General features: G+C 45.6%; 3 protein-coding genes and 3 long non-coding RNA genes across 6 annotated transcripts in view; 2 read left to right on the plus strand and 4 right to left on the minus strand.

Moving 5' to 3' along the window:
* Positions 1–2,663, plus strand: part of LOC121143705 — a 6,122-nt gene extending 3,459 nt beyond the window's left edge. Inside the window, exons 2-3 of the long non-coding RNA XR_005881028.1 lie at positions 710–837; positions 2,176–2,663. This is a non-coding gene — a long non-coding RNA (uncharacterized LOC121143705). The remainder of the gene's footprint in view (positions 1–709; positions 838–2,175) is intronic.
* Positions 2,664–39,039: 36,376 nt separating this feature from the next.
* Fbp2 (fructose-bisphosphatase 2) lies at positions 39,040–54,529 on the minus strand. Its single transcript, XM_005078433.4, has 7 exons — positions 54,242–54,529; positions 50,066–50,228; positions 48,035–48,127; positions 45,943–46,083; positions 43,268–43,405; positions 41,542–41,661; positions 39,040–39,449 (listed from the first exon to the last, which is right to left on the minus strand). The coding sequence occupies exons 1-7, from the start codon at positions 54,409–54,411 to the stop codon at positions 39,255–39,257; spliced, it is 1,020 nt and encodes a 339-aa protein (XP_005078490.1). The 5' UTR covers positions 54,412–54,529; the 3' UTR covers positions 39,040–39,254.
* A 5,244-nt stretch (positions 54,530–59,773) lies between these two features.
* Fbp1 (fructose-bisphosphatase 1) lies at positions 59,774–83,785 on the minus strand. The gene is made up of 7 exons (XM_013119330.3): positions 83,395–83,785; positions 72,125–72,287; positions 69,917–70,009; positions 67,650–67,790; positions 64,520–64,657; positions 61,996–62,115; positions 59,774–60,210 (listed from the first exon to the last, which is right to left on the minus strand). The coding sequence occupies exons 1-7, from the start codon at positions 83,562–83,564 to the stop codon at positions 60,019–60,021; spliced, it is 1,017 nt and encodes a 338-aa protein (XP_012974784.1). The 5' UTR covers positions 83,565–83,785; the 3' UTR covers positions 59,774–60,018.
* A 35,910-nt stretch (positions 83,786–119,695) lies between these two features.
* On the minus strand, positions 119,696–119,991 carry LOC121143450 (60S ribosomal protein L31-like). Its single transcript, XM_040755241.1, has one exon. The coding sequence runs from the start codon at positions 119,989–119,991 to the stop codon at positions 119,734–119,736; it is 258 nt and encodes an 85-aa protein (XP_040611175.1). The 3' UTR covers positions 119,696–119,733.
* Positions 119,992–137,003: 17,012 nt separating this feature from the next.
* On the minus strand, positions 137,004–138,926 carry LOC110342487. The gene is made up of 3 exons (XR_002384573.2): positions 138,732–138,926; positions 138,531–138,653; positions 137,004–137,338 (listed from the first exon to the last, which is right to left on the minus strand). It is a non-coding gene; the product is annotated as an uncharacterized LOC110342487 (long non-coding RNA).
* A 4,126-nt stretch (positions 138,927–143,052) lies between these two features.
* LOC110342488 overlaps positions 143,053–144,179 on the plus strand; it is a 9,882-nt gene continuing 8,755 nt past the window's right edge. The window contains exon 1 of the long non-coding RNA XR_002384574.2: positions 143,053–143,138. This is a non-coding gene — a long non-coding RNA (uncharacterized LOC110342488). The remainder of the gene's footprint in view (positions 143,139–144,179) is intronic.

Consider the following 144,179-nt stretch of genomic DNA (forward strand, 5'->3'; position numbering starts at 1 on the left):
AGTTTCTCACCTCTTTCACCTGTGATATCATAGCCCTTCCTTTTCCCCTCAGGCAGCAAGGAAGTCTCACAGCTGTGTCCTTCCAAGGATCTGATGCTTTCTTGTTACTTAGTAACTTGATAAACCTATTATTTGATATAAAATGGGGTCCGCTTATCCTCTGCATGAGATGGAAAGTCTCCATAGTTTTCATCAGACAAATAAAAATGACCCTCCCGAGTTGTCTGTAAGGAACTCTCTGTCTTGTACGAAAAGCTAGAAAGTGTTCAACATCCTTAGTCATTAGGGAAATGCAAATCAAAACAACCTTGAGACATCATCTTACTCCTGCCAGGATGGCTAAAATAAAAAACACCAATGACAGCTTATGCTGAAGAGGATGTGGAGAAAGGGGAACACTCCTCCATTGCTGAGTGGGAGTGCAAACTTTGACACGAAGTTCTATGGGAAAAGTTGGGAAGGAATTGATATGCTTTCTGGAATGGAACATCATACATATCTAGGGTACCAGTAAAAATAGCAAGGGCCAGGAGAGTGGTCTTGAGGAAGCACAGACAACAGCAACATCCATCTTAGGAAGTTATCCCAAGGACTTTAAGTTGGATAACACTGATAGACCCAAACACATTGACCAGAGTAACCTTTCTAGACTCATGACTGGGAAATCAGAGAATGGAACAATGAGCTCTCCCATCCTCGCTTCTCTTAGCAGACGAACATCAAAGAATCCATGATACCTAGGGTCGCTGATGGCTTGCTTCTTGAGCACACGGGAAAACCAGACACTGAGGTGTTTAGAGAGCATGTCTTGGACTATTTCCAACATATCATCTCATGGTAAGTTTAAATGGTCACCAGATGGCAGTGTCAAATACAGCCACCACACAATTAAATATGTGCTGAAGCACGAACGGAAGCCCTCAGAAATGGTAAAAATAAGTCCCAGTTTCCTCTGACCTTTGAGATCACACAGAATGAACTCAACACTGAGGGTGGACCTTCAGGGTTTAGCTGCAGAGTACTCTGACACGGGTAGGGATCTTAGAAGAAAAGCCAAAGATCAGAAGGGGGATCCTCCTCTTACAAGATGTCACCACTCCGTGAGAGATCCTCAGATATCAATCCTGACTCCCAGAAATTCCAGAGCACCCCTGCTCAGCAGAGCCCTGTACCTGTTAGGCAAGGGCAAACCAGTAAGATGTCCATCTACATCCCCACCCCAGAAGGACTGTCCCTGATGAGGAAGTGCCTAAAGGGAAGAATGGGATGACAGTGGTCAATGCGCATCTCCTTTCTGCTGTCAGGATAAAGGAAATCAAAACGAGCTGGTGCCTGTCATGTGAGCACCTAAAGCAGATATGTAAATTAGCCTGGGGGAAATGGGATGTTACACTAGAAGAGACCCTAACAGCTTCAAAACAGAAGATAATGTTAATGAAATAGTAAAAAGTGGGGAAAAGGAGAGAGGCCAGATGGCATACCCACCAGGATGAGGCCAAGAATAGACATCAAACAAGACCAGATACAAACTACTGAGTAGTTTTATTTACTGCACCACAAAGAGCATGGAGGTTAATGAAACCCTTCAGTTATTCTCAGATGTTCCACAAAGTCCAAGTGCACAACATAATGAGTAAATTATGGGAGCTATGAGTCAGGAAGAAGATGGTCTCCTGAAAGACAATATTTTAACACAGTTGGACCCAGACATTCGTTTATAGTATGAAAACCTGGTGGTTGGACCAGGCATGACTCCGTATGCTTTAGTTTAAGCTGCATTCTTCATCCTTTGAAGTCCAGAATAGGAAAAGTAAAATGCTAAGGAAATGAATGGCTACAATGAGAGATGGCTTGACAAAGGCTATACAACTGGGAACACAGTCTTAAACAGGGATGAGATTGATTTCTTGACAGGAAAGACACCTTAGGATAGTTGTGTCCAGGGGAGAATCAGAGGCTACCTCCTTGGATCCTGCACAAACTGCAATGAAAGTAATTAGAACAACTGATGCTCACAGAACCAGATTTGTTCCCTTATTGTCTCCCCCAAAATAATTGGATTCAGACTTTCCGTACTAGATCCTACCATTGTCCATCAATATAAAGGGGTTTTATATTGACCCATGAATGATTTGGGGGCACTACTCTTAAAATCTTTTTTTTCGGTCATTTTAGGTGAGCTGATATCATTTTACTCAGCTGCTTGTCTGTAAGCCCATGGGGAGATCTCCATTTCTGTCACTTCTACATAACAGTTCTTCACAGTCTACACCCTATTTGAGAGAGGCTTGAGGTCCATTCTCAAAGTCTTCTCTGGTGGAAAGTAATATCAGCATGGAACAACTCAGAGAAAGTAGGAGAGTCACTCCAGAGGTCACACACATTGAAAATCCCTCCTACTTCCATATAAGAACCAATGTTTCCTAAAGCCCCAAGCCATAGAGGGACAAATCTCCACAGGCAATGACTTAATAAGTTTAAGACCAATCCAAGCTTTTGACAAAGTCAGAACCTGCTTATCATCTCCAGGATCTAGCCTGATGATCTTCCTGACTCCCCACAATCCAATAGATCTAATCTGGGTGCCATGGTGATGGGGGATGTCCTTCTGAATATATGTTTCTCTTATTGGTTGATGAATAAAACACTGATTGGGCAGTAGGATGTGGAGAAAGGGAAACACTCCTCCATTGCTGGTGGGAGTGCAAATTTGTACAGCCCCTGTGGAAATCAGTGTGGCTATTTCTCAGAAAATTAGTAATCACCTACCTCAAGACCCTGCAATACCAGTGTTGGGTATGTACCCAAAGGAGGCACAGTCACACCACGAGGACATTTGCTCAACTATGTTCATAGCAACATTATTCGTAACAGCCAGATCTTGGAAACAAGCTAGATGCCCTTCAACTGAAGGATGGATAAAGAAGATGTGGTACATTTACACAATGGAATACTTACTACTCAGTGGTAAGAAACAACGACATCCTAAAATTCACAGGCAAATGGACAGAACTAGAAGAAACCATCCTGAGTGAGGTAACCCGAGAACCAGAAAGAACAGATTACTTTTCAATCATTCCATGCAGAATGTGCCTGGACCTTGGTTCACTGTTAAAGGTGCTCTCCTTGGAACTGGAGAGATGATGGCTCAGCAGCTAAGAGGGCTCCCCCGCTCTTCCAGAGCAGTATCACAAGCCCTGTAACTCCCTTCCCAGAGCCCACATCAGGCAGCCCACACCCACCTGGAACTCCAGTTCCAGAATATCCAATGCTCCCCTGTGGCCTCCGCAGTGGTGGTGCAGGGGGAGCTGAAGAGATAGCTCAGAGGTTAAGAGATCTGGCTGCTCTTCTAGAGAATCTGGGTTCAGTTCCCAGGTACCACATGGAAGACAGCTCACAAGCATCTGCAATTCTACTTCCAGGGAGTCTGATGCCCTCTTCTGGCTTTTGAGAACATCAGGCACACTCATGGGGTACAAACATGCATGCATACAGGCAAACACCCAGACACATAAAACAAGAAAGAAATCTTTCTTAAAAGTCACTGAGGTTGCCGGCAGTGGTGGCGCACACCTTTAATCTCAGCATTCAGGAGGCAGAGGCAGGCGGATCTCTGAGTTCCAGGATGGCCAGGACTGTTTCACAGAGAAACCCTGTCTCGAAAAACCGAAAATAAATAAATAATAAATAATAACAATTACTGAGGTTTGTGCTGTCTATAGTTTAACCCTGGGTTCCAGAAAGCACATGGTAATTTTACCAGCACAATCCTCCAGCAAGCATGAGCTACCGCCTTCACGGATTCGATCCATAGTCTTGAGACTCTACTGTGTTCGATGCTGGGGATGCACACAGACATCAGAGTCCCCTCCCTCTGTCTGGTCACTGGGACTGTCTGGAGAGGCAGATGTGAACAGACCCACATGCTGCTGGTTAAACACAAGCCCCCCACCTGGCACAGCCTTTCCAGCTTTCCCTACCCTCACAGCTGAACTGCAAGACTGTGAAACCTTGGCCTGAGGCCAAAGAGCGGGGAGGAAATGACATCAAAGAGGGAGAAGAATCCCAAATCAATAGCATCAATAGCACAGACCAGGTGTTCAACATCATTGACGAAAACTTCCTCAAACTAGGGAAAGGCATATCCATACAGCTACAAGAAGCATAGATAACACCAAATAGCGCCAGAAAAGAAAACACCCAGAACATATCACAGTTTAAACGCTAAGTATGCAGAAGAAAGAAAATGTATTGAAAACTGTGCTGCAAGAGAAGAAGTCCAAGTCATGCAAATGAAAACCCGTCAGATAACTAGCTGGTTCCTCAATGGAAACTTTGAAGGCCAGAAGGGCCTAGGGTGTTGCATTCCAAATCCTGAAGGACCATGAGGGCCAACCTAGAGTAATCTACTGAACAAAACTGTACGCTATAACCAAAGGGGAAAGAAAAATGTCCCTCAATCTAAGTAGCCTAAGTTTTTATATCCAGCAAATAAAACCAAGATTAAAGGTGAGAAGCATCATTTCATGCTGAAGAGCAGAATGAGCATAGCCAAGAGACTACGGGGAAGAAACAAACAATGATTACTAAAACACAAAATAGCTCATCTAACAACACACAAAAAAAAAGACAATGAAATTCAACAACGTAGTGGCCACAAATACCACGCATGTCTTAATAACAACTGAATATTAGCGACCTCAGTTCTACAACCAAAAGACACAGGTTGAATGAATGGATAGAGAAATAAAATCCACGATGAAAGGTGCCTCAAGTAATAGCTTGTGCAGGAGAGGATGTGGAACAAGGGGTACACTCCTCCATTGATGATGCAAGTACAAACTTGTACAGCTACTATGGAAATCAATATGGAGGTTCCTCAGAAATTTGTGTTTCAATCTACCTCAAGAACTATCTATGCCACTGTTGGGCATGTATTCAAAGGGTGCTCCATCCTACCATAACTGTGTTCATTGTGGCTTCATTCATCATAGCCAGAAATGAAACCTCCTAGATGCCCCTCAGCTGAAGAAAGGATAAAGAATTTGTGACACATTTATACAATGGAGTATTACTCTGCTGGTAAAAAAAAAAAAATTTAAAAACCATCATGAAATTTGCAGGCAAAGGGATGCAATCAGAGAAAAAAAAATCCTAAGTGAGTGACCCAGATACAGAAAGACAAACATGGTATGTGGTCCTTATAACGGACACTAGCTGTAAAGCAAAGGAAAATCAAGCCGCAATGCACAGACCCTGAAAGGTTAGGTAAGAAGGGGGAGCTACAAGGGAAAGCATGGGTCTCCCTGGGAAGGGAAAAATAGAATAAATCTGTGGGGGGACTGAAAGGTTGGGGATGGGAACAAGAGGGATCAGGTCATGGGGGAGGAATGGAGGGAGAGAGTACCTGGAATTGGGGGGGGGGGTGTAGAGGGGCAGTGTAAAACCTAGTGCTATGGGAATTTTCTGGAATCTATGAGGATGCCCCTAGTGAAGACTCCTGGTAATGGAGGATACATAATCTGAACTGGCCATTTGTTGTCACACAAGACAAAAACAAAAAGATTTATCTACAGAGGAAAACTCATGAAGTGCTTGTTCTCTTCCACAATAGTTATATCTAGGTGACTTAATATCAGCACCTGGTACATGGCTGTAGTATGCATGTCACTACAGGCTGTGGTCGCATGGAGTTTTTCTTTGGAAGAACACACACTATTCCTTAATTAAGTTGAACTCCAGTAGCTCTTCTGTAACTTGCCCGTGAGAGAGTCCCCATGCTGCCACTGGACTACCTATACCTCTTGGTATCTGGAAATTCTGAGAAATGTAAATGAAATATTATCCCGCTAATAACTGTCTAAAATGGGAATCTCTACCAACCAGACCCTTGTATGAACCAAACACATTCTTATAACTGACTGGTACTTAAGGCAGTAAACTGAGCAGCTGACAGAATTTTTCATAAATCAATATTTAAAAGCATATGGCTTCTTCTTCTCTACAATAGGAGTTAGCTAAATTCCATATGGTGCTTTACCATGCTTGTGAGTGAGGGTGAGCATGGGAATCTCCCAGATTCCAATACAGAAGCTTCCCTTTTCACAGTTTACCTGCTATCTGTTTCCACTCTTCTGATGCTTATACTATGCAAACCTCTGCTGAAGACTGTTCTTCTAGGAGGTTCCATTGCACGCAGACTCGGGAATTAATTACACATTTAACACCAAAGGTACCCGACTAACCCATGCATTCCAGAGAATTCCAATTTGCTGTATGGCTAAAATTTACCTGAAGTTACACAAAGCAGAGACTCAAACTCACCACTCTATCAGTAGTACTTAAAAATGTCTAGGGTCTTTCATGCTCAGGATATAGACTTAAAGCCTTATCCAGAAGGCCAAGGAGATAAGAGGCAGCCAACATTTTTCCTTTTGCATTCCTAGGACATCCGGTATTCAGAGAAGGATGGGACTATTTAAGATGCCATAAGACTCCTAAAAATCACACAGCAACATGACAAAAACACGGAGCAGAGGCAGCAGAGCTCTGACTCTTTACAATTAGTTAAAAGGTCTACAAACAGGAGGGCATCACTGAAAAAGATGCCCTAAACACCTCAGAGTGAAGCAATGTGTGGGTTAGATCTCTATCTGCCCTCTCGGTGCTGGTTTGGTTTCACTTGGGTTTACACAGCTCTCCTGAAAGATGTTGCAATGAGTGATTTCATCCATGCAGCTGCCCTACTATGTCCAAGAGGAAACGTTCTTTACAGTCAACAATGCCTCTGGCTCTTACCCTCTTTGCATTCCCTCTTCAGCAACACTTCCCTCAGCCTTTGGAGGAGAGTATTGGTAAACATCCACCATTTAAGGCTGAACATTCTGCGCGTTTCTCGCTCTACGCCCTTTGATAAATTGTGTTAATCATCACCCGCTGCAAACAGACACTTCTGTAAAAGGGTTGAGAGATGCATTGATCTTAGAGTATAACAATAAATCATTAGGAATCCACTTAATAGTGTTGCCTGTCCGTGCATTCTATGATGTGCTTAGCAATAGGTTCTTGGTCCAGTAATGTGCCAGTCATGGGTTCATCTTATGAAGTAGATTATTGGCTCCTCTCACAGTATTCATGCCATTATTTCACCAGTAGGCATTTCCTGCCAGGACAGTCATTATTGTGGCTCACGGAGTTCACAGTTGCTGCTTTCCTCCTTTAGCAACATGCATAGCATATTCCAGAACTATGAAAGCAAGTCATCAGGGAGGAAGCTTCCTGCTGTGTACCAGCTTGATCTCTCCATGTTCTCTGACTCAAAATCAGAAATATGCCATCACAATCACATTCTGGGGATGACAAAGAGGACTGGCTATAGCCTACAATGTTTGGGGTATATGGGAGGACCTCATTGGCTAACACCTACAAACGAAGTAACTCAATACTGGTACTGGATGTCTTATTTGTTAGCCTCTCATGTCATATACAGTTGCTCCATTATACAATAACAGTTTCACATTATCTCTCTCTGTGTGTCTTTGTCTGTGGTTGTGTATGTGTGTATGTATAAGCACATACAATGAACCTTCTACAGTAGTATATCTTACATCCAGGATGTTAAGAAGCCTTAAGTCATACAAATGTCCTTATTTCATATTCACAATTGTTCTATGGAACTCCATATTTTATTGTATCATTAACAATTATTCCCTTGATTTATAAATTGATACACATGTAACAATCTACCTTGTGTATAGTTACAAACACCTGCAATATTTGTTACTATCTTCCAAACAATATTACAATGAATGACATTGCCCATGTAGTTTAGAGTGATGGTAAAATAATGTAATAAATTAATTCTAGAAATGGGACAACTACCAGGAGGAAAAAAGAAAAATCTCAAGTGCACCAAGAATGTAATGATTTAAAATGTCCTTTTTCTCAACATTTACAAACTAATACATTTTTTATTTTTCTCAGAATTTCATACGAGTGTCGTGCTTACATCCTTGTGCCTCTCCCTATCTCCCTGCAAATCTTACATATTCCCCACTCCTTCTCAAATTCATGATGTCTTCCTGAATTATTATTGCTATAAATGAAAAAATATACAAGCGCACACATACACACATCACATCACACAGCTAGTCCAATTTGATTATCTTATGCGACAGCATTTAGGGTTGACCACTTAAAACTAAATGACCTACCAGAGATGTTCCTAAAGAAAACTGCTTCACCATCTCTCAGTAGCCACTAATTGCCACTGTCACTTAATTCAGACTTGATATCTTGTGAAATTTTCTTCATCCATTGATGGAGGAAGTCCTTCTGTGCCTAAGTTTCTCCTGCGGGTTGATAAATAAAGCACTGTTGGCCAATAGGGAAGCAAGATAGGTGGGACTAGGAGAGGTGGAAGATTCTGGGAAACTGAGGCACAGTCAGTCACCATGTAGGACGAAAAAGAGGTCTGGACCCTTTCTCTGATAAGAGAAGACCACGTGGAAATACTCAGATTAGCAGTTACGGGTTAATAATTAAGTCAGAGCTAGCCGATAAGCAGCCATAGCAAGCAGCCAATAGCTTCATAATTAATATAGTGTCTCATGTGTTATTTGGGGGCAGAGATAGCAGCGGGACCCAGGCAGCTGGAGGGAAAGAGCACACGTTACAACCCATACTGACAAAATAGCTGATGTTGTCATTGTACAGTCTTCAACCATATTGTGAGATTTCATGGGTACAGCATCCCTGTCATGTCTAGGAGACATTATACAGCATTGAGTGTCTATTTTCTCTGGCCTTTACAACATTTTTGCATCACCACCACCTCCTGGTGGGTGTGTGGGTGTGTGTGTGTTGTTTAACCTTAAGTGTAAGTTTTGCATTGTAGAAGTGTCAATAGACGCAGGTCACCACACAGTCACCTATTCTCTACTGTTACAAATCTCTGTAACAGTCTCCTTCTGTTTTTTGATAAGGGAGAAGAGCTACACTTACCTGCTGATACCAGAAATAGTACTTAGAGTACAGTTAGAAAGTATATTAGTTCAGGAAAAAAGTAGCAGGTTCAATATAAGGGACTGTGATATCTTCTGCTGATGGGGGAAGTCCTTCTGTGTATGTGCTTATCTTATTGGTTGTTGAATAAAGCACTGTTGGCCAATAGGGAAGCAAGATAGGTGGGACTAGGAGTTGAGGATTCTGGGAAAGAGAGACACAGAGTCACCATGTAGGACGCGGGAGAAGTAACACGCCCGGACCTTCCTCCGGTAAGAGACATAGAAATATTTAGATTAGCAATTATGGGTTAAATAATTAAGTCAGAGCTAGCCAGTAGGAAACCAAGAAAACGGCCAACAGCTTCATGATTAATATAGGGTTTTGTGTGTTATTTGGGGGCTGAAACTGTAGCAGAGCCCAGGCAGATGGCAGGGAAAACTACATGTTACATAACTGTGTCAGCAGTGGGATCATGAATTTCCATGTAGAATGACAAAAGCTTAAAAGGGAGAGGGGGCATGGAATTCTCAAAACTACTTCCTACTGAAATGGGACAATGACAATCTCATGGGAACCTGTGGAAAGAAAATTTTAGTGTAACAAGAATCTTAAGTAGGTTAGACAGTCTCTGTTTGGCGGGAGATGCTTGATTGAAGTTCTTGACTAGAGTTCTAGTGTTGATTGAAGCTCTTGTCTGAAGCTCTGGCCAGATTGTAGAAGGTGCACTGTATCAATTCCTTGTCAGGTGGAGTCCATCATGTGGGGCAGTTCAGATGCATCAAGTTGAATCAGGTGGGGGTAGCTGGCTAGATTTACAGTGCCAAACATGAATTTGCTCCTGTTGAGGGGCATTAAGGCCAACTAAAGAGCAGTTAATTACCATGAAGATGAAAGTCCTGCTATTGCACCCTGGGAGTATCTTGTTGAGGCAGTCATCATTATGGTTCACAGCCATTACAGCTGGGTAAGATTAGTGAGAGCTGCATATACAAAATGTGTCTGCATAAACAGAGATGGGTTGTTTAAATGAAGTTATGGTGTGTGGGGTGGTGACGCTCCCACAGGTATCATAGACTAATAACAGCCCAGTGCCAGTTACTCCCTTCATGTTGCTGTTAAGAGAAGTTGCAGACACTCCCAAAACAACACTTGCTGCTATCATTTGCTTTTGAATAGGATGGGAGATAGTGCATTGAAGAATAGGATGGTAGTGTGATGTAACTGATTTTATAAGCAAAATATGATCTGATTTTTTTCTTAAGTTCAATGTTCACTTGCAAGTTGTTTTATTGTCAGCACTATCATCCCTAAACACTCAAAGTAGTCTTTTTTTCCACCATCATGATATCAGTACCTTAATCACTGTTTCAGAAATACTTGCCCTACATCGACAAACTGTGTTGCCGGTACTCTTCAAGTAGCCTAAATATAATTAAAACTCTATTCACAGTAAGCTTGCATTGGGGATTTTCTGTAGCTGTCATAAAACGTCATTCTCGGAAGCGTGTCCCTTTCACGGTGTGTCAAAGGTGTCAGAGAAGCAATTCAACACAGACAAGGGGGCCTAAAATGAAGCATAGACCTTGGAAGAATTCTGCATACTAGCTTTCTCTCCATAGCTCCATTAGCTTGCTTTGTTATACAACCTAAAGCCACCAGCCCAATGGTGTCCCCCACAAAAGACATTTGGACCCTCCCACATCAATCATTAATCAGCAAAATGCTCCAAATACTTGCCCACAGGACAATGTGATGCAGATATTTTTACAGATCCCTCATCCCAAATTACACTAGCTTGTGTCAAGTTGGCAGAAACTGACTTCATGAAGCAGATCCACTGTCAAACTAGAAAATGTACAATGTCCTCCAGTGCTTGCCAGGCTTCTTGGATACTCTGTGATTTCAAATGCCAAACAAAAGCATATTCCTTCTGTATATTATCTATTTTGTCTCTATCTGGGAGTTGAAGGACATGAAAATGATATACAATGGTTGGGATAAATTTTAAATCAGGATGGTGACAGTGGGGGAAGACATCATACCTTAGGTCCGAAGCCAAACTAAAATTTCTATTACTAAAAACAACCACATTATAACCTACTAAGACTATTTTGAATATGTTGTTCCATTATGGAACTCTCCCGAGTTTTCTATGTCTGAGCCCCATGGAGTCATCTCTGCAATCCAGACCATCAGTCACTGACAAGACAATACAAAATAGCTCCAGGCAGGTCAGTGCTGTGGTCAGCTAGGGGCTTTCTGGGTCTATATTTGGGATTTGCCAAAGAGATGATAATGATTTCTCATTATTGCTGTAGGAAAGCCATGTATTTTCTCCTGTGTTTCAAGTCACATGACCACTGGAGATCTAATGGAGAGTTACTGGTCAGTTCACTTTGAGAAGTGTCACTGGAGGAGCTTGACCTCGCAGGTATTGGTCTGTTCATTGTTCAAATGTACAGGCTCTAAAGGCTTCCTTATCTGTGGTGTTCTTTCACTTACTTATGTACCATTAAACACTCGACACAGGGTCGTCCTCATGCTTTGACCACTGACAACAGTAATTATCCACGAGCTTGGGAATGGTGCTGACAGATGCCCTCAGAGCACGGATGAGCACTTTCTTGACAGGACTGAGTAACACCAGTTGAGGCTTGTGTGTTCTCCAAAAAGATGTTTCCCGCCTCTGCAGAAGAGTTCATTCGCACTCACCAATGCGAGTCATTGTCTCCAGTAAATCCTAAACTCCATAGGATAGACACTGATGCTTCTCTTGGTTCAGACACAAGAAACCTCACCAAAGTACCACAGCAGCTGGCAATCAAGGAAAAGAAAATGAGGAAATCTCAGTCACATTAAAATAAATAAATAAAATATTTGATAGAGGACTTGACAGTTCACTGGTGCCAGCTCTAACATAGAATCTGAACCAGAAAAAAAGGAAAATGTGAAAGGATTTTATGTCCTAAAACCATGTACTGTCTAGATGTGGGGTCAGCACCATCAAGCTGAGCTGTATTAAAGAACGATGGCTGCTCCCCACATTCCAATCTACACCTTGACACATCGATGAATCAGATATCTTTTGCAAAGATGAGTTACCCCCCTTCCAGAATTCTTTCTCACATGCTGTCAAGAGCCTGAAATATGGAGTGTGGTGATAAATTATTTATGATTTATTAAAGCTTGCCTGAGAATTCCAAAAGAAAAGTCAGCCACAAGCCATAGAAGGCAGGCACACACCTTTAATACCAGCAGCCAGAAGCTAGCTTTAATCCTAGGACTCAGGATTAAGAGGGAGACAGATCATCGTGAGTTCGAGGCCGCCCAGATCTACACAAGATTGGTCCAGTCCTAAAGAGAAACAGCTCACACAAAGATGATCTCAGCACCTGGAATTACAACACTTTTAATGCTAGCACTAGAGGGGAATAAAAGACAGGAGCAGGGTCTTCAGTAGTCAGGATCGGGGATTCATTCTCCAACCACATTGAGGATAGGAAGACACTGAAGTCTCAGGGTTCTCCAGGCACACAGAGGAGAGGAAACAGTCTGAGGCCTGGTGAGAGGGTTCATGGGGACAGGATCAGCCCTCTCAGTCTGAGGTAGAGGTAAGATTTAGTGGCCGGCAGCTTTGCTTTTCTGATCTTCAGCTTGAAGCCTGAACCCCAATATCAGTCTCTGGGTCATTTATTTTTTATGTTTCAATGGGTGAAAGGATGTCTCTACCTAGTCTCTACCTCAAGACCTTCCAAGGTTTAACTACCTTTAACACCTGAGGACCCAGAGCAAAGTGTTTGTAAGGAATTAGTGGGAGACTTGCAGGGAAGTCTAGCATTTCTGAGTCTAGAATTAGGTTTTCATAACACTATGATCCTAGGTACTCCAGTTAAATTTTACTAGAATGTTCGCACCCAAAGCATACTCATCACGGTTGAGTGGGATCACAGAGCAAGCTCTATCAACGTGAAATCCTATCCTGCCCACTGCAAGAAGATGCGCATAGTGAAGCTGGTCACACAGCACATATCTGGCTACACACATAGGGCTGAATAAACACCCTAGTCTCAGTTCTCTCTCTGACACAGAACAGTCTCTGAGTTCTGTTTTTTTCCTACCTCCGATGCCAATACACACATTCTTCAAACACAAACAAAACGCAGCCAAGCACCATCTTAGCAGAGCACACGTGCTGTGAGGAGCGTAGGTAAGGACGTTTAGAGGAACTTCCATCACTCTGAATCCCAGTGACTCATGAATTTGCCCCCCCCCCCCGGTGAGGCACGTTCTGAGCCTTAACTGATAGATACCATCAACAGGAAGGTGGTCATCCACAGGAACATTGTCACTGGGGCAAAGGACACACCTGCCCTGCTGATGCCTCAGAGCCTTGCTAATGCTCTCACTCACCGTCCGGGCGATTGGGAGGTTCACATCCAACTTCCCTCCGTTGTACAGTTTCCCCTACGTAAAGTCCACACCAGCGTTCTTCCTTCAGCGAAATGAACTCGCCGGTCAGGTCACTCCATGGAGAATTAGTCATGCGGGTCTTGCCCTGCAAGTAAGAACTGTTCAGGGATGAGTCCCGAGGAACATCCTCCGCATTCTAAAACCACCCCCAGGCTTCACTGCCCTGGATGAGCCGCTGTTGCTCTGATGGCCCCGGCTAACCAAAGGTCATTTCACACGTAAAGGAAAGCGCCCTGATCCTGGCATCAAGGGTGTTCAGGCTCCAAAATGGCCTCCCAAAATGAAACGTCAAACCCAGTCCCAAGGGGAATTCACATCTGTTTCCCCGCCCCAAAACAACTATTTATTTGCTTTCTTCCGCCCTCTTCCTTTTGAGTCACACGCTGACAAAAATCCAGGAGACTTAGCAAAAAGACAACATCTCTCCTTTACACCAGGGCTCTCCCTTGGTCTTCATGATGCAGTAATGTAAAAGAGAAATTTTGCATTTTAAATGCCACAGAAAACTCTATACCTTAATTTGCTTTTGCTCTTGGGCGTAGCTCATGAGTTCTGCAGTGTAGGATTCACTGATAATTTCATTTCTCTGTCATGTGTTAAAGATATAAATACCCTCTCATATTCGTATTTACAGTGATCTTCTTTGGTGATTTAAGAAGACCATTTGTTATTGAACAACAAACTTGGCAGCCATATCTCCAGCCCCATGATGGCCTCATCTTGTGGGCATCATTTTTGGAGGACTGTCATGGACACATTCAAGTTCAGTGTCTGCCAAGTCAGAATGGAAAGGAACCAGAATCACCTTACTTAGTTTTCTGTGGTCTCTATGTAGGTCCTAGTGGGTTAATATTGATGAATTTCTGGGATTCATCACTAACTCACTGGCTCCAGGGAGATTCTGTGAACTTTACACCGGGGGAGATCGAGTTTATCCTTTATCCTTGAAATCATAAATGAAGGTGCTATGGCACTCTGCCTGCAACTTGATTTTCATTTTGCCTGTCTGAACCAAAATAAAAGGGGCCATTAAAAACTTTGTTAAGATGTGCAAAACTATTTAAGCAAGTTAAACCATTTGGTGTTATTAATACCATTCGGAAACCATACCCCACCCAGTAAGTAGAGACTAGGCACCCCCTAGTGGCAAAAGGTTGGTTTGCACTTCAGTGGGAACTCACACACTTCAGGGTGACACCTCACTTGGGTGCCCTTGATCAAGGGCAAAGTTTGGAGGGCTGGAAGTGAATATTTCCTACACTGTGGAGTGTGTCAACTCATGAGAAATTGGTCAGATAGAATGAGATTCCTTTCTCTGAATGGCCAAGAAAGACTGTGGAAGGAAATACAAGCCGTAATTACTAAAAACACAAAGTAAAGCTGAGCACACATTAAAAACAACACAATGTTTTTAGCAGCACAATGACCACGATTAACACCCACATTCCAATAGTAACTTTAAGTACCAATGGTCTCAACTATCTAACCAAAAGACACAGACTGAATAAATTAAAAAGTGAGATCTATCTGTCTGGTGTATTCGAGAAACATATAGTTTTAAAAACAGGCACCTGACCATAAAGGACGCCTAGAAGGCTGACAAAAACCAGCTATCACTTAAGCCCAGAACCCGGGTAATGAGTTAGCCCAGCCCAACATCCACCTCATCTATGAACTGCTGGAGTTCGTGAAGAGTCCAGATCTACAGATCCAAAGCTACAGGACCTGCATGACAGATGACAACAGGATATCCAGGCAGAGTCCCAGTGCGGGCGCATTGTCAATAGTTCATCAGGTTTTTGGTTTTTGGTTTTTCGAGACAGGGCTTCTCTATATTGTTTTGGAGCCTGTCCTGAAACTGGGGAACTGGCTGGGTAGACCAGACTGGCCTCGAACTCACAGAGATCTGCCTGCATCTGCCTCCCAAGTGCTGGGATTAAAGGCGTGTGCCACCAACACCCGGCTTGCCCTGAGCTTTTTTGTGTGTGCTTATTTGTTTTGTTTTTTTGGCCATACTTGTACATTTGTTTTGGGGAGAAGGTCACAAGGGCAGAGGTGAAGGGATGGGGAGTTGAGTGGAATCGGTATGCATGATGTGAAATCCACAAAGAATCAAAAAAAATTTTAAGAAAAATAGGTACCACCTTAGACTAAAATGATGACTAAGTAGAATAGTGATGCCTGCTTGTCTCAAATCGGGACCACTATCCTAACACCTGACAAAACAGACTTAAAAACTAATCAGAAGAGCTAAACATGGACACTACATTCTAATCAATGGAACAGAAAACAAAGAAGACATTATACTAAACACATATGTACCTAACACTGATGCAAAAAATTTAATATGCAATTTGATTTTAAAGAAACAGATAAGTGTGGCTGAGAGCCATGCTGCTGCCAGGGCCATAATGATCTGGGTGGTCTGTGCTGCCACCTGGAGCCATGGTGACTTCTGGGCCCAGCTGTTGCTGAGGGTCATGTCTGGATCTGAAGTTCTGTGGTAGCTGGGGTCCTTGCTGATGTCCATGGCTTCTGTCAAAATCAAAGACTGTGCAAATGTCCATGGTCTGGACCATGTTGGTACCCAAGAGCCAAGTTGCCTCTAGGGCCATGGTGATATCTGGGCCCAGGCTGCTGCTGAGGAACCTGTCTGGGTCTGTGGTCCTACTGCAACCAATGTCTTTTAGGCCAGCTATCCTATATAGGATCTGGCCAACTCTTCCAGGGCTGGTAAGGAGCACAGCTCTCTCTCTCACAGCAGAACAGCTCTGAGCTGGGGCAAGGTTGACTCAGCTTGGCTCTTGAATTTCAACATGCATGGTTTTTGTGGACTCCCATGATAGGTAACACGGGATATGGACATCAACAAAGACCCTGACTGCAGCGGGACCATGGACCAAGACACAGCCCTCAGCAGCAGTCAAGCATTACCCATTAATACCAGGTGATTTCAATACCCTACTTTCTCCAGTAGACAGGTCATCTGAACAAAATAAAAGTAGATAAACACCAGAATTAAGTGACATTATATATCAAAAGGACTTAACAGATATTTATAGAATGTTTGACACAAACTTGACAGAATACACACTCTATTCAGCAACACACGGAAGTGTCTCTAAAATGGACCACTTGCAGAGATGCTAAAAAAAAATACTGACACATTCAAAGAGATTTAATGAACTTTGTGTAACCTATATGGCCACAATCCAATAAAAATTAAAATTGTCAGGAAAAATATACAAGCTTATAAAAAAATGAAACAATCCATTATTAAATGATGAATGGATCCAGGAAAGAAATAAAAGATTTCCTGTAACTAGATGACAATCAAAACACAACACAGCCGGGTGGTGGTGGTGCATGCCTTTAATCCCAGCACCCGGGAGGCGAAGGCAGGTGGATCTCTGTGAGTTTGAGCCCCAGCTGGACCTCCAAAACAATACAGAGAAACCCTGTCTCGTAAAACCAAAAAACAAAACAAAACAAACAAAAATAACACAACACAATGAGATCTCTGGGACACATTGAAAGCAGTCCTTTGAGGGGAAACTTGTAGCTCTCAATGCCTACATTAAAAAACCATAAATAGAATAAATATTTACTTTAAAAATATTTGCCTTAATGCCATCCCACTCAAATCAGAATGTCCAAAACCAGGAATTCAAATCCCAAAAAAATGCTGGTATGCGTGTGAGAAAGGGAAAACATTTATACACTGTTGGTGGGAGTGTAAACTCGAAAAAATTCTAGAAATTTCTCAGCAAACTAGAAATAGAACTACCCTACAATCCAGCTATACCATTCTTTGGCATGTACTTTATATCCTACCACAGAGATACTTCAACATCTATGTTTATTGCTGTTCTGGTCACAACAAATAGGAAGCAGAATCAGCATAGATTCCATTAAATGATGACTGGATAATGAAAATACGACACATATATAAAATGTCTATTTAATCAATAATAACAATGAAGCAGCAAAAACAAAAATAAAGAAGCCAAGGATGAGTGACCCACAGGCACGAAAGAAACTCCCCTTAAAGAGTGATCATCTGTACATGAGCAAGCTTGTTGGAGCCCATTCCTTACGGTGGGATGCCGTGCTCAGGGGCAGTAGGACCACAATATAAGCCTGGTACATGAGCAAGCTTGTTGGAGCCCATTCCCTATGGTGGGATGACACTCTCAGTCTTAATGCATGGGAGAAGGGCATTGCCCTGCCCCAACCTATTGTATCAAACTATGTTGACTCCTCATGGGAGCCCTTACCAGTGAGGAGGAGTGGACTGGGAGTAGGCTAGGGGGAAGGTGAGGGAGGGAGGATGGAAGGAGGCAAGGGGGTGGGAGGATGAGTGGGAGGGAGAACTGTGGTTGGAATGTAAAATAAATAAAATCAAAAAAAGAAAAAATATTTGTTTTAGTGATGCAACTCGAAGGAAAAAAAAACAAAAACAAAATCCAAACCCAATAGAAAGACAGAAATAATAAAAATCAAAACAGACATTAATGAAATAGAAACAAAGAAAACAATGCAAAGACTCAGTGAATCTAAGAGGTAAGTCTTTGTGAAGATAAACAAGATGGAGAAATCCTTGATTTAACTAAGACAAAGATGGACAGGACCCAATTTAACAGACTCAAAAATGAACAGGGAAATACTATAAAAGACATCAAAGGAACTCAGAATGCCATAAGGAACTATTCATTTAATTTTGTTTTGATTATTTAAATTTAAATATAGTTTAACCATATTCTTCCCCTACTATAAGTACTTCCATATCCTCTCCCCTATTTGTTTTATTTTTATTATTTAAATCTAAGTGCATTTTACTATATTTTCCCCTCTTCTAAGTCCTTCCAGATCCTCTCCCCTTCCCTACCCACTCAACTTTAATTTCTTTCTCAAAAGACAAACAAAAACCCAGTACAACAACAAAATTCCCCAGAACATAGAAAAAAATAAATCAATACCCCAAAAGGGGGGAAAACACCAAACTGTAAACAAATCAAAACACACACACACACACACACACACACACACACACACACACACAATGTCGAGTCCATCATATGCCATCATGCCTGAACATGAGACATGTAATAACTTGGTTTATGTATCCAGTGACACTCCATTGAAGAAAACTGATTTTCACTAGACCAGTAGGCATAAGTGACAATTCATTTGTTCACCTTTACCCTGGTGTCTATGTTTTCATTCACTGATTCATTCATTGATTTGAAAAATATAACAAAATAAAATATAATAAGATAAAATAAAAATTATAATGCCAAAGTTGGACACAACAAACCATAGGAAGGAAAATGACTCAAAAGAAGGCACTAGAATCAAAGATCCACTCACATACTCACTCAAGAGTCCCATACAAAAACACTAAACTGGAAGCCCTAATATAAGTGCACAAGACTCGGTGCAGACCAGTACAATCCCTGAGCCTGCTGCTCCAGTCTTCATGTGAGGTTTGCTCAAGGTAATTTAGAGAGTCTTGTTTCCATCTTGTCCTCCACCCCCTTCAGTTCTTACAGTCTTTCTGCCTCCTCTTCTGCTGGGCTCCCTTGAACTCTGATAGAGACATCCCATTTAGGGCTTAGTGTTCCAAGGTCTCTTACTCTGATTGATGTCTGGCTGTAGATCTCTATATTTGTTCCCTTTTGCTACAGGAGGAAGCATCTACGATGATGATTAAACAAAGCATTGATGTAGGATTATAGCAGAATTCCATTGGGTGTCACTTTATTCCTATTTTTCCTCTCTTTTTAAACAGTAATAGGTCCCTAGGCTACCTAGTCTCATGCTCTTGACACTCAATCAGTGTCAGGCTCGAGTTCCATCTTCTGGAGTGTTAAGAAAGTCTTTTCCTATGCCAATGAGTTCAAGACTATCCTCTACTTTCTCTTCTATAAGATTTAGTGTTATCTGGCTTTATGTTGAGGCCTTTGATTCATTTGCAGTTGAGATTTGTGCAGGATGGTAGGTATGGATCTATATGGATTATTTTATATGCAGCCCAGCAGTTGGACCAGCCCCATTTGTTGGAGATACTGTCCTTTTTTTGCAGTGTGAATTTCTGACTTCTTTATCAAGGTGTCCATAGGCGTGTGGATTTATGTCTGCATCTTCAGTTTGATTCCATTGATTGATGTGTCTGCTTTTGTGCCAACATCATGTGCTTTTTTGCTACTATAGCTTTGAGGTGCAACTTGAAATCAGAAATAGTGATACCTCTGGCAGTTCTTTTATTATTCAGGATTGTTTTAGCTATCTTGAGTTTTTTGTGTTTCTGAATGAAGCCAAAAATTGAACTTTCAAGAACTGTGAAGAATTGTGCTGCAATTTTGAGGAGGATTGCATTGAATTATAAATTGCTATGAGTAAGATACCCATTTTTGCTATGCTAATCCTGCCAATCCGTGAGCATGGGAGATCATTTGATCTTCCAATATATTCTTCAATTTCTTCTTCTAAAGTCCTTAAACTTTCAATCTTACAAGTCTTTCACTTGCCTGGTTGCAATTATTTTGTATTTTTGAGACTATTGTGAAAGGTGTTGTTTCCCTTATTTCTTTCTCAGCTGGTTGGCATGTATGTATAGGATATCTACTGATTATTTTATTTATTTTTGTATTTAACTACTTTGTTGAAAGTGTCTATCATCTGTAGGAGATTCCTAGTAGAATACTTTCAGGTGACTTATGAATACTATCATATCCTAGGCCTACAGATACTTTGACTTCTTCCTTTCCAATTTGTATCCCCTTGATCTCCTTCAGTTGTCTTAGTAAAGACTTTAATCACTATATTGAAACGATACGGGAGAATGCGACTTCCGCTTGCCCTGTTTGGAATCTAGAGTCTGGTGGTGTCATATTGGTTTTTCTGGGGACTGGGACAGGTTGACTCATCCCCAGTGGTCCAAGCAATCCAGAGTCTGCTGACATTGCTGTTGTCTTGCCTCCACCCACCAGGAGAGGGAATGTCTCAGACCACCTGCACCCATCGCGAGACCCATTGAAGTATTGGACCTGCTTGCACCCATCGGAAGAGAACCTTGGACCCACACCCACTAAGAGAGGAAGAGACCCCACCTGCATCCACAGGAAGAAGGGATGGGAAGACAATATTATAAAAACATATTCTACAATACAAAAACCAATATGAGGCCACCAGAGTCTAGGTACTTTAAACCAGCAAGACCTGAACATCCCAACACAGATGAAGCAAAAGAGAATGGCCTTAAAAACAACTTCATGAAAATGATAGAGGCCCTCAAAGAGGATATGATAAAAATCTCTCAAAGAAATGGAAGAAGAAAACAAACCAAAAAAATGCAAGAAATCAGCAAATCTCTTAAAAGAAGCCAGGAAAGAACAAGAAACAAAAATCAAACAGATGAAGGAAACATTTCCAACAGTTCAAGATCTGAAAACTGGAATAGAAACAATAAAGAAAACACAAACTGAGGGAATGCTGGAAATAGAAAAGCTGGGTAAATGATCAGGAACTACAGGTGCAAGCATAACCAACGGAACAAAACAGATGGAAGAGAGAATATCAGGCATTGAAGATACAGTAGCAGAAATAGATTCATCGACTAAAGAAAATCTGAAGTCCAACAAATCCCTAACACAAATATCCAGGAAATATGGGAAACACTGAAAAGGGCAAACCTAAGAATAATAGGTATAAGCCGGGTGTTGTTGGCGCACGCCTTTAATCCCAGCACTTGGGAGGCAGAGGCAGGCGGATCTCAGTGAGTTCGAGGCCAGCCTGGTCTACAAAGTGAGTTCCAGGACAGCCTCCAAAGCCACAGAGAAACCCTGTCTCAAAAAGCCAAAAAAAAAAAAAGAATAATAGGTATAAAAGAAGGTGAAGAAACACAACTCAAAGGTGCAGAAAACATATTCAACATCATAGAAAAAAAACTTTGCCAACCTAAAGAAAAACATGCCAATGAAAGCACAAGAAGCTTATAGAACACCAAATAGAGTGGACCACAAAAAAAGTCCCCTCGCCACATAATAATCAAAACGCCATACATACAGAATAAAGAAAGAATATTAAGAGCAGCAAAGGAAAAATGCCAAGTAACATATGAAGGCAAACCTTTCAGAATTACACCTGACTTCTCCATGGAAACTCTGAAAGCCCGAAGGTCCTGGATAGATATTCTATCAATACTAAGAGACCATGGATGCCAGCCAAAACTACTATACACAGTAAAGCTTTCAATAGCTATAGATAGAGAAAACAAGATATTCCATGACATAACCAGATTTAAACAATGCATATGCACTAATCCAGCCCTACAGAAAGTACTGAAAGAACTCCATCCTAAAGAAGTTAACTACAACCAGAAAAGCATAGGCAATAGGTAATCCCACTTTACCAAAAGCCAAAAGAAAAAGCAGGGTAAATCCACACGCACTACCACCAACAACAAATACAAAGCAAACAAGAATTAACACTCAATGGCCCTTAATTTCCCTCAATATTAAGGGCCTTAACTTGCCTATAAAAAGACACAGGCAACAGAATGAATACAAAGACAGAATCCACCCTTCTGCCGAATACAGGAAACATACTTCAACTTCAAACCCCTTCAGAGTAAAGGGTTGGGATAAGATTTTCCAATCAAATGGATTCTAGAAACAAGCTGGTATAGCTATCCTAATATCTAACAACTAGATTTCAAGCTAAAATTAATCGAAAGAGATGAAGAAGATCATTTCATATTTATCACAGGCAAAATCCACCAGGGTGAGGTCAAAGTCTGTCACATCATTTGGAGCAGATCCTAGGCCCTCCCACATGTGTCTAGGCTGAGAGAGTATCCCTCTATGTGGAATAGGCTCCCAAAGTCCATTTGTATACTAGGGATAAATACTGATCCACTACTAGAGGCCCCATAGAATGCCCAGGCCTAACTGACACCCACATTCACGGGGGCTGGTTCAGTCCTATGTGGTTTCCCAGGTATCAGTCTGAGGCCCATGAGCTCCCCCTTGTTCAGGTCAGCTGTTTCTGTGGGTTTTCCCAGCCTGGTCTTGACCCCTTTGCTTGTCACCCCTCCCTCTCTGCAGCTGGATTCCAGAGTTCAGCTCAGTGTTTAGCTGTGAGTATTTGTTTCTGCTTTCATCAGTTACCAGATGAGGCTCTAAGATGGCATATAAAGTAGTCATCAATCCCATTATCGGAGAAGGGCATTTGAGGTAGCTTCTCTACTATTGCTTAGATTGTTAGTTGGGGTCATCCTTGTAGATCTCTGGACATTTCCCTAGTGCCACATTTCTCTTTAAACCTATAATGGGTCCATCTATTATGGTATCTCTTTTCTTGATCTCCTCTATTGGAACCCCCCCTCAATCTTCCTGCTCCCTCATGTCCTCCTCTCCTCTCCTCTTCTTCCCTTCTCTCCTAGCTCCCTCTTCCCTTCCCCCATGCTCCCAATTACCTCTGGAGATCTTGTCCCTTTCCTCTTCTCTGGAGGACCCTATATGTCTCTCTCAGGGTCCTAGCTTTTCTGGCGGTGTGGATTATAAGCTGGTGATCCTTTGCTCTATGTCTGAAATCCATATAAGAGTGAGTACATACCTTCTTTGTCTTTTTGTGACTGGGTTACCTCACTCAGGATTATTTCTTCTAGTTCCACCACTTTGCCCGCGAATTTCAAGATTCCATTTTTTTCTTCCACTGAGTAGTACTCTGTGTAAATGTATCACGTTTTCTGTATCCATTCTTCAGTTGAGGGGCATCTAGGTTGCTTCCAGGTTCTGGTTATTACAAATAATGTTGCAATGAATATAGTTGAACAGATGTCCTTGTTGTATGAATAGGCATCTTTTGGATACATGCCTAAGAGTAGAGTTGCTGGGTCTTGTGATAGACTGATTCCCATTTTCCTGAGGAACCTCTATACTGATTTCCAAAGTGGCTGTACAAGTTTGCACTCCCACCAGCAGTGGAGAAGTGCTCCCCTTTCTCCACATCCTTTCCAGCATAAACTGTCAGCATTAACCCCTATATCCGACTCTGTATTTTTATTATTATTAAAACCAATTAGAATTTATACTACAGTCTTGATTTAATTTTGGTAAGTAGTGTGCATTAAAAAAAATTATCCATTTCTTTTATATTTTCCAGATTTTTGGAGTACAGGTTTTTAAGCTATGTCCTATGATTCTCTATATTTCCTCTGTGACTCTTGTTATGTTGTGCTTTTCATTTATAATTTTGTTAATTTGCCTTTTAGTCATGTTTGATAATGTTTGTCACTCATTGATTTTTTTTTCTCAAAGAACCAACTCTTGCCAGGAAGTAGTGGTGCGCACCTTTAATCCCAGCACTCGGGAGGCAGAGACAGGTTGATCTCTGTGAGTTCAAGGCCAGCCTGGTCTACTTAGAAAGTTCCAGGACAGGCTGCAAAGCTATGTTTTTCTTGAGGTTCCTAAATATTTTATTTTTGTTTTCTTTATTGATGCTATTTCCACATTAAGGTCTTGGGTGGTTTTATTCATCTCCTTTCACTTTTTATTGTTGTTTTTTTATTTTCATAGCTTTCTTTAAGGGATTTATTCTTTTCCTCTTTAAGAACCTCTACCATTCATAAAGGCTGTTTTAATGTCTCTTTGTTGGGATTCAGCTATGTTGGAATATTCAGGGCCTGCTGTGACAGAGACATATTGTGATATCGTGCTGACCGTTATTGATTGTGATTTTATAGGGTGGTGTCTAAGCATCTAGGATTGGGGAGTTTGTAACTCTAAATGTTAATATCTTGTCTGTCTTTGTTGAGGAGGGGATGTTTTGTTCCTGGATTTCTGTTTTCTCTCTGGTTCTTCAGATAGTGTGGTGGCTGTATGTTACTTGATAAGAATGGGCACTGGGGAGTTCGAGACCAGCCTGGTCTACAGAGCGAGTTCCAGGACAGCCTCCAAGGCCACAGAGAAACCCTGTCTCAAAAAAACAAAACAAAACAAAACAAAACAAAACAAAACAAAAGAATGGGCACTGGGAATTCCAGGTAAAATGTGTTTCAGGGTATTGGGACCTAAGACTTATAAATGTGGATAGGCTAGGGGCAGTGGGGGGCACTTCACAAGAGGAAGAAAAGCAGTATTCAACTATGATTTGCTCAGTTAGTTCCCTACTAATGGGGGCAGAAAGAGATGAAGGTCTGTAGTTACCCGGCCTGCTTCCCTGGTAAGAATGGCTTTTCCAGGGAGTACCTGGTGGAGTGGGGGGATGAGAGAAAGCAGTCAGTGTCTGGAAGGAGGTTATGAGGGTCAGACCTTCATGATCCACTGAAGATCAGGGTGACAGGGGCAGGGGAAGCCTCAGAAGATGGTCTGCTGCAGAGTTAGGGATGAGACTATGAGATTGGATTTGGAGAACCTGATGGGGAAGTGAAGATCTGGTGTTACCCTACCTGTTTATCTGACCAGAGTCTGGAATATTTCAAAACCCACTACTGCATTAAGTTGGAAAACCTTTTTTTTTTAATGGATGAATTACAGATTCAGCCAAACCATCAAAATTAAGCCAAGAAAAATAAATAAATAAATAAAATGCTTTCCAATTGAAAACAAATCCAAGGTCCAGATGGATTCCTAGCAGAATTCTTCCAGACTTTTGAAGAATGTCTACAGACAATCCTTCTTAAACTATTCAAAAAAAAGAGGAAACACTCCAAATTCCTCTACAAGGCCACTTTTACTCTAATACTAAAATCGGGTAAAGACATAACAACAGAAGAAAGAGGAGGGGAGAAGAAGAAGGAATAAGGAAGGGAGGGAGAGGGAAGATGACAGGGAGGCAGTGAGGGAGGGAGGGACGGAGGGAGGGAGGGAGGGAGGGAAGGAAGGAGGAAGGAATAGGAAAAAAAAACTTACTGACAAATATCCCTGGTGAACTAGACTCAAAATACTCAATAAATTGCTGCAAGGAGGATACAGACACACATCAAAAACGATTATGCACCATGACCACTTCAGCTTTGTCCCTGAAATGCAGCAATGGTTCAACATACACAGGTTTATAAATAAACCACAAAAGAGAACTTAAATACAAAAATCACATGATCATCTCAATAGATGCAGAAAAGTCCTTTGACAGAGATCCCTTCATGATAAAAGTCTTAGAGAATGTAGGGCTAAAGGTAACAAAGTGATAAAAGCTATGTATTAGAAACCCAGAACCAACATCATCTTAAATGGAGAAAAGCTTGAAGCAATTCCACCGAAGTCAGCAACAAGACAAAGATGTCCATTATCCCCGCTCCATTTTAATATTGTACTAGAAGCACTAGCTGGAGCCATAACAAAAGAAGGAAATTAAAGGGATTGAAATAGGAAAAAAGAAGGCAAGTTTATCCCTATTTGTAGATGACATTTGTAGATAATTCTAGACATTACGATTTCAAAACACGGGATTGAAGATACTACTAGCTGGCTTGTTGTTAAACTCACAGGTCTGGGGGATATTATTCCAGGTACGTGAGTGCTGCCCATGGGGCATACATGAGCTAAACTGCAAAAAAAAAAGCCTGAAGGGATTATATTTCTCTCACGCTGTCAACTAGGTGATTGGTCCCTCCGCAATAATAGAATACAGATTTCACTCCATCTGGGCTGTTAGTGTTAACCCCTATCAAGCTCTAAGGGCTATCTCCTGTGGAGAGGGCACTGTCAATGAGACATTTCCTTCAACTACAAAGCCAATCGCACACTTACTCTTTGATATGGAAAAAACAACAACTTTCATCTCTCAGAAGAAGAAAGACCATTCATGTGACTTTATCCATCAGTATACTCTTAAGGTTAAGGCTGTCGGCACCTCCATAGCCAGAAACCTTAATTTAAGCCACAGGGAACCTGGAGAAAGATCTGCTTCTGCTTCTTTTACTATGCAGTAGGGATACATACACACACCCATACTAGATGTTTGATCCTGAAGTCTGTGGACTTTTTCTTTACTGATGATTGAAGTGGAAGTTCCCAGACCCCTTTGAGCTGTGATATCCCTGGTCTTCCATGAAATGCACTGTAGTCCTGTCTCCAGGTTCCTGCCTAGAGTTCCTACCTTGACTTCCATTGCTGGGGGAAATCCTTCTGTGTTCGTCTTATTGGTTGATTAAATAAAGCACTGTTGGCCAATAGGGAAGTAAGATAGGTGGGACTAGGACTCTGGGAAAGAGAGGCACAGTCAATCACAATGTAGGACGCCGGAGAAGTAAGAGGTCCAGAGAAGACCACGTGGAAATACTCAGATTAGCCAGTTATGGGTTAACAATTAAGTCAGAGCTAGCCGATAAGAAACCATAGCAAACAGCCAACAGCTTCATAACTGATATAGTGTCTCATGTGTTATTTGGGGGCTGAGACAGCTGCGGTATCCAGGCGGCTGGCAGGAAGACTACAGGTTACAGGTTACACTCCATGATGAACTGCCATTTGGGAATTAGAAGATGAAATAAGCCCTTTCTTTCCTCAGGTTGGTTTTTGGTCATAATGTTTTTTTGCAGCAATAAAAATTAAGGAGAAATTGACACTGGCACTGGGGTGTTGCTGTGACAGATTTGACTCTATGAATTAAGGAGGGACTGGGGTGTGATAGCAGGATTCACCCACTTTTTCTCCTAGAACATGAGTACTATACTCACTCTGTCTCCAAGAATGAATTACATGTTTGACAAACAAAAAAAAGTCACTGTGATCAAGACAGAAAGAAGATGGACATTACATTTTAATTTAATTTTCCCCCTTTAGTGAAAAGAGATTCTTGGCCAAGAAGTGAGTAAATCTCTTAAGGAAACTGAGGAAAAGGCAAACAAAACAAAACAAAAAAGATGGAAGAAGTCAATAAATACATTAAGGAAATCCAAGAAAAAGGGAAGTGAGTAAAACTGTTCAAGACTTGAAAATAGAAATAAAAGCAATAAAGGAAACACAAACGGAGGAATTCTGGAAGTAGAAAATCTGGGTCGGCAACTAGGAACTGCAGACACGCTTAGCGCCACTAGATGGCACTCGAGAGCAGACGCGTCCGTCAATCTCCTGAGAAAACTTTCATCCATGTACAGGTCTGCGCTCTCTGACCTGGAAGGGTCTATTTCCGGAATGTGACTCAAGTTATTATTTTTTTTCTTTGGAGAGTAGCACAGAATCCCTCCAATGATACCTAGGAGAAAGTGCCCTAAGGCTGGCCACAAACCCAGCCCGATCAGAGTCTGAATCCCCTGAACAGGAACTTATCTCCCAAACAGCCCTGGAGGGTGGAAATCCTGGACACCATGCTCACTAGATGCTTTCTGCGGCCTTAAGACATTCTCTAGATTCTGTCCTCTTGGTATATGTGTGTGCCTGGGATGCACACTGGACGTGAATGTGTACACCAGTCTTCCTCAGTTTGGCTGAGCCCAGGCTGGAAAGAGAGTACAACTTTCTGCTCTGGGTGGTGTGTAGGTCTGGAACCAGCCAGGAGGTCATTAAGGCAGACTCAGAGGACAGGCTCTGCTCCCTCGCTAGTGAGCGTTAATGGCTTCCTTTAAATACCTGTGTGGGAATGTTAGTCTCTGTTGGGGAAGTCCTGTTATTTGCCTGTGCATTTGTCAATAAAGTACTGTCTGGCCAATAGAAAACCTAGATAGGAGGGACTAGTAGTCGAGGAGGATTCTGGGAAGGGGAAACACAAGAGAGTCAACATGGGACGCCATGGGGGTAGGACGCCGGGAACTATTCTCCGGTAAGAAACATACTTAGATTAACAATTATGGGGTAATTACTTAATGCAGAGCTAGCCAGTAAGAGATAAACAAGGCCAACAGCTTCATAATTAATATAGCCTCCTGTGTGTTTATTTGGGACTCATGCGGATCTAGAACCAGGCTCGCGCGGCAGAGCCCAGGCGACTGGCGGGGGATAAACCAAAGCGGCTAGCAAAAGAAAAAGCTTCTCTTAACAAGTCTCCATTTGTTTTCTTGCCCAAGACTCAGATAGTAACAGAGACTGCATAAACACGGCCAAATCCCAGCATCCTTTATCTGGTCGCCGACATCTAATGCTACCAGGTCCCCCTGCTTCTTCTCCTGACCCTGATATTGTAGACGGAGGCACCATAGGAAACTACTTGTTCAACCTGAGTCAAATCAACCCATTCCCCGGGCCTGTGAGCTGCACCCTGCCTAATCCTATCATGTACCAAGGACTCGCTTACACCACCAAGACCCGGCTCTCACTCTGGCCCAGCCACTACCTTTTCTTGTCTGTCTCCTTGGATAAAACCAACTCTTTTCCTCAGCCCATTTGCATACGCGATTCCCTCTACCACCCCCTGGGCTTTCTCTGACAGGCTCCTTCCTTCAGTGGTCAGCTTCAGCCTCTCACACCATTCTTATTCGATGCCATACCAAGCACGTACACTAGGAGGCAGCAGACACTCCTGTAAAGGGCTAGAAGGTCCTTGATGCACCTACCTCACCCTGCCCGGTTCCTAACCATCTCACACACACACACACACACACACACACACAGGGAGGGAGGGAGGGAGGGAGGGAGGGAGGGAGGGAGGGAGGGAGGGAGGGAGGGAGGGAGGGAGGGAGGAATAGATGTGGCCTCATCCTAATGTGATGGGAGATGCAATTCTGTAAATCTGTCTCTTATTGAATAAAGCACTGTTGGCCAATAGGGCAATAGGGAAGCAAGATAAGTGGGACTAGGAGTCAAGGAGGATTCTGGGAAAGAGGGGCAGAGTCGGACACAATGTAGCCGCCAGAAGAGTAAGAGGTCTGAACCCTTTCTCCGGTAAGAGAAATTAAATATTAACAATTATGGGTTAAATACTTAAGTCAGAGCTAGCCAGTAAGAAACAAGCAAACGGCCAACAGCTTCATAATTAATATAGCGTCCTGTGTGTTATTTGGGGACTGCAACTGTGGCAGGGCCCAGGCAGATGGCAGGGAAGGCTGCACTCTACACTAATGCATTTTGGTTACAGAGATAGGCAATGGGCCGCTATCACCTTGTAGGCCAGTTGGCTAAGCCCTGACTTGCCTACACGGTCTTTTACTGACTTGCTCACTGGTGGGGTCTTCCGACTCACTGAGTTCTCTCCAGCAGCCACTGAGCCTTGTAAGCACATATGAGAGGGGGCCCGGAGCTGCATTGCACTTTCAACCTGGCAGGTCTCCGAGTTCCCGGTTTTGTTTCTTCAGCATGGCTTCCTCTGTCAAACCGGCTTTCACTTTCTCATCAGAAAAAAAAATGGTTTAATCTCCACAAGGCAACAGAGAAAACCATCCCACAGTTTAGAGAAGCCAGAGAAGAACCCTGAGAGAGGCGTGGCGGCTTTTACAGGGTGGAATGCATGTAGACCCAGATGGAAGGAGCCAGTACCCTAATTATACAAATGTCGTTCACTGTGACATCATTGATGGAAAAAAAAATCTCAACCTTATTCAGTTTTTTCATTATACTCATGGTGATTATGTAGACTTGGGAGTAAAGGGGGGTGGGCTTATATTGTTCTTAAATCGCTACCTCCTGTCAACAGCTTACAAGAACTTACAAGACAACACCTCCAGGAAGGTCTTCCCAGAGACAGGACTGATTCCAGGCTGTGCCAGTCTCACACACACACACACACACACACACACACACACACACACACACACACGTTTGCATTCTGGATCTCACCATTTGCCCACCTGTCTGCTCATCTCATCGCCACCAGCTGCTCCAATTCCAATGGTCCAGGACTAGTGAATGACTCTGTTTATAAACAAACAAGTAAGAATATTGTTTCGGAGGTCTTTTTTTTTTCTTTTTCCAATTTTGTAGTGAATGTATTATCTAACAGTTTTGGGCACATATACAGTGAATTTTCTGATTTCTCACTTCCGCCCTCCTGATCTCCTTTTCACACCCGTCACCCATCCCTCTTTCCCACTGTACCTCTGCCCCCTGCAGACCTTCGTGCTGTGTTTTGTGATTTTACTGTGTGTGGGGGGAGGGGTGTTGTTTATATGGTTTGGTCTGGGGTTTGTCTTTTTACAATATTAAAGCAGGAAGCTTTTTGATTCAAGGTGTGTGCCGGGGCTGAGCCACACCACAACTAGAAACAGGTTCTTCCAGTAAATAACACAACCTCAAGGTTTACAGTGTGGTTAAACAAGCAAGGACGCTTTTTTCCCCCTCTGTTAGGGTAGAGGTCAGAAGGTCGGGAGCTGTTGTCCTTTTAATATGAGAGTGAATTTGACAATCCAGTCATTGACCCAGCATCTGAACAATACGTGCTTTTGAGGGTAGCGGTCCCTGCCTGCTGTTTGTGTCCCTTCAAGGTGGTTGTTTGATTAGATTTGGTTGTTTGTCACTTTACATTCACCTCCTTCACCTTTCCCTGGCCACCTGACCCTTTGGGGGTCTGGAGACAGTGGCTGAGCACCGGCAGGCAGAACGCCGCACCATCTGAGTGTGAAGCGTTATCTTCATGGTGAAGTTTTATGCATAAAGCTCTGGACTTCAGCTTTGTCAGCCGCAGGATTCATCTGTGTCCTGGGGCCGTTTGTCAGCATCTTTATCCTGAACCAGCACACACCAGTGTCTGCAGAGGGAAGATGCTGAACGTAGAGCCTCACAGAATACAAGGGAGACAAAGAAAGCAGCTGATAAACAGCTGGGGCTGTGCACACAAACATGAGACCCAGACAAGCACACCCAATGGTTTCGACTTCTTGAGCATTTATTGTACTTGTGTGGGGGTCCAAGGCTGCTGCTACTTGGACTGCACAGGCAGAGGAAAGCCACTGTCACTCAGCATGGAGCTGTGCAATGACTAGTGTAAAGGGAAGCTTTTTCTTTGATAGGAGCCTTCCCATCAGCCTGGTTCTAGAGCCGCATCAGTCCCAAATAAACGCACAGGAGGCTATATTAATTATGAAGCTGTTGGCCTTGCTTGTTTCTTACTGGCTAGCTCTGACTTAAGTAATTACCCCATAATTGTTAATCTAAGTGTGTTTCTTACCAGAGAATAGTTCCGGGCTTCCTACCCCATGGCGTTACATCTTGACTCTCTTATGTTTCCCCTACCCAGAGTCCTTCTGGACTCCTAGTCCCTCCTATCTTGGTTCCCTATTGGCTCAACAGTGCTTTATTGACAAAGGACTTCCCCAACAGACTAGTGGCATGGCAAAGAGGGTGGAGTAGACGGTCTTCCCACATGAGAGATGCTGAGAAAAGCTCCCAGGCTCCTTCAGGGCCCCAGAGACAGACTCTAAAGGTTTGGAAAGTGCCTTTGCCATGCCTTTGCCATGCCTTTGCCAACAAGTGGCTATCAAGTACAATAATAATCTAGGAAAAGCCAAATCCCACAAATACTGCCAAGATTTTGGAGATTTCCATTAAAAGATCCTAAAAGAAAAACACACTTGAAATTACCATGAGAAGACTTTTATGCGGTGATTTCCAGCTAACAGCAGCCCTTAGGGAAAAAGATTTCAATGGAAATGGAGGCCATGATTTCCAGCTAACAGCCCTTAATGAAAGAGATTTCAATGGAAATGGAGGTCAAACCAAGATGGCGTTCCCTGTCCTTACATCAGATTGTTTCTTCCTGCTTTCTATCTTTTGTTCATTCTTACATTTGAGAGCATCCAAATGGAAAGAGGACATAAGCAACGACACCTGTCTGTGACTCTTAAGGGGCCATCGGCGCACATAGGCATCCTACTTGACCTAAACAGTGACCCCAATTTATTAGCAGTTCATACGGCTAGTGGCTGTCAGGAAAACAAAATGTTTCCTCGAGGGCACGACCTTGTCCCTTCCCCCCCCCCACCTCCTTCCCTTTTGTGTTCTTTGGCATAACATTTGCATTAGGAAGTTTCTATGGCATCACAAGTACCCCTATCACACACCTGGCAGCTACAAAGTACTTCCAGTTTTAATGTGTTTCATATCAGTGATAAGATGTGTGTACACTTTACTGCTGGGAGATCAGAAGCCGGGTGTTCAAATTGCTTGCCTAAAGACATGGAAACAACTCATGCTTTCAATTGTATGGTGAATTTATAATGTGTTCCTTTATCTCACAAGGGGTTTCGAAAACCATTTCATTAAACCATTATAAAGTATAAAGTACTTTTCAAATTATCTTTACAGGATAATTATTTTCCTAAAGAATGATTCCTGGGGCCTGGGGTTGGTGGGGCACACTTTTAATCCCAGCACTAAGGAGGTAGAGGCAGGTGGATCTCTGTGAGTTTGAGGCCAGCCTAGTCTACATAGCGAGTTCCAGGACAGGCTCCAAAGCCACAGAGAAACCCTGTCTCGGAAAAAATAAATGATTCTCAGTTTAGTGAATTCACACACTTTGATAGAGGATGGAACATTAAGAAAGATGTCAAGGCCTTAACCACCAAACACATTTATAGTGTCCCACAGAGACTGGATAATTATCCTGTTTTACTGTGAGAATAAAAAAATGTCTCTAGAAATGGACAAGAGAATACACTTTCCCAGATCCTTTATTCTACCTGGGAACTGGGGAGGTTTACCAACTGCATTCTGCTAAACACAGAGTGAGGATCAGCCAGCCATTCAGCTGAAATGTGACTGCTTTAAAGATTAGCTATCAAAACAGTAGTGTTGCATAGACATTGGGACTGGAGAATAGAAATAAGAGTCAGAAATGGCTAGGAACACTACAGTTTTATGTTGCATTCTTTTACAGAAATTGAGTGGATAATACCTTCCACCATTTTTGTTTAACTGCCTTCCATTATTTCCCCTGAATTTAGAACTCATAGGATCAAAATCTGGGACATACAAGTCTATGGTGGTGGTCATGGCTGACTGACCCTATGCAACAACAGAAAGATTAAGAATCAAAAAGCATAGTACATTCATTTGATCACAGTTTACCTGGCAGAACTGTCCTGAGGAATGAAGATCCAAAGGCTCAGAGAAAACTGTACATAAGCTTAAGTTTGATGGGGAAAGGACATCTGTACAGAAATGTGAGACATTTCAAGTGGGGAAAGACAGCCAGGTTTCATATGTTCAGATTGCTCTGCCCTGTCTGTATAAGATTCCTCCTTCCCAGGCACAGGGCATACTCCTCTCGAATGAAGGTCTGCTGCTCTGATGTCTGACGAGCTACCTTAAAGATTCCTGCATGGGTATCTCATACACGGAGAGGACACAGAGGAAACTGAAGGTATTTTCCTCTCAGTGTCTTGACTTGCTGGAAAGAGGTTCTTGTTCATGTGAACAAGTAGGGTCATTTTTCCCATAAGCAAAGGTATAGGAAGAACCTTCATGACATGAGATTTTTTTGTATCAATTTGGGGGTAAAACTTAAAAACACAGATAACAAAAAAGATCTGCAGTATTCATACTGAGTTCACTGAAGTGAGATGCCACTAAAGTGGATCTGATGTCATGTACAGGCAAAGGGAAACCCAAGAGCCGGGGGCTACCTGCTCCTCTCTTCTTGCCTAATAGATGAGATGAGATGAGATGGATCTTAGAACCTTCCCCCTTTGGATGAAAGCTTTCTGGACTGTCATTTCTAGAGTCTCTTGAGGACAACTATCAATCTTTTTTGCCCCACACTTGAGTATGTGTCCCCCAAATCCCCACCCACTGCTGCAAAGAGGAAGGGATCATAACATCAAGCCACTGACAGCTAGAGCCACCACTATAGGTAGAACACAAAAGCGGCCACTTCCAGGATTCTGAGCTCTGGCCTTGTTCTGTACTTCTGGAAAAACTCCAGCTAGGGTTAGGGCAGGAGCATGCTAGCTACTTGCTAATGCCCTCTAAGCATGCTAGCTGATACCAGAGGAATCTATCTGGTACTGAAACATGGAATGATCCTTTACACTGTGAGAGTATATGTCACTGTGATTGGTTTAATAAAGAAATTGACTGGCCAATAGCCATACAGGATAAGATGAGGTAGGAGAACCAGACTAAGGACACTGGGAAGAAGAAGGGAAGAGTCAGAGGATTTGCCGGTGAGATGCAGAGAGGAAACAACAGATGCAAGATGAAAGAGAGGCAATTCCACGTGGCAGATTGTAGATTAATAGAAACGGGTTCATTTAAGTTACAAGAGCTAGTTAGTAATAAGCCTGAGCTATCAGCCAAACATTTGCAGTCATTAGATTCAGTCTGAGTATTTGGGAGAAGCTTCTGGGACACAGGAAAACTCCAGCTACACTGATATATAAGGGGATGATCCCCTTTGTCACAGGAATAAAGACACATGCATTCAGTATTCAGGGAGGCCAGGCCTGGATTTTCACTAACTAGGATCGAACATAGTCTTGGACTCTTGTGGGATGTGGTTACCTCCTTGTGTTCCTCACCCTCCTCCACTTCCCTGCACAGTATAGCTGAGGAAAAGGAAATGTCTCCGTACTTGTGTGGGGCCTTCCTTGCAAGGGTCTAGTCTTCTTCACAGTTCCCAAAGTGCCCCCGACTTGATGGGGGATGGTCTTCTGTATATACGTTTCTCTTATTGGTTGATGAATAAAACACTGGGCCAGGCAGAAAGATATGTGAAGCTGGGGGATGAGGAGAATACTGGGGAGAGGGAGGCGCCGTACAGACATCATGCTGCCAAAGGAGTAACACGCTGGATTACGGGTAAGCCACAGCCTCGTGGAAATTCATAGACTGAACAGATACGGGTTAATAATTTAGAGAGGCCTAGCCAATAAGAAGCCCAAGCCATCTGCCAATGGCTTGATAATTGATAAAAGTCTTTGTGTGCTTATTTGGGGCTCAAGCGATGTCGGAACCTGGAGGGACCTGGCGGGACAAGAAAATCCAGCAACACCCCCTAGCTTGAGTCACTTACCTGGGAAGTATACAGACTGAACAGGTGCACTCAACAGACTCAGCTCTTCAGAGGCTGACTAGGCAGAGGGATCTGGCCCAGCTGCGTCTGATAGGAGCCGTAAAATCCAGACTCTCTAGATCCACAGCTATGCCTCCATCCCCTGCCCTGGCTTTGATTGGCTGAGTCAGCAATCACATGGGACTCCGGCGGGCGGGGGGGGGGGGTGGAATATAATCCCAGTCTGTGTGAGGCAGGCATGCAGGGGATGGGAGGGGACCGGGGATGCTCAACCCCAAAGCCGTGTGAGAGTTCATTTGCTATTTCAACGTTGTGAGGAGGAGTCTGGATACTTGGAGAAACAACCGGCCAGATAGTATGTCTTGTTTCCCTGATTTATTTCTTGGTCCATTTGTCATTTGTATATGGGAGGATTGCTGATTTTTTTTTCAGTCAGTCTTGTATCCAGCCACGTTGCTGAAGGTGTGTATCAGTTGTGGGAGCTCCCTGATAGACTTTCCAGGGTCACTTAATGTATACCGTCATATCACCTGCAAATAATGGTACTTAGAATTCTTCCTTTCCAATTTATATCCCCTTGACCTCTGTGAGTTTTCCTATTGCTCTAGCTAGAACGTCAGTCACTACATTGAATAGATAAGATGGAGAGAGTGGGCAGCCTTATCTTGTTCCTGATTTTAGTGGAATCCCTTTGAGCTTCTCTCCATTAATTTTATATTGGCTATAGGCTTGCTGTAAATTGCCTTAATTATGCTTAGATTGTCCCTTGCATCCCTATTCTCTCCAAGACTTTTATCATCAAGGGGGTGTTAGATATTGGAAAAGGCTTTTTAGCATCTAATGAGATGATTATGTGGTTTTTCTTTCCATTTGTTTACATAGTGAATTGCATTGACTGACTTTCATATGTTCAACCATGCCTGTATCTCTAGAATAAAACCAGTTTGATCAAGGTGGATGGTCTTTTTTGATGTGTTCTTGGATTCCATTTACAAATATTTGTTGAGTGAAGCCTTTTCCTTGCCAGCCACTTTGGTTTTTCCCCACCAGTTGCCTGGGCTCTGATACGTTGTAGTCCCCAAATAACACACAAGACACTGTATTAATTATGAAGCTGTTGGCCTTGCTTGTTTCTTATTGGCTAGCTCTGACTTAAATATTTACTCCATAATTGTTAATCTAAGTATTTCTCTTACCGGAGAAAAGGGTCCGGACTTCTTCCCCTATGGCAGCTACATGATGACTCCCTGTGTTTCTCCTTCCCAGAGTCCTCCTTGACTCCTAGTCCCACCTATCTTGCTTCCCTATTGGCCAACAGTGCTTTATTCAACAACCAATAAGAGACAGATTTACAGAATGGCATCTCCCATCATCTCCTCTTTTCTGTTGGGTTTTTTTTTTGCATCTATATTACTTTTATAAATTTTATTTAAATTAGAAATAATCTTATTTTACATATCAATCCCAGTCCCTCTCCCTCCCACCACCCACTGACCCCCCCATCACATCCCCCATCCACTCCCCAGGGAGGCTGAGGTCTTCCATGAGGGATCATCAAAGTCTATCAAGTCATTTGAGGCAGAGCCTAGGCCCTCCCCCATGTATCTAGGCTAAGAGAGTATCCCTCCATGGGAAACAGCTCCCAAAGTCCATTTGTACACTAGGAATAACTACTAGTTCCACTGCCAGAGGCCCTATAGACTGCCCAGACCTCCTAGCTGACACCCACATTCAGGGGGCCTGGTTTGGTCCTATGCTAGTTCCCCAGCTGTCAGACTGGGGTCCATGAGCTCCCCTTGTTCAGGTCAGCTGCTTCTGTGGGTTTCCCCAGAGTATTCTTTCTATTTTATGGAGGATATACTCTTCCAGCTGGAATGAAGAGATTGCAGCATGAATGACTACATGAAAAATGGCCACGGACCAGAGAAACCACCATGGAATTGCTTCAAATGCTTGGTGCCCTGCTGTGCAAGCCTCTAGGGAAGGAATGAGCAAGCTAGGGATGGCATGTACAGAGGAGGGCTCTCACCTTCACAGACCAGCCTCTGCCTTGTGGTCCCTGAAGTTCGTACATGTCGTGGTGTGAAATTGTGACATTTACTCAGTAAAGCTGCTGCTTCACTAGAGAAAAAAAAAGAGTTCTGAATTTCATTTCCAAAAAGATCTACAAAATTAGATCCTTAAAAATAAAATAAAATTGCTGGGTGGTGGTGTCACACACCTCTAATCCCAGCACTCAGGAGGCAGAGGCAGGTGGAGTTCAAGGCCTGTCAGTGTTCTGTGTGGGTTCATGGAAGAAAATGGGCCAGTCTAGGATAAATTTAGGCTTAGCAAAAAAGCAGTAGGGGAGCGAGCTTCTGGTGAACGGGCTGCCCTGGCTTTGCAAAAGGCCTTTTTTATTGTTACACAATTTACACCTCTTAACAAGTAAGTTTCCACATACCAAAACCTCTTACCTGGAGCTGTTTGAAGGGACAATTTGCCTAAGTAATTCTCAGTCAAGAAATCTCTTGACTTGCCAGACATTCTCTTAATTAAATTTTTCAAAGACACTAGGATCCTTCATGAAGGACTCAGATGAGAATCAAGCACTTCAAACAAAGGTAATGATCACAACAAGTAGTTCAAAGCCTAGGTGCTAACACTCCAGAATTCAAGCTAGATGCAGAGCTAGCTCAGGGGAGATTTCTCATGACAGAGGCCAACCTGGCCTACAGAGCGACTTCCAGGATAGCCAGGGCTACAGAGTGAAACCGTCTTGAAAAAAATAATAAATAAATAAAACAAAGCAAAATTAAGTCGGCTTCTTTCCTGTTTTTGTCTAGTGAATTCTTGTGACCAAACATGTAATTCATCTTGAAGACGGAAGGAAGTATGGTACTGATATTCTAGGAGAAAGAGTGGGTGGCTCTCCTAGTGATTAAGTCAGAATTACACCTCAATTGGGTTTTCTTCCCAGGATTTCACCCATCGTGGTCTGAAAACGTTAAATCACAAAACCCAAAAAATGTTGACTGTGTACGTTTGTGTGGTGTCATTTACTTGCAAATACTTTATACAAATTTAATTGTTCTCTCTCTGTGTGTGTGTGTGTGTGTGTGTGTGTGTGTGTGTGTGTATCCCAAGCTCGTGTACATGCATAGCAGCTACCAATCAAACAAGCTGATATTGTACAGGCATATACTTGTTGCTTAGTCTTGACACAATGTGAGGCAAGGGTGGAACCATTTGACTAGCTCGCTTTCGTTAGACTCTAGGGCCTCTTAAAATACTCCCCCCCCAAAAAAATGAACATGCATAAATTAAAAACTGTAAGCATTCAGTTTAAGTGTGAACTCCACATTTTATAGGGCTTTGCCAAAGGGTAGCCACATCTTCTATGGGGTCTCCTGTCATCCAGTTCACAGACTGGAAAGAGCTCAGTGAGGGACCCAACATCTAGTAGTCATGAGATTCCTAACTCAAAATAAAACACAAAAATATAGATCTCTACTATAACAGCAAGAACACACGTGTGTCTATGTATGTGGACTGAGGAACTTCATGACACTCATTAACTGATCATGTGCCTTTTACCCTTGGGTGAATGGATAGATGCTGGGTACGAGTCAGAAGGTGGAAAGTCACCGTCCTATTAGCCTATTTACATTGCCCATGACAGAAGGCCCATGACAGGAATTCTTTTCACATCCATGTTTTTATTTTGGCCCTTTGACCATATCTTTACCTCTAGCTTCTAAACCTGCCCTTAGCAGCAGGGTGACGTTCTGAGAGTGATCCTAGAAATCTTGATTTGTTTGCCTTTCCCGCTATCTCCATTGATCCTTCATCTAATCTTTCGTACAACAGAGTACAAAGCAAAGAAGAACAGTAAGCTCGTGAGTCCAGGCTCACTACCTGCCTGCCTGGCTTCTCTGCACACAGGTGAGGTACTCTTGCACATCCTCTGGGGACCCCAAAATGAGGGGGACTCGCTGGTGAATAGTCTCAGGCTTCACATCCAGTACAGGCTGGGTGCCTGTGGTTGCCATGCCTCCTGCCTGCTCGATAATATAGGCCACAGGATTGCATTCATACAGGAGCCGGAGCTGCAGAAAAATGAGGACAGGTATATATATACGTTTTTAAAGGCATGCCCCTAAAAATACTGAGAGCCATGTGAATGGCTGAGCTGTCTGTGTGACCTCTGAGCATGAGTGTGTTCCTGAGCCATCAGGGGCCTGACTCCTGAGCTAGCACCCACCGTGGACTGGTATCCACCTCTGCGGTACTATGGGGCTGGTAACCTCTCCTGAGGGGCCACTGACAAGATGAGTCTGAAACAATGTATCATCTGTCTGGAAACATCTGTGTCTATGCTACCAGTTTGGTTTTTTTTCTCATTTTTTTCCATTTTGTTTTCTGGCTTTTGTTTATTTATTGTCATTGGTGCTGCTGCTTCTGTCTCAAGGATATGAACAAAATGTCTTCAGTCTAGGCTGAAGGGCCAGACATTCAAGGTTCAGACTCCAGGGGGAAATGACTAACGTGCTAACCAAACACTTAAGATGCCTTCACCAGAGTCCCTCACAGAAGCAGAAAGACAGAGAAGAGCTAACTTGGGAGCTGTTTTTGTCCCTAATCATCCCCTGGAGGGACACCGGGCAGCACACTCCCAACTGACAGTTCAGCCAGGGAGGTCTTTACCATAGGTGCTTCTAGGATTTTCCCCTTTCCTCCTCCCTTCCTTTGTCTTGGGGACTTGAGGACAGGGAAGAGGATTAAGATGTTGGACTGTAAGTCAGACTGTAACCAGTTTGTCAATTCAGATACATTTTAAAAGCTCAATAATAGCACACAATGCCCTTTTGTGGGTGAGAACTTCAGGTACCTCTGTTGTACACTGCTGGTCTTCAGAGAAAAGCTTCATGGTGCTTTGACCTGCCGGGCATGTGGTCCCCTTTTTTGGTGGGGGGAGGGGAACTCCGTTTAAGATCTACCACAATCATATGAGTCAAGCACACAAGACATGTGTACACATGCATGCTCATGCACACACAGATGTGGTCACAGAGAGCTAAAGCATGGAGTTGAAGAACTGAGGGTGTCTTTGATGTGAGTAATGGTCATGATGCAATGAATTCGTCTCTGCAAAGTACACATTTGTGTAATTATATGTGAACACTTTGGGCTCTCTTACAGTCACCATAATGAGCATATCTAGGGTCTACCTTCTGGAATTAAGAATGTGTCAAGTGGGGGTTTGTTCACATCCTCTGCGCTATCTCACTGGATACTCTGCTGCCCTTTCCTTTCCTGTGGCCCCGTTATGCAGACTGTGTCATGGCTCTGAGGTCAGCAGGTTGGCAAATGTGAGCAAAACACCCACAGAGAGAGATGCCAGACACACAAACCTGTATGTGTGATATAATTTTCACTCGGCCTCACAGTCTGTGATAGATTTCTTCTATTTGAATCTGACATTCCAATAGTGGAAAATCTCAACAGTCAACTTGGATGAGGCATAATGCATGGCGGAGATCTGCCTATGACTTCTGTGGCTGGCCAGAATTCAGATGCATTTCTGTGGGCAGAGTTCTTGCCATGATAGGAGAATTTGGGTAACAAGGTTCCTGCTTGATAATGACTGTTTTCAATATTGTATCACAAAGCTGTTACTGACTCTTCTGTAAGCTACCTTTTAAGTGACATTGAAGGTGCTCTAAATAGAAGGCTTTATTCTGAATTCTTGTGTGGGGCTCAGGGCACATGCAAACCCTCCGAGAACGAGTACAAAGACCAGGCTTACAACACATTTTCTTCTAGAAGTAGATTAATTCCCTGGCAGGGGAGGACCATTAGCCCTGTTCAGTTAGTGCTGCTGATCAAAATCAGACACAGCCTATGAAAGTCTGTGACTCTAGAGAAAGTGGGAGATGAGCATGTGACAATGGAGGAGCAGAGGACCCTTAAGACTTGCCCATCATAGCTGCGTTAGCCTTTTCTTCCCCAAACCTACCACAGCTCCAAAACTTACTAGGAGGAACAAACTTTATCTTCCTCCATGCTCTGAAGGAAACATATGCCCAGAAGCAGCTCAGTAGCCATAACAGTAGCCACAACCCCATAAGAATAGCCTGGGGCAGAAGAATCCCAATAGCTCACTGACTATCCTGGCAGCCAGTGGACACAGGAAGTTACCTTGCCGTTAGGACTCTTCTGGTTGGCTGGGTACATAAAGATTCCGCCATAGACCAGGGTACGGTGCACATCAGCCACCATGGAGCCCACATACCTGGCACCATAAGGTGCACTGCCATCCTATAGGACACACAAAAAAGAGGAAGAGATGAGAACCACCAGGCTTAACGGCTAGCCTGCACCATGCCAGAAGGTTAGAAGCCAAACTGGCATGGCCTCTGCATTTCTGGGAATGGATAGATGGCTCAGTGGTTAAGAGTGCTGGCTGCTCTTCCAGACGACTTGGGTTCCGTTCCTAGAACCCATATGGCAACTCACCACTGACTGCAACTCCAGTTCCAGGGAATCCAATGCCCTTCTCTTCTTCCATTGGTGCAAGGTGTGCAAGCGCTACACAGACATGCACGCAGGCCAAACACCCACAAACATGAAACAAAAATAATCACTTTTTTAAATTACTCAGAAGCCAAAGATTATGTGAGGCAGGGAACATAGTTACATTGGGCAAGTGCTCGCATGCAGAAGTTCAATTCCAAAAAAATCCACATTAAAGAGTATGGTATGGGGATACACGCTTATAATCCTGGTGCTGAGGAGGTAGATAGAGATGACTAGATTCCTGGGACTCACTGTCCAGATAGCCTGGTCTTCTTGGCAAGCTCCAGACCAATGAGAGATGCTGTCTTGCACAACGGGTGGATATCACCCAAGGTATCTGTTGACCTAAACACACACACACACACACACACATACACACACACACACGTACACACAAACAGAGAGAGAGGGAAGGAAGCAGGGAGAGCAAAGGAAATATTGTGTGTTTTGAGTGGGTAGATATTTCCCTTTCCATTCCCCTCCACGTAATACTGTAGGGAGGTGTGGGTGCAACTCAGTGCTCCAGTGCCTTTGCAGAATGTATCCAAGAATCTTAGTTAGAGCCCCAGCATCACAAACAATAATAATAACCGCAGAATCACCCACAGTTAGCCCAGGACCCTGATATGACAGCCTGCAAACTGGACTCCTATCGTGGGACATTTTGATCACACTCTGACACTCCTGAGGCTGCCAATAAAGTTAAACTTCAAATTGGAGGGTGGAGCCAGCATTCAGCTGGTCAGAACTAACCATGAAGTTTTTGGAGGACCCAGATTAGGACAGGGAGACACAGGAAGGAATAGGGAGGGGCTTAGGAAGATTTGTGGCCCTTCTTGATCTGGAAGTGTGGAGAGGCAGAGTCAGCTGGTTGCTCCTCCATCACTCTTTGGATCTATCTGGTTGCTAATCTCAATATTTGAATCCTGAGCTTTATTTAATAATAGAACAACATAAGTAATCGCTTCCTCTGGTGCGTCAGACTCCCGGATGTGATCATACTCCATCTCCAAGCAGAGATAACTGGGTATTCAGAATCTATAGATTACGGATTAACAAACAGATGACCTGAGAGCAGTTCTGGCTGAAGTTAGTGGATTTTTAAAATGTGGCCCCTTGGCAAGTTCCCCAGAGGGACTGGGTTGGGGAGTATTCTTTTTAATACGTAGTTTCAAAGGGTACAAAGATGGTTGATCATTTATGAAGAAGGCAGAGTCCATCAAACACATGCAGGGCCAGAGCTGGAAATAATGGCATCAACCCCTTTAAAGAGACGGAGGCGTCATTCACATAGCACACCACTGAGACAGCCTGCTCCCTGCTGTTGGCCCAGGCTGTCTTCACTCACCTCAGGGAATTTCTTCTTCTGTACATACTCAGTGGTGGCAGCATCAAAATACTTGGCATAGCCCTCGTTGAGGCTAAAAATCTTCCCTTTCTTCTTAATCCTGACATCTTTTTCCACCAGCACAAATTCTCCAAGAGCCTGGAGAGATAAGAGACTTCAGGAAGGTGAGCCACACCAGGAAATAGAACTAAGAAGCAAGAAGCACACCACAAAACGGTCAGGAGATGTTAGGAGATAACTGGAAGGACCCCAGGCTTCCCTGGAGTCATCTGGAACCTGCCATGTGGTGTTTTCATAAGTGATAGGAAGAATAAAATTATGCCCAAGCAGTAATGGAATAAGAAATAAAACAGATCAAAGAGGCCATGATATTTTGCTTCTATGTGGGTTTTTTTTTCAATGCCATTTCTAAGCAACCTAGCTGAATTAATGCCTAGGTTTTCTTCCCCAATTTAACGTCTTCAGGGCACCAACAATGAGAGAAAGAAGCTACACAGACAAAAGATAGAAACGGTTTTACCATCAGTTTGTGGTCCGATTCTATGTTAATGAGTCGGTCTTGAAAACCATTACTATTAACTGATCTCCTGACCACATCTACCAGGAGAAAAGAGGAAATACTTCCAATCTGTTACTGGATTCACTCTGCAAAAGGAGATTAGTGGCAAAAAAAAAAAAAAGCTAAAAGAATTCTCATAATTGTTAATGAAATCGTGGCAAATGGCCCCTGCAGTCCCTGCAGAACATCCCTCAACCAACTCTCCATCTGGTCTGGATATCTCCTCCCTCAGGACTGATAATACCAGTGTTGCCTTAAATATTTCTGTCTGCAGGGCCCACATCTGTGTTAATGCTGGTGACGGCTTGAAGAATATAAAGAGCTTCGGTGACGGCTCATAGCTGAAGGCCAGGCCAGAAGCTGCCCAAGGAATATCAGTTTTACTCCCCCAAATACATAGACAAAGCTATGCCAACTATGTCTCAAATGGGACAGAGTCTAGGAAACTCAGCACCTACAGAGATCTCCACCCCTTTCTCTCTCCTGAGCGAGGCCTGCTTCCTTCCCCGAGAGTCTCTGTGTGGTGCTCAACATTCCTGCCCGCAAGATGCTGGATGAAGACACCCAGGTCTGAGTTTCACCCACATCTACACAGCATCTCATCCAGAACGAACCTCTCCCTCCTCAAACGCCCCTCAAATCACCAACTAAGGACCTTAACAAGCCCACCCCAGCGTCCTTTCAAGACTCTCCCTCCTTGCCACAGAAACCCAACTTCTTTTGATTATAAGTAAAGTGTATCTCTGGTAGTCTTTAGTTCCCAGCCATCAATCAGTCACTGTCTTTACTTCGTGATGGCCTTCTACAACATTCTGAAGAGGATCTGGAAGCCACAGGACACACAGAGTCAACTTGAGAACTGCAGGCAGTTGCCTACTCTCTGCCTGTTGCCATGACAGCCTGAACACAAGTCGCTGGGTGTCCATACCATACAGTCTGATCTGTTGGTTGACTGTTTCATTTGAGAGTTCCTTTATCACGGCTGCCTACAATGGCACTTTGGAGTATTCAAGTTGTTCAGTAAATATTTGCCAACTTGAATTAAAATCAAATTCTGAATTTCCCACTAAAGTGAATACTAGAATCTCTGAAGCACTTTGGTCACAATTTTCGATTTTTTTATGAGAGCTTCGCATCTTCAACAAAGCACCTTGGCACTAGCAGGTGAAGCTCCCGGCATGTAAAGAAGGAAGTCTAATTTGGAAACACTTTCAATGTTTTTTTTTTCTGTTTTAATCTGCAACCCCATAAAATCTTAGCCTTCCTTTTCAAAATTCTGCTTTTACCCAGTTTTTTTTCTTCCTTTGTCCAGGACTGTGCTGTCACAATTTTCATCTGTTCAAAGACCTTCATCTGCCTCTTCCCTTCCTACTGTTGAGTGTTCTGCCTTCGTGAACAGTGTGAAGAATGACACAGTACTTGAAGGGACCATTTAGCACCCAGGAATCTCCCTACGGTGGAATTCCGGCACACTGGGGAAAATCCTCCAAGCCCTTGCTGATCCTCCAAGCCCTTGCTGCCCATAAAGGAAACTATTAGTCATGTGGGTATATTTTAATTAACATTTTAAATAGTGTAAAGACCCACTTGCTCACTTCAAGCAGTTGGTCATCACAGAAGTGAGAGGCAGCTGGACTAGGCAGTCAGGGAATAGAACCCATAATCTCAACAGAGGTTCAAGAAGAGGCCTCTCTAAGGATCTCTGGGCCCATCTGGACATTGGTGTGAGATTGTTATATCACGGTGATCTGTAAACTACGCGGGGTGAATGTACTTGTGGAAAACAAACTCTGCTCCAGAAACTATGCAAAAGGAGGCTGAGCATCTTCACCAAAAAGAAAGAATAAACGTTCAAAGAGATACATTAACATGATTTAGACATTGGGGGTCATTACATGAAACCCACTACATATGACCAATTTTATGTTTTTATGTGTCAGCTAAAATAAACTTATTTATACAAAAAAAATTACATGAGGTTCTTCATATATTTCTCGATACAGTCCTCTAACTCCAAAAAGCAAGTACACAAAATGGCCAGAAAATTATCCCATGGATAGGAATTCAAACACAGAAACCCATGGAGTCCCCCAGGAATGCTGTATTCATTACCTACCGGGTCCAGCATGAAGAGATCCACTCCTTGCCCCGTGGAGAGGGCCACCAGGGTTGCGCTGCCGTAGAGTGCATAGCCTGCAGCCACTATATTGCGGCCAGGCTGCAGGGCGTCCTTCTCGGAAGGCTCATCCTCTGTGGTCTGCAGAAAACAAGGAGAAATGCAATACGTGGTGTTGCTATGGTGCCCAGAGAGAGCCCTTCGCCGGAAGCTGCATCTCAGAGCTCCTGAAAAACCCTGTCTCAAAAAAAAATTCTGCAGCCCTTACCCCCCTGCACATGAATGCAGCTGCTTTCGCATATCTCAGGAAGTGAGCATCTTCAGCCCTTGTCCTGGAAAGGGAAACTGAGATTTGCTCTCCTATCTCCACACACTTGGCTGCTGTTATGATTTGGGTATGAAGCATCCTTAGCCCCCAAAGGTTCCTGTGTTAAGTAAAAGCTTGGTCCCCAGCCAATGGAACTGTTTGAGGACATTCTGGAAATTTTACAATGTTGCCCCTAAAGCTATCCAATACCTCCTCCTGAGTGTGCTTATGGTCCACATTTTTGTTGGAAACAGTATCAGAGGAGACACACTAGGAAGGAAACTACTGGGCTGTGTCTTTGGTGGCTCTCTCCTGCCCCTCTGTAAATGGAGTTCTTAATCCATCTGAGTAATAAAAACTCAGAGTCTGATATAGAGAAAAACACAGAGAGATCAGAGAGAAGAGGCAAACCACGGCCACACCTTACCTCCTTAGCATCTCAGCAGACAAGAGAGTGAGTTCCTGTCTCTCCCTGCTTATATCCTGTTTCCACACAGCTAGTTTACTTCCTGTCTGTCTGCACAGACCTCTATGGTTAGCTAGTGGCAAGCTCCATTCTCTCACCTTCAGACAGGCTTTATTTGTACATGCAAGATGTCACCACATCTCTCTCTTTATGTCTCTCTGTGGTCCCTGACCTCCATCAGCTGATGAATCTCCTCCAGCATGTACTCCCACCACCATGATGTCTGTCCAAGTGCATGGATTTGGTCACCATGATGAAAAGATGATATTGCTACTTCATGTTTAAGCTATATATTTGGAAAACTTCTTCCTTTCAGTGGTTGGCACCCTGTACAGTAAGCAAAAATGAGGCTGACTCGGATAATTCTAAGCTGCAGCAAAAGCATCCAAAGGGAGTGGCTGCTCAGGCTGAGCCAGAGCAAAGAGTGTTCTTGGGTCTGTCTGAAAGCTGCATCCTGTCCAGAGCACTGGAAGATGCTCAAACCACCAACTTTGTAACTGCCACAAGTCACATCCCCAACTGTCGCAATGATCGTTACTCAGATGCCCTGCAAGGTAGACATGTTATCTCCACGTTACAAATGAAGAGTTTAGAGCCTCGGTAATCGAAAAGCTCACACATCATGAAGCATGTGGTGCTGAAATATTTTGGTGGATAGAAACTCATGAGTATTTCCTTCTCAGCATGTTTTTCACATGTATGTGTGTGCATGGATGGGAAAGGTGTGTGTGTGTGGTGTGTGCGTGCGCGAGCGCGTGCACGTGCGTAGGTGTGTAGAGGCCAGAGGACAGCCTCAGGTTTATCTTCCTGAATACTGTTCTCTTTCTTTGAGACAAGGTCTCCCACTGCCCTGGCAAGGCAAATTCTACACTATCCTGGTGTTGTGGGCCGGAGTCAAATTGTAGGTGCACTAAAACATGCATTGTATAAAGTTACATGCAAGTGATGACCGAAACAGAAATGTAAGAAACACAACTGAGTTTCAAGTTCATCCCTAAAACAACTCCTTATGCATTTGCAAACATTCCAAAATCTGAAACCCAAGAACTTCTGGCCCCCAGCGTTTTAGATAAAGGATATGCAGTCTATGAAGTGCCTGGCATCTCAGTCCCTTCCAGACAATAAAAAAAACGAGGTCCCTCGGGAGTCACACCCCTCTGCCCTCCCAGGAGGTGTTAGGAAAAGGTAGATGGAAACTTCCAGTGAAGAACCCAAGGCAGGGGTTTGCTGTGTTTCTGGAGTCGCCTATAGTGTTGTGTCCTGCAGGCTCAGTGGTCAGTCTAGGAACCATCTGGAAAGACATCAGCTTATCTACTCACCTTTCTGTAGATAGCAAATATAGTTCCAATGGAGGCCAGGCAGTCAATGTTGGAAGAGCCATCCAGCGGGTCGAAGCAAACCACGTATTTCCCCTAAATCACAGGGACAAATGCCCAGTCAGCACTCCTGCCCATCGTCACGAATGCTCTATATTTGAGCTGTATCTGACTGATGTCTACACTGGCAAGAGATTTAGACCCATGCCCCCCCCATATTCCCGCATCCCCCAAAGCCGTTGCTCGACAGGTATCTGCTACGTGCCTGGTGTATGCTGAAAAATACACTAGAGACCACTTGCTGGAGGCTCCGGTGGTGGAACTGGTGTTCAAACTCAAAAACGCAATACACAGGCAAACACGCTCCTAAGGTAACGGCGAGTGCCATGTAGATAACTTAAGCCCGGTGAGTGGGTAGAATGTGGGCAGAGCTAACTTCTGATGACGCACCCGGTCGGGATTAAGCAAAGCAGGCACACGGAGGATTAGATGGAAGAATGTCAGACAGGCGGATTTTCTAGTGTTCCTAGCACAGACATAGAAAGAAGGTTAGAATACATCCAAGAAGTAATATGCAGGAGTGACAGATAACGGTGGAGGGGGTGAGGGCCGTGCTATTGGAATTTAAAGGTGAAGGATAACAGATGTTACGTGGGTTGTGTCAAACAGGGGCAAGGGGCTTAATAAATGTGTATTCTCTATCTTTTCAGTTCTCCTTCCAATTACAAAGAAATCACTACCCTTCCCCAGCCTGATTCCCAATGTGTGTAACAAGGACCAGTAGGTCACCACGGAAACACGGTCCTTTTTGCTTCTCTTTTGCTGTGATGAAGCGCTCTGGCCAGACCGTTTTAATTTACACCTCCAAGGTAACAATTCATTGTCACAGGAAGCCCAGGCAGAAGCCCAAGGCAGGAACTGGAGCAGAACCCTGGAGGAGTGCTGCTTACCAGTTTGCAGTCCTCATGGCATGCCCAGCCTGATTGCTTATACAATCCTGGACCACCTTCCCAGAGACGGCACAGCCCACCATAGGCTGAGCCCTCTCCCATCAACAATAAATTAAGAAAATGTCGACGGGCATTGGTGGCGCACGCCTTTAATCCCAGCACTCGGAAGGCAGAGGCAGGTGGATCTCTGGGCATTCGAGACCAGCAAGGACTACCAAGCAAGTTCCAGGACAGCCTCCAAAGCCACAGAGAAACCCTGTCTCGAAAAACCAAAAAAAAAAAGAAAAAGAAAAAGAAAATGTCCACAGAGCCGGGTGGTGGTGGCACACGCCTTTAATCCCAGCACTCGGGAGGCAGAGGTAGGTTTGTTTGAGGCCAGGCTGGACCGGCAGCCTCCAAAACAATACAGAGAAACCCTGTCTCATAAAACCAAAAAAAAGAAAAGAAAGAAAAGAAAATGTCCACAGACTTGCCCATGAGCCAATCCGATGGAGGTAGTTCCTCAACTGTGGATCCCTCTTCCCAAGTGACTCTAGTCACTTCCCAGTTTGACTCTAGGTCAAACTGATAAAAACCAACCAGAATGTTACTGTGATTGGATGTTGGCTGAATTGTTGGCCACTAGAAAATGTCACTCTTTAATAAATTATTGTGTTTGCAGTGAATGTAAACCCTTTCCGTGCACCATAGGATCATCATGAATTGTTCCCTGGACGGGTCTATTTTGTCAGGCAGGGGAAGACCCACCTCCTCTGAGGAAGAGGACTTGTGCAGGGAAGGTCATAGATAAGAAATAGAGAGGGACTGAATCAGAGAGTGTATTGTATAGCTCTTCCCCAAAAGAAGACAAGGGGGCCAAGACCTGTTTAATGATGCACTAGACGACATATACCCCCAAAGGGTATGAGAGCACACGAGATTTCCAACTCAAGAACTGAGAAACCCTGCCTCCAGAAAACAAATGTCCCAAAATAGAAGAAAGAAAAAAAATCCCAGAAAAAAAGACTAAGCAAGAAAACACGTCTCTGAGCCCGGTAGCATCATCTACTGACATGTGGGGTGCTGCAGCCCACCGTAGACACACCCTCTTCTCCTTGGCTGTGATGACTGCCTCCTTGTTCTCTTCGGAGACTAGGACGCAGGTGCTGTAGGAGGACTGGAGCATGTTGATGACCAGGGAGTTGGAGAGCACGTCCAGTTTCTTCACCTCGTCTCCCGTCACATTCACGCTTCCTGCAATTCCATATCTGGGGAGACAGGGTGGGTTAAGTCATTGAAGGGGTCTTAACTCCAGTAAAGAGTGAAAAAAAATAAGGAAAAAAAAAAGGGAAACACTGTTACAATGGAGAGAGTTGGGTCTCTGTATAATTACGAGATGCATGATTTAGAAAATGGGACAATTAAATGAAGGGATAATCAACTTAAAAAAAAAAAGATCCCAAACCAACAGCACACCTACCCTCCTTCCATGCCACTGACATCTCCGAATTATAACTATATAGGGAGCGTGCTATGACACAAAGAAGTGCCCCTTCACATTACTTCCTTTACACCTTGGGGACACTGTCATATTTCCTTGGTCTCCCAGGAAGACTGGCCAGATTCAGCACCACTAAAATGCAGACCCCCCCAGGCTTGGCACTTACAGCTAGAGATAGTAGGAGAGCCCCTAAAATCAGACGCATCGTGATCACAAAGGATGCCATAGCTTTCCTACACTGGAACGTCAAGCTTCAGCTTTAAACCCGCACAGAGACTTGAGCTTTAGAAGAGTGATACGCAACCATCCCCTTCCCGTACCTCAAGCCTTCAGGGTGTTCCCAACAGCTTCGATCTCACCTCACTCCACCCTTCTGTAAGTTTGTCAGTTTGAAACAAACCAGAGTCGCCTAAGGAAGAGGGAACCTCAGTTGAGGAATTGCCTTCATGAGGTTGGCCTCTGCTAATGTCCACTAGGCATTTTCTTTTTTTTTTTTTTTGCACCAGAAATAGTTTAATATATATTAAGAAAACCAGATAACAAGGAAAAATATATTTTCTCTTAGCAAACAAAAGGTAAGTGAATCAATCTTTTTTCACAGTAGAAATAAATTATGCACAACGTAAGTCCCTGCCTTGTATTATGCTGTTTTGATAAAATACCACTAGGCATTTTCTTTATGACTGACTTGTAGGGAGAGATCTCGCGTATATCTGCCACACTGACCACGCCCAAACGGTGGGGGAAGAGAGATAAAGGGGCCCTCGCTCTTTGGAGGGCTGCGATCGAGGTCGGAGTCGAACAGAGCGCTGACCTCAGTTCTCGGCTTCTCATGCAAGTGACTTCTCTCTCTCTCTAATAAAGTATCATGTGATCCCCCCCCACCCCCAGTATCCTTGGCGTGGCTGGTTTACCAACATCACCGACTGGTGTAGGAGGGCCCAGCCAGCTGTGTGTGGTGTTACCCCTCAGCAGGATGCTATTAAAAAAAAAAAAAAAAAAACCGGGCTGAGCAAGCCACGAAAAGCAAGCCAGTAAACAGCATACCTTGTGGTTCCTCCTTCAATTCCTACCATAAGGTTCCTGCCTTGAGTTCCTGCTCCATGATAGACCACATGCTGCAGTACGATGAGATTAAACCCTCTGCTCCTCCAAGCTGATTCTGGTTATGGTATTCGTCCCAACATGGGCTATCGGACCCACACTCAGAGCCAGGTTAGAACAACCCAAGTATCTCCGCCTCCCACTCCTGCAGTGAGACTGTGAGTCCTGCCTGGGCTGCTCCGGTTCCACCAGCATGGGAACCCTGTCGGGTGCGCCCCCGCGCCACCCCGGGCAGCTGCTCCCCTCCTTTCCTCTGCTCCTGCCGTCCCCAAAGTGTGATGCTTGCTGCTACTCACCCTCCTAAGCACCCCCCAAGAACCCTCCCGTGTCCCGTCTATGAACCAGGCACACCTCTGTGGTGCCCTCATGGTGCTGCACGGACTGGTTGTGGGAGACTTCCTTCTGTGTCACCCACTTGCTAAGCGCAAGGGCCACGTCTTGCTAACCTGCCTTTCCGTAGTCTGCGCACAAGAAACCTTTGCCGCACTGTGGAGAAAGGATGGGGGTGGGGGGAGGGGCGTGGTGGAGCCTTTTACCTTCTCTCTATATTCATTCACTTGTTTGTAGAAGAAATCCTGGGGGGGGGGGGGTGCGAACAGGTGGCTGGAGTTGAGAACCGCTGACGGGCCCTAGCTTTGCCAAATGCATTCCCTCTCCTTCCTGACTGACTCCACCCCCATCCAGAATTTGATGAATGTATAATGATGAGCCTTGGGAAACAACCCGGCAAGCCAACGACAACAGTAACAATAAAATTGGGTTGTTTTGCATCAGGATCGCAGCCTCATGCGTAATAATGAGTCTTGAGGCAGCTGCTGCTGGAAAATGGAGAGCCGGGCAGATGTCCAGCCTGCAGCCCACAGGCCACGTGCATCCCAGGATAGCTATGAACGCAGCCCAACACATCTTTAAACCACAGTGCGCTGTCACAACGCCAAAAGACTGAGCACACCTGCACGGGACAGCGCCAGGACACCTGCAGTCCCTTTCTCATCCGCTGTGGCTACTCTCTGTGTGTGGAGGGGTTAGGTTTTCTCCTCTGTGAGGAGGAGCAGGTCCAGGGACGTGGGACCAGTCTGACACCATTTCTAGGGTGGTGCCTGCCACCTAGTGGTCAATAATCACATAGGCCAAGCTTCAAATTTCCTCCAGTCCGGTCTTGGAACCACGGTAGTTAATAAGTTGGGGGGGGCATTTCTTGAGTATTTATCACAGGCCTGGAACTCCCATCACAATAACTTACCAGCCCTTACTACAACCCCGTGAGTCGGAGCAACTAGTACCTTCCCAGTTCACAAGCATGGAGGTCTCAAGCAAGAATGAACCATCGTCCACAGACACAAGGTAAGGAAAACCAAGTTAAATAAGGCACTTAACTATCTAGTCCCTAAGGCCCCTTGGTCAGACACTGAGTTACTGAGAAGCAGGTTGCAGCAGATACATGAGAACCCTGCCAAGACAGGAGCTGAGAGGCCTTCACAGAGGAGAGAGACAAGTGTGGTCAAACGTCCCGACTGGTCACAGGCAACCACCCTAATTATAGCAGAGCTGGGACACGGGAGAGGCAAAGATGCTATCATAATGTCACTTGGGATGTAATCGTCACACATGTAGGCACCTCACATTCTGGGAGCATGTTCTTAAAGGCAGAGCTCAGTCATTCTACCAATTGAGGTAATAATGCAGTTAAGGGAACCCACGGGCAGGAGAAGCAGACGAGCATCCTCAATGTGGGTCCCACTACTAGTCCTTAGCACTGCTATAATAAGATTTAATGGTTTTATGATGGAATTTATGGTATTAATGCTGTCACAGTTTGGGGTTAAAGGTACCACACTGTTAAGAATAGATATTCAAATGGGTGGCATTTGTTGGCCCTTCTTTGGGGGGGGCTTTCCCACTCATCCACTCCCCCACTAAAAAAAATTTAGGTCCCTTCAACTTCCAAGAGGGCCTTCACTGGAATTTCTACAATCATGGAAGGCCGAAGGAAGGTGATTTCTTTTCATCATGGCTTAAAACTGAGACCCCTGACTGTGGCCACCAGCAGCTCCAGCGTGAATGTGACCTCGTTCTGCAAAAGAGAACCCATGCATGACTCTGCTCTGCCTGACCCAGCCCAGCATGTCCGGATTCCCACACACCACGTGAAGATGAAGAAAACAGGCTCCTTCCATGATAGCCAGGGCCCCGAGAATCTGTGGTTTCTAACCCCAACCACCACCATCACCACCACCGTCAGAGGTCGTGACAACCAAACACTTGTACAGGAAAATGACATCAAACATGTTTTAAAGTCCCAGTAAGAATCTGTCCTTGCAAATTTAAGTCATGAGAATTCAATGTGGGTATTGAGAAAGCAAGTGTTACCGTTATAGTAAATGTAACAGGAAAATGTTACAGTAAATAGTAACAGAAAACAAAATCTCACTTTTCTCCATAGCTTGCCACTATGTGGTTTTTATTCCCCTTCCTTTCCTGGTAAAATGTGCCCGAAGGCTGCCTTATCAAAGCAGACACAAAGAATTTTAATGCAACATCCTTGGGGCACAAAAGACAAATTAGGTTTGCACCCGGTTTCTACTGCAAGCACCTGTGGCTCCCACACCCTGGTCTGGGCCTGGGGCTCTGGGCAGCTGTGTGTATGTGTGCCTGCGCATGCTCTCCAGGACTCACAGGTTGGCCAGGCCCGCCTTGCGCACAGCCGAAGAGATGGCTTTGATGGCAGTCAGCATTGAGTTGAGCAGCTGTGTGAGCTCACCAGTCCCTTTGGCCTGCCGCCCTTTTTCCATAACATAGCGGGTCAGGGTGAGCATGTCTGTCTCAAAGGGGCTTCTGTCCGTCATTGTGGCAGGCGAGACCTCCAAAGCCTCCTCTCTTCCTCACGGGAATGCTTGCTTCCTCGGGGCAGCAGCCTCACAGCCTGCACGCTGAAGAGAAGCTCCCACTGACTGTGCCAGGGCGCAAGGGAAAAGGGCCCCCCAGCCACGTGACTCAGATAGCTGGACAAGCCCTCAAGGAAACTTCCCTGGCCTCCCTGATCGTGGCAGCTGCCACTGCGCAATAAGCAGGTTGTAAATAGAACAGTGCTGCTGGGAAGGGCTGCCCCGTTCTCCACTTGAGCTCCCTCCTGTCTTTGAAGATGCCAAGAAGCCACGCTCAGCCGCAGGTGAGAGGAGAGAAAACCAGCTAATAAAAAAATGACCCACAAAATCCTCTTATGAGGACACAAAAGTGCTCTCTGCAGACAGCTGCTTCGGGGCCTCCCTGTGATTCTCAGATAGCAGATTGGCAGATACCGTATCTAGGGCATAGGTCATATAACAAACTGATGGCGATCCAAGGATGACTGTATAAGGGGACTTTCAGGTTTATTTCCACTAAGCATGTATGACAAGAGGGATGTCCGTGGGAGGTACCCGAATCTGGAAGATAAATGTGACATTCCTAGCAAAGTGTCTAGCCCCAGAGTTGATTTATCAGTTTATCTGGTTCCTTATTTTTATTTTAAAGAGTATTTATCTGAAAAGAAACGTCGGGGCTGGAGAGTATAGTCAGAGGCCCCCTTTAAAAGTCCCATTCTGGGGCTGGAAGGACTGCTGAATGACTGGACTAATTGGTAAAAGTGCTTTGCCACACAAACCAGAGGACCTGAGTCTGGGTTCCTCAGTACCTATGTTAAAAACCAGATATGTTGGAGTACGCCTGTAATCCCAGCTCTGGGAAGGAAACGGGAGCAATGGGACCTTGCGTGGCAGCTAGTCTAACCAAATCAGTAAGTTCCAGGTTCAGTGACAGACCCTCCCTGTGTCAAAAATAAAGGAAGACTTCAAATGTCAAGTCCTGGCCCGTACACACAGCTGCCTCTAAACGGTAGAAGTTCAAGTTGCCTACATGGCCTGTGATGGCAGCTGCTGACCTTTGCAAATGCCACAGGGGTTTTTTTGGTGCACATGACAGAGCTGAGACTTAAAAGAGCAGCCGAGGTGACGGTCCAGGGTCTGGGAGACAGCTGTCTCTCACGGGTATTTCAGGAGAGCTGACATGTTAGCAACAGAGTTATTGGAGACCTGGTTGTGTGCCCTGAAAAAAACACTCACAAGTCTAAGTGGATCGGGACAAATGGATCCCGGACCAGGCAGTCCTTGCTCCATTATCCACCTGGAGGACCTGAACCTAGAAATATGTTTCTGGAATGTTGTCTGAGGAAGACCTTTCTAATACTGTCACACGATTCCCAACACAGTTTCGTCACGGAAGCCCAGCGCCCCTGGACTTGTGCCTTTGGGGTACCTGCTCAGTCTGTGAAGAGTCTCCCACCTAGATGTGACGGCAGCTTCTTGGAAGTCGTCCGGGAAGATGAGGCCGGTGACAGCTGTCCCCACGGGCATTTCAGGACCACATGACACATGTTAGCATGTGTCTTTTTCCTGCAAGGACAGGGTTTGACTTCACGTCATGCCGAACCCAACACGAAAGCACTGACGTGAAGCACTTCTGTCCCTGTGGCTGCGTTTCTTTCTCTTCCAATTCCTAGAGCTCCCAGCACAGGCCCAGGTCACGGCTGCCTCCACCCTCCCTGTTACAGTTTGTGGAGTCACCTCAACACTTCATGGAAACCAAGTGGCATCCCGATAAAGAGCCTCCCCACCCCCTGCGCCCCCTGTCAGGAGGACGGCCCGCACCAAGGAGAGTGAAACATGATGGGAACATACATCCTAGGCCTGCCATAAAACGTCACAGACCAGGTTACTTAAAAGACAGAAAAGTTTGGGCTGGGGAGATGGCTCGGTAAACGGGTCAGTAAAGTGATTGTCATGCATGCATGAGAACCTGAGTTCCAACCACAGCACCCATGTTAAAAGCCAGATATGTTAGCATAGCCCTACAATCCCATCGCTTGAGAGACAAAGGCAGGGTTATTCCAGCAACTCCTGGGTCGGCCAGCCTGACAGTTGGTGAGTTCTAGGTTCAGTGGCGGAAGATACCCAACACCAACCTCTGGCCTCCATATGTGTGCACACCGTGTGTACATGCACTCACACAAATGTACACACACACACACACACACAAACATGTATTGATACACAAAACACATCCAAAAGTCCAGGAATTTTTTAATACCATTTTTGAAAGCCAAAACAGCCTGGAAGCAAGGTGGCAGCAAGGCCATGCTTCCTCTGAAAGCTCTGGGAAGGATCCTTTCTTGTCTCCTCTGGCTTCTTATGCATACCTCCGCTGCCATGGCTCTGGTCTCTGTCTCCACTGTCACATGGTAAGATGGCTGGATAATCATGGTTGTCCACTACATCAGGGATTAACTAAATTCCAAGCATCTGGGCACACCTGTGAGGGATTTTTCTTGGTTGGATCACTTAAGGAGGGAGGCCCACCCTAAATCTGCATCCTTCGAGGTCAGAAGACCCACCTAATGTCTGGGCCACACCTTCTGGTGGCAGCCCACATGAAAGGACACGCAAGAAGGAAACTCTTTGCTGTTTGCCGGATTGCCCTCATTCTCAGTGGCAAGTTCATCGATCGGGCTGAGCTGTGCCTTTGCTGGAGTTAGAACAGACTTCTTAGGGATTCCAACTGGAAACTGGCAGCTCTCTAGGACCTTCTTGGGACTCCAGCACTGGATTGGAACTGCTGAGACCGGGAGTCTCACGGACAGAAAAACTCATTCTTTAACCCTTCTATTGCAGACAGCCATTGCTGAACTACTCAGACCACAGCCTATAAGCCTCTCCAAATAAATGCCTCTGTGTGTGTGTGTGTGTGTGTGTGTGTGTGTGTGTGTGTGTCTGTATGTGTGTGTGCCTATGTCTGTGTGTGTGCACATGCACGCACCTAATCTATCAGTCTTGTTCCTTTAGAGAACGAATACGCACGGCCTTCTCCTGTGTGATCTTATGAAGACACTTGCTGCGCTGAGGGCCCACCCATGGGGTCTGAGATGGGCCCATCTCAAAATCTTCAGCTCCATCACATCTGCAGAGGCACTTTATTCAAATGTGGTCACACCTGCTGCTCTTGGAGATTTGAATGGGGGTGTGTCTTCTGAGTGGGAACCACTGAACCGGCTGCAGACGTCTTGAAATGATTCCCACGTCTGCGGCTGAGAACTGGGTTGCACTGACTCCAAGGGCTTTGAGAACTCACGGTGCTGAAGTGGGCCTTCTGTCTCTGCCCTGCCTGACCTGCCCCTTGCAATGCCCGCTCTATACCTGCCCTTGTTGGCAAAGCCAAATCAGGAATGGCTCTCAGTCACATCGGAAGGATTCCCTCTGCTGGCTTTCTGTGTGGTTTAAATTGGAAGGTTAACGAGGAAATAATGCTATCTGAAAAGAGGTCTAAGATATTTGTTAAATACAGAAGTTACTTACACAATAAGCAGGGAGATAGGAGCTCTGGGAACGTGGCGAGCTTCCAAGAGCTAGACTTGCTTTCCCTTTTCCTTTTATCCTCATCTGTCCCACGTACCCTATCCACGCCCCTACAGAAGGTGAGAGGCATAGCTATGAGAACTCTAAGAACAAACCAAGACCTGGGAGTGGGAAATGGAATCTTGACACTTCCTACTTCTGCTAGAACTAAAGAAGTTGGTAGAGAGACCTGGTAGCCTGCGGTGTGAGGGGAGGTTTCAAGGGTTCTTACAGAGATGTTCTGTGTTTGAGAGCAGAAGTATCTCCCACTTTAGGACAAGACCACACCGTAGAGACTAAGTCTCATTCATTTTTATGTGATGGTGAGTGTGTCCCATCACCTCGTCTGCCAAAAGAACAGCATCCTAGACAGCATGAGTCTACAATGACTGGTTGATTATCCTCCAGGGCTGACCAGAGGAGGACTGATGTTTGTGTTGTTATCACTCTGGATGCCGTTCCTGGCTCAGGGCCACAGACAGAGGAAAACTTGGATGTACTCAGAGGATACAAGTAAGCATTCTTGAAAAGCATTCCGTTAACTGAGCCCACATCTCGATCAAAAGACACCAGGCAGTCTGGTCAGCAAACGGAAGCAAATTCAAGGCTTGTGATTTGACCAAGTTTCCTGTTGGAAGAACATGGAATTGTTGGAGCATTTACACACACACACACACACACACACACACACACACACACACAGGGACGAACACATGGATGGACACACACACAGACAGCTCACACACGGCTCAGGGTTCCTAACACCTGATATAACTTACCATGATCTTGAGCTTCTGATCCAGAAAGGGAATGCACTATGTGCAGAATATAATGTGCGCCAAACAGCTGTATTTCTCACTATGCTCCATATGTACAGGACCAGCTGTGACAGGTCCTCTGGGGAAAGCCCTCTGGCCCAAAAAGTACCTGCTTGGCATACAGTCTGGTTCCTTAAATTTAATTCTTATGGTCCATCATTTTCATTATGATCGCTAGACCCTCCCTAGAAATTACACAGCTGTGTTATTAGATGTCACTCCTGTGTTAAAAAAAAAAGCACTGTTGAATAGTAACATAAACTGTCATTTTGTCTTGGATGATTATAGACACCTGCAGGAGGCTGAGAAGCCAGACACTCACTAATTACCAGAAGGACAGAAACACCCAGAAGTGAACAGGACCACAAATATTAGAAGTGATATTAACTCAGCTTAGTGACCAGGATGCCTGGGCTCCTCTCTGTGGGGACACCAGACCTTGTTCAGAGACCCACTTCCCCATCAGCCTGGGAGTAGGCAGCTGTAAAACAATGTTTACTAAAAACATGTTTACTAAAAACAATGCAATGCTCAGGGCAATAAGTTCCTGAAAAGGGCTGGCCCACGGGAACCACCCTGACCTCGACCTTGTGCAAAGACTAACGGCCTCTTCTGACACACCCAAATCAGTTTTTGGTGTCAAAGAGAACCAGCCAGGGGTGGAGAGAGAGCGGAAGCTTTTCTGGAGGGAGGCCTTTCTTGGGAAGTTTTCTTGAGCCTTTTTGGGGCCTGCTTAAAGTTTTCTTTATCCCCGACACCCTCCGCACATTCTCGGACACAGGCTGCGCAGCGGACGTGGCACCTCCCCCGGCCTTGCCTACCACTCACTGGATGGAGACCTTCAGCCCTCAGTTCTCCATTTTACTGTGGCCCAAATGGACCCACCACATCATTACACTTACGCAGCTGTTGTGGAGGTGAAATGACTTGTCTAACATTCTGTTGACACAAAGTGCACAAAAAAATTATAAAGGAAGAGTGTGTTTATTTCTCCTTCTTCTGCTCAAAATACATGTTACCTGTCATGGTGGTGTGATAGCAGGTGGGTGAGGCAGTCTTGGGCATTGCAAAGTGTTGGACTGTGGAACTGTCCATACTGTTAGGTCTGTTGTCTAGGAATATACAGCATACAGTCAGAAAGGGGCAGTGTCACTTGAGGTCGCAGGTCCAGATACAAGGCTCTGCTTTGGGGCAAGGGCAAAGCAGGCCTTTATTTGACCTGATGCTTCTTGTAGATCTCTAGGAATTCCTTTACATCTTCAGGGGACCCCATGATGACTGGTGCCTTCTGGTGGATGTCAGTGGGAATGATGTCTAAAATATCTTCCTTCCCTGTGGTGGCAAGTCCTCCTGCCTTCTCCATGACAAAAGCCATAGGATTGCACTCATACAGCAGCCTCAGCTGGAAAACAAGACCAGAGAGACCAAGGTCTTCAACCCAGAAGGTGTTACCATCAGGGTGGGGGGAGCCTGTTCTATCGCAAAACTCTGCAGAGCTGTGCAAGTTTCCATGGTAACTGATTCTCTGTGTCTCTCTATCTCTCTGTCTCTTGTCTTTGTCTCTCCATCTCTCTGTGTCTCTCTCCCCCTCTTTCCTTTATCAATTTGGAAAGCTCCCTCCCCCATCCCCCCACACACCCCCACACCCCACAATGTTCCTGAGACAAAACCGTTAGCTATTTGGTTGAATAAAACCATTCACGGAGCTGGAGCTAGCCAGCCACCTGACGCAAACATGAGGCAGACCACCTGGATTCGGGACAGAGTAGCATTTTTGGCAGTACTAACGGTTCCCAACTCTTTACAGCCAGAGACGGGACTTAATGAGCGATTCCGTGTGTGTTGGACGGAGCTCCGTCTGCTCTAAAGGCATTTTAAAAAAATCCACAGTGGTGTCTGGCTGCAGACATCTGGAAGGCAGGCTGGTTCCTCCAAACAGTGCACCATTGTCTGCAGCCCTGTGTGCTCCTCTTGAAAGCCTCCCTAATGCTCCAGGGTTGGGATTCTGTCTGACTTATATCTTGGTGTTCGCTTTTGAATATTAATTTTTTTTTTTATTGAGCGCATTTTCATGCAGTTGGCCTGTGGAGCAGACAGACTGTGCTAGTATTTCCTGACCCTGTTCCCCATATGGGAATCAGGGCCAGACTTGAAAACTCAAAAAGGGGCAGGGGGGGGGGGAGTCACCTCCACGTTTTCTGTCAAAGAGAAAGAGAGTGAATCACTCGAGAAAAAGTGCGATACGTACGGCAAGCTGGCTGAGTGCTTCTGGGCTGTTGCAGCAAGACAGGTGTGCAAAGAAAGAACAAAGATCAGTGCTCTCGGTGAAGCAGACACCGTGAGCATGAACAGACCCCATCAGGCCCACAACCTCAGCTACTGACAGCTTAAGGGCATGTGGTTCAGCATGGTGGTTCAGACTGCTCAGCTTTCCCAAGGTGGGCGGAGGAGGGCCAGGAATTCAAAAGTCACCCTTCTCAGCTGCACAGCCTGGCTCACCTGAGACTGTCAGCAAAACCAAAAGGGGCAGGGAAGAGGACAGAATATCTGCAAAGGAAGCGTTTTTTTGTCGCCTCGCACGAGGGAGTAAAGGACGCCCCCTAGCGGGCCCTGGAAGGCACACAAGCCCCGTGACTTGCCGGAGAGCTGACTACATAACACGGTGGCGGGTGCAGTCAGTGGAAAAAAATCCGCCCGGAAGCTCTGGGTTTCCCCACACCCTTGCCCCTCAATCAGACAGCATCACTTTCCAAGCAGCAAATGCCAAGCTCATGAGCTACATCTATTTTATGCCTTTGGGAGCCATCAAAGTAGACCCCTCTCGGCAATGCATATTTGATTTGCTATCCTGGTAATGAGACAGGACTATTTCATTTCCCTCTATGAATGGAACCCATTCTGTGCGAGCCAAACCCATGTGCCTGGAAGCCCTGAGCGCTTTTTAGTCCCCTGCTGGAGTTCCATTAATTCTCTTTTGCCATAGCTGTGGAAGGGCTCTCGTGAGACATTTTCACATTTAGTTGATGCAGTCTAGGCCTTGCCTCAAATCTGGAGACTGCCACAGACATGTGAGCAACCACCGGAGAGTTCATCGGCTCCATGACCTTTCTACCCAGTGAGGTCAAACCCCTGGGGCTGGAAACAATCCCCCACTGCTTCTTGCTCATTTCCTTGGGGGTGTACGTACCTTTCCACTGGGGCTCTTCTTATTGGCAGGGTATAAAAAGATCCCTCCGTACACCAGAGTGCGGTGAACATCAGCCACCATGGACCCCACGTACCGGGCACCGTAGGGAGCTGAATTACCCTACAAGGTTGAGAGCAGCAGAAGATTAGAGCTGTGGAAGGTAAAGAAAGGGTGGGCGGACCCTCGGTGTCCCTGATGTTTATTCCACTCCACAGTTACTTACCAAGTTTCAGACAAAATGCTCACCTGGAGCTGAGCTAAGGCATGAAATGAAAATCCCTGTGATGGTTTGAATGTATTTGCCCCCCCATTAACTCATAGGGAGTGGCACTATCAGGAGTTGTGGCCTTGTGGGAAGAAGTGTGGTCTTGCTGGAGGAGGCTGGATGGCACAGGCCTTTAATTCAGACCTTGAGGCTGGAGGGCACACTTGGCAATTTCTCCAGCACCATGTCTGCCCATGCTCCCCGCCATGACGGACTGAACCTCTGAATGGAAAGCTAGCCCCCTCAATTAAACGTTTTCTTTATAACAGTTGAGGTGGCGGCCGTGGTATCTCTTCACAGCAATAGTAAACACTAACTCAGACAATCTCACTCTAGAAAAGAAGGAGGGAAGTCATGGGACACAGCCTCCTGAATATCTCCCAGAAGTTCACATTCCAGCAGTAGCCCCAAGAAGAGTGTGGTTGGTTCTGCTATGAGGTTGGAACAGGCGATACAAAATTTTAACTTGAAGACTGACAAAGATTTTGTCACGCTAAAGAACTGGGCATGTGCAAAATTATATGTTTTGAGGGAGAGGATTTGGTACAAACAAGGGCTTGACAGCATAGAGGTAAGTGCTGTTGCCACGGGGTATGCTAACATGCATGTGTGCAGGAATTGTGCATGGGAAAGGAGAGAAAACCATGCTAGAGAGAAAGCCTGGGGCCAGCTTTGAGGACCCCAGACCCTGGATGCCATGTTAACACGTGGGCTTCATCCTCAGAAAAGGGCAGCAATGGTAGGGCAAAAATCAAACAGCCCTATAGAAAGAGCCCCTGGACAAGCAGCTGTTTTCCTCCTCATACTCACTCGTGAGAAACCAGGGTAGACACTGTCCATTATGTATGTGTGTGTGTGTGTGTGTGTGTGTGTGTGTGTGTGTCTGTATGTCTATGTGTCTGTGTATGTGTCTGTGTGTGTGTGTATGTGCATGGGTTTGTGGGAATGAGTGTGTGTGTATGCATGTGTGTGTGTTTATATGTGCATGGGTTTGTGGGAATGAGTGTGTGTGTGTGTTTATATGTGCATGGGTTTGTGGGAATGAGTGTGTGTGTGTTTATATGTGCATGGTTTGTGGGAATGTGTGTGTGTACGTGTGTGTGTTTATATGTACATAGGTTTGTGGGAATGTGTGTGTGTGTACATGTGTATGTGTGTGTTTATATGTGCATGGGCTTGTGGGCTTGTGGGAATGTGTGTGTGTGTGTTTACATGCGCATGGGTTTGTGGGAGTGTGTGTGTGTGTCCACATGTTTATATATGTATGGGTTTGTGGGAGTGTGTGTGTGTGTGTTTACATGCGCATGGGTTTGTGGGAGTGTGTGTGTGTGTCCACGTGTTTATATATGTATGGGTTTGTGGGAGTGTGTGTGTGTGTCCACGTGTTTATATATGTATGGGTTTGTGGGAGTGTGTGTGTGTCCACGTGTTTATATATGTATGGGTGTGTGGGAATGTGTGTGTGTGTGTGTTTACATGCGCATGGGTTTGTGGGAGTGTGTGTGTGTGTCCACATGTTTATATATGTATGGGCTTGTGGGAGTGTGTGTGTGTGTCCACGTGTTTATATATGTATGGGTTTGTGGGAATGTGTGTATGTGTGTGTGTGGAAGCACTCCATCAATCTCCACCTTATATGTTGAGGCCCAGTCTTTCATCACATGAACCCAGAGCTTTTGATTTGTCTCTCCCAGGTCACTGCTTGCTCAGGGGATCCCTTCTCTGCCTCCCTACACTGCTATTACAGGCAGGCTGCCTGTAAACTAGACCTGGGGGACCAATCTCCAGTCTCCATGCTTGTGAAGCAAGCAGTTTACCCACTGAGCCATCTCCCCTGCCTGACACTGACCATCCTGATACAACAGACAGAAACCCATCAAGGGCATAGGCATGAAGGTACAGACCTCATGCAGTAGATGTTTGAGGACTAGGGGGTCCCAGAAATACAAATGCATTATTATTGTAAAGAAGCTCATCTGGTTGACTTTATTGTCCCGATTATGCTTGGAGATAAAGACTAACTAATACTCAAATGTTGATGTCTCCCAGCAAGCACTTCAGCTCCAGGACCTAGTTTCAGTGGTTTCTACCTCTCCCTCATCTCCAGGATAATTCACATCAGTGGATTGATTGACTCATAAAGCAAGAGTCCCAGATGAAGTCCAGGCCCCTTCTCAATGCCAAGTGTCCCTTTTTCCTCTTAAGGGCACGCCTCCCAAAGCTGAACACCACACCAGTCCCAACTGCCTACTCACTCACTTGAGGGAACTTTTTCCTTTGGACATACTCAGCGATGGCAGGGTCAAAGTCCTTGGCGTAGCCCTCATTAAGGCTGTAGATGCTACCTTTCTTCTTGATCTTCACGTCCTTGTCCACCAGAATGAATTCTCCGATGGCCTTTGAAACGAGGGAGAAAGGTAGACCGATGATCGGCAAGCTCCCCCAGGCATGAACAAAGCATGGGCTGTGACCACACCTCACCCCGGGACACAGTGACCACAGCCAAGGGCTCTGGGGGTGACAAGGATGGAGGAGGGAGTAAAAGGGTTTAAGAGTGCTAAGGATTTTCATAAAATGAGGAAGAAAGCTTGCAAGGCCAGACATGGGAGAGCACAATTCTAACCTCAATACCAGAGAGGCTGAGGCAGGAAGGAGGGTGAGGAATTTAGGTTCAGCCTGGTCTACACTGTGAGACCCCGCCTCCAAAATCATAGACAGGAAGAGGGCTCATGAGGCAGGCCACACCCTCCCTGAAGGACTATTGTCAGTTAACGGTGCCTAGGGAGAAGGTATCATTTCCCTCACCGTCGTAGTCACTGACAAGTCGCTCGTGCCCCTAGAAATAGCCCTTCCTTTCCCATACAAGCAACTCCATTTAAATTCAGTGGTTCACAACAGAGAGAGGGAGGCAGTGGGAGGAGAAAGAGAGGGGGAGAGAGGGAGGGAGGAAGGGAGGAAGGGAGGAAGGGAGGAAGGAAGGAAGGAAGGTAGGAAGGAAGGAAGGAAGGAAGGAAGGAAGGAAGGAAGGAAGGAAGGAAGGAAGGAAGGAAGGAAGGAAGGGAGGGAGGGAGGAAGGGAGGAAGGGAGGAAGGGAGGAAGGGAGGAAGGGAGGAAAACAGGAGAGGTCTGGCTAGAAAGAAAGGTTTCAATGGGAGAAAGTGAGGAGAGAGAATCTTGGAGATGAAACTGATCAAAATTTATTATTTGTGTGTGTGTGTGTGTGTGTGTGTGTGTGTCAAAGAATGAAAAAATAAAAACCATTCAGACACAGAAATGGAGGAAGTATGTGAAATACAAACCAAGAGGATGCTAACTGAGGAAATGGAGGGAATTAACCGCAGTCACAGAAGGCATCACTACAAATGCATCTCCTCTTTTTTGTTTTCGTGCTTTTTTTTTGTTCTTACTCCTAAAAATTTGGGCCATAATTTTATAGAAATATTTTTGTACAGTCAAGAAAACAAAGTAAATATCTCCGCCTAAAATGTCTGGAAACCCTCGAGGATGGCATATAAGGTAGTCATCAAACTCACTATTGGAGAAGGGCATTTAAGGAAACCTCTTGACTATTGCTTAGATTATTAGTTGGGGTCAACCTTGTGGATCCCTGGATATTTCCCTAGTGCCAGATTTCTCTTTAAACCTGTAATGGCTCCCTCTATTATGGTGTCTCTTTTCTTGCTCTCCTCTAGTCTTCCCTTGACTCGATCTTCCTGCTGATGGAAGCAGAAGCAGACACCCACAGCTAAACAGTGAGCTGAGCTCTGGAATCCAGTTGCAGAGAGGGAGGGGTGATGACCAAAGAGGTCAAGACCAGGCTGGAGAAACCCACAGAAACAGCTGACCTGAACAAGGGGGAGCTCACGGACCCCAGACTGATAGATGGGAAACCAGCATAGGACTGATCCAGACTCTCTGAGCAAGGATGTCAATTAGGAGACCTGGGCAATCTATGAGGCCTCTGGTAGTGGATCATTATTTATCCTAGTGTATGGGTGGACTTTGGGAACCCATTCCACACAGAGGGATACTCTCTCAGCCTAGACACACGGGGAAGGGCCTAGGCTCTGCTCCAAATGATGTGACAGACTTTGAAGATCCCCCACGGAAGTCCTCACCCACCTTGGAGAGCAGAAAGGGGATGGGATAAGGGTCAGTGGGGGGGGCAGGGGAGGAGGGGAGGGATTGACATGTAAAACAAGCTTGTTTCTAATTTAAATTTAAAAAATGGGAAAAAAGAAAGAAAGAAAAAGTCTAGAAATCCGGAGCCACCTGCAGAGCTCAGCCAGCCATGCTCCCCAGGCAGCCATCCAGTACCCAGCCTAAGCGCCCAGCAGGTGAAGGAGGAGAGTCTCCCACATTTGGAGACAGGAGCTATGAAAGCTCACTGAAAGCTGAAGCCTGCTAGAGACCCACATGTGGATATTCTGTCCCTAGCCTCAGCCATCGACCTGTTCTAGATGGGAGCCAAGAGCAAAAGGGGAGGCCCCTCGAATCTCCCTGGGGTAAATTTCACCTCTGTCAAGCCAAAGAAAGCAAAGCAGAAGTGTCGAAGCCACATGGAGACCCCGGCAGTCAGCAAGAGGACCCAGCAAACATCTGTGTCTGGGGAGGGAGGAAGGTTCCCCAGGACCCAGAAATCTACCCCTCCACATGCATATCTACAATCAAGAGACAGATTTTCGTTTTACTCTCTATGTCTGTCAACTAAAAGGCAGCAGAGAGGGCGCCAGGAGCTCATCAAGGGGACTGGACAATCTGGACAAGGGGCAGCCGCAGCCAACACCACTGCTTTCAGAAGCTGCCCTATTTTCCCCTGGGGCCTCAGGCCCAGATCTTTGATTTGTGCTGTCCACCCTCTACTTCGGTCTTAGATTATTTATTAAGCGCCCATGCTCCCGGGGAGGTGAGGGTGCAGCTGTGTTAAGGGTCAAAGGTAGCCCGTGTTTTGATCTGCAGCAGTTTGCCACACCCCGCACACTCTCAGGAGTGAACTGCCTCTCACAGAGGACACCATGTGCTCTGTACCTTGTGTGTGTGTGTGTGTGTGTGTGTGTGTGTGTGTGTGTGTGTGTGTGTGTGTGTGTGTGGTTTGCTGCTGTTGTTGCTGTCTGTAAGAAAAAGGGGATGGGAGGGAAGGGGGGGGGGTCTGGAGATATGGTTCAGCACTTCCAAAGGACTCAGAATAGGTTTGCAGCACCCATGCTGGGTGGTGGCTCACAACTATCTGTAACTCCAGTTCCAGGGAACCCAACACCTTCTGACCCCCATGGACATCACACACTTCACACACACACACACACACACACACACACACACACACACACACACACACACACATACAAGCTCAAAGCTACTAGCCAAGCACCCAACCTAAGAGATGTCTCACCGGGTCCAGCATGAAGCAGTTGACGCCAGACTCCAAGGCAAGGACCAGCATAGTGGCGCTGCCATAGAGAGCATAGCCGGCCGCCACCAGGTCCCGGCCTGGCTGCAGAGCATCCTTCTCAGAAGGCTCGTCGGTGGTTTTCTGGAGCAAAGGGGAAAAGAAAACACATTTTCACTTTGCTTCACCGTCCTTTTTTTTTTTTCCCAGTGCCACCACCAACAGGATACACGGCAGGGTAGGCCTCTAATGCAGCGGTAGTCAGCCTTCCTAAGGCTGCCATGCTTTAATACGGTTCCTCGTGCTGTGGTGACCCCAGCCATGGAGCTACTTCCATTGTTGCTTCATAACTGGAATCTTGCGACTGTTATGAATCCCAGTTTGGACACCTGATACCCAAGATACCCGACGTGAGACCGACCCTCAAAAGGGCCTTGGCCCACAGGTTGGGAGCCCCCGCTAGGGAGAGTGAGTGGCATCCCAGAGTTTGCCTCCTGCCCCACAGCAGCCTTCCAATTGCATCACTCACTACACAGGCAGCCTTCCTGAAAGACCCCCTCCCCCCTCCCCCCCGCCAGCTTCCTGCCCCGGAACCGCTCTTTCCAGCCAGCATCCCCTCCACATATTCCTAATTTGATTTTCCCCCGTGTCTCAATTATCACTTCCAACAAGCAGCGTTGCTTTTTTGCCAGCTCCATTAATGCAACCTGATCACGGGCACCCGGTGTCTGTCTTCACCTGCTTCTTCCGTCTGTGCTTAAACAAATTATCACAGGGCGGCAGGGCTGAACCTCTCTCTGTCTCTCTCTCTCTCCTGTGGGGAAACTGATTCTGTGCGCTCCCATCACTCTCTGAGCCGCGTGGTCAATTACTCCCACATCAAAGAAATTCCCAGAAATACAGTTTGTGGCGTCTCTCTGGAGTCATTAGAGGACAGGCCAGATGCAGCTGGAGCTCCTACCCCGCCCCCCCCCCACACACACACACAACCAAGAGTAAGAGGCCCATTTTAAAGTTGGCCTCACAGAACCTGAGAGGGGATGGAGGCTACCAGAGGCCGGGCAGTCAGTGAGAAAAAAAATTTTTTTCAGTTGGTTTCCTATAAACGGCAGATTTGGCCCGTGCGTCGCTAAACAAATGGCCTTTGTCAGTGTGGATTGCTTGTCAGGGTTATTTTAACAGTAACCTTCTTCCCTGGAAGCCAGTGACACAAAGAAGGGACACAGGCCTCTAACTATCTCTAAGGCTTCACAGAAACAGCTCTCCACCCTGAAGAGTACCCCATAGATTCACCAGGCCCAGCACCACGCATTCGTGCTGGTCCCTAAGCTAAGCTACCCAACACTCTTAAACTCTCCTCTACGCCCTTGAAATGAGGAATTCCACCACTTCTCTGAGATGTTGGATCACTCAAAAGAACCCCTGGGTCAGAGGTTCCCGGCCTGGTCAAGCCTAACCCTTCCCAATTGCGTGTCCTCCTGAAAACTCAGAGCAACAAATGCCTTTCTCCTGGAAGGCCGGCTCATGCCCCCACCGCTGCCCGGGATGGCCAAGCAGGAAGAACTTGGCAAAAGCCAGCACTCCCTGAGCATTGCGTCTCTTCCCCTCCTACAGAGGCCACAACTGCCACAGGCTTTAGGGTGTACAAAGTTCCATGTCACCCAGTAAGGGCCACACGGGTGACACCATCAATTTGGGAGGCTTGAGGCGATGGAGGAGAAAGTCAGGCAGGGATGGGTGAGACCATTGCCAAGGCCTTTCCTTCACAAGGGCAAATAACCATTTTTTTTTCAGTTCCATTCATAGCTGCAGAAACCATATATATATTTTTTTTTTTTAAAGAATACCGCCAATTACTAGAGACAGGTGAACCGTCTCGTGGGGAAAGATTTGCTTGGTTTTGTTTCCTTTATTGGATAAAAGTGAACCTTTTTAAACGGCCTTTAGCTTAAGGAAGAAATCGATGAAGGCAGGTTGGGCTGGTTGTCACTCCGTCTGCCCTGGCATGTTTTAAAACTCAGTTTCTTTGTGAGAGAGAGAGGGCTGAACGAGTGGCCTGGTCTCTTTGACCACCAGCGTTTTTTTTATTACCGTATCTTAGCAGTTTTGTGGGTCTCTCTCACACGGAATATGCAGGGCAACCGGTGTTTGGCTGCTAATATATTCAAGCCCCACGGCTTTGTGCCCCAGATTCATTTTCTATCAAAACCAGAGGCTTTTATTTGTAAAAGCAGAGCATCGTCGCAAGAGCCTCCACTGATCCTCTTTACCTTTCTGTAAATGCCAAAAATGGTTCCAATGGACACAAGGCAGTCAATGTTGGATGAGCCATCCAGGGGATCGAAACAGACAACATATTTGCCCTGGAAAAAGAAAAGAAAATGCAAACAAGGTTAAGTGCACGCTGAATGAACTCTAAGGGACAAGGTGAGAAGTACGGTCTTATTTGTTTATATTCTGTCGGTGAGGGGGTATGAGAAGATGGATAAGCAGACAGGACAGGTAAATCTTAGGCAGAGAAAATATAATTTAGGATAGGAAGTATAGAAGTGCACATAATAAAATCATAGCTTCCTACTCCACCGGTGTAAGTGAATCATGACTTTGGTTTGAGAAGGCAAAGGAAATTCGAAAAACAAAATTAGTCATTTGTCTCTCTCTACTTAACAAGGCAAAGAAATAATGCCTAGGGGAAAGGAAGATGTCCTTAGCACTCAGGTTTGTAAGACGTTCCTCACTCAGTTTGATGGGTGGTGCATGCAATTGTAGTGCACAGATTTCTCAACATTATCCCTGACATGACTCCTAAAAGAAACGGCCCCGGGGTTGTGGTGGTTGCAAACCATCAGTGTCACTCTTGGCTGGCCGGCTCCAGCTCTCAGGCTCATGGGATCAGGCTCGTCCAAGCTCTGTCCGTGACTCCCAAGAATAGGGTCCAGCCTTTGAACGTCCATACCCTTGAGTTTTGTAAGGACGACAAACCGGAGAAAATTTTCAGGGGAGCCAGTTTTCCAGCTCGTCCCTGGGAGTTTTCCATCTCCAATTATCTTCTTTAGATGTGTGTGTGTCTGTCTGTGTGTGTGTGTGTGAAGAGCGGGTGGGTGTTTAATGTCCTTCCCCAGATCCAGGGAACTCCTTCACTGCTCGCTCATAACGATTCATTTCCACGGATGCAGGAAACTACAGACGGGAAAATGAGATTGCAGCCACTGCGACGGCATATCACAGCAGGGGTTCGGGGGGCTGGAAAACCGGACGGACGACGACACTGCAGAGAAGATTGGGACTTCTCCTGTGGCCATGTGTCAGAGGAGTTGTAGAGCAGCGCGCGTCGCTCTAGGCCGGCCCCTACCCCTTACTAAGGCCAACGCAAGCTGGATGTTAAGTCAGCTTCTGCTTTTCCCTCCCAATTCTACCTTCCCACGCTCCCAATTTTCCTTGACCGGGGAAAGACTGTCAGAATAACTGTTCTAGTCTCACGTTTGTGTTACCATCTGCCACGGTCTCCTAAGAGCCAAGTAAACTCCCTCCTGTGTGTGACACGGGGTGTTCACACGAATCCCCTGGCCTCTCTACAATGCTGAGCCTTCTCTGGAAGCTGCTCCACCCTCCCCCAGCTGTTTGGCATGCCAGGCTGGGGCTAGGAACTGGGCCACACAGACTATCTCTTGCTCTCTGCCCCTCAGGGAATCCCAGTGCCTGAGCTGGGGCTGGGATGTGGAGCCTGTTCAGCTTGGCAGTGGGTCTGTCTTGAAGGCGGGGACCTGGTCATCGTTTAAGAGCCAATTAGCAGAAGCCAGGCTTTGAAGATACCTAAGCACAGGCCATGACCACTCGGGAATGGAGACACACCCTCGAGAAACGGGAAGAACAGGATCAGGGGAGGCTCTTGTGTACAAATAAAAGAGGGGGGGGGAGGGTCAGAGAATGTAGCTTGCCAATAGCTAACCATAGAGGTCTGGAGGTCTGTACAGTCAGGAAGTGAGGTAGCTGGGCAGAGACAGGGTGTCAGCAGGGGGAAACCAGAAATCGCTCTCTTGTCTGCTGAGACGCTAAGGAGGTACCGTGTGTGCTGTGTCTTGCTCCTCCTCTCTAATCTCTCAGCGTTTCCCTCTGTATCTGACTCCAGCTTTTTATTATCTGGGTCAATTAAGAGAGAACTCCATTAATCCCAGCACTCGGGAGGCAGAGGCAGGCGGATCTCTGTGAGTTCAAGGCCAGCCTGGTCTACAGAGCGAGTTCCAGGACAGACTCCAAAACAATAATGAGAAACCCTCTTGAGAAAAACAAAAACGGAAGAACTCCAGTTACAGTCTCTGGGATGGAGTTTAGAGATCTGGGATGGCAGGAAGACAGAATGGAGGGAGCTTGGGTAACCCATAGAAATCTAGCTTGGAGAAGCCAATGTAAAACCTCTCATGCAGCCCAGAAGGAAAATGGCTACCCGGGAGCCTTCAGCAGTGTGGACACAGACCCACCCTCTTCTCGGGCTCTATTATGATGGCGTGCTTGTTTTCTTCGGACACAAGAACACAGGCAGCAAAGGATGACTTCAGCATGTTGATAACCAGGTCATTGGAAAGGACGTCCAGCTTCTTCACTTGGTCCCCCGTCACGTTGGTTGAGCCGTCGATGCCGTAGCTAGGAGGGAAGGAAACCACAGAAAATAAGCCAAGGCCACCCGAACATCACTGAGGGCAAGCACCGGAGGATCTGGAGAAAGGAAAGCAGATAGGCCAGGGGGACCTTGCCGGGAGGAGCCGGCAAAGCTGGGGGGGGGGGTACTGCTCGGAAGGCCCCACCGTTCCAGCCCTGGGATCACAGGAGTCTCTGGTCACATTCATGCTTCCCAATCATTATAGTGACCCTACTGAGACCTTTAAAACAACCTTCCCCTCCTGCCCCATATGTATACCAGCAGAGCACCACCCTGCCTTCACACTGTGTGTCCGTTATTGTGTCTGTGCTTCGCAAATAACAAGGGGTGATTTTTTTTATGCTGTTTATTTTGCGCAGGAACCAAGTTTACCGCCCTCACATGCGGAAGCTCAACGAATCCGTTAAAGAGGAGCAACAAAGTCCGGGCTGGAGTGAGCCTGGCATATGAGCTAACCCCCGGGCTGGGGGTGGGTGGGGGGGTGTTTGGCTTGTAACAGAGATCATCCCGAGAGAAAAGGAGCCGTGGATGGTCTCACACTTCCATTTTACAGAGGAGAGAGATGGAATGCCGGCATCCATGCCACTTCAACCCATACAGGTGGGCACAGAGTGGATGGTGGTGGTGAGCTGTGTCCCCTCTGACTCCCAACTGCCTCTGTGTGGGGTCAGTCCTCCAGCAGGGAGATGGTAAGGAGCTCCTACTTCTGTTGTGAGCAACCTGCAAGTCAGTCACTGCAGAATTCCCAGAATCCAGGCAGCTCATCCAGAGTCTGAATGAGGGGGGAGGCAGGCTGCCATCCACAATAGAAGGAGGACACAGGAAGGAGGCAAAGAACAAAGACTGGGTATGAGGGTTCAGCCACGGAGCTGGCAGTGGGTAGGGAGGGGCACAGTCTCACCCTGAGATGTCTGTTGAATTTCCTGCCAACTGGTTGTCACTGCTTCAGTTATTGATTGCCTCAACTGGTTTTTTGGTTTTGTTTTGTTTTTTCCTCTTTTAGACAAGGTCTCAAGTAGCCCGGCTGGCCTTGAACTCTCTGTATAACATGTACCTTCAACTCCTGATCCTCCTCCTACCTCCACCTCCACACCAACCCAAACCTTGGGAGCTGAGGATCTGACCCAGGGCTTTGGGCACACTACCCAAACACTCCACCAACTGAGCTACAGCCCCACCCAGCCCTTTGCTTCAAATGCTGAAAACATACTCCCCGACCCCTTAAAACCTAACTCGCTTCTGCGTGTGTGGGCACAGCGTAGCCCAGTCTATAGAGATGAGCAAGCGATTTGTTAGCATCAACCGCTGTCATTGTCACCCCCTTCAAGCCTGGAAGACAGTGCCCTGCCCTCTGCGTTCCTCCACCTCTCCTCTTCTGCCTTACCCCTCCCTTGTTCACTAAGGCCACGCGGTGTGTGGGCTGGCAGCCCGCCTCTGTCCCTGGGTCTCTTTCTACACCATCGACCTCCGAAGTCAACTGTGGAGCCCACGCTGGCCGAAGGTCTTGAGAAGGTTTGACCCGGGGGTCACAGAGGAGCCAACATTCAGAAAGCCAAGAGTCACGGGGGCTTTCTGCCTGCCTGTGATGAGAATCCTATGGGCCAGATAACACTCCACAGGGTTGAGCAGTATGGAGGCCATCCTACCAGTCTCACCCAGGACTCCCATTCACCTTCATGTGGTGGCCACTGGGTGACACTGCTCCTCCATCTTCCTTCAGAGCTCTTCTTTGCCCCCCAGTGAGGGCCTGCCTCTTCTAGAAGGACAGTCCTTTCCAGAAACCTTCAAACTCAAAGATTATCCACTGGACAACTACTCCAGGGAATGAAGTGTGAGGGCTTCCCCTATTAAGCCTGAGTACTAAGATACCCCACAGGGAAACTCAACAATGTGACTTGAAGGCAGACACTGGGCTCAGGAGAGCGGGTTTCCAGGTGCCAGGCAGAGATACTGCCATGGTGGTAGGAGCAATTCATGGATTGTGTAGTTGGTCACCCCTGACTCACGGCCGAGTGCCTGAGCCAGCCCGGCCTCTGTTTCTCTCTGCTACACACACACAGAATTGCTCTGGTCAGTGACGTCCCTCACCACACTCCTGGGGGCTCTGAGGGGCTGGTGGATCAGAGGAACAACTGGCCAGTGAAAAGCCAGAATTTGAGGCTTTTGTAGTTTTGACAGAAAAAGAAAAATAAATCCCTTAAAAATAATCTCAAGGAAGCCAGGCGTTGGTGGCTCATGCCTTTAATCCCAGTACTCGGGAGGCAGAGGCAGGTGGATCTCTGTGAGTTCAAGGCCAGTCTGGTCTATAAGAGCTAGTTCCAGGACAGGCTCCAAAGCCACAGAGAAACCCTGTCTTGAAAAAAACAAAAAAACAAAAACAAAACCTCGGGGAGGGGCGGGGGGGGCAGGTAATGGTATGTTTCACCAACCCTGACAACTTAAGGATCAACCCCGGCAAGCTGTCCTCATACTTCCACAATCCTGCCAAAAAGGCACACATGTACAAGCACGCGGTAAATAAATAAGTAAGCTCTCGAGGAAGCAGGGGACTGGAGAGCACATTGTGTCAGCCACTTGCTTGTAGTTGTAACCAAGCACCTGAAAGAAACAGCTTGAGGGAACTCAGTTTGAGGGAGTTCAACCCATGGCTGCTTGGTGCCCTGTGCCACCACCTGAGTGGGACAGCCTGGCCTATGGGGAGCAGGAGGTGGCTTTGAACTTCAGGTTGAGAAAGCATCGAGCAGGAGAGCCCCAGCACTCAGCTGACTTTCTTTTCAGACCACCCAGGCCCTAGCGCCCAGGATGGTGCTTCCCATGGGGGCTTTAATTAGTCCTTTCCCGAAATGCCCTTCCCAACACACTCAGAGACCAGAATCGTACCTAACCAATCCCCCATGATTCTGGATCCTGTTGGGCTGACAATGAAAATTAGCCATCACACGTGGAGTTTATCTTCTCCACACAATTCCAGATCCACACCCCCTCGCCCAAACCTCTAGAAACCACTGGTCTCTGCAGGCTGCTGGTCATCCTTGCCCAAAGCCTGGAAGGACAGATTGGCAGGGGTCTCCGCTACATAGTCCAGGGAGAGCGGTGAAAGTCTACATATTCCAGGGAGAGCGGTGAAAGCCAGCAGAAGCACCAACACGTTGGCTCGTGGGGCCTCTGTTTGAGCCACTGAACCAGGGCTTGGAGAACGAATCAGCAATGTTCTCTCAACCAAAACCCGGGCATACTGCAGGAGGACTCAGGAGTCCCAGAGCCCCCCCTGCTCTGCAGGGAGCGTTCCCACTAGCCTTCGTGACTGGGAGGGGAAAGCACTAACTGCCTTTGATGGGATGGAGCCTCTCACAGACCGCGTGGCTCCCTTTTGGTTCTCCGTGACCAGAACAAGGTGGAAAATGGCGTTTTTTCCTGACCACAGAAGCTTTGCCTGGGGCCAGCTGGGCCCTGATACCAATGAGAGAAGTATGAGCACAGAAAATGAGGACGGCAAAAACTTAAGCAAGGCAGATATGTCTAGGCTCAACCCCTTCCGTAGCCCCCAGCAGAGCGGAAATCAGTAGCAATTGGTTCTTTGGGGCCACAGCTCTGCTGCCAGGGACACTTGTAGCAATGGGAGTGAGCAACATCTCAAGCTGCTCCCCGGCTCTCTTTTGTTCCCTCTCAAAGGAGAAACGTAAAAGCACAGTGGATAGGAAAAAGGCAAAATGGCTTGCGACCTTCCCTGGGAAGCAGCACGCAGAAGCAAAAGGGTAGGGTGCCTGCCCAGACCTGAGCACCACTGGCCGCTGAGGCAGGGAACAGAATTTAAAAGTCCTACCCAGCCACAGCCAAGCTGCCTGCCTACCAGGACCCAGAACCCTGAGCCGCTGGCGCCAAGCTCATTGGAGCTGAGTTTAGATACGCATGGATTACAGCTGGTACTCAAAGATTTAAAAGACGGCCTGGGGGTGCACCCAGGGTTAGAGTGCTGTCCTAGCATGCAAAAGGGCTCTGAGTTCAAGTCTCGGTAGATTCGCACGTATCTCAGTTAGAGTCAGGACTCTTCGAGACTGGAAAAGATAACCATGACCGATACAACGCAGCAATGATGTATCTATTTTGAAGTCTCTGCATTGTGTCTTGACTGTCTGGGCCAGCCTGAGGACTCCTCTCTCCACGTAAGCCTCTACCTGGGGACGATGCAGCCTGCTCTGTTTCTGGTGAGGTCTGAAGCTAGAGCTGGGGTCCAGGGGTGCACGGCAAACACTAATTTGAAAATGGTATTTGCTAAAGGAACTGACTGGCCTTACACGTCTGAGATCTGACAGTTCTTGCACCTAAACAAAAGAGTATTTCCTTCGGCTCATACCCTTACCTCCAGGAGCAAAATCAGCGTTCAGCAAGTGCTCAGTAAGCATGGTAGAATGGATGAACTCAGAAAGGGACAAGATGCTCCAAGAACTCTAAACTCAGTGCTGTCAGCAATGCTTCCCCTTCCTGACTCCACCATCTGAGCCCTAATCCAACAACAAAGCTGCTGTCTGTAAGCATGCCACCCCCCATCTAAGTGTGACTCCTGTACATGAGCACACACACACACACCAAGTGTGACTCCTGTACGCGAGCACACACACACACACCAAGGTGTGCCTCCTGTGTGGAGGAGACAGCTCAGTGAATAAAGGTGTTTGCTGCCAAGTCTCGCTCAGTCCCCCAGACCCACACAGTGGAAAGAGAGAACTGACCCCCGTAAACTGTCCTCCAACCTCTACACACTTACCACAGAATGCTTGCACATACAACGAATAAGTGAAATGTACAAAAAAACGATGTGTATCTCCTGCACAAAACTGTACAGGCAAGGACAGTGGCCTTTCCCTCCCGCCGGCTTGGTAGAAGAACAGAGGAGGTGACAATCAATGCCATAGGCTGGAACTCTAGACCACCGAGATCCCAGTCCCAGCTCTGCTACATGCTTGGCAGCCCTGTGCAAGTGACTTCACACCTCTGGCCTCTGGCTCTTCAGCTGTAAGATGGGAATACAACAATCAGCTTCCTAGTGCATGGGGAGGGTGGAGAATGAGCTGATAAGGGTCAAAGGCTCTAAATAATGCCCAGGGCATAGACAGGCATTCAGGAAGCATGATCACCCTACCCCTACCCCTAGCTCTGTCAACATTGTGAGGTCCTAGCAAGAAGTCTGTGGTGCAAAGGCCTGCATTCAAATTCTGCATGTTCCTCCTACCAATCTGACCAAACTCCGTGGCTAAGCCCATCTTGATGAACTCAGCCAGAAACAGGGAGTGTGACACACCTGGCCTACAGATGTGTTCCTTGGCTTGTCTGACTCCCTAAAATGGCAGGCAAGGCTATTCTTAACAGATTCCCAGAGGCATCTGCTAAGCAAATGATTGGTTCTGGGTGGGTGAGGGATCAGCTCTAGACCGCCTTTGTAGACAACTTCTAAGAAGACGGCCAACACAGGATTGTCATCACAAGTAAATGGCATGAAGGGTGAAATAGCTCCTTTGAGGTACTGTCACATTTCACTTCAAATCAGCTGGCCCTTCAGCTCAAGCACTTAGAGTGAGGAAAGTGTGTAGCCAAGAGTCTAGGCCCTTGACCTTCTGCTCTTGGACTTCTGGAGACCAGCGTTCTCTTTCTGGAGCCCATGGAGTATAACTAGCCTTAAGAAGTACTTTGTATGTCTCATCTTTTACTTTTACTGTCAAACTCAAAATTTAAAAGCATAAACTATTTTCATTAGTAGAACACGGAATTCCTTAGAGTGTCGGCTAATTGGCTCAATATGTTTAAATCTTTGGAAATTTGGATTAAAAAGTATTGGTATTTAATGCAAATGTTGCATATGGTTTCTAGCATGACAGGAGCTCTTCCCTAGCCATGAAGCCTCTGGTATTTTTATAGGCAGACTTAAGATGTTCACAAAAGAAGCAAGGCCTTCGGCAGCTTTGCTTTTTAATTCTTTTTATTTTTGAGAGTCTCATACATGTATATAAAGAAATATGATCATATCTCCACCCAAAAGCTCTCACCACATGCCCAAAACACTCCTTCTGACTTCTTGTCTTTGTTTTTTTTTATTATTATTATTCTCTAAGTCTAGTTAGTTATGTACCCCCACACGTGCATAGATGCGGGACCATCCATTGGATCACGGGAATTCTACAGTCCCGCGTTCTCCAAACAGAATGGGTCTCGTTCTCCTAGCAAATACCCATTGCCCCTCAGTGAGGGGCAAAGATCTAGTCTGGGATTTTTGCCTGGCTTGATCCTAGTGGGTCTTGTGCAGGAAACCACAGCTGGGTGTGGGTTCATTGTAGCCATGTTATTTAGCAGCACTCCTCCCCATCCTCGGGCTCCGCCCCATCTTCTGGCCCCTCCCCCACTCTCCTGCTCTTACATTCTTTCTGCCTCCTCTTCTGAGACTTTCCCCCGAGGAGCCTCCGTGGTAAGAGAATCCGGTGTAGACTACACTGTCCAGGGCTGAGCGCCCATCTCTTGCTCTCAGCGCTCATCTCTTAACATCTCTCAGTAGAGAGATGCCCTGTTCGTTATGTATCTCTACACCAAGAAGCTACAAAAAGGAGCCTCTGCAGACACAGCTGAAAGCAGCGGAGGTCTGTCAGAGCCGGAATTGGGTGGTTTATGTGTGGGGTGAGGGTGAAGAGGATGTGTTCTCCAGTAGCCTATGTATCCCAGGGTGACCTTGAAACTCTGACCCTCCTGCCTCCGTGCTAGACAAACAGCCTTGGCCTTGAACAGCAGGAACTGAAACCAGGGCCTGGCACACAATCAGTGGACAAGCTCTATATGACATCCTTGGCTGACAGGCTGCTTCCCTTCTTCCAGAACTGTGTGTGAGCAGCAGCACATGGGAAGACCACACTGTTTTTCAGGTCATCTAACCAAGGACAAGGGGGAGGAAGATTATGATTTAAGTCTTTATCACTGAAGTCCCGGGTACCCCACCTCCACCCTGTCATTGATTGATTCTGTGGTAAATGGCCAACCATTCACCCAGGGAGGGCAAAATCCAAGGGTTACTTCAGAAATACACACAGAAGAGGTGCCAATCAAGCGGCTTGTCAAGGTCACAAATCCCAACCCATGACTTTTGTTCATGCAGGTTGCAGATGGACAGACGTCAGGGTATGAGGCCCGGCTCTGATCCCGGGGCCCGGGAATGAGGTTTGCAATGCACTCAGGTCATGTAGGGGGCAGACAGTCCGAGACGCGGGAGGGAATCTGACGAAGTTCTAAGCAGTCTTGTGCCGTGGATTCTGCAAATGTGAAGATCAGCATCGGTGGGCGCTAGCCCTCCCACGGTTCCAAGCTTAAAACTCAATTTCCTCATTGAATTCCTTCCTCCAACCAAACAAAGAAGATCTCATATATAAAAAGGAAACCTTTCTGGAGAGCCAGAGAGTCACTGCAGTTGGCGATTCGTGTGCCACACCGGCATAGTTTCTGAACTCAATCCCCAGAACCCGTGTTTTAAAAAGCGGAGCATGGCAGCACACAGTTGGAATTTCCGTGCTGGGGAAGCAGAGACAGGCCGATGCCAGGAGCTCCCTCACCAGCCTGACTAGCCTAATCAGTAAGTGAACTCCAGGTCAATGAGAAACCCTGTCTCAATAAACAAGGGAGATACCCTTTGAGAAACAGCAGTAAAAGGTTTGGGCCTGACCTACACACACACACACACACACACACACACACACACCTTTTCCAGATGTTGTAGTAGTCTGGAATATATTCTAGGCTGATACGTATGTGCTTGGCTGCAAAAATAGAATGAAGGCCCAGCCCAAAGAAAGCAGTTTACAAAAGAAAGAAAGAAAAGTCTTCAGGAGAGCAGTGATGACATCAGTACATCACCAGCGAGCTCCTCCATCTTCACACAACACTCTAAGGTTGAAGAGCACTTGTCCCTGTCTTATAAGAGGGGAAAACTGAGGCTCACACATGCTTCACCACCCATCTCTGTCACCACATTAGTTAAATATCAGCCTAGGAATCTAAACTCAGCTCCTTCTCTCTGAGACCAGGCTCTTTAGTTCGGCAGGTCCCTGCTCTTCTAAACCCAGTCATGACATTCTCAGGGCCAGTGTGCCCAAGTCCAGTGACCTGGATATGCCCACAGACTATGACTGTGTGTTTCTGCAGTAGCCTAAACCAAGGCGTCCAAAAGTCCACAACCCCTCACTGCTCCACAGCCTCTAGAAGTCAAGTCCTCCTTGGGATTCCATTTGGAGTTTTGTCCTCCTTGGGATTCCATTCGGAGTTTTGCATTGCTTTCATGTATGGCAGCGTGATTCTACTCTCATTTGCTAGAACCGGCTGTTTGGGAGCGCCCCTCACTGCCCAAGTCCAACCCACGCTTCACCTTTGCCAGGTCCTTCCCCTGCCTTCTTGGCTACTATAGCTCTGGTCGCTCCTTCATCTTTTCCACGCCTTCTCCTCCAACTCCAGCCTTCCCTTCCCCAGAACCTGACCTGGGCTACATGAAATGCTGCCTCATGATATTGTATCATTAGGAGCAATGGAAATTGACCGCAGCGGCGACTTTGAAGTTAACTGAGACAGGGTAGCAGCATGAACCATGATTATAACTCTGCTGATCCGGGAGACACCAGGCTGAGCTTGGGAAACCAGTCCCAACGAGGTTCTTGAAAGATCTGCAACCATCCCATCCCTTTGGGTGCACGCTTTTCTATGGCCGACTGGGAGCAATAATTAAGCTCTCTGAAGGCACAAATGGCTCTTCATTCGACACTTCAAGGCACAAACGAGTATAATTTGGAGGCCCTGTCGAGATCATACCTGGCTACTGGAAGTCTGGCTGCTTGTCATACGGTGAATAGTCACATCCTTCCTGTCCCACAAGAATTTAGCTTCTTCCCATCAGCTACTCATGTAGCCATAATCAGCACCTATTCTACCGCCATAACAACCAGAGAGGTGAGGGCTTAAATGCCACAAACCCGCAGAAGGGTTCCTTTACTCAAGGTGTCTGCTCAGTGAAACACCACGCAGCAGGTTAAAAGAAGGGGGAGGATGTCACTCCCTGATGTCAGAAAATGTTCATTACACAACGGGAGAAAACACGGTGTAAATTCAGTCCCATTTTGTGTGCTGGCTACACAGGGATATGTAAATGCATGTTCATATAGACATTTACTTGAGCATAAAGAAGAGTCCGAGAAAATAATCAACAGCAGCTACCAGTGGGTTCTCCAAGAACTTGGCATGGGTGGAGGGTCACTTTTTTCCTCCGCATCTTTCGAATGGCTTGGTGTTTTTGTCAATGGGTACAACTCCTTAAGGAATCTATAATAATATTTTCATAACTGGTGTCATGGTCATCTAGTCTACTAATATACATTCTCTTCCATGCCAAAACTAGCACCTTCTACCAAACCCCATCCCCATTATCTGGGGTTGGTTAAGTGGGATTTGGGGGCTTCTGAGTCTCTCTGAGATTGTGACAAGTACTGGTGCATTTTTAAAAATAATATAAAAACAACAACAACAAAAACCTGCCAACTGCTGTCTCTTAGAAAGCTGCCAGGTCCTCAGAGAGTTAAACCTGTGCTCTGTAAATTCAATTTGAAGTGTGGCTTTACCTTCGTATGCTTGCTCAATGACTCTTTGGGGCCAAGAACAAAACAATGAAAGAATCTTCACCTCTAACACACCTGTTCCTAGCTGCCTGTAGCAATGCCTAGCCCTTGCTAGGTGTCTGAAAGGAAATCTGACCAGGTGCTTCATTCTTAAGAATTGACTCAGCCAAAGCGACACGGTAGAAATAGAGGTTTGGAGAAATAGATGCATAAGGAAATAAATAACCCAGGGCTCATTGTTGGGAGAGCACTTTAAAAAAAATACACTTCAAAGGATTCTATGCTCAAGTTAGCCACAAACCTCACATAGCATTTCTGCATTATTCATAGGCATGAGAAATATTAGGGAAATATACAGATAATCTAAAAGCCCGGGCTCCATTCCATTGTATGCCAACCAGTTAGATACCAAACATGAGCTCACACCAGAACAAAGTAAAAGAGAGCTGTGTAGTTTGCAAAAGGAAGGTTTGCCTTCACTCCCTACTACCTACTGTATGAACTATAGATCAGAGCATTAAAATCACCCACCACGACAGGTGTGGTGGTGCACACCTTTAATTCCAGCACTCAGGAGGCAGAGGCAGGCAGATCTCTGTGGGTTCAAGGTCAGCTTGCTCTACACATAGCATAAACTCCAGAACGTCAAAAGCTACATAGCGAGACCCTGCTTCAAAAAGCCAAGCACTACCCACCACAAGGAAACTTCCTGGGGAGGCAGAATCTCGGACCCTCCACAATCACCCCTGGAGGAGGGTCTGCATGACGAAGTCCCCAAATGTTTCAGAAGAAGGAGATCAATTCCTTGACTCCGTCAGAAGTCTACTACTCCAAGCCCTGTCTTTGAGCTCTTCGCTAATTGGGCAAGATCTGCTCATGGCATTAATGCAAATAGGGAGAGGTTTTGTTGCTCATTAGGTGAGGCTCTGCAGCTAGTCCCCAAAAAAGAGAGGACAGGGCACCGTATAGACAGCTGGACTTGGCTGGGTATTCACTTCTTCCCCGACTACCGACTTACTGCTCGGTGGGGTACTCTTAACGGAACTAGCCTAGGTCGAGGGTGACACACTGGATCTGAAACAACCTGGGGCCAAAATCCCAAAGAGAGTAACAGGGGAGGAAGGTGACCAGGCTAGCACTTTCTGTCTGAGACCAAGGTGGGCAGCTGGTACTAGCCCTGCTTGGTAAATCACTCACTTTTACCATGAGACTGGGGGTAGGGACAAGGAGAGCTGAGACCAGAGGAGGACTAGGACAGGTGAGCATCTGGAGGACAGCCCTCCCAGGGGGCCTGCTCCATCACCAAGAGGAAGAGGATGAGGGCTTGTGTACAGCAGGGCAAGAGGCAGGAATCTCAGGTGTCAAACGGGCACACTGGCTACCAACAGGGGGTCCAGAGAGGCAGGCCACCCCCGGGCGCTCTAATAGACCAGACGGGGCCACCAGAGGCCTAACTCACAGCTGTGCGATGCCCGCTTTGCGCACTGCGGACGAGATGGCTTTGACCGCGGTGCAGAGCGAGTTCAGCAGCTGGGTCATCTCGCCCGTGCCGTGAGCCTTCCTGCCCTCCTCCATGACGAATCGGGTCAGGGTATTGATATCCGTGTCGAAGGGCGCCTTGTCCGACATGGTTGGGGCCTGATAACAGGTGCGAGCCGCAGGAGCTGGCTGCAGGTGCAGGCAGGAAGAGCCCACAAGGGATGGTCACAGCGGGAGTTCTGAAAGCTGCCCGGTGTTTGCAGAAGCTCCGTGAACTTGAGTCCTGGGGGACCTTAAAGCCATCAGGTCTCCGCCCCCTGTCCCAGGAAACACCTCTTTTGCTCCCTGCCTCCACCCAACTGCCATTCTGCCCCGTGCGGGCGGAGATCCTCCTAGCCTTCCCCTCCCTCCGTTCCATGCACCCTCCCCTAGATGCCACGCTGACATTGCCACTTCCTCCTCGGTTGCTCCACAGCCCCACCTGCATTCTGCAGCATGCCCGTGGGCTACCTGCCTGAAGATCGCCTTCAATTCCTGCAATCACCTGCCAAAGAGGAAGGCCTGATGAACTCCCCCCCCACCCTACCCCACCCCGGCTTAAAATACAAAGCAAATCCGGGCGAGGGGGTAAATAACTTGCTCAGTTACCTTCCCTGCAGAGCTGGCAGAGCCCAGGCTCTGCAGACTGACCTCTCATCACCCCAGGCACCCTGTCAACTGTCTCTTCACTCACCTGAAATTTTAAAATTTCATCCGGTCTGAAACCTCAATTGCTGCCTCCTGGAAACTTCTAGAGTTGGAGAACATTGAGCACCTTAGTTTCCAACAAGTGTGTGTCCTGCAAGGGAGACAATTGCAGACACAAATTGTCCTGAGATCAGGCATGTCCCCAGCCTGCTCCTGTTGTAGCTGTCACAAGTCACAGACTGATCCGTAAAACAATTGCTGAACAGCAACTGTGTACCTGAGCGCCTGCTCTTTTTGTGGTCAGGGCCTCATGAGTGTAGAGTTTAGAAAACAAACAAACAATGCTACAGTAGCCACATTGGCACAAGGAAGAATGAAACAGGAAAGACAAACACATAACGCTGGGGAGAGAAAACTGAGCCGTCAGGGGAAAGTTCACTGAGAAAGTAATATTTGAGCAAAAAGCTGAAGGATGTTGGGGGAGGAGCCAGTGAGGACCCGTCTGTGAGGCTGGCTAAAACCAGCCACATCAGTGCAATCAGCTAGCACCAAGCTATCAGAGACCATGTCTCAAAACCAGATGGACGGTGCAAAGGAATGACATCCGTGGTGCCCTCTGGCCTCACACCTGTGCCCAAACAGGCACACTTACTCCAGGAAAGAAAAAAAGGGGGGGAGGGGGCAAGAAAGACTATATAACTTATGACAGATCTCAAGAGTCACAGCAAGACACTTGTGGGTTCTATTCATAGTGCATGAAGAACCTTTGGAAGATTTTGGTCTGAAAAGCAGCATGACTTGCTTTCTTCTGAATGGGGTGGGGACAGGCTGTGGAAGGTCAAGAGCTGAAGCTAGCAGTCCTGGTAGCATGCCTTCCATCCAGCTTCTTCGAGTCCCTTGTCCAATGTACAAACAAATTGCTTCAAACTATTTTCATATGGTGTGGGCTTGAAGCTTCCTGCCCTGCCTTGACCCACCGTCTCTTGGCATCATCACCCCCTCTGGACCCACTGTCTCTTATCACACCCTCCAGTACCATCCCCTTTTTCTCCGATTCCTCCTCTTCATCCACCTGCTCCACCCTGTGCTCCAATGACTCATTTTCCTAAGAAATTACCCTCCCATCCCTGGAGACAACATTGAACAGTCTGATGGTCACAGCAGGGTGGGACAGGGGATGCTGCCACAATATAGTACCAATAATGAGCTCAACCGAGGCCACAGGGAGCCCTGAGGCTGAGATGACCCTTCTACGCTGGCTTCAGTGGGGGGGGGAGTCAAGATGCTAGAGACCAGGGCCACCTGTCATCCTCTGTAGGCTGCCACGGAAGGGCACCTGTCACAGGACGCGGGTGACAGTCTCTGCCTTCAAAGCCCAACACTGTCTAAGCCCAGCGGCACTGGAAGCTATCTGTGGAAGAAGTTATAGTTCTCCCAGAGCAACTGGGTGGTACCTGTAGCTCCCCGTTGTCGTCACCAGCAGAGAGGCCTGACTGTATCTTGCAGCCATCCTCTGCCCTTCACATTCGAAGCCACGCTATCCCCATGAAGTCGCATGCATAGCCACGGGCATTGCCGGACTGCTTCAGCAACTCAGTTTCTCCCCGGTGCCAGCTGAGACCCTTCCCACATTTCAGCCTGAACCCTACTTCTCCAGCTGTGGGGACACCAGACCTTGAGCAGAGACCCACTTCCCCATCAGCCTGGGACCAGGCAGCTGTAAGACAATGTTTACTAAAAACATGTTTACTAAAAACAATACAATTCCCCGGGGCAATAAGTTCCTGAAAAGGGCTTGCCCATGGAACCGCCCTGTCCTCGACCTTTTCCAAAGACTAACCGACTCTTCAGACCCACCCACCTCTACCTCTGGTGTCAGGGTATGTAATAACCAGCCAGAATAGGAATAAAGGGGAGCCTTCTTGAGGAGCCTTCTGGTCTCTTAGGCTAGCCTCTGCTACGGGGTTTTTCTTTTCTCATCTATTTGCTAGGCCCAGGAATGCAGCCCCGTGGCCTTTCACCTCAGACCCTGTAACAACCTGAATTTACCCGTAACACAGTGGAGGAATCCAAAGTTTAAACAGGTGTCCCTGGGCCAGGGTGCAAGGCTCAGTGGTAGAGCGCTTGTGTGTAGCATGCATATATACATGGAGCCCTAGAGTCAATCCCTCGCACACTAAATAAACACACATTGATAAATTTTAAAAAATAGATTTCCTCTTGTATTTAGCATCAGACAGTGGGAGAGTTGGGATTTGAGCCCAGAATTTGGCTTTGCTTTCTGGCACTAACTAACATATTGCATTTTTATCATCAGTGGGACAGAGGAAGAACACTCATCCCCAGACCTGGCCCTCCTACAAACCAGACCACCTTACAAATATCACTTCTCTCTTTGGGCCAAGTTTTGTCATCTGTAAAATAAGGAGGAGTTATGTAATCATCGCTCATATTTCTAGAGTGCTTGTTACACATCCAGCTAAGGCTCTTTCCGACGAATTCTCTCATTCTCTCCCACCCCAACCTTGTGATTAAGTGCAATAATAATTTATTCCCCTTCCACAAATGGGGAACTTGTGGTTTGGAGAAATTCAGTACTTTTCTCCGGGTCACACAGCTAAGAGGGGCAGATACTGACACTCAGACAAGCTTACTCAAGCGCACAAGCTTAGCCTGTCTGAGGATCTCAGAGTCCAGGTTCCTCTGTCCTGGCCTTCCCCAGTCCTAGGAGAAATCCTGCAAGTCTTGGGAGAGCCCGTTCTCTGCTTCTGTGGATGCCTGCTGCCTCAGGCTCCGGATGTTTCCAGGACTTTTCTGCCTTCTTCTCAAAGTGCAAGTTAGGAAGAATGGTCTTCTGGGACGTTCTGCAGTTCATCTCAGCTGGTTCTCAGACAGGGATGCAATTCTCCCACACCGGTCTCACTGGAGGCTCTTGTGACCAGCAAACAATGGGACTTTTTTTTATATAGTGCATATTAATTGCACAGCATAATGGGCTTCATTGTGGCATTTTCATACATGCAGACACCTTTGATCACATTCACCCCCATTGTCTCCCCTAATCCCCTACTTCTCCCCCATCCCCTACCTCTTCCCCAGTGGACAATGGGACCTTTTCAAACCAGAGTTTCAGACGTGTAAGGACTTACTCTGTTCTACCCAAGTTCCATGTTATCGTTTCTAATTAACATAACCACCATGAAACTATTTTTTTTCTCTTTTTCTAACTCTCTAAAGTGAGGGAAACAAAGAGCAGCAACCAAAGGAAGAAGCCTGGGCTTTCGAGACCCAGAAATACCTCAGGAGCCTCTTTGTGTAGACACTAGGCCTTGTTATTATCACGACTCCATGCACTTATGCATGGCTCTGGTGAGTACGAGTCTTTGGCGAGTATCTTGGTGTGTTTCCCCGTTGCTTTGTAAAACAACTTGACGAAAAGCAACTTGGAAAGGAGAGAGCTTATCTCATCTGACCGATGAATTGATGAGACCCACACACACACAATAGTAAGAGAAAGAGTCTCAGGTGGGCACATTTCATTTTCTTCCAGAACAACTTCCTCCTCTCTAGCTCCATTGCCTCTGTCCGACCCCTTGACTTCCTCTTAGGCTAGCCTCTGCTATGGGGTTTTTCTTTTCTCATTTTTTTTATGTAGATCAGTATGGTGCCTGCATATAAGTCCCATGCACCACATGTCGGTGGTGTTTGGGGAAGCAGAAGGCACTGGATTCTGAGACTGGAATTACAGATAGTTATGAGCCACCACATGAGCTCTAATAATCGACTCCGGGTCATCTGAAAGAGCGGCCGGTGCTCTTCACTGCTAAGCCATCTCTCCAGTCCTGCCTCCAAGCTTGAGAAACAGTCTGATTATACTTCTGGTTATGAGCCTAGCCTTTGACAGCCGAGCCAATTATTGATACAAAATTATCTCAAGCATACTTTCACATGGAAAATCTTCTGTATCCTTATGGAAATGACTTGTTTTCATTTATGATGTACTATTTTTACAATTTTCCCTTTCTATTTGACCAGTCTTATGAATGGCTATCCATTTGAAAATTAATTTTTATTTATAACTTCTACCTGTGTGTAGTCTATATTATTAAATTCATTGTGTTTTTCATCGTAAAATGAAAGGAAAAGAAACCCTTTCTTTGCTTCCTCCCTGAAATCTGCTATGATGTCTAGCCAGCCTCCCCCTTCGGTAGTCAGCTGCCTCTTCTCAGAGAGTTCTGTTTCATAAATAGTCAAATAGGTTTAAACACCTCACATCTCAGAAAAAAAAAAACAGAGCTAGGGTGCAGCTCAGCTGGTGGGGTGCCTAACCTGCAAAAAAGGCACTGGGCTTAGTCTCCAGCACAACACACGGGCAGCGTGTTCCTAATTACAGCACAAGGGAGGCAGAGGCAGAAAGAGCACGTGTTCTGGGCTGTCCCTCTGTTACAAAGTGAGTTTGAAGAAAACCTCGGCTACATGAGACCCTGTCCAGGAAAAAAAAGAAGAGTTGCTCAGAAATTAAGAATGCATGTCACTCTTGCAGAGGACTGCAGTTTAGTGCCTAGTGCCAGCATCAGGTGACTCACAACTGCCTATAACTCTAGCCCCAGAGGATCCAGTAACCTCTTCTGGACTCTTCCTGTACCTGTATTCATGTGCAAACCATACCACACCTCCAGACCCACCCACACACACACACACACACACACACACACACACAATTTAAAAATTCTTAAAACAGACAAGCAAAGGGGGCTAGCCAATGTATTCCTCCTGTTCTTCAGCTGTTATTTATCATCTAATCAATCGAGAAAGTGTTGGAGGGGTCCAAAGGTATAAATTCATTCCCTTCGCTAGCATGACTCCCAGTTGACTTTGGTTGCCACATACCTCCTAAATTACTCCTGCCAAGGTCACGGAGGACTTCCACGTTGCTAAATCCAGCGGCTATTTTTTTTTTTCAGTTCTCCTCTTGGCTTCTCAAGAACTCTAAGACATCGTCGCGACTACTCCCTTCACTTGCAACATCCTGTTGGTCTCTTTGCCACCCACACTTCTAGTTTGCCTAGTACACCCCTGGGGTTCTTAAGACACGAACTGTCTCGGTAAGCCAGAGTCAGCTTAAGACTTCCACGACAAAGCGTTTTCTGCTAGGTACTCCCAGCTTCAGCTCAGTCCTGTCCTCAGAACTACAGAGCCCTGTAGCCAACTGCTCCCTGATATGTTCAACCTAGATGTCTCAGAGGCACGTCAAACCTCCAACCACCCCTCACCAAACTGAACTATCACCCAGCACTTCACTTCTAGCCTGATGCTCTCATCCACAGCCGTTGTTAGCACCTCAATCCTCCATCCTCTATACTCAATCTACTCCCAACTTTCTTGCTCATTCTGTTTTCTTAATGTCCTTTGTATTATATGTACTCTGGTACCAGTTCAGCCTAGGCTGACATCTTTCACCCACCCTCCAGCCCATTCTCTTTGTTGCCCTCTAGTGATGTCTTCCAACCTTGAAACCATCACGAAGCAACCTTCCTTATTTAGAACACCCCGGTAGGGTTCTTTTTTTTTTTTTTTTTGGTTTTTCGAGACAGGGTTTCTCTGTGGCTTTGGAGGCTGTCCTGGAACTCGCTCTGTAGACCAGGGATCCGCCTGCCTCTACCTCCCGAGTGCTGGGATTAAAGGCGTGCGCCACCAATGCCCGGCCCCGATAGGGTTCTTTATGTTATTGTTTGTGTGTGTGTGTGTGTGTGTGTGTGTGTGTGTGTGTGTGTGTGTGTGTGTGTGTGTGTGTGTGTGTTGAGATAGAGTTCACTAGGGCACCCAGTCTGGACCCAAACTCCCAAACCTCATGCATCAACCTTCCCAGTTAAGTCTTGGCTTTTAGTTCAGATGCAAATGTCGTCCCTGACCACAGAGCCTGTGCCATTTGGCTCCATCTTCTTTGACTGTTGTTGCTGAGTGACCTTCATGTGCTATCTCTCTAGTCACTGTTGCCCTTTCTCTCCAAAGGTCACGTGGACTCAGTGCGTGAGTCTCTGAATGGCTGATCCCTGCTCCTCCTTCCATTTCACCCAACATTGCCTTCTCAACGGAGCAGCTTCTGACCCTGATCCAGGGCAAGTACTGTGTCCTACAGAAGCAGGTGTTCATCTGAAACCCTCCCACCAGTTTGTAGATGAGTGTGAGAGAATATCACTGCTGTCTTTCCCCTTCCCAGTAGCTCGTTTATGCTTCAAAGGCAAGGGCATATCTATTCTGTCCACTATCCCATCTCCAGGTATTAGTCACTCAAAAATTTGATAAACCCTAATGAATATTTGTCAAGTGGTGTTTGAGTGTGAGGAGGCGAAAAGTAAGAGAAATGAAGCTGTTGCTGGGAGTGATGTGGACTACATTTAACTCATTACGGCATCTTTATTAGCTAGGAAATGGCTGGCTCTGTGCCTTATAAACAGTGGAGGATTAGCACAAATCAGAAGGACTGAACTATGTTGAGTGAAGGCCTGAACAAGAGCCACCTTAAGACACCTTGAGTTACCACTTATTGACAAGATAATCGCCATCATTATTGTGCTAAGTCCTGAACGCCCCATGTGATAGCATTATTTTTCAGCTTTTATACATTCGGGGACTCATGAGCCAGAGTCTCCATGGGGAAGAGCAGGCACACTGAGTTTAAGATGATTTCAGGAGAATTTCACAAAGAAACCTTTGACAAAGCTATAGATAGGTGCAGACAGCGACGGATATTGTGATACCACGATACCCAGCTCAGCACAATGCCATTGTTACTGAAAGGACTAAAGTTCACCAGAATCTATACACAAAGAGGCCGAGGTCAAAGGGTCTAATGCCAGCAGCAGAAAAGTAAGAAGAGAGAAGTGGCTAGCTCCTGTAATCCTGAGGGTACCAGAAAAATGTACCCAGCCCTCACTTCCCCATTTCTCTGAGGTTATATGAAAGACAAACCCAACTGGCATTCTGAGATCAAGAAAACCCTTGATGGAACCCTAAAAGTCATCTTCCCAGGCCTAGAGTAGAGGACATATTTGGAAGCAAAAGTAAAGACAATGAGTACCAGTCCCAAGAGCATATTCCCAAAAGCAAGTGTCCTCTGCAAGGTCCAGGTTGTTCCCTTCCCTCCATAGTCCTCCAAGAGTTCGGGCTGGCTGTCCACATGCCACCTTCCAGGGATGCTGAGACATTAAGGTTCTCTTTCCAACCACAAACTCATGAATCTGTGTTCTAAGGCTATCTTGCTGGAGCAAAATCATCAGCAGAAGTGGTCCAGGGTATATAGAAAATATAGAGAAGCCCTGTTAATCAGGTAGGTCACCAGGCCAGCTATTGCCCAGCAGCATAAGAGAGCAACCGGAGGTTGTCCTCACCCCCACTAGTCAATAACTGAGAGCTAATGTGGAGTCAGTCACTTTGATGATTCGTGCTAAACATAACATCATATGTTCTGAAAGAGATCACATGAAAACAGGCACAATCACCTGGTAGCCATTTTATCCTGGATTTAATCTGATAATCATGGTTCTGATGACCCTACAGCATCAGCTCCGGGCACTTTTCCAATGACACACCATGTCCTGACACTTCCTCATTGGCACAGTCTCTGAAAACATCCCCGGGCTGGCAGGCTTTGAGTGACTGCCTGCAGAACACCACCGATCTCAATGGAAACTTCCTTGTTGTTGTCTGTTGTCGGCATGGTTTCTGACATCTTCCTCTTTGAACCCTCAACTGTATTCTGCTTTGTTTTGTTTTTAGAAAAGTAGACATCTGCCAGTTTAGGAAAATTCCAAAAGCCCTTAACTCAGGGACTCTTACTCTAGAAAACAACTTGGTAAATGCTATCTCTCCCTCAGTTTTATTAAGTCTGACTCCCTGCAGGCCAGACTTTCTTTATAACAGTGCTTTGGACCACTTGAAATGTTTATTTCTTTGTGTGGTTTGCATAAGTATGTCACCAATAAGGTTTTCTTCCACCACATATGGTCCCTACTCCCACCCACCATAACAAAATATTTGATGTATTTTTCAGCTGTGAGTTCTGAAGAAACATATTCTCACACAACATGGGAATGTCACATTTGCTCATGGCTTTCCTGATGCACAACTTGAGCTGGTTGAGGTTAGAACAAATGATAACACTCACAACAAACTGTTGGGATGATATGTATGGTGGGGGGTGTTCTGTAGAGAAGCAGAACTGCATTACAAGAGAGGGTTTGTTAGGTTGACTTTCATCTTACAAAGGCTGTCTGTAGGTTAGAAAATGGGAAAACAGTGACTGATGGGTCCAAGAAGTTACAAGTCCCAGGTCGAGAGGCCTCTGGAGCCTCTGGAGAGTCACTGATGCAAGTCCAGACTCAAAGTTGAGGAATGGCATTCACAGATGATAATGAGACATGTTTGTCATTTCTTATACTGTTCTGTTCACAACTATGGTATGGAATCAGCCTAGATATCCACCACAGCATGCATGGATAATGAAAATGTGTTGCCTATTCACAATGGAGTTTTATTTAACTATAAAGAGACATGAAATCTGAATGGGTGGAGATGGAAAATACTGTACTGATTGAGGTAACACAAATCCAGAAAGGTGAGTGCTTCCTGTTCTCATACGTGTATCACAGTGAGTGTCAAATGTTTAGACTTGTATGATGTTGGCGCGTCTGTGTAATCCAAGAAACTAGAAAGTGGTCATTGGTGGTAAGAGGGAAAAGGGCCTTAAAGGAGGGGAAGAATTAAACACAGGTAATATGAAGGGGAAAGGAGGGAAGGAGGTTTGAGTGGGGCGAGGGAGGGAGAGTAGGGTAGAGGAGAAGGTGGAAGATGGATAATTAACAATAACTACCACTAAGGATGGTTAAAGAAGCCTAATGTATAAGCTGTATAAGTTTATAAGTTTCCTAAATATGTAATATGTGGAGAGAGAGAGAGAGAGAGAGAGAGAGAGAGAGAGATTTGGTTATCACCTAATACAGGAGATAATGCTCCTTCTAGAAGCTGCAGGTTTCCAAAATAAAAAGCTCAGTGTCTTTCCTCAAGCTGATGGTCAGGAGTATCCCTCCCCATTCCAAGCTGGAATGTTGACTGGCTTGATCGTGTGTAAGCAACCACAGCTATACCAGCTATTGTTCTGGGTTGCTCACCAGAACTTGATGGTAAGATCTGATTTGGAGGCACACACCTTTGATCCCAGCACTCAGGAGGCAGAGGCAGGTGGATCTCTGTAAGATCAAGGCCAGCCTGGTCTACAGAATGAGTGCTAGGACAGGCTTCAAAGCTACACATTGAAACCCTGTCTTGAACAACCAAAAGGATCCTATTCCTGAAGACAATACTATTTTGTCCACAGGATATGGAGAAATCAAGCTGGTACTAACCAAAAAGCTTTCTCCTTGCTGGCTGTCTTTCATAGAACAAGAAGGTATTATGAAGATTGCTTGAGAGAAGCATCAAAAACAGTCTTATCCATCTATGACTCCTATGAGTTACAAGAATGACTGTTGTGGCAATATATGTCCATGGGTACAATAGTTGCATGGATATTATGGAGGTAACCAATGAATTCCTAATTGCATACAGGCCATGCTCTACAGAAGGAAGAACATGCCTGGTACTGTAAATCTGGTGAAGAACCCATGTTTGGAGAGCTCACAGCCCCCCAGAGGTGAACCTACTGCTTGTATTTTAGTACATGGACATGGTGCCATATCACTGTACTAGTAGATTACTACAGTTCTCAGACCTCATAAGAAAAGTTACTGTGCAGTAGACAGCAGTTAAGAAAGACAGTCACATCTAGCCAAAATATAGAGGTAAGGGGACATCTCTGTCATACTTCTAACTCCCATGGCTTAGACATCATCAAGGAAGAGGTTCTCCAGTGGATGACCCCACAACTATGAGGCTATAGACAGCCCAAACTGGACTTGGTGTGTTATAATTTAAAAAAAAAGAGAAAGTGGAAGGGGGTGGGTTTTAGAATATCCATCGCATAAGCCACCTGGAACTACCAGAAGCTGAAGAAGGCAAGATACATATCTTCTGGAGCCATCGGAGGAAGAAAAGCCTGGTTTGTCCCTTGATTTCACGCCTTGTCTCCAAAACTTTAAATGAATGCATTGGTGTTGCTTTAAGGTAGGCTGTCTGTATGATTCCCCACCCTCTTTCTGTCATTTTAGTTAAAGGAAACGAATACAGGGACTACCCATATCCTCTATTTGAATTCTTTCGCATTACAGATAGGGAAGTAATAGCATCAACAAGTGATCCATGGTTTATGAAATGTTTACACACAGTGATCATTTCCAGCCCTCCCAGTGACTCTGTAGGGTGGCAGTTATAGCCCAAGAAGAACAAAAGAAACCCAAGTTAGAGCAGCGAGAAGAGTCCTCATGCAAATCTCACACTTCTCTCACCGAATCTCTGCCTGTAGCTCAGAGAAGTCCACATTTAGACCGGTCGGTGATGAGATGCAAATTGGAGTGCACACTGCACACTCCGGAGCTCTGCTCAAACACAGCAGGTTTATCTCAACATCAGAACTATTTAACCATTCCAAGGCTGGCTCAACCCAATGGCTTCAAGACTCATAATCGAGATTCTGAAGGTAATTTAAAATGGGTGTGTCCAAACAGAACAGTGGTAAACAGGCAGGGAATTTAAACTAGCAGAGAGTGAGTGCTGTTTATTTGTTTATGAATTTTATTTCAAGAGCACTTTTAAGATTATCAGAAGCCAAGAATATCAACGGCTTTCCCAAACCAACCTGGTTTGAGGAACCCTTCATTCCACTCCTGCCTGTCTTGTAAGACTATTTATATGCTGCCAGGAGCACCATGTCAAAGTCCCATTGGTCTTCAGAGTAATGAGCCAATGAGCCAGTTGAGCAAGTAAGCAAAGAACAAGAAGAACTGTTCACGCAACAAACCCCTCAGTTTGCAATTACTTGGCAATTTCAACTCACATTCTGCCTCTGAGGCAGGATGAGGCTCCCTATTCAGAGGCTAATTAGATTAAATTAGTATCAACACTAGCTGGGGAGACTTCATTCATTTGGGGTTAATGTAGCTTTAATCATGACCTACACCCAGAGAGAGCCATCCTTTGGCATCTCTGCTGTCTCTGAAGAAACTAGAGGTGACTGAATTCCTGGTGCTAGAGCTGAGATCAGCCAGCCCACCAAGGCTGATTCTGTTATAGGATTCTACTCTGGGACCATTACCCCAGCTGATACAGAAATAAAAGGAAGACACGGTGGTTACCTTTACTCTTTAAGATGTTTTTTGTTATTTTAATATGTGTGTGTGTATGTCTGTGTATATGTATTGTGTGTGCGTGTATGTGCACGCATGCTCACAAAAGCACACAAGTGCACACACTTGTGTGCAAATGTGTGTTGGTAGAATCCAGAGACATCGGATTCCCCAGAGCTGAAGTTATTGGTGGCTATGAGCCCCTCCTCCACTCCCCTCCTACCCCTGCCTCCAGAGTAGATGCTGGGAATTGAACTCAGGTCTTCTACAAGAGTACTAAGTGCTCTTAACTGCTTAACTGTCATTGTAATGGGAATGTACTCGTGTCTCACTGTGATCTAGATTTGCATTTTCTATTCAATTGACCTATTTTTCTGCCATTGTGTCAACACCATGTGTTTTGATTATTGCAGTTTTAAAATAAGTCTTGACATCAGGTATTGTTAGTCTTAAAATTTTGTTATTTTAAAGTTATTGGAAGCCAGGAGTCATGCCACAGGCCTTTAATCCCAGAACTCAGGAGGCAGGGGCAGGGAGATTTCTGTGAGTAAAAGTCTAGCCTGGTCTACAAAGCTGTCTTGGGGGAAAACTATTGGGATTAATCTAAGTTCTTGTATTTGTATAACAACTTTAGAATCAGTTGGTTAATTCCAACAATATTCAGCAATTTTGGCCTGTAAATAAAGAAATATCCGGTCTGAGGTACTGAGGTAGTCCTTCATTTCTTTCACTCAAGTCTTTGTGTTGTTTTTGTTATGGATGGTTGGTTGGTTGGTTGGTTGGTTGGATGGATGGATGGATGGATGGATGGATTTTGGTTTTTGGAAACAGAGTTTCTCTGAGTAACAGCCTTGGCTATCCTGGAATTCTCTTTGTAGAACAGGCTGACCTGGAACTTGAGATGTATCTGCCTCTGCCTTCCCAGTCCTATAATTTAAAGGTGTGTACAACCTCTGCTTGGCAGATGTTTTTATGTTTTTAATTACAGGAATTTTCATCCTTTGCAATGTTTATTCCTTAGTATTTCATACTTTTATGCTGTTGTATGTGGCATTAAAACTTTCAATCCCTTTCTTGCAAGGATAAAATAGGTGGATCAAGAATTTAAGGCCAGCTGAACTACAGAGTAAGTCCAAACCTGCCTCAGCTATATAGTAAAACCCTTCCTCAAACAAAACAAACTTAGATCTTTGATCGCTCACTGCTAGTAGAAAGAGAAACTATTTTGCTTTGCAGCCTTGAATGACTTGGTACTCCCCACATAAACCAGGCCAGCCCAAAATCCATAGCAAACTGCTGTCTTAGCCTCCTGACCACTGGTATTACAGGTGTACATGGCCACAGCCAGCCTTGTCTCTTTTTTTTTTTTTTTTTTTTTTTTTTTGGTTTTTCGAGACAGGGTTTCTCTGTGGCTTTGGAGGCTGTCCTGGAACTAGCTCTTGTAGACCAGGCTGGCCTCGAACTCACAAAGATCCGCCTGCCTCTGCCTCCCAAGTGCTGGGATTAAAGGCGTGCGCCACCAACGCCCGGCCCAGCCTTGTCTCTTAAATTGTCTAGCTTTCTCCTTATTTTGTAGCCTCCCTTTGGTATCTCAGGTGGAAACATAAATCCAAACCATGTAGGCTGGAAGCAGAAATGTCACATTTTTTTAAGTCCTAATTAAAATTTGGGTGTCTCCCCTATTATGACTTTATCCTTTGCTTTGCATCTGATTACCTTTTAATTGTATTAAAACTAGGTTCCACAACTGTCATTATCATCACTATTATTGTTATAATTTGCTGTTGCTTCAAGACAGGGTCTCATTATATAGCTCTGGCTGTCCTGGAACTCACTATATGGAGCAGGCTGGCCTAGAACTCACAGAGATCCACCTGCCTCTGCTTCCCAAGTCCTTGGGATTAAAGGCGTGCGCCACCATGCCTGTCTACCATCACAATTATTGAACATTGCAAAGGACTGTAATTCCCCATCTGTTGTATCTGCCTCTCGCAGCCAGGGAAAATGTCAAGGCCTTTATTAGGAAAGAGGAGGGATATACTCTATTGTTTTAGTTCTTTATCCCCTTAGGAAAATTCCTAAAAGGTGTTTACTTACTTGTTTGTTTTATCTCTCAATTCTAGTACGCATGAAAATCATCAGAAAAGTATATTCCAAGAGATCCCTAGCACATAGTCCCTACAACTCAGTGAATCCAAATCCAGGAAATTTTACATATGCATTTAAGTCACTGAGAGAAGATTCTTGGGGCCACTCAACCCAGACACATGGGAAATTATTAAATCACAAAACTCTCCTCCTTGATGTTTGCATTCTTATCTCAGTTCTTGTCCATCTAGGTGTCCAAGTTCTCTCCCTAGCAAAGCAACTATTAAAAAGCCTGTAAGTGGAGTTTCTTTACTGCCTGGTCCTACAGATGTTTAGCCCCAAATAAACACACAGAGACTTATAATAATTATGAACTGTTTGGCTAATGGTTTGGGCTTCTTACTGGCTAGCTCGCTCTTAATTATCAACCCATAACTATTAATCTATACATTTCTACATGGCCTTATCTTACCAGAGAACATCCGGTGCATCCTATCTTCCTGGTAGATACATGGCATCTCTCCGATGGTTTCTCTCCCTTTCCTCTCCTCAGAATTCTCCCGGTCTATCCTTCCTGCCTACCTACTAGACAATCAGTGTTTTATTCATCAACCAATAAGAGAAACATATATACAGAAGGACATTCCCCACCAAAAGCCAGCATGGCAGACCACAAATGTAATCATACCTGGGGTGGCGGAGACATGAGCATCCCTGGAACTCACTGGCCATCCAGCCTAGCCACACTGGTGAGTTACAACAAGTTCAGAGAGAAACCCTGCCTCCCACACCCTCCAAAAAGTTGGAGAGTGATTAAAGTAGGTAGGCGCTTATACTGCTCTCCCCCGGCATGCACAAGGGGCATATGAACACACGCATTATTTTCTAGTGTTCTACGAATGTCATATTTGCCTTCCTTTCCAGAGGAATCGCACGGTCAACAGACCCCTCCTAGGAGGGACCCCACAACCCTGACCTGCTCCAAGCTTGGCCATGATTAATTGGAGCAGGGTGATACAGCCAAAGCCAAGTGTGAGCTCAGGTGAGCGTGCTAAGCAGTGACTATACAGAGTGTTGTGGCGGTGAATAAGTGCCCAGGGTGTTCCCCACATTCATTGTGGGAATCCAGAATAGTTAATCCCCCAGAAGATTGGGGTCAGATCAATGGGAATGACCCTTTGGCAGGAAGTTTCTTCTTTGGGCATGTTCTAAAATTAAAGAGAGATGACAGACGTACAACATGGTAAACATGCCAAATGCTACTCATCTGTCAAGTGAAGAACGGGCAGTTTCGCTGTGTGAATTTCACTAAAGAACTGAAGAGAGAAAGTGTGGGCTGGGGTGTAGGGGCGTTGTGAGGACCTAAGGGCCCCCAGGGTACCACATTCCACAAGAGGACCTTGGGGATATACCCTTCACCTCAGAAAATGGTTGCTTGGGGGACCCTAGTATCATTAAGAAGTTAGGCAAAATGCCCAGTGGAGAGAATGGAGGAGTCTTAACCAAGAGGAGCCAGATGTTGGCAGGTGGTAAGGATCAGATGCTGCAGAGCAAAGCTGGGCTTGCTTTGACTGGGACGGGTCAGAGAGAGGTTGGTGTACCACGCTGTCCCTGTCGCAATTCTCAACACCACACTGGTGTGGAAACAGCTAAGGACACAGCACAATCACCATGGGTGAAGCCAGCACACTGCAGGGTCTGGCAGAGAGCCCTATGTGCAGAAATCAGAAACATGGGTAGATTCTACTTACAAGAAGAGGACACCAGAGCATCGTGAATAAGAAGCAAAAGAAGCCAAAGGCCACAATCTCCGATGCATTGCAATACTGTGATACTATGGAGGTATTTCTATCTCTCGCAAAAAGGTCAAACTACAAGCTTTAGTGGAATCAGAATGGTAACTTCCCATTCATATCTCCCCCACCTGAGTATTATCTTGAACTGTGAAACTGCCGTTCTAAAATTTTACCACGGTATTATAAGTACAGGGTTGGTGAAGGTCTGGTAATAAACACTAGCCTCACTAGTGACCTCAAAGAGGCCATCCCTCAGTCACAGCAGAGATAAAACCCAGATAATATGCCAGCGCTAGACCGGAACTGATTCTCATCTACCCTGTGCAATGAGAACACCGACCACACTGTCATGAGAGGTCTGAAAATAATTCCAGTTTCTATAAAGGGATTATACAACAACAACAAGTCAAAAAAATGAGAGACAGAGAATTAAAAAAAAACAGACACACCTGGGGTTATCTTCTATGTCCAGAACTGCCACTTCATTAAACTCAGGCCTGCCTATTCAAGTGGACCATTTAGGTCACACCCACCAATGTGGTTGGAGCACTGAATACCTTCTGCTACTCTGTAGGAAACCTAGGGCAGTAACTGACAGACTCGGGTCCTAGGGTGGGAGATCACTCCTCTTAGAACTATACTGATTCCATACTGGAGAGATGATGGACTCGCAACCCAAATGTTAAGAAATCACATTGACTCAGTGATGGAGAGATGTTCTTTCTGTAAAGTGCTCACCATGCAAGAATGAGATAGAACCCAGAACCCTCTTTTAAAAAAATGTAGGGAGGATGACAGTGTCAGGGAAACAGAGACAAGGCGATCCCTGGGGTTCACTGGCCAGGTGCCCCAGTCTAACTGTTAAGCACTTGGCCAGGGAGAGATTCTGTTACCCCTCATCCCAAAATGTAGACAGTATATGAAGAACAGCATTGGAGGATGCCCTCTGGCCTCCACACAGATATGCAAGCATCAAAAGCGTATCACAATCATATAGAAATCTATAAACATGGAAATGCAAATCACTGTATATTACTAAGTAAAAATACTAACACTCTGGTTGATGGTTCTGGGGCATAAAGGTTTTTTTTAAAAAAACAAACAAACAAAACACTAAGATAGCTAGGCTTGGCAGCACACACCTTTAATCCCAGCACTCTGGAGGCAGAGGCAGGCAGATTTCTGTGAGTGTTTGAGACCAGCCTGGTCTACAAAGAGAGTTCCAGGACAGCCAGAACTATGTAGAAAGACCGTGTCTCCTTCAAGAAAAAAAACAAAAAAAAGACACTAAGGTAACCTTGAACTTAAAGATTCAGCAGGAAAAAAAAATCAAGATATGGGTAGCATGCTAGCATTAGGCAACGTGTGTTTCCTGAATGGATGTACTAATGACCAGAGAACCCTATCAAAGGCCATGTAATGACATCTGCTGTGGTAACAACAGACAAGCTGGCAAGAAGGAGCCAGACATACATAACTGAAGGAAGTACGGAGATTGTGGTCCAATAGCCGGGGAAGGGAACACTGGAGGTCAGCATGCTGGGAAGCACCTCACCCCAATGTCCTCTGGTGCTTACTGTGTCAGTCACACACTGATAAACACTGGTAATGGGGCTGCTTGAGAGAAAGAGTTCTCTGAGGAATTCGTCTGGCTTTTAAGTGTGGCTCCATTACAGGATTACATGGCGCCGCCAAGTCCAATACCCAAGAAGAGAGGATGGAAATGGGACCCGAGTTGCTCGGGCAAAAATGACAAGGGAGATGTCTCTGATTCTGTGGCAACAGATAACATTTTCTCCTCCCCAAAGAACCACCCACAAAGCATTTTAGAAAAGCAAATGGAATGAAGATGCCGGCGAGAAGTTCCTCCCCGGGTTAAGCAGACAGCAGACCAGACGGGGAGGAAGAAAATGGAAAACAGGTGAATTGCCAGAGAAAAGGCAGTCACGTGAAAAACATCAAAATGCAAGCGCTAATTACATGCCAGTCTTCAGGAAGTGAGAGATAACAAACCAGAAAAAAAAATAGCAATTTAGGAAAGGGTTGAGCAACTGATTCTTTCCCCAAAGGCAATGAAAGAGAGAAGCAAGCATCTTTAAACACTGGCGATTATGCAGATGGCTGAAAGAAGCAGGAATGAATTTTATTCTCACAGAACAAGGGACAGTATTAGGAAGACAAAGCAGTCCAAAGTGTTCACGGTTTCGAGATAGCCCACATCTCTAGCACACATTGGGAACACATTATCTGAGCTGTGAAAAATTACCCTCAGAGATTGCTGAAATTAATCGAGAAGTTAAACATTTATTAAAAAACAAGCTTAGAACGTAGAGGAGAAAGGTCAGTGGCCATGAGCCAAGCCAAGCTGAGTCCATGTGTTTCTGCCTGTGAAATGCGCCGTGTTTGCTTAGGAGCAAAGGTTCTCCTGCAAGTGAGGCGTGCGGAACCCTCGTTCCCTCCGGGACTCCAGTCCGCACTTGGGAAAACAGCTGCTGCTGTCAGCAACCATTGCAAAGAGCAGCTGATGCAACCCTGAAGTGACCTGGGGCCCTTGACCCCCTCTGTGACGTTGGTAAACCAGTTTGGATATTTGGGCAATGCTGGAAATTAAACACAGCCCCAAGTCATTCATCCCTCAGTTGCCAAGGTCTAGACTCCAGTGTCCAGATAGTTTGCCTCTTCTCACACCCATTATGCCACAGGGTAAGCAAACGGGAGAACCCTTCTGAACAGACACAAGGAGGGTCTGCTATGCCACTTGAACCCAGCAAGGGGAACCAGCTGCTGGGAGGCAGGCACCCAAGAAAGACCTCCCTGATGCACCCCTAATGCACCCCTCTGTGAGGGGGGCAGAAGTAAGACCCAACAGGAAGTTCTTCCTCCCGCATTATATCAAAATGAAGACACCTAGAACTGTCCCGTGGCCAAGAGTGGGAAGGTGTAAGAACAAGGCTGTGCTCTATTTTTGTCAAGTCACCTTAGCACAAAGACCCACCACTGGTCCCAGGTCCCTTAGAATTCTCTCTCTCTCTCTCTCTCTCTCTCCCCCTGCTCTCTCTCTGCCTTCCCTCCCTCCCTCCTTCTCTCTCTCTCTCTCTCTCTCTCTCTCTCTCTCTCTCTCTCTCTCTCTCTCTCTCTCTCTCTCTCTGTGTGTGTGTGTGTGTGTGTGTTTCCAATACTGGGAATGGAATCTAGGACTTTGCACATGCTAAGGAAGCATGATTCCACTAAGTTCTACCCCTCACCCTGGACCAGTATTTTCACAAGGGAACAAAGCTATCCCTCCAGCATTCTTCGGTTACCCTAGTACTTTTATCTTTGAAGTTGCATGAAACTATGGAGGTCCTATTTTGGGGAAATGAAGGAAAAATGCACATGCGCTTCAGAACCAGAAACGCCTCTGTCCAAATGCAGAGTGTGAGCCAGGGCAGGATGCTTATCCACCAGACCTCAGTTTCATCGTTCGCAGGACGGAAATCTACCTTCTGCAAAGAGCTGATGCAAAGGCTTACGTGAGCTAATGTGTTTAGCATCGTTATAATGGCTCAGAAAACAGCCAATAAATGGTAAGTAGACTGTGCTATTAACTCTCATTACTGCTAAATAAACAAGAATTTTGTAATTAAGTTTTTCCTCTAAACGCTGTTCATTTTAAACCCTGATGTGAGAGTTAATATGACTCATACTATGTGCCCTGTGAAAAATGCAAGATAACCCTATGGTGAAGTGTGAACACAGCCAGCACTAGAGACATTATATATAGAGGCTGGGGTTGCAGCTTCAGTTGGTAGAGTGCTTGCCTGGTATACACACAAAGCCCTACGTTCAGTCCCCATCTCTGCGTAAAACTAAACATGGGCTGGGCGGTGGTGGCGCACGCCTTTAAACCCAGCACCTGGGAGGCAGAAGGAGGTGGATCTATGCGAGCTTAAGGCCATCCTTTTCTTACAGAGTGAGTTCCAGGATATCCAGGGCTACACGGAGAAACCCTACCTCAAAAATCAAAATTAAAAACAAATAACAACAACAACAACAACAATGTAAAAACATGCATAGTGGCCCACAGAGCAATCCCAACATTCTTAGATGCATAAGGAGTTCAAGGTAAGCCTAGAATCCTCAAGACCCTGTCTCAAAAGACAGGGAAAGGAGGCAGGAAGGAAGGAGGGACGTTACATGCAAAAATGAAGAAGAAAAACTAAAATTTTCCTTTCCAATTGAGTCGGGGGATGCTCTTGCAGCCAGCATGGCCATGCCCAGTCAAAAATGAGACACTGGCACCCTCCCTGCTACCCCGGATGACAACGTTGCTGCTCTTAGGTTCTACAGTTCTGGGAAGCTCAGATGATGATGCAATATAAATCCCCAGGAAGAGCACATTGTGAAAAACATCTGTGCTTCAAAGAAAATGCATCCCGGTGAGGAGGGGGTGCGGATCTTCACAGAGCTGCTTTGCACTCATCACTCATTGTTAATTTATGCCTCGCACTTAGAGCTGGAGGCTAGCAGCGGGGAAAATAGAGGTGCTGTCACTATTGTGAACATGGGGGAAACGGAGAATCAAGACACTGACTGAGCCAGAAGTGCTCCTTTGGGAGTATCTCCCGTGCAAATTGGGGTCCCTTGGCCGTGCACTCAAAACCTCATCTCCTATGCTACATCTGCACTAGGAAACACACACACACACATTTTTCCACAACGTCTGACCCGCCCCTAAAGATGGGCCGCACCAAGCCCACCCTTCTGACCCAGTTTGCAAGAAGAGCCAAGGTGCTGTATCCTAACCCCCACCTTCAAACAGGTGAGAGTGCATCAGATCACAGGAACCCAAATCTCAGCCAGAATTCTTGGGGGTGGGAGACAGGAGAAGCACCTCACTGGAGAAGGAAATGGATTCTGACTGTCAGCTCATCATCGTAGTGTCAGGGGTATGGGGTAGCATAGGGCTTGGAGGCTGAAAGGCTAAACCTGACCAGGGGATCTGTCACTTGCTAATGGCTGTTGGATTGCAGTAAGCGCTCTTTATTCTTCCACATTAGACAATGGGTTGGATCACACCCTTTCTGAGAACTTTGCCAGAATATGTGTGTGTATGTGTGTGTGTGTGTGTGTGTGTGTGTGTGTGTGTGTGTGTGTGTATACCTTCCTATAAGAGGAACAATGAGGTTGATAGGAGATGCCTCTCGAATGTGTCCCTGTTTCATCTCTGAGGTCGTAAATTCTTTCCCTGGAGGGTTCTTTCACCAAAGTGGCAATAAAACTGTGGCTGCTTTCTCCTTATAGGATTCCTGTTTGCCACGAATCCAACCTTAGCACTTTAAGGCGCACTGGGACTGGATGCAGTTAGAAGCAGGAATACAGCCAAGCAGGCTCTGCAGTCCTCGGGTAGCACGTCCAAATCCCCAAGAGTGTGAAATGGCTGTCCTGCTGGCCAGTTTTCACAAGCCACTCTCATGAACGTGACTGGGCTGAAAACCCTCTTTCAGTGCTTATAGGTGCTGTGTGGCCTTTAAATAGCCTAAGAAATTCTTTCTCTGAAATAAATATTTAAAAAAAAACTTCTGCACCAGTAGACGGCTCTCCGTGGACAACACGCTTGGTGCACATGCCTGACAGCCTGAAGCTGGATCCCCAGAACCCAGTTTGCTAGAAAAGCAGAAAGATGCTGCATGCTAAGCCCACCCAGAGTAGTGTATGCATCCACAATCCCAGCGGTCCTGCAGGAAGACAGGAAGTGAAGACAGGAGAAGCCCCAGAAGTCCTCTGTTCAGCTAGCCTAGTGTGTGCAATAGTGAACAAGACAGACCTTGCTAAACAGTGTGTAATTTATACCCATGATTGTCCTCTTACCTATTCACACATGCTATGGCATGTGTACGCCCCCCCCCCCCACATACACAGAGTGTGGCTAAATGGGGAAGTGATGGGGGATGTTTCTCCTATTGATTGATGAATATAACACTGATTGGCCAGTAGCCACGCAGGAGGTATAGGTGGGGCTTCCAGACTAGGAGAATGGGGGGGGGGGAGGCAGAGAGAAGCGGCTAGGGAGACGCCATGCTGCCGAAGGAGTAACATTGTTTAACAGAAATGGGTTAATAATTAAGAGAGAGCTAGCCAGTAAGAAGCCTAAGCCATTGGCCAAACAGTTTATATTTAATATAAGTCTCAGTGTGTTTATTTGAGGCTAAACGACTATGGGACCAGGAGGAACAGAAACTCCGACTACAGGGAAGGGGAAGAGGAAGATTTTACATCTTAGAGTAAAACTTCTAAAACTTCAGGCTTCGTGATTCACACAGATCCACTGCAATCTTGCCGTGCAGAAATGAGATGCTTCAGATCTAACAGACTCAGAAGGGCTGCGGCTTCATGGACCACCCTGTGAGGAGCAAGGCCTAAGCTTACCTGTGCCACACCCTTGGCCCAGCCCCCTCCCAGCGAGAGTGAATTCAGTACAAAGAACTGGGGTAGAATGTCTAAAGTTGAGGGCTATGACCTAGACAATAAGGGATGCAGGGACTGGTGTTTGGTTTTGCTTTTCCCAGTAAATATTAAGTACTAATCATCGTTCTACACACTGTGTATTACATCAAAGTGCGACGATCAGACACATGTATTCCCAGGGCCTGGCTCTGTAGTTTCCTCCCTCCTGTGTTATCCCCATTTCCTGACCCTCTCCTGAAACTAGACCTCTGGGTTTTGGTTTTATTTATTCAACAAAGATAGAAGTATATCTATACATGGGAATATAATCTAGTCCATACAGCTATGGAAATCAGTATGAAGGTTCCCCAAGAAACTAAAGACAGATCGACTATACAACCCTAAAGGACTCCGCATCAGCATACCACAGAGACAACTGATTATCCATGCTAAGTATAAAATCATCTCAAGCATCTATCGGCAGATGAATGGATAAAGAAAATGTAGCATATGCACACAGCGCTGCTTTATTCAGCCATAAATAAGAACAAAATTACACAATTCCCTGACAAATGGATACAAATGGAGATTATCACATTAAGCTAAATAAGCCAGACTCAAAAAGACAAATAGCATGTACTTCTCTAACATGTGGATCCCAGGCTTTATGTAGATACACACACACACACACACACACACACACACACCCTACAAAAGCAGAAGGAAGGTAAAGAAAGGAAGGAGACTAGGAAGAGGAGACAATGGGGGAAGAGAAGAGAAAGGTACAGGGCCTTCATATAATAGTAATTAATATCATATTATGTGATATCATTATTGCATATAAATAATGTAAGTCTTTACGTACTTGGGAGGAATTGTCTTCATGAAACCTACCACTGTGTACAACAAGCAGCAGACCAATAGACGTAGTAATTCAAAGAGAAACCTCTGCCTGTGCTACAGGTATCCCAGGGGAAGCTTCAGATGGTACTTTGTTCCTCGTCCTTACGGAGCACCACCGTCAGAGCCACTCCACAAACACCTCGGCCGGCCCCATCTGCTGCGATGGAGCAGGTAGCTCATCAGTGCCTCCCCGGTTTCTCCACCACAGGGAAACCTGGCATTCACTCCTGAAGAGTAGCAGAGGGTCCTGGTGGAAAACTTTACAGCTCACCCATTCTTATGCTCTGGCAAAATGAATGATGGCAAAATAGAGAAGTGAGAGGGTCACAGAAATGAAGACGGTTTGAGCAAATAATCCAAGAAGCAGTCATAAAATAATAGCAAAGATGCTCTTGGAAACGTGTTGTAGAAAGACAAAGAAATTTAAAATGCCATACAGGCTTATTTATATAGGAGACACCACATAGCTTTTAAATGCTTTGTTTAGTTTTTTTTTTTTAAGATCAATTTATGTTTGGTGGTGTATGTACCTACAGACACCAGAAGAGGGCATCTGATTCCCTGGAGCTAGAATTACAGGCTATTGTGAGCTACCCAATGTGGGTTCTGGGAACAAAACTTGGATCTGCAAGAGTGACGAAGTGTTCTTAACCACTGAGCCATCATTCCAGACTCCTTGATGGTATGCAACGCAGTAAAACTATCAGGGTTTGCAGATAATGTGATTTTCTATGTAGAAAAGCCTAAGGAACACACTGATTAAAAATGATTAGACGAGGCCAGACAGTGGTGGTGCACTCCCAGCACTCAGGAGGCAGAGGCAGGCCAATCTCTGTGAGCACGAGGCCAGCCTGGTCTACAGAGCATGTTCCAGGACAGACTCCAAAACATTTCAGAGAAACCCTTTCTCAAAAACAAAACAAAAACAAAAACCAAGCCAAGCAACTATAAAAACAAAATGATTAGAAGTAATGAGCACATCTCTAAAGATTGCAGAATATTACATCAATAGCAAAAAAAAAATTATTTCTAAACACTAGAAGCAAACATTAGAAAAGAGAACATATGATTCCAGAGAACATTCTGCACAGGTAAATCCATGGGGCCAGAAAGCAAGGCGACAGCACCCAGGGACTGAGAGAAGAAGGAAGGGAGTAACAGCTGATGGCTATGGGGCATCTTCGGTTGAGAAATGGAAATATGTGAAAACCAGATACTGAGAACGGCTGCACACCTCTGAATGTACCAAGAGGCTCTGATCACACTCTCAAGGTGACTTTGGTCATGTGAAAATTGTATTTCAGTTACGGGCTTCTTCTCCGAGACGAAACTGAAACTGTAAATTAAGCCACAGAAACCAAAATAGATAAATGTGTTGAACTTTTTGCAAAAAATGTGAATCTGCAATTTAAGTTATATGCTAGCTAAGTCTGTCTTCTGGTATTTGGTACCTCCTATTTTTATTCTCGAATCTGCTCACTCTGTGGTCCAAGCAACCGCCCCCTCCTCATACTTCCTGAGTTGATCATCTTTGTTCTGTCCTCCCAGGGCTCCCTAGACAATGTCATATCCTTTGGGAATGCCATTTTCCTTCTTACATAATTTGAGCTATGTGGATTGTGGTATTTCATTTAAAGATAGATTCTCATGGCCTGAGGAGAAGGTTCATCTGGTGAAACATTTGCCTTACAAACATAAGGATCTGAATTTGATTTCTGGAATCATGTAAAAAAAAATCAAGGGTGGTGGTCTGTATTTGTAATCCCTGCACTCGGCAAGAGGATCCTTGTGGACAGCCTGTCAACATAGCCTAGTTGGTTGAGTTCTAGGATAGTTGACTCTGCCCCAAAATTTTAAAAAAGGCAACAGTATTTGTATAAATGACGTATGAAGTTGTCTTCTGGCTTACACACACACACACACACACACACACACACACACACACACACACCTGCACTAACACAAAAGCCAACTTATAAGGACAGATTCTATTTATAACCTTCTTTCTGACAAGAAGCAGCCACATTCTTACTCATCCCTCTGCCAATGACTCCTAAATATGTTTGTGCCCCTGACCTTGGAGTCAAGCTGTCATATCTTTAACTGACCACAGAGGCAGCCACAGTTAGACACTCCCCAGCACTTCATGTACCTTATAGACCCAACCATGGTCATAGCCACCCATTGCCTATTCCCATCATGAAAACAGCCCAAGTTCTCACAATGTCCTAGACTCCAGAACGTATTTCACCTCCAGTGAGTCTCTCTGAGGCTGCTGCCACTGCTGTCTCCACTTACTGGTTGGGAGAGTGAGCCTCAGCAGAGTGGCAAACCCAAGAGCTTAGACCCAGGTCACTTCCATTATCCTTGTCATTGAGACTTGAAATCTCTGGAGAAATATCAGTTCTTCCCTGTTTGTTTGGTTGGTTGGTTGGTTGGTTGGTTTGGTTTACACCAGCCATGGAGGTCTGCACTGTGAGCCAGAGAACTGAGCTGACAGACAGAGAACTGAGCTGACAGACACTGACCACTAATGGATCTTCCCTTAATTCTTCCATGGTGATGTCTTACCAGTTGGCCCTTCAATTCCCATGGTTCCCAGACTTTGGCATCCCCAGAATAATTCTGAGAGCTTGATAAGATACAAATTCTGGGCCTCACTCCATATCCGACTCAGTGAGTCTGGAGTGGAACAAGAGTGTGCGTATTTCTGAGGAGTTCCCAAATGATGCGGGCGATGCCAGTCCTGAGACCTCAACCCTGAGGACCAGTGGTCCAAGGCCTCTCTATTGGGCCTGGCCCTGAGTGCAGTACTTCGATTCATTTACCCAAGGGCAAACTGGTAACCTCCACTTTTCTTCCTAGCCAGACTGTGAGTCTGAGGACAGAGGACCCACTTTCTTTGCCTTGGCCTCAAAGTTTACTCAGCATCGCCCTAGCAGGCGAAACCCACCACAGACGGGCTAGAACACTCACCTCGAGTCCAAGTCCTTGACCTTCAAGCAACTAACACTGTGACTTTGGCACACTACTCTGCCTCTCCGAGGTCAGCTGTCACCTCTGAAAACCGAGATGCAAGGCGTGCCTGCATTGCGGGGTTAATGTGACCCTTAAGTGACAGGAGAAACTGTGGGACTTAGCACAGCCATATAGACACGGTTTCCCTGTTAAATATTTGCTATGCCTGTGGGTGCTTCCTGTTCTTTCCCATGACTACAGAGTGCAGGCTTCCCTCTGGATCTTTGTGCACAAAATCCCCTCTGCAGAATATCCATTTCCCTTATTACTAAACCATTATTTTTCTCCTATTACCCACTATGACAAAAACTGGATGACAGTGTAGGCAGAAGTTTCTGTCCGACTAGCAACTCCCAAATAAACACACTGAGACCTAATACTACTTATAAATGCTTGGGCAATAGCTCAGGCTTATTACTGACTAGCTTTTACATTTGAATTAACCCATATTCCTTATTTATGCTCTGCCACCTGGTGGTACCATTATTAACATGGCGCTTTCATCCCCTGCTTCCTCTGAGTCTGGCTGACAACTCCTGTGACTCTGCCCTTCTTCCTCCCAGAAATCTCTCTGTCTCAGGCTGTCTTGCCCAGTCTCTTCCTGCCCAGCTATCAGCCAATCAGCTTTTTATTAACAATGAGAGCAATGCATATTTACAGTTAACAAAGATTGTTTCACAGCATGACACATTTTTAAAAGGAAGGAAGGAGAAAGGAAGAAAGGGAGAAAGGAAGAAAGAAACAAGGAAAGAAAGAAAGGAAGGAAGGAAGGAGAAAGGGAGAAAGGAAGAAAGGAAGAAAGGGAGAAAGAAAGAAAGTCTTTGTTCATGAGATTGCCCAATGTGGACAGGAGACCAGGTCCCAAGCTGCCTCTTTATTGTAGAGCTGAAGAAGTCTAGTGAAACTGAGAAGCAGTATGATTTAAGGTTTGGGGAGATGGATAACTAATTAAGAAAATGCCCTGCAGCTGGATCTTAAGGAGGCATTTTCTCAATTGACATTCCCTCCTCTCTAGTGACTCTGTCTTGCGTTGACATAAAACTATCCATCACACTGATCAGAATGAAGAGGACACTTGATTAACTGACCATAGGGAGCCCAGCCCCAACTGACACACCTACAAAACAATCCCTACACCTAAGGCTTGGTACATGATTACCCGATCCCAAGGGGCCAGCCCTAAACACATGTACATATGAGCAGCACTAAACGGACTCAACAGGATACACACACAATAATAATAATAAAGGAAGAAGAGGTCATAGGAACTCATAGTTATCCTTGGCAACATAGTGAGAGCCCCTACCAAAGGGAAAAAGAAAAAGTTCTCCGGAGAGATGGGGCATAGCTGGACCGGATGCTAATGGGATGTTTGTTCCATGCTCAGCACAAGGGGGCGCTCGCTGCCAGGGAAGTCAGAGACGCTACGCGGGGGGCCATCCCTCTGCATCTAGCTGGCTTCCCAGAATAAGCAACAGCCTAGATAGCAAGGGTCTTTTTTTTTGTGTGTGTGTGACTGGGTTCTTTATTTTCCAGTTTAAATTTAGATAGGAAACAAGGTTGCTTCACAAGTCAGTTCCAGGTCCCTCTCCCTTTCCCTCCCCTCCTCCCGTGCCCTCCCATAGCAAGGGTCTTAATTCGTCATTTAGGAAACGGAATAAAACTGCATGTAAGTAATCCGAATGCATGCAGTTTGCCCTCAGTGTGTGCCATCAAGAAAAGCAAGCAGAATGCACAAGGCTGTCGTTTTCACAAAGTGAATTCGGACGAGTCTGCGAGCGAACACTGTGCAAATGAAGCCTACTGTAAAAGGTGGTAAGTTCAGGAAAGGCTTGTCGACTGCAGGAAGTTTGTTCAAGTGGCAACTTACAGGGAAATATTCAGTTGATAAACAAGTAACTTCAGGCCTCAACTATTACCAATAGTTTGCCTATCCAGATCTGCTTAGGGTAGCCAAGATGTACTGCAAACAAACAGCTCAGTCCTCTGAAGTCAGAGCATCCCCAGGGCTAGATGGCTTCCTTTGTTGCTTGACAAACCGATCAATGGTACATTGTAGGGCACATTGAACACTGGTGTCCAAATGTTGCAACAGATCATCAAAAAATGTATGCAGGGATTGACACAAACCAAGAACAGATTAAGCAAGATGTGGTAGCTCACAACTGTAAACTCAGCACTTGGGAGGCAGAAGCAAGAACATGTCTGCAATTTCAAGGCCAGGCTGCCTAGAAGGTGAGTTCTAGGCCAGCCAATGGAACCTTGTCTCAAAAATAGATATACATAGATAGATAAATAGATAGGTAGGTAGGTAGATAGATAGATAGATAGATAAATGATGATAGATGGATAGATGATAGGTAGATAGATAATAGATTAATACATAGATAATAGATAGATGATAGAAAGACAGATGATAGATGATGATAATAGATAGATAATAAATAGATAAATATAAGATAGACAGATGATAGACAATAGATAGATAGATAGACAGATAGACAGACAGACAGACAAGGCCCCCTCCCTTTCACCCTGTGTCTCAAGCTTCAATAGCCCAACTTTCAGCTTTTGGGCAGGATTCTGTCAACACCATGACTATCAAGATGCCAGGAGATGTCATAAGGAGAAAATGAACTCAGGGGCATCTTTGGAGGAACCTTTTTAAAAAAAAAATGTATTTTGTTACTTTTTATGATTTTTTAATCTAAATAATTTAAATTAGAAACAATCTTGTTTTACATGTCAATCCCAGTTCCCTCTCCCTCCCCTCCTCCCCTAGCCCCCACTGGCCCCCTATCCCATCCCCTTTCTGCTCCCCAGGGAGGGTGAGACCTTCCAGGGGGGATCTTCAAAGTCTGTCACATCATTTGGAGCCAGGTCTAGGCCCTCCCCCATGTGTCTAGGCTGAGAAAGTATCCCTCTATGTGGAGTGGGCTCCCAATGTCCTTTCATATACTAAGGATAAATACTGATCCACTGCCAGAGGCCCATAGACTGCCCAGGCCTCCTAACTGACACCCATGTTCAACAGGTCTGGATCAGTCCTATACTGGTTTCCCAGCTATCAGTCTGGGATCCATGAGCTCCCCCTTCTAATAAAAGATTTAAAGAAATAGTTTTAGTACAAATTTAAGCCTAAGCATAGGGGAGAAAGACGACTTGGGAGAAATAGCAATAATCCCTCTACACTATTTTTACAGTTTCTTATGCATTTATATTTTGAGGGTTTGGGGGTATTTTGCTTTGTTTTGTTGTATTTTTGTTTTTGTTTTTGTTTTGAGAAAATTGTTCTCTATTAGGTAACCCTGGCTGTCCTGGAACTCACTACTGTAGACCAGATAGGCCTCAGGCTTACCGAGATCCACCTGCCTCTGCCTCCCCAGCCCTGAGATGAAAAGTGTGTGCTGCCACACCCAGCTTTGCAGTGTTTCTGTTGTTGCTACTTGACATACTATTATTTGTTTTGACTCTGTAGGTTTGTTTGCTTGTTTTTGGGCAGGGTCTCACTAGGTGGTCCAAGGTCTCCCTCACACACACACCATGGTGCCCCATGAGTAGGCACCACATGTAGCATCTTTTAAGAGTGTTGCTAAATACCGCTTGGACTGACACCACTAAGTCACAACACACAGGTTAACTCAAAATGCATTTCTCCAGGGCTGGAGTCTGGATGCTGGACTAACAGCAAGTGTGATTGTCTGGGCTGACTTCATGACAGCCATCATTACAGCCACTTGAACTGTACAGCTGCAGTTCTGTTTGCTCCAGGGAAGCTGGAAAAAGCTCACACGCAGTAGACAAATTTGTTTTCCTCCCTCTTGTCATGCACCTGCCTCTAGACACCCCCAGCCCATCCCACCCTGTTTTGTTAGTGTATAACAACACTGTATAATTATGACATTTACACATACACACAACACATACCACACACACCACACACACTACACACGCACCACACACACATACCACACATACACCACACACCACACACATATACACCACACACCACACATACACACACCACACACCACAGACACACACACACACACACAAACACACACACACACACAGTAAAAGAAGATGTGGCACAGTTAAATGGTGTCCTTGGCTGGCCTGAGTAGGAAGGGAGTTCCTGGCACTCCCATGACCGTCTCAGGCTTTGAGGACGTGTATTTTAAGCAAGCTCTCCAGAGATTGTGCACATGGACTTACTGGGAGGCTTGGAAAAGCCTGCTGAAGCAGGATGCGTGAAAACACGAGATGTCCATCGAAATGGCCGCCGGAAGTTGCTTTTAAAAGCTATTCTAGAGCACAAACAACCATCTGGGAGGGGAGTTTCCTTTTCCGCTAACATGTCTCTAAGCCATCCGGTTTCTGATGTTGACAGAGGCCAAAATTCCTGCCTTTTGTGACAACGCTAATGACTCGGTTTCTCCGAGTGTGAGGGCAAAGGCCCAGCAGTCTCCATACCTGCTAACCCTTTGGTGGGGCATCATTTGTTCTCAGATGGAAGTGATTTTTCATTAGCGTAAATGGATGCGTGCTTTATAAACACGGGCCATGTGTTTCATATTCCATCCGTGTTTATTTACGCAATCTGCAAACACTTGTACACAAAGCCACATGGACGTTTTTTGGGGGAGAGTATATGGAACACTTTGCATGAGAAAACACCACACTTGGAGGGGTTCCCTCGGGTGGGAAATCAATCATCGCGCAAAGATCGTCATTTATCTTCTTCCTGCCCCCTGTGGGGGTTGTCCCACAGAGACTCAGACATCCATATTTTCCCCAGACTCCTTCCTCTCCTTCCAACCCCCAGCCTTCTTAAGACTCTGGTTTATTGGAAAAATAATAAAGTGTCAGTGATCTCCAATAAACCAATGTTGTAGTCTTCTCACACTTAACTAAAATGTCACCTTGGTCTGGGGTGGGGAGAAGGAGGACAAGGTCAAGGGAGACCGTTCCTCGGAGCACATTCCGAATGGAAAACAAGAGGGAAAGTTAACAGTGCTTTCCGCGCAGCCATGGAAGAAGGATGGGGTGGAAGCCTTGAAAGTAGGCGCACGGCAGATCCACAGGGGAAAAGACAAAGAGCCTGACGCCCTGAGACGTTGTCCACTGATGCTTTCAGGGGGTCTGGCAGGAGCCTTGGGCAACACTGAACTCCAGTTCCCGAGGCCAACGGAGAGAGGGTCATTCACGCTCCATTCCCGTGGGTTTTAGTTCTACCCGTCAGTTATAGCCATTGTGTGTGGCTCAAAACTCGGAATAGGTGTTTGAAACCATGAGTGGGGGAGAGCCAGATCTCTTCCTGGGAGTTTGCCTCCTCACGTAGGTCAGCTTTGAGTCCAAAGTACGCACCTATTTATATTTACTGCCACCAGTGCATTTTTTTTTAAGCTTTGTGGTCATTTTAAGTTCCAGGCTGCTGTTCTTCTTCTGGTTCATTTTTAACTAAGCAGTAATAAACAACTTCTAGTGTCGTTTTCTAATATGTTACCATTTGAATGTGTGTGTGTGTGTGTGTGTGTGTGCATGCACGCATGTGTGTGTGCACGTGTGTACAGCTGTGAGCCCAAAGACTAGCAGAGTACTTTGGGTATCCTGCTCCATCACAAGCCAACCACAAGGGGAAGTTTCAGGCTGTCTCCTTCAAACTCTGCATCCTTCCCCTAAGTCCTTGCCTACACTAATGACCTCTCTGAATCCCCCGTTCCTGAACTTAACAGAGACGCTAATCAGGTCAATGAGGTTATTTCTTTTTTCTTTTTCTTTTTCTGTTTTGTTTTGTTTTTGTTTTTTCCGAGACAGGGTTTCTCTGTGTAGCTGTCCTGGAACTCATCTTGTAGAACAGTCTAGCCTCAAACTCACAGAGATCAATCTGCCTCTGCCTCCCAAGTACCAGGATTAAAGGTGTGTGCCACCAATGCCTGGCTTATTTCTTTCTGTAAGTAAATTTTACAGCTCCCTCTGTCAACACAGAAGACCTTGGCCATGCTTAAGGCCAATTGCAAATGAACCTATCCTAGAGTCAGACTTATACATGACTGGGAGAGGTAGGAAGGTGGTGGTCTCATTTACTTCTTACAATTGTGTGTGTGTGTGTGTGTGTGTGTGTGTGTGTGTGTGTTCTGAGCCTCTCTGAGATACAGAAATAGACCCAAATGCCTTCTGTTGGTCAGAAGCAATCAGTTAACCATGACCATGTGTCTCAGAACTAAATTAAAAAGGTTTGAACTAGGTGGTCAATTTAATTCGGGAAGAAAAAGATGCTCAGGTAGAAAACACACACCCTGGCATTGTGTTTGTTAGATGGCCTGTGTTCTCCTCTCTTTAAACTGGAGGATATTTTTAATGAGGCTGAAAGCAAATGCAATAGGTTCCTTGAGATGAGCACTGAACCATCTGCCGGGTGCACACTAGGTGCTCATCTTAATCCTTACCCAAAGCCTATGCAGTTGGTATCTCAGCCCTCATGGTAGAAGAGAACACACATCCTCGGAAAACAGCCAATAACTGGCATGATGTTAAATCCTTGAGTATCTTACTCAGGACTTGAACCCAAAGCATGTGTATTTTATTGTGGTCCCTCCAAAGTCACATGCTACCCAGAACCTCAGAATGCGATGCCATTTGGAAATAGTCTTCATATATGTGCTGCTTAGTGATGGTCAGGTCATTCTGCAGTCAGATGGTCTCTAAATCCAAATGACAGCTTCCCTGCAGTAGACACTAATGCACAGGGGTGCCACCTGATGATGGAAAGTAGCAGCAGCTACTAGGTGAGACTTTCAGATTCTAGGACCATCAATGGTTTCTGTCACTTTAAGCCACCCACTCCATGATCCCAAGGAATGTGCCCTATAACCAAGTTATAGGAAAACAAAAAGAACTTAAAAAATGGTTACAACCTTATGTCCCCAACCAGTCACTACAAACCATGGTTTTTCATGTTTTCTTGGCTTTTTCTGATGGCCATCCCATTAATTTGCATGTTTCCAAATGGAGGCTGGAAACATAGCTCAGGTGGTAAAGGATATCCCTAATGTACACAAGGCCCTGGGTTTGATCCCCAGAACCTCACAATCCTAGCATGGTGGTCAGTCCATACCTATAATGCTAGTAGTAGAGAAATGAAGACAGCAGACTAGATGTTTGAGGTCAGCCTCAGCTACATAGTGAGTTCAAGGCCAGCTTGGGCTTCCAGAGACCTTTTCTTAAAACAACAAGAAAAATGGTAATCCCTTATGCATCTCCTGTCTCTGTGGATGTGCAGCGAGAATGGTTGTAATTTCCGGAACATGTGTCTTTAAACTGTCACCATCATCCTGATTTTAGCTCCTCGAAACAGAGCAGATGGAAGCCGTTAATCCCATCTTTGGTTTGGAACACTGACGCTAAAGGATACAACGGGCCACCGAGAGATAGATCCCCAGGAGGTGGCAGTGTGGGTCATGAAACCATCAATTCACACAACACCCTCCCCCCCAAACCACAAACCAGTGACTCCTCTGGTACAATCAGCAACCCCCCCCCCCCTGGGGGCCTTTCTAAACAGCCCTGGAAACAGCAGCCAGAACACTCACTGGAGAGAGAAGCCAAATGGGGTAAATGCTTTCCAACTCTGTGTGGTCTTTTATTCTTGGTAAAGAGGGGAAGGAGCCTTGGACTGCAACGTCAAGCTTTATCTAAAGATCTTGGAGATGTTTGTTGGCTGTTTTCAACATGTCAGTATCACCTCACTATTCTGTCTTCCATTGGTCTAAGAGTTCCAGGCAGGCACCTCTCAGTGTCAGTATTATTTAAACTGCGAATAAAAAACAGGGCCTGGAATAGAGGGATCATAGAAGAAGTGACACAGCAGCCCAACAGGCTCTCTCTCTCTCTCTCTCTCTCTCTCTCTCTCTCTCTCTCCCCTGTCAAGCTCATGGTCAAAGTGCTGGGATCACGGGCATGCTCACTATGCCCCACGACCTACTCCTTCAGCGCTCACAGGCTGTGTGAGCCTCATGTTCCCTTAACTCTCTGACCCTAAGACATCCCTGCTTGTCTTAGCTTTTGTTTGCTTGCTTGTTTTGTTCTGTGTGCATAGAATGTCACCCTGTTTTGCAATGCGGTTGTACAGCTTAAATGAGAAGCTGACTCTGAAAAAGTACAAAGCAAGAAGTTCTCCGTCAAAAAAAAAAAAAAACAAAAAACAAAAAACCAACCCACTGTTTTCCTGAGTACGGTCTAGCTGTGAGTGACTCTCACACACTGTTGGATTGTAGTTAACCCAGCATGCATGTTAAAGCATGGGTCGGTAAGGTCTACCCTAGAGCTTCTGGTTCAGTGAGTTAAGGTGGGGTCAGAAAAAACGTGCAAGTGAACCCACTCCTAGTGTTGCTGTCCCTGTGATTCACGGGGCTGGACCCACATCAGGGCAAGTTGGCACTTGTGACACAAACCTTAGAAGTCCTTTTACCGAAGTGGGAAGTGCTGTCCTGGTCTCCCGCTCCTGGGTGTGGGTTATGTTTTCAATTGTCTAGACGTTACCATCTTGCCAACCGTGCCATTTCCATCAGGCGCAGCATTTTCTTTTTAGTCACGTGTGTGGACACGTGTCTGTGTGTGGGTGTGTGCGTGTGAATAAAGGCGGAGGCCAAGTAAACGCCTCTGATCCGTTGACCCTAGAGTTACAGGTGGATGCGAGCCACCTGCTATGGGGACTGAGAACTGAACCTGGGGTCCCTTGAAAGAGCAGCAAGTGCTCTAGACCACTGAGCCTTCCCTCTGGCCCAGCCCTTTCTGGCTGCGATGCCAGCTTATTCAACCAACCTTCTCCAGTGGAGATGAACAGTAGTACCAGCACAGCCTACGGGATACCCTCAAAGTCTAAAGAAAGCTCGCCGACAGCCAGGACCCTGCTTCAGACATGGACATCTTCTCCCAGGACACGGCTGTGTTGGGATAGTGCTGGGACTTCCGCCCCCTTGCCAGTATTCATTTCCCTATAGAACCCAGCTATTCCTGATATAATACGTCTTCATGCGGCTGGCCCATTTCTTGTTTACTGCGTGTCTTGGTCAGCACTGCAAAATACCTGAGAGCAGGTGGCTTACAGAGAATAAGATTTACTCAGCTCAGATTCCTAGAAGCCAAAGAAGTCCAAGGGCACACCACCAGTCTTGGCTCAGCATCAAGTGAGAGTCCTCTTTTTTTGTGGGGCTCTCTGCTGAATACCAAGACAGAGCAGGACGCTGTGTGCTGAAGCAAAACATGCCAGCTTGGGTCTCTCTTCTTAAAAAAGCTACAAACTAAATCCTTGGTGGGGTGGGGTGGTCCCCGCTCTCATGACCTCATCTAATCCCAAATGCCGCACAAATTATTATTATATCATTTGTGGGTTTTTTTTTAGAACCCAAGGTTTTTAATAAAAATCTTTCCTTTTGTACTGACTTTTAAAAATAAACAACAAAAGAAACCCCACAAAACAACAGAATTCAGGAAGTGGGTGTATCTATGTTGCATTCTAGACCAGCCTGGTCTACAGAGCTGTCACAGAGAAACTGTCTGAAAAACAAAACGCTGTCCTAAGAGTACAGGGAAGGGAATGGACTGGTTGGCAGAGACGGCTAAAAGGCCAAGGCTGACAATCCAAGTTCAATTCCCAGGACCCAAGCAACACAAATTTGTGGTATCATGTAACAGTTACAACCTCAGTGTTCAATCTTAGGCTCACATACACCTGGAACTAAAATGAGACCTAACACTATAGCTTCTTAAAAGCCACAACAAGCTAGGCATGGCGGCACACACCTTTAATTCCAGCCCTTGGGAAGTAGAGGTCCATGGGTCTGTGAGTTCCAGGCCAGCCTGGTCTACAGAGCAAGTTCTGGGACAGTCAGGGCCACACAGAGAAACAGAAACCCTGTCTTAAAAAAAAACCAAAACCCACAATTCTAACACATTGATTTCTATGAAAAGTACATACCCAGGGGAACGGTTCTTAAACGACTCCCAACAATACCCCTTAGAGCCTATCCTAAACAGTATCAAATATTCCACCGGTGGGGCAGACAAAAGGAAAACCAAACCCTGAAGGCAGTTCTCCAACTTTATTTGACATTCAGCAGATTAGTTCTCACCCACATTGACTGTCTGTAGGTTTGGAATATGGTAACAGGCTCGTAGGTTGCAGCTTGTTTGGTGAGTCCTTATCCTTTCCTTCATGGCAAATTTCCGGATTTCTTTGAGTGCCCGAGGAGCATGCTTCTTGAAGCCCACGCCATGGATGCGCTTGCGAATGCTGATGGTGTATCCTCGGGTCACCACCTCGTTGATGGCAGAATGACCCTTCTTCTTCTTCTCTCGACCCTTCTTTGCGGGAGCCATTCTGGCGGACCAAAGTTGAAAAGCATGTATCTTGTTTCTATACAGAGGAAATTTGGGGAACACATTTAAACCTCAACACCCCTTTGTTTCCTTCAACTCCCCAAATGTAAAGACAGGGACTTTTGTTTACCTTGATGTTCCAATAGAGGACATGTAAGTGGCATACATACAGGTATTGTGTTGGATACAGGGAGAAGGGCTGGTAGTGTGTTTCTTTCCTGACCACATGGAATTTTGTGAGGCACTTTACATCCAAGATTATTTAACAGCTGCCAGAATGACAGGAGGAATGTCTCCTTGTTCTATCTATCTATCTATCTATATCTATCTATCTGTATCTATATCTATATATAGATATATATATATAACTATTATGAACTATAAAACCCAGGTGTTTCAGGAGGAGGCCCTAAGTCCCTGACTGCCTCCTAACCCAATCAACACAGTTTAACCAAGAGTCAAACTATAGCAAATGGACATAAAATTAGAGAACCAGCAGAATTAGTGCTGGCAGAGACTAACAGCCAAGGTGGCCCATGCAGAAGCAGAAAGACCTGTGTTGTCCCTGCAGTTGGCTGAAGATTGGATAAGGAGGGAAGGTCCATATCTTCTCTCATAGGCTGGGCTTCCTGCCTAGGTTTTCCCTTGGTCCCACTAACTGTGGACCCCAGATGATATCCTCTCACTAAGCATGTGTGGACATCGTAATGCATGGTGTCTAACGGCTATCTACTGGCTTACATGGAGGCCTATGCAAGTCACTTGGTTGACCTGCATCTGACACAGGTTTTGATTCACACTGTGAGTGTGACAGAATTTCCTATCAGCAGCTATTCCTGCATTTAACACACTCTGCAGCTTCTGGTCTGGGACTGTGGCTATGCTTCACAGCCTGACACTCAACCTGCTTTTTGTTTGATTCACCTGCTCGGGTTTCAGCCTATTTGTAGCCCACATACACTTCAAACTCACAATCATCTACCCTCCAGATCTCGAGTGCCGGCATTACAGGCATGTGCCACCACACCCAAAGTGATCATTTAGGTTCTGAAATAAAACTGATCATAGATCCAGAAAGAGTGATTCAAGGAAAGGATTAAGCCTCAGCATGGAAGACCTCAATAGATTAGGGAGACTCGCTAAGAACATCTCATGGAGGGATTTAGCAGCTAGAGCAGGGAGAAAAGAAAACAGAGGTGGGCACTCAATAAATGCCCTCAAGTCCAGCAAGTGAAAAGACATCATTAGCAGAATTAGCATCACTTGAATGTTGACACGCAGCAGGCAGCCAGCCAAGGGCTTCATCTTCTGTAACCCTCAATTCCCTTCTGAGCTGTGCAATGCATGGTGTGTTGGATCACAGAGAGCTGCTACGTTATGCATCCCAAGTGACTGGGTAAAAAACAATGTCATTTGGCTCAAACTAAAAACCATGGTTGTCACGAAAATGGTGTAGCTACAGGGTCTGAAGCCAAACTGCTTCTCTTCCCATCATACTACAGGCTAAACCTAGGAGAAGCCATAAGCAACCGCCCAGTTTGTGCGACTCCGGCCAACATTTCTTTTGATGATGTATACTTCCCCGACCCTCCTTTCTAGTCATAAATAATGCACTTTAGAAAAACTGTAAGTACCATCTTGAAAGAGCCCTAAGCACTGAAGGAACCGCAAACGTCTGTTTCCAGGTTATCAAATTTTAATGGTGCTGTTTTGTTACAAAGTGCCGATATCCTTTTAAAGAGACCATTCCAAGAACTCATTATGTGCTTATAAAATAATAAGGCACTTCACCAAGTGTTGAACAAAAGGCAATCCCCTCCTTAAAGCAACACTCAGTATACCCTAATTACGTTTTTAAATCTTAAGCATGCAACAATGCTTCCTCAAGCAAGAGTTGATCTGGCACAAAGTGAGTCTGAGTGAGGGGGTTCCACAAAACAGGTCTCAAAAGTAAGCTAATGCATATGGATTTACTCCCCTGTGGTGCCTATAGTCTCAAAGGGTGGAGATTTCTCAAGTGACTATGAGCAGAGTGACACAGGAGTGAAGTCACCCTCCTCATCCTTCCTTCCCTCATCCTCTTCTTCCCACCTCCTGAAACAATGTAGGAGACATGTCTCATGGTTCTCAGGCTTCTGGCCCTGGTTCATCTACTTCTATTGGGTCCTAGGACCACCTGTTAACCAGTTTTCTCCTCGGTTGCTTAGCACCCAGTAGAATCTTCCAAAAAGCGAGACAAACGATATCAAAAGACGTCTTGAGTGCTCAGCCATCAATGGACATCTCTATCACCCTCCCCGAGGTTCAGGGAGAATTATAGAGGCAGGAGAAGGAAGAGTGTAAGAGGCAGAGGAAGAGGTCGGGGGGGGGCAGAATTCCCGTGGGACATCACAGCTGCTGTGATTTCCTGCACGAGATCAGGATAAGGTCAGGTCTTTTAACACCCTGTCATGGCGAGTTCATGGCCCCATTCCTCCTGAATAATTATATGCAGTTAATGGCTGATGGGAAGAGAGAGACATTTTTCTTCAGTAATTTCTGGTACGGTACCCAGGCTCCTATAAACAAGCCCTAATCTATGCTGCTATAAGCAACACTACTGAAACTCCGTGGGTCTCTCTCCTCTCCCCCCCCACCCATACAACGCACACACACACACACACACACACACACACACACACACACACACACACACACACACCCCAGGAAAATAGAAGGGATGGGGAAAGGAAAGGAAAGGATCAGGGGAAGAGGAGGAAGACGAGAGATGGTCATAGAGTGAACATGATCAAAATATACCTTACATACATGAACGAAGGTGTCATAATGAAACTCACTGCTAAGGTATAGCTGATACAAACACCTTTTTAAAAAGACCAACACCTGGGATTGGAGAGAAGGCTTGGTGTTTAAGAGCACTTGCTGCTCTTAATAAGGACCCAGGTTCAGTTTCCAGAACCTACTTGGTGGCTCCCAACTCTGTAACTCCAGTTCCAGGAGATAAAAATGATACATGAATGCAAAAAAAATTTCATACGTATAAAATATAAATAGATAAGTACTTTTTAAAACCAACATCTTAAACTTAGTGTGGTGGTCCACACTTTTAATTGAGCGCTTGGGACGCTGAGGCAGGAGGATCATAAATTCACAAGACCTGCCTGGGCTACACAGTAAGTCCCAGGACACCAAGGGCTATATAGTGAGATCCGTTTTAAATACAAAAGAGACAAACATATTTATGTCATCTTGCCAGATAGCTGAGTAACCCTGGACAAGCACTCCGCCTCAAAAGGAGGGAGGCAGACGCCACGATCCCTGTTGCACCTTGAAGAGGCATTTCTGGGATCTGCTGTTGATTGGTGGGCGAAGGATGAACAAAGTAGAAACAGCTTTGGAGTCAAGATTTGATCCCTGCAGCACTAGGAGGGGCAAAAACACAACTATGTCTATTTGAATTCCCCTCCCATTCTCAGTAGTGGGTGGGAAACTCTCTATAATACAAACAGCGACTCTCCAAATCAGATGGCTTCTTTCAATGGTGACAAATCGTAACAAAACAAAATGAAGGCACACAGGAGTCCAGGCCAGAGGTTACAGTTAATAAGTAATTGTTTATAATGGGACTACAGACACCAACCAGAGCTTAAGAATGCCTACTCATCTTGCAGATGACCTAAGTTCATTCCCAGCACCCACATTGGGCAGCTGATAACTGCTCGTAACTCTAACTCCATCAATCCAATGCTGTTATGGCCTCCTTATGAGCCTGCAGACATGTTACATACATAATTAAAAATTTATATTTAAAAATCTTTAAGAATGGGGTCCACTGATCAAAATGTATTTTTCATTTAACTTTGTTAGCAACTTCAATTAGAATTAAACACAGTGCCTTACGGCAGTTGGGACATACAACATCAGCTCCGTTAGGATTTTGGCACCAGTCTTGTTACCAAGAATGACCAGGCCACATGATCAAATTTAATGTCATTGCAATAGTAATCTAAGAGTCTGGGGTGACAGTGTAAACACTAAAGTGCTTGTCTTGCAAGCTTGCAGACCTGAGTTCTACCTGACAGAACCCACAGTCATGGTAAACGCCTATAATCCCAGTGCTGGAGAGATGAAGACAGGCAGACTCCTGGGAACCACTGACATGTAGCCAAGCCTCCTTAATGAGAGATCCTGTCTCAAGAAAACAGAGTGATGGCACCTGAGTAACAACAGTGGAGGCTGACATGTAGCTCCACATGTACCATATGACCCCCACATGTATATGCATGTAGATGCGCATGTGCCACACCTAAACATGAACACAAACATAAACACACTGTAGCTGGAGTCCTTCGTGTGTATGTGTGTTTACATGTGTGGTGGTTGTATATGGAATATGCACACGTGTGTTTTGGGTAAGCAATCCTACGCACACATGTGTTGAGACTCGAAGAGGGCATTGCATGTCTTGCTCTATCACTCCCCTGAGACAGAGTGTCTCCCTGAACCTGGAGCTAGCCAGTCAGGCAGTAGACCCCAGGGATCCTCCTGTCTCTGCCTATCACAGTACTTGGGTAACAGGCATGTGCATGGCTCTGTCTGGCTCTTTATATACATGCTGGGAATTGAATTCAGGTCCTTAAGTTTACGCAGCAAGCAGTCTTACCCACCAAGCCATCTCTAAGCCCAGTTGATGGAGGATGCTCTTTTGTATACATGTTTTTCTTATTGGTTGGTGAATAAAACACTGTTTGACCAATAGAGGCAGGAAGATAGGCGGGACTAGGAGACAAGAGAATTCTGGGAAAGGTAGGCAGAGAGAGATTGGAAGAGACGCCATATAGACCACAAAGGAGTAACAGGTCTGGGCATTCTCTGACAAGCCAAGACCCCATGAAAAGACATAGAATAGAAACGGGTTAATAATTAAGACAGAGCAGCCAACACAAAGCCCTAGTCATCACCCAACACTTTAATAATAGATACAGCAGTCTCTGTGTGTTCATTTGGGGCCAAGAGCGGTGGCAGGGCCTGGCGGGGTAAGAAATTGCAGCCACCCCAAGTCATGGCTCTTTGAAGACTGTTGTGGTTGGATGGGGTTACAGACATCCCCAGTCATATATATGCCAAGTCCCAGTTGGATCTGCCACCTCTGAGGCAGGCACAGCCCTGGTGCCCAGCTGTGGAGTCAGGCTCCTCCCGCTGCTTCTAAGTGTCCCCACTTTAGAGCACTTGGCTTCTGGGTTTGACTGAATGTGCTATTCTTGAGCCCCCAGTTTCCTGTCCAGACTTCCTTCCTTAGTTCGTGTCGCCACGGTGAGGTCGGACTCCCACAATAGATCCTGTATCCAAAGCTTTTTCAGTTGGACCTTCCTTGATGGAAACAGTAAGGATTCCATTTGTCACATGTGGCTCTTAAATTTTACTGCATAGCTACAAACTTTCAAACGAGATAATAAGTAAGTACAATAAGGAAGCAAGGAAACTGCCCCCAAATCCCACTTACTCTTACCAGAGAAGGGGGATTTGGTGATAATTTCCCGCATGTCTACCATTGGGGGAAGAGAAAAGGTAGAATAATACACATCAGGGTAAATGATTAAATGTTGCAGCATTCTCACCTGGGTTCTATCCGTATTATTATTTTTTCCTTCTTTAATCCAGCTAGGGCCATGCAGTGTTCTGGGTAGGTGCTGTGCCACTGAATTAGAGACCCAGCTCTGAATTACCTTTTGAGTAAAAAAATATATATATATATACATATATATGTATATATATATATATACATTCCCCTCATTCCCTCCATGAAATTCAAGATGTAATAAGGAGAATTTTAGGTGGCATTTCCCTTCATCCTAATTAAGACTGATATGAAATATTTTGTTCCAGCTACAACTGGGAATTACAAGAACCTCCCACCACAATCCAAAAAACAGCCAAGACGCCTTCATTTCATGCTCCCTTTGCAACTCAAGTATCTGCACTTTCCTCCAGAAGAATAGCCTCGTGGGAAGAGCCTGGATACACTTTGAGTGAGATGTTACAGTGACAGTTCAGCAGAAGGGTGGTGGAAACACTTCTACAGACTGCATTTCCATTCCTGCCCCCAAGCCTGGATGGTCCAAATACCAAACGTGGGAACTCTTTCTCTCTTTCTTTTTCTTTCTTTCTCTCTCTCTTTCTTTGTTTCTCTCTCCCTTTCTTCCTTGCTTCCTTCCTTCCTTTCTTTCTTTTTCAGAAACATATTGGAAGAGAAAAGTTTTTAGCCCTTTTCTCTATACCATAGCTAGGTCTCATGACCTCCCAAATGCACATTTTTTTTCATGGAATTCCATTTATACTCTGTGTGCTGGTCATACTCCAAATGTATCAACCTAGAGATGGAATACGCGCACCTCTCTCACAAAGAAATTACCTAACAGTGGGGCAGGGCTGTGGCCTATGACCACAGCGTTCTAGAGACTGAAGCTGGTAGATCCCAAGTTGGAAGCCAGCCTGAGTTGCACACTGAGACTGTCTCAATAGAATAAAATAATAGAATAAACACCTGATACAAGGTCTAGGTTATGATAAACTTTACTAAGTTATTGTGATGCTTCTTTACATTGTGTATGTGCATACATGGTCACGCACATGTGCATGTGTACATGTGAACATGGCCATGCATATGTTCTTGTGTACACATGTATATGTATACATAGTCATGCATAGGTGTGTGTATACATGCATGTTCATTTAGAGTCAATAGCCCCAAATTGGCTAGCCAGTGAGCTCCAGGCATCCTGCTGTCTGTACCTCCCAGCACTGGGACCCAGGCCAACACTAACCACCAGCTTCACATGGGTGCTGGAGAATCAATGCAGTCTTCATCCCTGTATGCCAAGCACTTTACCAACTGGACTATCTCCCCAGCTCCTTACGAGATTTTTGAGGAGACAGAGTGATATTATGTGATAGAAACTCCAAAATGACTATATCCAGGGTCACCTGCCCTGAAAAGCCCTTTGGTCCTTTTATTCTCGGAGTAAAAGTTTCCTTCTGCCCTCTGAGTAATTTTCTTCTCAAAGGAGTCTTTGACAAAGAACAAAAGCAGCTTGCCTGTACCAAAGGTCACCCGTGCCCCCCACGCACACCCACCACTCCCTACCCAGACATGCTGCTGCATTCTGCTGGAAGCCTGCTGCTCAGCGGTGGTGCAATTCTCTTATCTTTGGGCATTCTGCCATAAGTGCCAGGAAATGAATGTTCCCAGGGTGCGGCCCTCGGCAAGTGATGGATGGGAACGGAAGCATAAATTCTTCATCTTTGCTGATGGCTGAGGGCAGGAACAACTGTGGTGTTCTCTATACACTCCACCAAATCTCCCAGTGGAACTGAGTCCCATTGCTCATGAAGGCAGCTTACATCAGAATACACGATATTTTACCTCAGAATACACGATATTTTACCTTTTGAGCCTTTCCCGTCTCTCCTCCCCCTTTTCAGTGCTTCCTGGAATCATCCAAAGATATCTGCACTTGGAACATTGGTGTAGGTGGCTGTCAGAAGTTTCCCTATCTCCAAAAGTAAATTCCTAACTCCTGATGCCATAAATGCAAACTTATGTGGAAATAAGGTCTTTGTAGAGATGACCAAATAAAATGTGCTCTCTCTTAGCTAGAGCAGACCCTAATTTGGTATGACCGTCACTCCTATAAGAGTAGAGAAATGGGAAGAAACCTATGGAGAGAGGCCACAGGGAAAGGGAAAACCATGTGATGACAGACATTGGACTAATGCAGCTACAAGCTAAGGATTGTTGCTCACCCAGGAAGCCAAGAGCCTTCAAAGGGAGTGGGATCCTGCTGACGCTTGATCTCAGGCTTCTAGACCCCAAAATTGTGAGACAACCCTTTTCTGTCATTTTAGGGCACTCAGTTTGTAGCACTTCGTAGGAGAACCCTAGGAAGCTGATAGTTCTCTCTGTCCCTCTCCCTCTCCCTCTCCCTCTCCCTCTCCCCCTCCCCTCTCCCCCTCCCCTTCCCTTCCCCCTCTCCTAAGTATAACCCTATGATAAACGCAATGATAAAAACTACCACTTTGTGTCTTAGTTTCCCAACTTTCTGGTTCCAGAGTTTCAGCAGGACTCAGCTCGGCAATTCCTCTGTCCCGTGTGGTGTCACCTGGGGTCCGTTCTTGAATACTCAGCTAACACTCAAGCAAATCTAGAGCACCCAAGATAGCTTTAGCTTTGTTCCTGTCCTGTTGCTGTTGGAAGCAGCAGGGAGTCTGGACTTAGCAGACCTCAATCCCAGAGGGCCTGAAGGCAGCCTCACCCACACAGCAGGGTGAAGGTCGCCATGCTCTTCTGTGATATTTTGGCTCCTGGGAATAAGGTTTTCCAAGACACCCAGGTAACCATCGCAAGGCTTACTTGGAAGTTTCAGGGTTATCACTTCTACTACATCCCTGGCTGAGGTTGTCCTCTGGCTTCCCCATATATAAACATCTATGGGTTCAATTGAAAAACCCTGTCTCAATTAGCAGGGAGAAGTACACTATAGGAAGACCCCCAACAGCAATGTCATGGGCCTCCACATATATGCATACACACACCTGCATACCCATGTACCCCTACACATATAAACATGCATGTACCCACATGTATACTGACAGGTATTTGGTATCTTACTATAGCTGACCTCTTTGTGGTCCTTTGACTTGTTCTTACAGCATAAAAGAAGCTCCAGTTGCTGCAAACACAGGTGGTGTTGTTGGGAAGTCCGGTCAGAGTTACTGCTTCCCGACAGAGACAACTTGGAGTGACACTACAGGCTTTCAGAATATGCTTCCATAAACAACCAAAGAGTAAATATTTTAGGTTTTGTGGGCCAAGGGGCAAAAACGAGAATATTTTGTGAACACACAAATGTACCCATTGAAACATTTGACAAACATTCTTGAGTCAGCGGACACTGGGCCAGATTTGGACAACCTGCTGAGTTTGCTACTCTCCGGAGTTCCAGGACCAAGAACAAGACTTCAGATCAGGAGAATGCAGTGTGGTCCCTCTTCAGTCACCTTAGATTATAATCTTTAGCAGTCTCACCTAGAGCGGGAGCCCCTAGTGGACACCCCACCCACAATGGGGCTCATCTGAAGACTAGAAAGTGCTTCTCTTGCAAGAATGATGACCTGAGTTTGGTCCCAAAGCTTGCATTTAAAATAAAAAAACAAAAGTCAGGTGTAGTGGTGCATGATTGTAATGCCAGCACTGGGAGGTGGAGTCAGACAGATCCTTGGGGCTGGATGGCCAAGCAGCCTGGTCGATTGACTGAGTGAGCTTCGGGACAGTAAGAAAATTTTCTCAAACAACAACAGGTAGGCAGCGCCCAAGGGATGACACATGAGGTTGTTGTCTGGCTTCTACACACATGTGCACATATACATACCACTCTGTGTGTGGATACACACACAGAAACAGAGAGGGGGGAGATCAAAAGAAGAGAGAACATAAGTAAGAAATGGGCTTGAAATGCTAACACCATAATTGTGCTGTTCAGTGCTGGACCTATGTATAAAGTAAGGGGACAGGAAAAGTGGCTTTACCAGAGGCCTAGATCAACATCCATTCTCTACCAGTACCAAAGGTTCCTGTCACAGGGTCACAGTTCCTCTACGGGTTAAAAGAACTCAGACTGCAACCCCAAGAGCCAGAAACACCTAAGCACAGATGTACTGGAGCGTCTGAGTCTGAGTAAGTGATTTTTCCAGTTGACCCATTCCATTGGCCTTCTGGGAAAGTCATTCCTAGGCATGACGAGCACTCTGCGATTCCTGATCAAGTACCAGCAATCCCCAACCTGAGGAACAGCAACTGAGGCACACTGGTGTCCCCAGAATCTGAGAACAGGCCAGGGAAAACAGCCCAGTGAGGCTCCAGTGAACCCTCCTTGTCTAAGAGAGATTTGCTAGAATCGAAAGACAATCACGTGAAAATCATTTGCGTGCAAGTGTATGCTCAAAACCTGCCAGTCAATGTTTTTGTTGTTGTTGTTGTTGTGTTGTAAAAGATCTGTTCTTTAAAATGCCTATGCTTGAGAGCTTGTTTGGAGGTTCTAGCAGGGAAGCATAGTCTTGGCCGAAGACCGGTCCTCCTCAGTTTGGGGGAGGTCATCCTCTTTGACCCTGAGCAGCTTTGGAGTCCTGAGGGAGGAAGCAAAAAGACCCAGAGGAGTCCCAGTGAGGGCCCCGAGGCCTCGAACCAGCCCGATGACTCATTGCAGCGAACACTTGCAAGTAAAGATCTATGGCATAAAGGGTAGACTGTATGACCCACCGTGTCACGCGGTGGCTTCCACGACGACATTTTTCTTCTTTTCTTTCAAATTGCATTCTGTTTTGTCTTGTGGGGGAGGGTGCAGGGCCAGAGGGCTGGTGTGTTGGGATGTGGAGACGAAGGGGATCCTGATGGACGATGCGAAGCCTACAAAGAATCCGTAGAAACTATTTTCTAATGTCTAAACTTGAGGCACGCACATCTGAAGGCCCGGCTCAGCGATGCAAGCGCACACACCTCAAAGCATGCCATGCATATCAAGACACAGGATGTTTATACTCTAGAAACTACCAAGCTCCCTCCCAAGCACCACCACCCCATCCTCTGAGGCAACCACTGTGCCAAACTCTCCACGGAGTGCTGCCTTTCCTGAATTCCCCACAGATGCAAGGAGCAGTGTGTGCACATGTCTGGCTTCTTTTGCTCAACATAGTCCTAATACTCAGCTGTGTTTCTTGTACAAGCCATTAATCTCTCATCCTTTTTCTTTTGTTATGACATGTACCCTCCAAAGACTTTCTAATCCCACAGTGATAGCAGAATGTGGATTGAACCACTTCACCTCTGGCATGATTTCTGGTCTTGATCTCTGTACCCTCTTCTCTCCCACGCTTTGAGAATTATAAAGTCAATTACCAGACTGCCATTCCCAAAATGGACAAGGTCTTTGGGGAGAAAGGCTTCAGCTAGCTTAACATTCATTACTCTATTTATCTTCAGATCAAAAAAGTCTGCTTGTTCCATATTTAACCATTTTATTTATATAGAAAACAGAAGGAAAGACAGATAAGCTTCCCAACAGGGGAGCCTGGGTGGTGCTTTAAGACAAAAGGTACACACTCTGCGGATAAGATGTGGAACATGGAAGGGAAAACCCCACTGAGTGCTTTCCTGGCCGTTTGCCATCCTCTGAACACTTAAGATGCATATATATATTTTAAGGAAACTGTTCTAATATTTAGGCCATGTTTCCTCTTGCTAATAAGGTCTTTTCTTGCCTTCATTCCAAAACCGGATTGGGAATAGGAAAAGATAAATCCTGCCCACAGTTCCATTTCACCAATTATCTGTTCATTTTCAGGTAAGGATACCATCTATGCATTTTTAAATATCAATGCTGGTGACAAAGAACACACACACACACACACACACACACACACACACACACACACACAGAGTATTTGAAGCCCAAGCTGATTAAGAAATGCTACAGATCTTCAGGGCAAGGTAGAGTATCTAGAAGTTGGTGGCATTGGTCTGGCAATGTCTCTTCCTGGAGGTGTCCTCCAACCCCCAGAGGACCTGAATGAGCCCACAGGAAGTGATCCCTATCAACAATTCATAGGAGAATCCCTGAGATACCTTCCATTGCTACTGGTACAGGATAAAGCTGATTCTGAAGCCCTTAGAAACCGGAAAGGGGAAAGGATGCATTCATTGTCGTCACTACCCTGCAGTCTACAATCGCCATGATCTGCCAGCTGGATATTGCACGTCACTGAGGGCCTTTGGACGCTGTCCCAGCATTCATCCTTGTGTTCCTGACTCCACCCATAAGATGGTTAAATACAATCTTACTGCCACAGTCAGCGAATGACAGGCAAATGGATTCTGAGAGGCTGGGAACTAGAGGTGACCCTACCTCTTTCTTTTGTTTTGTTTTGTTTTTCTTTCAGTTCATATTAAATGCTTCTTTAACCCAATCATCAGAAAATTCTGCTATCTTTTGGTGAGATTAACTAAAAGGCATACTGTAGGAGTGAACCCCACAAAGCTATCCGCCCATGAGGGCTGGGACAAGTAAATTAGCACAGGTAGATATAAAAGGAAGTGAAAGGAAAAGGACCCTCTCTTTCTTTCTCTTGGAAGCCAGCCATGCTTCTAACTGCTAGCTTGTGTGACTCTCTCTCTCTGGTAAATAAATATATTGTTTTCCCTATAGCATTGACTACCCTCAATATCATACCCCTTATTTTAATGTATTTAAACACAAAGTCTTACCCGTAGAACCAGAAAATAGTTGCTTGGTGTGTTCAAGGGAATTGGCTGAAAACAACCAGGTGTTTGGTGTGTTTATCTTACTGCACCCCTTCAGAATATCAGGGTGCCAGCTCTGTCTTCCTCCTGCATTGTTGTATCCCTGAAGCTAGACCAGTGCCTACCATGCAGAAGGTCATCTACAGATACCTGCCAAAAACTGAGGGTTTGAGAAATGGAAGGAGAGAAGAGTAAGCTCAACCAAGGCTGGAGCAGTGTGTTTCATCCTTCTAGCAAAACAACCGTGGTCTTCATAAGACCAGTAGAGTCTACTTTCGAAAGATCATTACAGCTGGGCTTGAGGACTGTTCCTTCAAAGAAGGAGGAAGCAGAGGGGGTCATCGGACTCCAACTGAATATCCAGCCATTCATCAGCAGTTCTGCCTTAATTTCATGGAGCCTTGGATCTAGGGGTGGAACTTCAGTGTATAGGCTGGGGCACTCCAGCAACTTTAGGGTCACCATTCTCCTGTCCCTAACCCCTTGCCCTACCCTGCTGTGTAACTAGGCATCATAAACTTTGGTTTGACATTGGGACCTTATGGGGAGGGGTAGACATGGCTTAGTACCCCCAGGGAGGAAACTGTTTGCAATGTGGCACAATGGTAGAGTATTTGCCTAGAATTCAGTCCCAAGGACCCCAGGAATAGAGAAGGGGAAGTGGGTAACTTTCAGCTGGCCACAGAGGCTCACACCTGGAATTCCAGCCCTTGGGAGGGTAAATGAGGAGGATGATCATGAGTTCAAGACCAGCCTGGGCTGTGTCCAAAGCAATTCCTGGTCAGCCTGGGCTGCAGAATGTGAACATAACTTTAAAAAAATCTAATCTACACTTCAGTTTTGTTTTGTCTTTTGAAGTGTATCACTCACAGGAAAGGTGAGGTGGTAGTGAATGCTCTTTTTCCTAATGCCCAGAGCATTCTCCATAAATGTATGTGCTCGCGAATACGCAAATGATCTATTTAAAGTCTACCAACTTGTAAGAAAAGTCTCCAGTCCCCTCTTGGTGTTCCAGGAATTCAGCATTTCTCTGTGCAAATATCAAACTCCTACTTGGGCACACCAGATGGAGACTCGGCTCCTCGAGAAGCAGCTGTTGGCTAAGAAGAGTAAAGCCTATGCTCTGGAAAAGGGGCCCCAACTGTATGCGGCTTTCCCACATTTCCTTAAAAATGACTTGGGAGGAATGTGATGTAGGTGAGGCAGCTTCCTGGGGAGGTGTGGGACCAGACTGGTGCCATGTTACATGGCTGCGTTTTACTAAGCCGGAAGGCTCACAGCAAGGGTCAAGCAGAACCGACAGGAAGAGTTGATGCTGGCTGAAAAGAAGATGTCAAGACGGGGGATTGCACCAGAGAGTATGATTTAATGCCTTTTAAAAAATTTATGTGAGTCTCTTGTTTTTCTCCTTGTCGTCTGCGTTCCGAAGATAGAGAGTAAATCAGTGGCTTTAATGACATTTGCAGGAAAAAAATTACTATAACCCAGTGTACCTGAAAGCTTATAATTTTCCTGGCCAGTCATCTTGAGGTTTATTCCTTTCATTGCATTAAAAACGGAGACTAATTAAGGCAGCTGGGGCTAGAGTGGGCCAAATTGAATTTTTCTTATGGCTTTTCCTCCGTCTCACTGAGTGATGTCATTAAAGTGTTCAGGCTATGAAACCTTAAGGACAGCCTGTTTCCACTGCAGTATGGGTCATGGAGGAATGCAAAGGAAACAGGCTGCAGAATGCCGTAAAGTTTTAAAAGACTTACAGTAAAAAGTCTCCGAGAGGTACTGCAGAATGTGGGTGTTTTCTTCATTTTGTAAGCAGACTTCAAGAAGGTGAGAGGAACGTAGGTTGAAGAAGATGACTTGCCAGCATCACATGGTCGTTGGGCAGACAATTTGATGGGGGGGGGGATGTGTCTTCGGAATGGTCAGCCATCATTCTTAGCCTTTAATCTAGAACTGGCATTAGGATTGCCAAAATTCATACCTACTTGGCAGACTTACTTGGCTCGAGCAACTTTTGAGTCACCAAGTTGTATTTACGAACATTTAATACACATTTATAATTAAGAAAGCCCTAGTGTGTTTTCAAAGTAGAGATATATTCATTAAAATATGCTTACTTCATTTGTTTCCACCAGCACTAGAATTTAAAGAGTTAAGGGGTAGATTATAGCCCACTGTTGTGTGGGAATCAAGACTCACTAGACTCAGTACAGGTTAATTGAAGCTTGTCGGGACGGGGGGGAGCACTTACACAAGAAGCAGATGTTTGCTCAAGTTCCCGCTCCACAGATCCACCCAGGCTGCCCTCCCTGACCTGACCCGGAGCAAGAGAGCACCACTTCTCCCAGACCCCAGACCTAAAACCACTATCCATCATATCGGCACCTGTGACCATGCCCGAATGGGCGTGGTCAGCTCTATAAGTGCGGGTGGGGTGGGTATCTCACTACAATTCCCCTTTTAGTCTAAAGAAAAAGATTTAGGCTTGATACAAAACTGTATTAAAAGATTTTATTTATTATGTATATAGTTATCTGTGTGCATACTTGCACTCCAGAAGAGGGCATCAGATCTCATTATGGATGACTGTGAGCCACCATGTGGTTCCTGGGAATTGAACTCAGGTCCTCTGGAAGAGCAGCCACTGTTCTTAACCCCTGAGCCAGATATTGAGTAGGAATCACTATCTGTGCCAAACGGGCATGGTCAGTGCTACAGGTGTGGTGGATATCTCACTACAGCTCACTAACTGAATTTGTTTAATAATGGTGATTTTTGTTTTGAACTTTTGGGGACTCCTGACAGTGAGAGTAGGGGTGTCTCTAACTCTTTTGTCTGCTTTTGGGACCCTCTTCCTGCTACTGGGTTGCCTTGGCCAGTCTTCTTCTTCTTCTTCTTCTTCTTCTTCTTCTTCTTCTTCTTCTTCTTCTTCTTCTTCTTCTTCTTCTTTTTTTTTTTTTTTACTTTTTTTAAGATTTTAGTTTATTATGTAGACAGTATTTTGTCTGCATGCCTGCCTGCAAGCCAGAAGAGGGCACCAGATCTCATTTCAGATGGTTGTGAGCCACCATGTGGTTGCTGGGAATTGAACTCAGGACCTCTGGAAGAGCAGCCAGTGCTCTTAACCCGCTGAGCCATCTCTCCAGCCCGCCTTGCCCAGTCTTGATGTGAGCGTTTGTACCTGGTCTTATTGTATCTTGTTGGGCCATATATGAGAGAAGAATAAACAAAAAATTTTTAAATATATATATCAATTATACATAATAATGAGGTCAATTATGACATTTTATACGTGTATGTAATATATTTAGATGGTGGTTTTTGTTTATATACCTCTCTGCGTTTGTTTGGGTGCTTGTGTATGTGAGTGAGGAGGTCAGAGGTGTGGCCCTCACACTCCACCTTGTTTAAGGGAGGGTTTGTTGTTGCCCAGGGCTGTGGACACGAGGTTAAAAAGCCTATGAGCTTTCAGGGACTCTCCTGTCTTTTCCTCTCACCTTGCTCTAGAAATCACAGACACACAATACTACATCCTGTTGCTATAAGTATTGGAGCATCTAGACTTAGGCTCTCATACTTGTGCAACCAGCGTTTTATACACTAAGCCATGTTCCTAGCCCAGAAGAATGGTTTCCTTTGAGTGAAGTAGGCCTTCTGCATCCTCAGATGGAAAATATTTAGGCAGACCCTTCCTTTCGCTTGGTGGCTTTCGTGTATCTAGGCTGCATTTGGATCCTTATTCTTATCCGCAGCTCACTGCTTGTACTGATGCTGATGAAGAAGCAAGCCTTCGGCGAGTAAAGGAAGGTTCTCTGTGGTATGAGGCGGGCATTGATCAGAAATCTGTAAGTCCTATGGTTGGGGCGATGGCTTGGGGTGATTAAGCACTTGCCATGCAAGCACAAGTACCTGAGTTTAATATCCAGAAATTAAGCAAAAATGCAGGGTGTGTTGGTGCACCCTCACAATCCTAGCATGGGGGAGATGGACACAGGATGCTCCCTAGGTCTCCCCGGCCAGCCGGTTTAGCCTAATCATATAGCCCTCAAAACAAGATGAAAAGTTCCTAAAGAATGGTGTCCAAGTCAGGCTGAGGTGGTTCATGCCTTTAATTCCAGCACTCGGGAGACAGAGTTGGGGGGATCTCTGTGAGTTTGAGGCTAGTCTGGTCTACAGAATGAGTTCAAGGACAGCCAGGGTTGCTACACAGAGTAATCCTGTCTTGAAAACAAACGAAAAAGAATGATACCCAAAGTTATCCTCTGAACTCCAGACACACACACACACACACACACACACACACACACACACACACACACACACAGGGATTGGGGGAGTATAAAATTTAGGGGCTGTAACTTTTGAAGGAAGGATAGAGCCCAGAAGAGGACAAGACTCTGGGAACTTTAACCAGACTTGTTGACCAAAATAGAAAGATTGGCATTGCAGCAGCCTTGTATGGTCTCGAATGCTAATCTGGGGGGGGGGTCACTTTTCTTTAAATAAAAGAAAACATTTATTGATATTATTGACATAGAAAAAACTGTACAAATTTAATATACACACCTTGTGAGCCTGGGTATACTTATACACCGTGACACCATCACCACCACCAAGTCCACAAATACCCATTAGCTTATTTTTATTGACAATAGAGGGTTATAAAAGGCTCTAAGAAAAGGGCTTATATTATCCAAGACTATTTTTTTTTTGTCATTAGCAGTGGGGTAGCCAACTCACCCTGGCTTAAATAGTCTAGTGAGTCTCTTGGCTTACTTAATGGAAATGTCTGCATAGGTACTGGCCTCAGACAACACTTGATCTGGCAGGCCCAAGCAAGGATACAGGAAACTGGAGTCCAGGGTCCTGGTTGCTGTCTGTCTCAGCTGCATCCTCAGTTGCCGCATGGTTCCTCCTTTCTGTCTCCTCTTCAGAGGAAAAATGAATTGTGATTTCTGTTTTGTTTTGTTTTTTTGTTTGTTTCGTTTTTGGCACCTGTGGAAGAAGGCAGAAGCATGTTTTCCTGATAAATAGCCCTTGTGTTTCCAGGGCTAACACCGGGTTAGTGGTTAGGTTGACTGGAAATCCAGGTTTTTATTGGCCACCATAGTCTAACCCCTGGAGCAGGAGATAGGCCCAATTCTCTCCCCACCCTCCAACAACAGCTCGCAGAATGAAAAAGACTTCCTGAGAGAATTTTAGAATCGAGCCAGGAAACAAGAGCTCCAGGGTGGCCGACGAGCAGCCAATGTCCAGCAGTGGGAATGAAGTGACAACGGTAGGTTTATGTGAAAGTCAGGACCGTTTGCTCTGACCGTGAAACCAAGGAAATGTGAACAATCCGACCGTCACCTCCCCAAACTCCTGTAGCCCATTCACAGGACTCATCACTTCGGTTTCAGGGTTCTGGCCATTTTGTTTGTAGAACCAACAGTGATTTTCCTCAAACAGAAAGAGTTCTTGAACTTGACAGTAAAGGAATTTTCCTCCTGGAGATGGCTAGAGTTTTCTACAGAAGTCCTGCCTGTAGGTCCCAAGCTCATTTTATACACTGACCAGCCAGGAGAAGGCAGTAGGTGTCCAGAATTCATGAGGAAAACACAGTCAGTCTGTGTGTGTGTGTGTGTGTGTGTGTGTGTGTGTGTGTGTGTGTGTGTTTCTTTTTTCTAACTATTAAGCTTGAGCTTTCAGTTCCCACAAAAGCAAATTTTGACATTAACTTAATGGGAAGAAGGCAGCTACATTCTAAATAGAAGGGTTTTATTTCCTCCTGTCTGGCTGCAGCCTCTTTAGACAGGAACCCACTATGAACTACAAAGAGCTATCTGGAACAAATGAGGAGCATGCCCACCAGTCTTCCAGATGTTTGGCTTCCTTCAGGGCAGAAACAAACTGTCCTTGCCATTAGAGGTCAACATCACAGAAGCAATGCTGAGGGCTTGGTGTCTGTTTAGCTCAGTGACTGGAGGAGATGGGGGTGTGATGCCAGGTGTTCCCCACCGGGGCTTCCAACGTAGGCTCAACTTGATCTGAATGGCATTTAATCCTCGGCCCATGTACCAGTAATGCACCCAGGAAATGGATGTCGTCCTGGGAGTTCGTGAAACTGGAAAAACTGGAAGAAACCCTCCAGTGAAAAATGCTTTAATGCAAGGAGCATACCAAGTTCCGCAAACGGCAAACACACCTGGAGACAGTCCATTACAAAGTGCGTCTGAGGTTTACAGGATTCTCTAACGCTGCCGGGGTCCCCTGCATGCACAGGAAGCTTGCAGCTCACAGGAGCAAGCAGAGCCATAATGACGCTTGGCTAGGAAGGAAAACGCTGAGTTTAGGTCAGAAAGAGAAAGAAAAGGGGAATCGGGTCCCCACTCTCGCTTATGCTTACCTGTGGGCAGCCGGCAACTGCTCTATGAGGGAGCTATGCTGGGTGCTCTCTGGGAACGAGCAATGTTATTTGACGACTAGACTAAAGTCTCCCTCAACCGAAGCAGAGAGCAGTGAGTTGCTTGGCGTGGGGTAAATGAGCTCCAGGTAGAAAAGGGGTAAAACCTGGGAGCCATGGGAAGGGGAGGACCATGGGGGCTCTCTGAAGGGTGACAAGAAGAAAGGAATACTTAGGTCAGTGCCAGTGCTCTTGGCATTAAATGCTTACAGGTGATCTTTCAGCCGTTGCTGGGACTAAGAAAGTGGACTTGGAGACCTGTTTTCTCCCCCCTTATAAATTTCCATAGCTCCCCTGTCCTAAAAAAAAAAATAGTTCTTTGCCTGGTAGTTTGATTTTTTTCTAGGTAGTTCCTAAGGTATTTGGCATATAAAGCAAGTATGAACACTTCTAACTCATTTTTCTGTAATCTCACACGGCAAATAATGTTGAAAGTGTGGCTCACTTTTCATAGAGTCTGAACATATCTTTGTGCTGGTGTAGCACTGTCTTTTCACCGGGGTGTGCATGGGCAGTGCACCTCTGTGTTTAGATGTAGCTGCATCCTCACAGGTACTCTGTGGGTGGAGGCAAGAAGTCCACCTCAGGTACCGTTCCCAGGTGCCATCCCCTTTGTTTCTTGAGACAGAGTGTCTGGATAGGACCCCAGCCTTGCCAATTATGCTGGCCAGGCTAGCCCTCAAGCCCTTATAATAGCCAGGCTAGCCCTCAAACCCTTATAATAAATAGCCAGGCTAGCCCTCAAGTCTTAGGATCTGCCCTTCCCTGCCTTGCCAGATTTCTACATGGGTGAATGAGGATTGAACTTAGGCCCTCATACTTTTTTAGTAGGTACTTTATTGGCTACGACAGTTCCTTGACTCCTCCCTTGTTTACTGGATTTTACGATATTTCTAGGTTGGTCCCAAGCTCACAGCTCAGTCTTCGTTGTCTGAGCACTGGGATTGTAGAACACCACCAGCTAAGCTTTGTGGCTCTTTTTCATTACGGTCCCTGTGCATATAACAAGTGATGCTCTGCAACTCTTGCTGAAATCAGTGTTTTCCCTGACACCTCCCCACTCTCGATTCCAATCAGTAAAAATAAGATTTAGATACTTGCTCCTTCTGGTGGTCTGTATCATGTTTCTAAGTTTATTTATCAATTTCTTGATTTAACTTGGACTTTCAAAAGTGTGCGTGTGCATGCCTGTGTAGTGTGTGTGTGTGTGTGTGTGTTTGTGTGTGTGTGTGTGTGACTACATGAATTTTTGTCTACCATGTGCATGTGGGCGCCCATAGACCCTTAACGAGGGCACTGAATCTCCGAGTTAGAGTTATAAGTGGATGTAAGCATGGGTACTGGGAACCAAACCCAGGTTGTCTGTGAGAGCAGTAAAGTGTGCTTAACCACTGAGTCACTGTTCAGGACACTTTAGACTATTTACCCATTCTTGGTTAGAAAAGTGTTTGAATCTATTTCTGTCTCTTCCAGCTCTTCCTCCCGACTCCTACTGTTTGGCAGTTAGATGAGAATTATCCGGTCTTTGATTATCTTTAATCCACAGCTCTGAGTTCTGCATTCATGACTCAATCAGCTATGAACTGAAAATTTTTAGAAAAAAATTAGCATGCATGCTGAAATGTACAGTCATATTTTTTTTCTTTCTGCTGTTCTCTGAGCAGTATAACTAGTGCTGATATAGAACTTAAACCACGTTCAGTATTGTACGTAATCCGGAGATGGCTTAAATTGCTGAGAGTGTGTGCACAAATACTACCCCATTTTATACATGAGACAGAACTCTGCGTGTCTTGGTCTGCACATGAGGGTACTGGAGCCAATCCTCCTCAAAACCAAGGACAGCTACATCTTACTTTATTAAAAAAAAAAACTGGGAAATGCCATCTCACTAATAACCCAGATTGACCCTGAGGTATTAGTTGTCACATATCAGTCTCCCGGATTCTGGGATGACGAGCATGAACCATCATGTCTGGCTTTTGAGCATCGTTAAGATGTGATATGAGGAGGACACCGGCTAAGAGCATATGTTTTGTTTATGCCCCTCACTGCTCTGCTCCCCATCTTCTCTTACTCAGATTTTTTTTCTTCTTTTTTTGGATACAGAGTCTATTTAGCTGTGGCTGAATATAACTGAAGGTGACCTTGAACTCTTAATCCTCCTATTAGGATCATAAAAGTGAGTCACTGTGTCCACTGGGCCACTTGCTCAGGCTCTCTGTCCCCAGCCTTGGCCACATCTCCTGCATCTTGACTAGGTAAGGCCAGTAGTTAGAGTTCAAATCCAGCAGCCAGAGATGATGGATCCGCTGTGTCTCTATCGATGATCAAAATCAGAGGGAGGCAATGATGGTGGCCCATGCCACAATCCAAGCACTTGGGAAACCGAGGCATTAGTTTTGCTGTTAAGTTCAAGGTCAGGCATGCTACATAGTGAGTTTCAAGCCAGCCTGGGCTACAGAGAGAAACTCTGTCACACAATACCAAACCAAACGAAACAGCAAAGCGGGATGCTGAGGCCAGGCTGCTTTTCTAAATGCACTGAGTTTATCAAGCTACCACATCACAGAAGCAGACTCAAGAAATGGAATGGGAATGGAGGCTATTAGCATTCTATCAGGTGCTCCTGGCTAAGAGGCTTAGGGTGGAACCTATTTGAACCTTGAAGCTTTCACCATTACATTTACATAATTAGCACCATTTTAATCTGTGGGACAACCTTTTTTCTTAGCAACTTCTTTGTGTGTGTGTGTGTGTGTGTGTGTGTGTGTGTGTGTGTGTGTGTGTGTTGCTTGAATGCTCAGATGCATATGACTGTCAAATGCCCCATTTCCTTTGTGAATGTCTTACAATGGCACCCATCAACATAGATGATGCCACTTGAATTGTTTCCTAATGTGTTAGTCTCTTTTTTCAGATGCATATTTTAATAGGGATCAAAATGCCACCCAGTCACAGGGGGAGCAGATATGTTTCTTGAAATATAAGCTGAGTGACTCCCAGCAGCCCCAGGCTTTTCCTGATGACAGATATAAAGGGTCTGCTATATTACTTAAAGCATAAAGCAAGAAGGGCAGCCACGCAGCAGCAGCAAATGCTTTCTAAGCAGCTGTAGAGACCGGTGACTCGTAGTTTGCCTGGGATTTTGTTCCAGCTTCAGCACTGATGATCAAGCCTTAGGATCTGCTCTGCCTCCTCAAGGTTAGGATTACAAACTTGTGCCACCATGCTGGCTTTTTAAATGTAGTTTCTGGACACCAAACTTAGAAATGACTGCGCTGTCTCCCTAGTTTGTTTGTTTGTCTGTTTTTTTCTACAAGCATTTGGCTTTGGTTTCCGTTTTCAAAGACAAGTCTCACACATAACCCAGGCTGGCCTTGAACTCACAGCCTTCCTCTTGCCTCACCTACCTAGGGATGGGATTATAGCCATGTGCCACCACATGCTAGTTCTTGCCATATATTAATTGCAAAAAAATAGGAGACTCAAACTTCAGCACAGGTAACTATAGGCATTTGATGTTTGTTGAGGCCAAAGATACACACTGGAGAAAAGACAACGTCTTCAACAACTAGATGTTCACATGCAGAGAAGAATTAAATTAGACCATCCATTATCTATAAACCCGAACAAAAATCAACCCCAAATGGATCAAATACCTAAATGTGAAATCCAAAACTGCTAAGAACAAGTGTAAGCGGGACATCACAAGACACAGGTATAAGAGTAGGTCGGAATTTGCTCAGAAACTAGGGTCAACAGGTGAAAAGTGGGGCCTCATAAAATTGAAAAGCGTCTGTGCCCCGAAGGAAACAATCGGGTCTAGAGTGATTTCAAAGAGTGGGAGAGTGTCTTTGCCAGTTAACCATCTGACAAAGGATTAATATGCAGAATATATGGAATAACTTGGAATGATAACAAGAAAACAAATGTATTGGCTACTTTATGTTTCTGTGACAAAATACCACCACAACCAAAAGCAACTTCTTAAGGGAGCAAGCGTTAACTCTGACTTACAGGTCTAAAGGGTTAGAGTCTATAGTGGTGCGGAAGGCTTGGCAGCAGTTGCTGAGAGATATCGGCAAATGAAGAGAAGAGAGAGCAAACTGGAAATGGGCAAAGGCTATCCATCCCCAGGGATGCACTTCCTCCAGCAAGGCCCCACCCCCTACGGGTCCCGTGACTGCCCCAAACAGCACCACCAATCAGGGACCAACTGTTCAAATACATGAGGTGGGTGGGGCGCTACACGATATTTCTCATTCAAACCCCCACAGCGAACAACCTAATCAAAAGATGGCTACCGACCTGAGAAGAAGCAAAACCGGCTAAGGAACCTCTTTAAAGGTATTCAACAATCTTAGGAACTCTAGAAATGCAAATTAAGACTACTTTGAGATTACGTCTTTCCCCCAGTCAAAATTGCTAAGATCAAGAAAACAACTGACGGCAAATGCTGGCTGGAGAAACTACGGAGAAAGGGAACCCTCACATGTCATGCATGGGATTTTGATCTGTTTAGCCAATGACTTGGGGCAGCAAGCTCTAGGGCGTGGTCTTGTCTGCTACATGACAACTGATAGGCCAAGGGGGAAGGGACTCTTGCTCTCTTGCTTTAGAGCTCTGAGAGGAGGGTCTCTCACTCCCTTGCTCTGGAGCTCTCTGGGATGGCAGAAACAGAGTAGGCGGCTTGCTGTTGGTGCTCTACCCTGAGTGCTGGGATTAAAGGCGTGCGCCACTAATGCCTGGCTGAAATAAGGTATTTTTAAAAACCATTTCAAAAAGGTAAGAGTAGTCAAGGAAGGTGTCTTAGTTTCTGCCTCATTGTTGTGATAAAGTACTGAGGAAAGGAAGAGTTGGTTCTGGCTCACAGTTCCAGGACACAGTCCCTCATAGCGGGGTCACAGCAGCAGGAGCATGAGGCAGCTGGCCACCCTGCATCCACAGCCAGGGAGCAGAGGGAAATGAGCATCAAGCTGGAAGCTGCCGTATCCTGTGGGATGGTGCCGCCCACAGTTAAAGTCGGTCTTCCCATCTCAACTAACCCCAAACAGCTCATCTGCTGTAGGCTGCTCGGAGTCCTGTCTCATGGGTAATCCTAGATCTTGTCAAGTAGGCGGTCTCAATTAGCCACCACGGATGGTCAGTCTTGGTTGTCAGCTTGACCACATCTGGAACCAACGACAACCCAAGCAGTCGGCCACACCTGTGAGGGAGTTTTCTTGATTGGATCATTTGAGGTGGGAAAACCCACCCTAAATCTGGGCCATGCCTTCTGGTGGCAGCCAGGAAAAAGGAAGTCTTTCACACTCACTGGAAAGTTCCTTTATCCTGCTGCCGAGGCATTCCTTCCCTGACATTGGAGCCCACTTTTTTCAGGACTCCAAC

This window comes from Mesocricetus auratus, unplaced genomic scaffold (genome assembly GCF_017639785.1).
Source record: "Mesocricetus auratus isolate SY011 unplaced genomic scaffold, BCM_Maur_2.0 Super-Scaffold_100013, whole genome shotgun sequence".
NCBI classification, from domain to species: domain Eukaryota; kingdom Metazoa; phylum Chordata; class Mammalia; order Rodentia; family Cricetidae; genus Mesocricetus; species Mesocricetus auratus.

Bases quoted from the DNA above. Each gene is read 5' to 3' on its own strand.
- LOC121143450 (XM_040755241.1), bottom strand. From the start codon at position 119,991: ATGGCTCCCGCAAAGAAGGGTCGAGAGAAGAAGAAGAAGGGTCATTCT.
- Fbp2 (XM_005078433.4), bottom strand. From the start codon at position 54,411: ATGACGGACAGAAGCCCCTTTGAGACAGACATGCTCACCCTGACCCGC. The intron at 48,128-50,065 runs GTGTGTCTACGG...CCTGTGATTTAG, and splicing joins TCACAGCCAAGGAGAAGAGG to GGGAAATACGTGGTTTGCTT. The intron at 43,406-45,942 runs GTAGGTAATGAA...TTATCTCTCCAG, and splicing joins ATCTCTTCATGCTGGACCCG to GCTCTTGGAGAATTTGTGCT.
- Fbp1 (XM_013119330.3), bottom strand. From the start codon at position 83,564: ATGTCGGACAAGGCGCCCTTCGACACGGATATCAATACCCTGACCCGA. The intron at 72,288-83,394 runs GTGAGTTAGGCC...CTTCCCTCCTAG, and splicing joins AAAGCGGGCATCGCACAGCT to CTACGGCATCGACGGCTCAA. The intron at 67,791-69,916 runs GTAAAGAGGATC...CCTTTGCTCCAG, and splicing joins TTTTTGGCATTTACAGAAAG to AAAACCACCGACGAGCCTTC.